The sequence below is a fragment of the Oncorhynchus clarkii genome, chromosome 12 (assembly GCF_045791955.1).
Source record: "Oncorhynchus clarkii lewisi isolate Uvic-CL-2024 chromosome 12, UVic_Ocla_1.0, whole genome shotgun sequence".
In the NCBI taxonomy this organism is placed as follows: Eukaryota; Metazoa; Chordata; class Actinopteri; order Salmoniformes; family Salmonidae; genus Oncorhynchus; species Oncorhynchus clarkii.
The window spans coordinates 33,534,036-33,678,214 of NC_092158.1; the positions used below are offsets into that span (position 1 = coordinate 33,534,036).

Sequence of the window (144,179 nt, forward strand, 5' to 3'; positions counted from 1 at the left end):
AGTGTTTTCAGCCAACCAGTGAGGAGGTCAGGTCCGCTAACCGACAGCGCCAGAAAACTGTCTTTTTGTGATGCAAAGTCCTCCGGCTCTGGGTCCTGTCTCTTTCAAAATGTTTTTTATTTTATTTTACCTTTATTTAACTAGACAAGTCAGTTAAGAACAAATTCTTATTTTCAATGACAGCCTAGGAACAGTGGGTTAACTGCCTGTTCAGGGGCAGAAGGACAGAGTTTTACATTGTCAGCTCGGGGATTCAATCTTGCAACCTTACAGCCCAACACTCTAACCACCAGGCTACTTGCCACCCCACCTGCAAGCTTCAACAGAATATGACAGGTAGACTACATGGCTGATATTGTTACAATTAATGAGCACAGACCAGACACACATGTATGCACATATGGGGAGAGTGTTTTTATTTGATTTTTATTGAACCTTTATTTAACTAGGCAAGTCAGTTAAGAACAAATTCTTATTTACAATGACGGCCTACCCCGGCCTAACCCTAACCCAGACGACGCTGGTCCAATTGTGCGCCGCCCTGTGGGGCTCCCAAGTTGAGCTAAAGGGGTAAGTTGTTTTTAGGAAACCATACCAAATGAATAATGACACAAATATTTAGGAAGAGGTCATCATTTCACGGAGTCTGTCAAGGAAGAAACCACATGGAAAAAGTAGTAAGTTAGGTAAAAAAATATATTTTCACCAAGTCAAATGAATTGTGTTAGAGGATTCATGATGCTTGTATCTAAACCAAAGTATATAATTTTAAGATTGTTCTATAAATTAATTGGGGTTTCTGTAAGCTTCAATGTGATGTCCTAAACCTAGCACGAAAGTGCATCCTTGTCACTGTGTGGGCTAATATAGTCAAAATGTTTGCTTGGGTAAGTTGAGCCAATGGCAATTTGAGCAAATGGAAGTGCTTTTTTCCCAGGTGTTCAGGGGCATAACATACACAACATCCTAAAATATATGTAGATACTGTATCTCCATTCAAAGACTCTTCATTCAAAGTCTCAATAATGGACACTTTCTGACAGTTATGGCTGCTTTGCTTGATATATTGTTGTCTCTAGCTTCTGGCCCTTGTGCTGTTGTCTGTGCCCACTATGATCACTTGGCTACATAGCTGATGCCTGCTGGACTGTCCATTAATCACGGTACTCCATTCTGTTTATTTATGTTTTGTCTGTCGGCCCCAGCCGCGAACTCAGGCTCTGTGTGTAGTTAATCCGACCCTCTCTGCCTAGTCATCGCCATTTTACCTGCTGTTGTTGTGTTAGCTGACTAGCTGTTGTTGTCTCACCTGTTGTTTTAGCAAGCTCCCTCAATCAAGACCTGCGATTACTTTATGCCTTGCTGTATGTCTCTCTCAAATATCAATATGCCTTGTATACTGTTGTTTAGGTTAGTTATCATTGTTTTAGTTTACAATGGAGCCCCTAGTTCCACTCCTCACACCTCTGATACCTCCTTTGTCCTATCTCCCACACATGCGGTGACCTCACCCATTATAACCAGCATGTCCAGAGATACAACCTCTCTTATCATCACCCAGTGCCCGGGCTTACCTCCGCTGTACCCGCACCCCACCATACCCCTGTCTGCACATTATGCCCTGAATATATTCTACCACGCCCATAAATCTGCTCCTTTTATTCCTTGTCCCTAACACTCTAGGCGACCAGTTTTGATAGCCTTTAGCCGCACCCTCATCCTACTCCTCCTCTGTTCCTCGGGTGATGTGGAGGTAAACCCAGGCCCTGCATGTCCCCAGGCACCCTCATTTGTTGACTTCTGTGATCGAAAAAGCCTTGGTTTCATGCATGTCAACATCAGAAGCCTCCTCCCTAAGTTTGCTTTACTCACTGCTTTAGCACACTCTGCCAACCCTGATGTCCTTGCCGTGTCTGAATCCTGGCTTAGGAAGGCCACCAAAAATTCTGAGATTTCCATACCCAACTATAACACTTTCCGTCAAGATAGAACTGCCAAAGGGGGAGGAGTTGCAATCTACTGCAGAGATAGAACTTTGCAGGCTGTCATACTTTCCAGGTCTATGCCCAAACAGTTCGAACTTCTAATTTAAAAAATTAATCTCTCCAGAAATAAGTCTCTCACTGTTGCCGCCTGCTACCGACCCCCCTCAGCTCCCAGCTGTGCCCTGGACACCATCTGTGAATTGATCGCCCCCCATCTAGCTTCAGAGTTTGTTCTGTTAGGTGACCTAAACTGGGATATGCTTAACACCCCGGCAGTCCTACAATCTAAGCTAGATGCCCTCAATCTCACACAAATCATCAAGGAGGTACAACCCTAAATCCGTAAACATGGGCACCCTAATTGACATTATCCTGACCAACTTGCCCTCCAAATACACCTCTGCTGTCTTCAACCAGGATCTCAGCGATCACTGCCTCATTGCCTATATCCGCTATGGGTCCGCGGTCAAACGACCACCCCTCATCACTGTCAAACGCTCCCTAAAACACTTCTGCGAGCAGGCCTTTCTAATTGACCTGGCCCGGGTATCCTGGAAGGATATTGACCTCATCCCGTCAGTTGAGGATGCCTGGTCATTCTTTAAAAGTAACTTCCTCACCATCTTAGACAAGCATGCTCCATTCAAAAAATGCAGAACTAAGAACAGATATAGCCCTTGGTTCACTCCAGACCTGACTGCCCTCGACCAGCACAAAAACATCCTGTGGCAGACTGCAATAGCATCGAATAGTGCCCGCGATATGCAACTGTTCAGGGAAGTCAGGAACCAATACACGCAGTCAGTCAGGAAAGCAAAGGCCAGCTTTTTCAAGCAGAAATTTGCATCCTGTAGCTCTAACTCCAAAAAGTTCTGGGACACTGTAAAGTCCATGGAGAACAAGAGCACCTCCTCCCAGCTGCCCACTGCACTGAGGCCAGGTAACACGGTCACCACCGATAAATCCGTGATAATCGAAAACCTCAACAAGCATTTCTCAACGGCTGGCCATGCCTTCCTCCTGGCTACTCCACCCCCCCCCCCCCCCCCCCCCCCCCCCAACTACTCGCCCACGCCTCCCCAGCTTCTCCTTTACCCAAATCCAGATAGCCGATGTTCTGAAAGAGCTGCAAAACCTGGACCCATACAAATCAGCTGGGCTTGACAATCTGGACCCTCTATTTCTGAAACTGTCTGCCGCCATTGTCGCAACCCCTATCACCAGCCTGTTCAACCTCTCCTTCGTATCATCTGAGATCCCCAAGGATTGAAAAGCTGCCGCGATCATCCCCCTCTTCAAAGGGGGAGACACCCTGGACCCAAACTGTTACATACCTATATCCATCCTGCCCTGCCTATCTAAGGTCTTCGAAAGCCAAGTCAACAAACAGATCACTGACCATCTCGAATCCCACCGTACCTTCTCCGCTGTGCAATCCAGTTTCCGAGCCGGTCACGGGTGCACCTCAGCCACGCTCAAGATACTAAACGATATCATAACCGCCATCGATAAAAGACAGTACTGTGCAGCCGTCTTCATCGACCTGGCCAAGGCTTTCGACTCTGTCAATCACCATATTCTTATCGGCAGACTCAGTAGCCTCGGTTTTTCTAATGACTGCCTTGCCTGGTTCACCAACTACTTTGCAGACAGAGTTCAGTGTGTCAAATCGGAGGGCATGTTGTCCGGTCCTCTGGCAGTCTCTATGGGGGTACTACAGGGTTCAATTCTCGGGCCGACTCTTTTCTCTGTATATATCAATGATGTTGCTCTTGCTGCGGGTGATTCCCTGATCCACCTCTACGCAGACGACACCATTCTGTATACTTCTGGCCCTTCCTTGGACACTGTGCTATTTAACCTCCAAACGAGCTTCAATGCCATACAACACTCCTTCCGTGGCCTCCAACTGCTCTTAAACGCTAGTAAAACCAAATGCATGCTTTTCAACCGCTCGCTGCCTGCACCCGCACGCCCAACTAGCATCACCACCCTGGATGGTTCTGACCTAGAATATGTGGACATCTATAAGTACCTAGGTGTCTGGCTAGACTGCAAACTCTCCTTCCAGACTCATATCAAACATCTCCAATCCAAAATCAAATCTAGAGTTGGCTTTCTATTTCGCAACAAAGCCTCCTTCACTCACGCCGCAAAACTTACCCTAGTAAAACTGACTATCCTACCGATCCTCGACTTCGGCGACGTCATCTACAAAATAGCTTCCAATACTCTACTCAGCAAACTGGATGCAGTTTATCACAGTGCCATTTGTTTTGTTACTAAAGCACCCTATACCACCCACCACTGCGTCCTGTATGCTCTAGTCGGCTGTCCCTCGCTACATGTTCGTCGCCAGACCCATTGGCTCTAGGTCATCTACAAGTCTATGCTAGGTAAAGCTCCGCCTTATCTCAGTTCACTGGTCACGATGGCAACACCCACCCGTAGCACACGCCAGCAGGTGTATCTCACTGATCATCCCTAAAGCCAGAACCTCATTTGGCCACCTTTCCTTCCAGTTCTCTGCTGCCTGCGACTGGAACAAATTGCAAAAATCTCTGAAGTTGGAGACTTTTATCTCCCTCACCAACTTTAAACATCTGCTATCTGAGCAGCTAACCGATCGCTGCAGCTGTACATAAGTCCATCAGTATGTAGCCCACCCAATTTATCTACCTCATCCCCATACTGTTTTTATTTTATTTACTTTTCTGCTCTTTTGCACACCAGTATCTCTACCTGCACATGTTCATCTGATCATTTATTACTCCAGTGTTAATGTGCTAAATTGTAATTATTCACTCCTATGGCCTATTTATTGCCTACCTCCTCATGCCTTTTGCACACAATGTATATAGATTATTTTTTTCTTCTTCTATGTTATTGACTTGTTTAATGTTTACTCCATGTGTAACTCTGTGTTGTTGTCTGTTCACACTGCTATGCTTTATATTGGCCAGGTCGCAGTTGCAAATGAGAACTTGTTCTCAACTAGCCTACCTGGTTAAATAAAGGTGAAATAAAAAAATGTTTACCCAGTTTTGTGCTGCTACTATGTTGTGTTGCTACCATGCTGTGTTGTCATGTGTTTCTGCCATGCTATGTTGTCTTAGGTCTCGCTTTATGTAGTGTTGTCTCTCTTGTCATTATGTGTGATTTGTCCTATATTTTTATTTTATTTATTTTTAATCCCAGCCCCCGTCCCCGCAGGCCTTTTAGTAGGCGGTCATTGTAAATAAGAATTTGTTAACTGACTTGCCTAGTTAAATGAAGGTTAAATAAATAAATAAAACATCTTTGTTAGAAATAATACTATATTTCAATGGAAATGGAGTGATGCTGAATGTAAAAATTATTATTTTACCACACTACAGTATAATTCTAGCATGGAATAGGTGTCATTGTTCGAAAGGAGTTCTTCTGTATCCTTGTTGACATTAATGGGAATCCACCATAGTTCTTTTCATGAAAGGAATCCCCACGTGTGACTTCATGTGAAACGAAAATGAAAGGGGTGTTGGACAGTCCGGTCGTTGATAGATCAGTTTCTCTTCTCATATTTCGCTCGCTTCGTTATTAAAATCTGAATACCAAATTATAGTGTAAACATTTCCCCTATGTAATCATATTAGGTCATACATGTAGCTATTATTCTATTGTTCGAACAATTTTCCTCTATTCTGTTGACGATTGTTAAATATACCAAGTCTAAAGGGGTTTAATCAAGCGGAATGCATTTGAAAAGGCTAATATAGAGCTCGAATAATGATGATCCTAGATCATACATCGACATAAAATTGTTTCTTTATTTCAAAAGTGTGTAATGTATTATATATGCAGAACGATTTGCATTTAATCTGTATTGATATAATAACACACCCGCTGATGTATAAGTAGTTCGTTCCGAAAATGTGGGGGGTTTCCCCTCCACTGAAAGTAATGTGCTGTTCTGCGAGCTACCATCAACAACACTTTACTGCCCTACAGGCGCTCAAGGACTGAGGTAAAGGGAAACCAGATACCCGCGAATTCCCCTGAAGATTTGACAAAGGATTACAAGGTAAATGGCCGTTAAACAGAATAAATAGCTAGCTACATTGTATTACATTGCCATGTTTAATCGCTACTATAATTTTGTTTGGCTCCTGCTGGACATTATTGAACTTGACGACCAGATAATGGGTCACGATTCAGTTAACGTTATCTATGTTGGCTAGCACGGCTAGTCAGTACTGGCAGCAGTGTCATAACAAGGTTTTGCTAGCAGCAACCTAAGTCGTCTACAGTAGCTAGCTGGTTAGCCATTCACTCAGCTAACTATGTAACTAGTTCAATGTGTATCTAGCTAGCACTATAACGGACGCCGCCCGTAATGTGTAGGGCTAGCTAGCTAGATGGTTAGTTTGGGAGCTAGCTAACTCTTGATCAGGACTCCGTTCAATAACAGTACGTTACACATGTCATTGGAAGAAGGGGTCTTTTATAGGGTTAGTGTTCCAACACAGTCATATCATCCACACAGGGCCGGTTCTTGCCTTTCTGCTGCTCTAGGCGATAATATACTAGTAATAGTACAAGCATTTCGCTACACCCGCAATAACATCCGCTAAACACGTGTATGTGACCAATAAGATTTGATTTGCTATAGGTAAAAAATAACTGTTTTCCAGATGTTAGGTTAAATGTTGGTTCTGAATGAAAGGTAAAAAGGTATGTTTAAAATGCACATTTTCCAGGACATTGAAGATGCATCTTTTCAAGATGTTGAAATCGGTTCATATTAGGTTCTGGATGAAAGTTGAAAATACTTATTTTAAGGGGCACTAGAGAGTGTGCTATGGAATAGACGTGTTTTGTTAGAGCTCTGCAAAATTGAAACATACATATTTATCTTAATCTCTCACGGCCTATGATTTCAAATCATTGTCTGACAATATGACTAAAGGAAATGCCACCAAAAAAGGGTGCGTTAAACAAGATAATTTGGACGAGACACAACGAACCGATGTCAACATCGCTGACACACGATGTACGCACACTCAAAAGGTTCTACAGCTGCAACATCGAGAGCATCCTGACCGGTTGCATCACTGCCTGGTACTGCAATTGCTCGGCCTCCGACCGCAAGGCACTTCAGAGGGTAGTGCGTATGGCCCAGTACATCACTGGGGCAAAGCTTTCTGCCATCCAGGACCTCTACATCAGGTGGTGTCAGAGGAAGGCCCTAAAAATTGCCAAAGACCCCAGCCACCCCATTCATACTGTTCTCTCTACCACCGCATGGTAAGCTGTACCGGAGTGCCAAGTCTGGGACAAAAAGGCTTCTCAACAGTTTTTACCCCCAAGCCATAAGACTCCTACCCGGACTATTTGTATTGTGTGCCTCCTCCCAACCCCTCTTTTACGCTGCTGCTACTCTCTGTTTATCTTATATGCATAGTCACATTAACTGTACATTCATGTACATACTACCTCAATTGGCCCGACCAACCAGTGCTCCCGCACATTGGCTAACCGGGCTATCTGCATTGCTAACCAGGTTATCCGCCACCCACCACCCCCTCTTTTTACGTTACTGCTACTCTCTGTTCATCATATATGCATAGCATAACGATACCTACATGTACATACTACCTCAATAAGCCTGACTAACCGGTGTCTGTATATAGCCTTGCTACTCTTATTTTCAAATGTCTTTTTACTGTTGTTTTATTTCTTTACTTATCTACACACACACACACCTTTTTTTTCTTGCACTATTGGTTAGAGCCTGTACGTAAGCATTTCACTGTAAGGTCTACCTACACCTGTTGTATTCGGCGCACGTGACAAATAAACCTTGATTTGAGTTAGCTGAAGATACTTGCGGAGCCAGAGTGTCTTTCTGTCCAGATCTTTGGAGGTGATAAACCAACGGAAAGAGGATAATGAGTTGCACAAGAAATGCAGGGCTGCCAACATCCGATATGGATTCCTCTTCCCAGACCGAGGGATCAACATGCACGTTTGACACCCCAAAAGAGGCTGAACTGTTCTTTTCATTCAAGCTCCCTGGCTGAGTATACAGAACTGCTGTGCCAAATATAGGCCAGGGATGGTTGAATTTCCTGCCGATATCGGTCTTATCCATCAGAAGATCAGAATTTGGAACTTATAATGATGGGTGAGATTGTATTGTTTTATATAGCATTGTTTAGCCACCCACCCACTAACGTGACAGTTAAGTGTTATTTAGTCTTTGTTTACATGCAGAAAATCTATAGATTTAGATTAGGTTTTATGTCTCGTCACCCTAAGCTATGTTAGTTAATCAAGGAGTGCTTCATTTGGGGAAGTCACTCAGTAATGGGATGGGGTCTGTGTTTTATGTTCACTTTTAGTACAGGTGGCATGACAAGATCCCACATGTTTTGGGTTTCATATAACGGCAAGAATTTGCTCTAAAATAAGTAATGCCACATAGTAACCGGGCACAGCCATGCCTTCTTGCCTGTCCTACATTTCCTTATCTCCCAGCCCTTCTAATGTGATTAGCCCCAATGCTCCTCGCTCTTTTCCCCTTGCCCCGCTACAGTTTCTCCCTGCAGGCAGTCACTGAGTCCGAGGTGCTAAAGGAGCTCCTTAAACTTGACCCCAAATTAACATCTGGGTCAGATGGTTTAGATCCTTTAAGGTTACAGCCCCTATCATTGCTGAGCCTATCTCTGACCTTTTTAACCTGTCTTTACTCTCTGGGGAGGTTCCCATTGCTTGGAAGGCAGCCACAGTGCATCCTTTATTTAAAGGCGGAGATCCATCTGATTCTAACTGTTATAGGCCAATTTCTATTTTTTCCCTGTTAATCAAAAGTTTTGGAAAAACCAGCCAGTTGACTACTGAGAAGTTTTCTTGATGTCTCTAGTTTCCGGTCAGGTTATGGATGTGTCACTGCAATCTTAATGGTCCTAAATAATGTCACCATTTCCCTTGATTCTAAGCAATGTTGTGCTGCTATTTTTATTGACTTGACCAAAGCTTTTGATACGGTAGACCGTTCCATTCTTGTGGATCGGCTAACATGCTGACTAGACCGCGCACATACATCTGCATTTTGATTTTGGCCCCCCACACCAGACACAATCAGGACACGCAGGTTGAAATATCAAAACAAACTGAACCAATTATATTGATTTGGGGACCGGTCGATAAGCAACCATTTCTGGCAATTTAGCTAGCTAGCTAGCTTGCTGTTGCTAGTTAATTTGGCCTAGGATATTAACATTGGGTTGTTATTTTACCTGAAATGCACACGGTCCTCTACTCTGACAATTCATCCACAGATAAAAGGGTTAAAGTTTGTTTTCTAGTAATCTCTCCTCCTTCAGGTTTCTTCTTTGGACTTTATATGGTGGTTGGCAACCAACTAGATTCATTTTCTGATCCTTTGATTGGGTGGACAACATGTCAGTTCATGCTGCAAGAGCTCTGATAACTTCAGGAGGACATCTTCCAACCTATCATAATTACTTTGAAAGCCTATGGAAGGGGGTGAGAACCATGAGCCTCCTAGGTTTTGTATTGAAGTCAAAGTACCCAGAGGAAGACAGAAGCTACCTGTCCTCTGGCTACACCATGGTGCTACCCTACAGATTGCTGCTGAGGCTACAGTAGACCTTCATCGCAAAACAGTGTTTTAATGAATTATTTGGTGATGTAAATGTATTAGTATAGTTTTTTTCTAAACAGGACAACTTTAATGGTTCACAATTTATATTTTTCTGAAATTCAGTGAGAAGGATGGTCCTCTTCTAGCCTACCCGCACAACTTACTCTCACTGTATCTGCAATATATGCTGGGGACAATAAAAGGCCACTAAAATGTGCAGTTTTGTCACACTACACAATGCCACAATGTCTCAAGTTAAAGTAGTGTGCGATTGGCATGCTGACTGCAGCAAGGTCCACTGGAGCTGTTGCCAGATAATTTTATGTTAATTTCTCTACCATAAGCCGTCTCTGTTGTTTTTGAGAGTTTGGCAGTACGTCCAACAGGCCTAACAACTGCAGATTACATGTAACCATGCCAACCCAGGACATCCACATTCTGCGTCTTCACCTGTGGCTTCCTCACCAGCCACCCGAACAGCTGATAAAACTGTTTGTTTGCACAAACGGCAAATTTCTGCACAAACTGTCAGAAACCATCTCAGGGAAGCTCATCAGCGTGCTCGTCGTCCTTACCAGGGTCTTGACATGACTGCAGTTAGGCGTCGTAACCGACTTCAGTGGTCAAATGCTCACCTACGCTGGAGAAGTGTGCTCTTGAGGCCCATTGTCGTGCCATTCGTCCACCGCTATCACCTCATGTTTCAGTATAATGCACAGCCACATGTCGCAAAGATCTGTACACAATTCGTTCAAGCTGAAAATGTCCTAGTTCTTCCATGGCCTACATACTCACCAGACATGTCACCCATTGAGCATGTTTGGGATGCTCTGAATCGACATGTACGTCAGCGTGTTCCAGTTCCCGCCAATATCCAGTAACTTTGCACAGCCATTGAGGAGTGGGACAACATTCCACAGGCCACAATCAACAGCCTGATCAACTCTGCACGATGTGTCGCACTACATGAGGCAAATAAATGGTGGTCGCACCAGATACTGATTGGTTTTCTGATCCACGCCCCTATCTTTTCTTTAAGGTATCTGTGACCAACAGACACATATCTGTATTCAAAGACGTGAAATCCATAGATTCATGGATTTATTTAAATGAACTGATTTCCTTATGAACTTTAACTCAGTCAAATCTTTGAAATTGTTGCATGTTGTGTTTTTATTTTTGTTCAGTGTAGAATATTCAGATGAAAATCTGTTGCCAATTGGATGGGAACCTAGCTACTGATACTTGTTTTTTCATGACTCTCTTGCCCCTCTGCAGGAGACATATGGTGAGCAATATGTTTGGAACATTGAATTGCAATAAAATCTGTCGAATCGCAATTGCTTATAGATTCGTAAGGATTGCAATACATATCGTATTGGCAATTAAAGTATCGTGATAATATCGTTTCGTAAGGTCCCTGGCAATTCTCAGTCCTATTACATACACATTTTCACTTTTTACCAGGAGTCGTTTTCAAATGTCAAATGATGCTGATAATATTTAGGAACAGTGTGAAAGAAGAATGGAAACCTAAAATGTGTGCCCCTGCTTATTCATTTTAATCTCATTTTGCAGTTTTGTTCTGTAATCCTTAGATAAACGCAGGGATGACAAGTGTCCTGGAACAGAAATACTAACATTATATGCACATTGTAATGAATAACCCCCTTGGTTATCACATTCTGGAATGGTCACCTTATGTAAGCCGGGGTAAGCTAATTTACCATTTACATGGGTCACCAGACACACTATTTTCTTTCTCTGTGAGAGATCACTGTTGGGTCCTCGTTTACATGCCAGTACTCCTACGACTTTTTCATACGCGTTCTAAAAGTTGTTCCATCCTGTTGTCACCTGAAAATCAGCAAAAATCTCTCCTCTCAAAAAATGTGATTCCTATCTTCTTCAATGTCTTGATATTTCATGAGGCATAATGCTTACAGGGCACTGCCTTGAGCAAACCATAACTCTCGCTACTATCAGCATAGTAATGACATTCTCGTGATGAGCCACTAACGTGAGTGTTATTTTTCCATCTAACTAATACAAGCCAAGACGTTAGTTTGAAAGAGTTCTGTTCAAGAATGAAGGAGGACTCTTGACTTCCAACATTTGTTTTGACATTTAGATGTTGTGCAAGCCCTTCATGCCTCATGTCCTGCCATGTGCTCTTGTCTCTGTTTGTTTTTCAATTTGAGACAGTATGGACAAAGCGGAGCAGTTTGTCAACATCGACCTAAACGACGACAACATCTGCGGTGTCTGCAAGCTGGAGACCGACACGGGGACCATGTCCTTCTGCCATGTCTGCTTTGAGCTCAGCATCGAAGGTGAGCGAGGCGCCAGTCCCCAGGGCTTGTTGAGCAAGTGGGAATGAAGAGCAAACAAAGTGGTCAATATACAGTGGGGTCTGAAATTGACACCCTTGATAATGATGAGCAATATTGACTGTATAAAATAAGTAATTATTTTAATCTATTACAATAGTTTTAGTTTAACAAGTAATTTATTTATTTTTCTCAACTGGTCAAAATTGACACCCCTAAATATTCTTATAAATAAAGTAGTCAAGTTAAGTATTTGGACCCATATTCCTAGCACGCAATGCCTACATGAATCATGAATAAGGATGAGTGAGAAAGTTACTGAGGGGCAAAACTTGAAATAGTTTTGTATTTTTTTTTTTACTGGCTACTTCTGCATTCTTGCAGGGCAGTACTTCAACCACGAGAAACTGTGTGTAGGCCAACTGTCGCACGCATGTTATGAGGCATATTTTGTACGTACGTAGCATTTATAAATGAGGCCCTGGGCGTTTACATTTGAAAACAGGTCTTTGGCCATGCACACCAGTGGTGAGATTTGCATCGAAAGAAGGATGCATAAGCAGGAAAGACCCCATACCTTCTGTAAAATATGGTTGTGGATCTTTGATGCTATGTGGCTATTTTGCTTCCACTGGTTGTTAAAGTCAACAGCATCATAAACTTGACCAAGTACCGAGACATTTTTGCCAAAAACCTGGTTGGCTCAGTACCAGGAGCCTGAAACTTGGTAACAAGTGGATCTTCCGGCAAGACGATAACCTCAAGCACACATCAAAATCCAGGTTTTTAAAATTTGATTGACCACAAAATCAACATTTTGCAATGGCCGTCTGTCTCCCGACTCAAATCCCATTAAAAACCTGTGGAATGAATTGAAAGGGCAGTCTATAAGCGCACACTAAGGATATCAAGGATCTGAAAAGATTTTGTATGGAGGAATGGTCTAATATCCTTCCCAATGTATTCTCCAATCTCATAAAACATTTGAGAAAAAGGCTCAGTGCTGTTATCCTCGCAGGGTGAGGTATTGTTTATAATAATTTTGACCCTCTATGTTTTTGAGAGAGAAAAAGTATTGTTAAACAAAATCTTACTCTGAGCAATTTCCCAATTTTGTTGCGCATTCAACATACACTATATATAATCAAGTCTGTGGACACCCCTTCAAATTGGTGGAGTTGGCTATTTCAGCTACACCCGTTGCTGACTGGTGTATAAAATCGAGTGCACCGCCATGCAATCTCCATAGACAAACATTGGCATTAGAATCGCCTTTCTGAAGAGCTCCGTGACTTTCAACATGGCACCGTCATAAGATTTGGAGGATGCCAGGGGGAGACTACCTGCCCCAATGCGTAGTGCCAACTGTAAAGTTTGGTGGAGGAGGAATAACGTTCTGAGGCTGTTTTTCATAATTCTAGTGAGGGGGAATCTTAACGGAACAGCAAACTTTGTGGTAACAGTTTGGGGAAGGCCCTTTCCTGTTTCAGCATGACAATTTCCCCCGTCCACAAAGCGAGGTCCATACAGAAATGGTTTATCGAGATGACCTCAACCCCATTGAACACCTTTAGGATGAATTTGAACACTGACTGCGAGCCAGGCCTAATCGCCCAACATCAGTGCTCGACCTCACTAATGCTCTTGTTGTTGAATGGAAGCAAGTGCCCATAGCAATGTCCCATTTAGAGGTCAGCAGATTATGATTTTTCAATGCCGATACTGATTATTGGAGGACCAAAAAAAGCTGATACCAATTAATCGGCTGTTTAAATATATATTTTTTTGATTGATTGTTTTTTTATAAGATAAGTTTAATGCTAGCTGGCAACGTACCTTGGCTCCTTGCTGCACTTGCGTAACAGGTGATCAGTCTGCCACGCAGTTTGTAGAGGCGTCCAAAAATGCTGATTACCGATTGTTGTGAACTTGAAATCGGCCCTAATTAATCGGCCATGCCGATATAGCAGAAAAGGGGAGACCAACTCGATATTAATGCATATGATTTTAGAATGAGATGTTCGATGAGCTGGTGTCCATGTACTCTTGGTCATATAGTGTAGCTCAGTATGTGTATTTTATGTAGTATTTTTTTTGTTGTTGCTCATCTTGATTAAGTGAGACAATAATTTTGGACCTGACTGTATGTGCTTTGCATGCATTGAGCCTTTATCGAATCCCGGAACTGTGGGAAAAGGGAATATATCCTGTTTGTTCCAGGTGGAGTTTTTATTGATTATTCTACTGCAGTAGAGTCCCAGAAAGAGCATGATTGTGGAGTTGAGCATCATGTGCAGATGCCCCAGTCTGTCACAAAGTGTTACCATTGTTGCTCCACTGTGTGTCTGTATCCAGATAAGCCTGTATAGGCTATTGTCGCAGAGATTTTGATACAGCCTGTGCAGCCTCTGGCCATTTAGCAGTAGTTAAGAGGCAGCCAGGGATGGCACATGGGTGTGGGGTGGGGGTGAGGGCAGCAGTAATAATAGTGATATATGGGAGGGATCTGTGACTAGGCCCTGCTTTCTGTTGAATTTCTCCCTGGCCACGCTAGGCTAGATGCCCACTGATCTTCTAGGTTAAATTCCTATCTAGGCTAATGCCCACGGCTCATCTGATTCTGCTTGACTTCATTAAGGTAGACCGGGAGGGAACTGCTCTCTGTCCAAGTTGCTCAGAGTAGAGGAGGCCACGCGTAAGTACAGGGTGTTTCTCAATATGCATACTAGCATGTTCCACACTCATGCTCAGAGTACACTCTCTGAGGAAGTTCTGTTTAGTACGTTCTTGTTAGGACGAGAGTGTGGAGAACGCATAAAACATTACATTTGAGAAGCAGTTAACTTTTGGGTCCTCCTGCCATTCATATTTTTTTTACCAGCCAAAATATTTTTTCCCCTGTTTAGAATTACACCAACAAAACACATAAAACAGATGAGCACGCTTTGTAATGTTTATAAAATAATTATAATACTAGTAAGAAGTAATGTGGTATATTTTAATTACATTTAAAAAAAACTTTTAACCAAAATAACACGAGTCAAACATTTTCACTTGCCCCTTTTAAGGGTGGGAGGTTGTGGTAGCGTGACTCTAGTCATGTTTGTGCCTGTGAGATTGAGTCTGACTTGTAGAAGTGTCTTCTCTTCCATAGCAGTTGAAACTCAAACATAGAAAAACAACCTAACTTGTGAACAAATGAATGTAACTAGCCAAGAAACACAAGGACAAAGTCTCACTTCAGTAGACTTTTGTTTCAAGTAAATTAGACTAACTTTTATGCCTGTGCGCAGCGCTTATGAATATGAATCTTTCACTCAGCTCTTCATGTTCGCACAGTCCCCAGGCAGTGTTTCAGCGCGAGGTGGAATAGGCTATATAGGATTTGTAGTTCTTTGACTTTGTGCGATTTAATTGACCAGCTATGAAACAAAACGACAGAAATACTTTGAAACCAGCTACTTTAGCATTTACTATAAATGTGATCATACTTTTTACTATTTTTATTCACATATGCGAGTGAAATGCTCACACTGTGGAGCCCTACCCGCAGGTGTCGGGTGTTAATTTTAGGCCCTGGTTGGTAGTGATGTTAATCGGTTAGCTGCCAAAAATGCATAAAAAAATGCAAAAATTGTCATCCTTGTTGGTCTATTGGGAAATCAATTGGCACGTGTGTATTTTTGTTGTCGTCGTGCATCTTATTTATCATGTGCAAATCATACAGAGTCAAGTTTGAGGAGTGGAATAGCGTACCACCTGTCAGGCAGCTCGAGAACTCCTCAAAAAGCCTGTAGGCTACTGGAGTGAAACCTGCTGAATGAATGAATTTTTTTAAATGTTCGCGTCAAATTGGCAACCCATCCTTTATGGGATTAATTGACAAATAAACAAACCATTGCAATAATTCAATATGGTTTAAAAATCCAGTCATTGCGCAACAATGCAATCGCGTGTTAACTTTGGTGGCTATGATTTACAAGGAGCTATTTTATTTCTCAATCTCAATTCGTCATTAAAACACGCATACCATTAATCTTTCGGGTACATTGGCTATGTACAGTTCATTTGGAAAGTATTCAGACGCCTTGACATTTGACAAAGTTGTTTTTCCTCAATCTACATACAATACCCCATAATGACGAAGCAAAAACAGTTTTTTAGTAATTGTTGCACATTTATGAAAAATAACTAATTCACATAACTTTTCAGACCCTTTGCTATGAGACTTGAAATTGAGCTCTGGTGCATCCTGTTTCCATTGATCATCCTTGATGTTTCTACAACTTGTTTGGAGTCCACCTGTTGTAAATTCAATTGATTGGACATGATTTGGAAAGGCACACACCTGTCTATATAAGGTCCCACAGTTGACAGTGCATGTCAGAGCAAAAACCGAGCCATGAGGTTGAAGGAATTGTTTGTGGAGTTCCGAGACAGGATTGTGTCGAGGCACAGATCTGAGGAAGGGTACCAAAACATTTCTGCAGCATTGAAGGTCTCCAAGAACACAGTGGCATCCATCGTTCTTAAATGGAAGAAGTTTGAAACCACCAAGACTCTTACTAGAGCTGGCCACCTGGCCAAACTGAACAATCGGGGGAGAAGGGCCTTGGCCAGGGAGGTGGCCAAGAACCCGATTGTTACTGACAGAGCTCCAGAGTTGCTTTGTGAAGATGGGAGAACCTTCCAGGATGACAATCATCTCTGCAGCAGTCCACCTTTATAGTAGGGTGGCTAGATGGAAGCCACTCCTCAGTAAAAGGCACATGACAGCCCTCTTGGGGTTTGCCAAAAGTAACCTAAAGGGCTCTCAAACCATGAGAAACAAGATTCTCGGGACTGATGAAACCAAGATTGAACTTCTTGGCTTGAATGGCATCTGGAGGAAACGTGGCACCATCCATACGGTGAAGTATAATTGTGTCAGATTCATGCTCTGGGGATGTTTTTCAGCGGCAGGTACTGGTAGACTAGTCAGGATCAAGGGAAAGATGACTGGAGCGAAGCACAGAGATCCTTGATGAAAACGTGTTCCAGAGCGCTTAGGACCTCAGACTGGGTCGAAGGTTCTGCTTCCAACAGGACAACGATCCGAAGCACACTACCAAGACAACGCAGGAGTGGCTTCGGGACAAGTCTCAATGTCCTTGAGTGGCCCAGCCAGAGCCCGGACTTGAACCCGATCGAACATCTCTGGAGAGACTTGAAAATAGCTGTGCAGCGAAGCTCCACATCCAACCTGCCCGAGGTTGAGAGGATCTGCAGAGAAGAATGGGAGAAACTCCCCAAATACAGGTGTGCCGAGCTTGTAGTGTCATAGCCAAGAAGACTCCAGGCTGTAATCGTTGCCACAGGTGCTTCAACGAAGTACTGAGTAAAGGATTAGAATTCTTCTGTAATTGTGATATTTCAGTTTTGTATTTTAAGAAATTTGCCAACATTTCTAAACCTGTTTTCTCTTTGTCATTATGGGGTATTGTGTGTGTAGATTGAGATTATTTAATTGAATCAATTTTAGAATAAGACTGTAATGTAACAAAATGCCAAAGTCGAGGGGTCTGAATACTTTCCAAATGCACTGTATAGCCTGCCTACTGTTGACTATCAATGCGTCACCCACCACTTTGCAATGTGCGCTTGATGCAGTATAATGATGCAGTATAATTGTTTGAAACCTGGATGTTTTACTTAACTTCAAATAATGAGGCATGTCTTACCTTGCTTCAAAATTAGCCTTGTGGAAATCAATCCATAGAAAACCAATTATTTTATAAAGAATTCCTCATGCCATTAACAAGCATTTCTCTCTTGTTCTATTGCTTTTCATATCAACATTCTTTCGTTGTCCAGAAGCCAAAGACACAATCTTAGTCATATTAGCAACCCATCATAGTTGTTGCGATTAGATTCCCCCTCTTTCGAAGTTTCTAACTGAGATTTTCATCTGTCACACATGGAACTGCTCGCATTAGGTGCTCTGTTTACAACACATTGAAAATTACATTTTATTAGCTGCTTCATTACAGGAGTTGCATCTTCAATAATAGGCTATATAGCCTTTTGACTAAGACGATCGGCTTGCTATTGTTGCATGTTTCCATTAAGCTCTTAATGACACATTTCTGGTCTGTGTGTGTGTGTGTGTGTGTGTGCATAATATCAGAGTGTAAGAGGCGAAGCGAGAGGTTTCACTCAACAAAATCTGTACAAAATAAACCCAATGCGTTTCTATGGGCTTATTTTGGGACTAAGCTTGTTGCCTGCCTTCCCGCATTGTTAGGTCGGAAACATATAATGACGAGACGCTTCCACAGATCTCTGATAGTATTTTCTGTTGGTCACGTCAACCGTTTGTTGACCGGTTAATAAGGGTCAGTTAGTTGGCAGCAAAATTGACACATTTGCATCCCTGCTAGTTAATAACTTCTTATGGACGGTAGCGTCCCACTTGGCCAACATCCGGTGAAATTGCAGAGCGCGAAATTCAAACTACAGTATTATAAATATTTAACTTTCATAAAATCATAAGTGTAATACATCAAAATAAAGCTTAACTTCTTGTTAATCCAGCCGCGATGTCAGATTTCAAAAAGGCTTTACGGCGAAAGCAAACCATGTGATTATCTGAGGACAGCGCCCCGCACACAAACACATGAAAACATATTTCAACCAGACAGGTGCGACACAAGTCAGAAATAGCGATATAAAAAATGCCTTACCTCTGATCTTCTTCTGTTAGCACTCCAAAAGGTCCCAGTTACATCACAAATGGTCCTTTTGTTCGATAATGTCCTTTATATCCATAAAACTTAGTTTTAGCTGGCGCGCTCCAGTCAATAATCCACCCAGTTTCCCTCCATCAAAATGCATACAAAATGAATCCCAAACGTTACTAAAACTTTTCCAAATAAGTCAAACAACATTTATAATCAAACCTGATGTACCCTAATACGTGAATAAAATATAACATTTAAGACGGAGAATCGTTATTGTCTTTTACCTGAGAAAAATACCAAAGAACGCGCTCTCTTCCACGCGCTTGGAAACACTACAGCTATTTTTTGGGATGGTTTGTCCTCGCGGTTTCGCCTGCCATATCAATTCTGTTATACTCACAGACATAATATTAACAGTTTTGTAAACTTTAGAGTGTTTTCTATCAAAATCTACCAATTATATGCATGTCCTAGCTTCTGGGCCTGAGTAACAGGCTGTTTACTTTGGGCACGCTTTTCATCCGGATGTCAAAATACTGCCCCCTACTCAAGAGAGGTTAAACAGTCAAAAATGACCTAAAACTAATGTTTTGCAAGGTAGATGTCAATTCTACTTAGGTAGCTAGCTACAAATTCTTTGTGGCTAGCCAGTTAGCCCTATTGACTTACAATGGACTTACCATTCACTAAACCTTCTTCCAGCCAGGACAATGGCAATAAAGACAAAACGAGATTATTCATAAAGCAAACGTTTTACTTCATAATTATCAGCTAGATATATATGTGGATCGAGCTGACAAGATAGTTTAACAGGCGAATATGACCTACAACTAATGTTATGCAAGGTTAGATGTAAATTCTTTGTGGGTAGCTAGCTAAGTAACAGGAACGTTAGAAGCTAGCCAGTTTGCCCTATTGACTTACTATGTGCTTATGATTTACGTACACTACAGTCGGTATTGTAGGCAGGTAAACATGCCACCATTAACACAGTATGTATTTATTAACGTATCAAGATAAAATATTGTAGTCAGGCAACATATGAGATGTGAATGCACAACATTTAATTCCGAAATCAGTTTATTTTCTCACGCTACAGCTCAAATAATCAGCAGCATTAATTTCAAGAAAATTTGCATTGCTTTTACGTGGTTGTGTCATATTCCTGTGACTACTTTCCGTTGAAGCTTGCATCTATGCATGCTTCAAAATATGTACAAATGGAGTACACATCCGAGAAGTGCCCTCTGTGCTCTGTTTCTCATACTTTGATTTGGACTCATCCAACCCTCCCATGCTCCAGTTTGCGTGCTTGCAGCACGGTAGTATGCATTTTGAGTAACACCCACAGTATCTCGCTCGCTCGGACTGTACCTCATGGGTGAATTAGCGCTGCTAAATATTCATCAACGCGACACCACATTCTCATCTACTAGGATACATTTGATAGTTCAAGACAGATGATATCTAGGCCTACATGCTTGCACTGTTGTTGGAGGGTAGGTCTATAGGGCTGTTTGTGCGTGTCTAACCACTTTCAACTCCACACCCACAGCTTCCCCCTAACGTAGCACGAAGGATAGATGTTCAGGCTTGTCTGTTTTTAGCTGCTGACACGCACACTCCTTACGTGTAGCTAGAGTCAGACAACACACTGCACCGACATACAACACTAACAAGCTCTCGTCCCCCCACACACACACACACACACACACACACACTGTAGCTAGCAAGAAGACTTGTCAGGGTCCAGTGACAACATACTAAAGAGGCTGATGTTGACAGAGACACTTTCTTTTGTGGTCATTGAGTTATTGACTGTGGAAACCACGCAGACAACAGGGCAGGTCCAGTAGGAGCAGTAGCAGTCTGTTGTTTTGAATAGGTTGGAAGAGGGAACTGTGCAGCCTGTCTGGCCCCTTCAGTGTGAAGAAAGGATATGAAGATCAAGCTCTGTTCTCTCATGTCTGAGTGTGCTTGCTTATGTTTGGTCTTAGAGGTCTACATGACATTTAATGCTCGTGACATTCAGGCCCTACCCTACCCAGTCTGATTGCTTCCTCCAAATTTACGGCCCTGCCCTGCTGAATCAGAAATAACTTCCCCCATATCCATTAGCTGCTTGTCACTGTCTGTCCCCTGCTCCCTGAGCTGCCGCTCTGCGTGTGTGAGTGTCCATAGCAACGGCTCTGCTTTGGGCTTCTCAATGGCAAGACGTGAGAGAGCTGTTAGCTAGCTACTTTTCGTCACTCTAAACTCACAGAACATTTATTTTCTGTGTAAGTCTCTCCTGTCAGCTCAGACAGTGTTCTCAGTTATGATCTTAGTCAGATGTGACTGTACAGATACATTGCACAGCAGGGCAGAAGCAAATGTGTGATCAATTTAGTAATTCTTGAAAATGATATCCAAGAGCGTTTGATGAAAGAACATGCCCTACCTGGCCCTAACCCAATGTCTAGTGTTGGGGGCCGTCCAGCTCAGGTCCGGTAGCAAAGCTCTAGTATGTTTGTGTCCATGTGCTTCTGTCAGTGGCTACAGCAGTAATGGTAGTGGCTATTTATACACTGCTACTTCAGTGCTAGCTAGGTGTTTTTCCTCTCCTCTGTTTCCTCCTGCACCAGCTGTGTGTGGCGATGCTTCATGGAGATTGGTTGCTGCACTGGGGCCCAGAGTATTAACACAGTGCAGACTAGAGGTCGACCGATTATGATTTTTCAACGCCGATACCGATTTAAAAGCCGATACCGATTAATCAGCGTTTTTTTTGTTTGTAATAATGACAATTACAACAATACTGAATGAACACTTATTTTAACTTAATATAATACATCAATAAAATCAATTTAGCCTCAAGTAAATAATGAAACCTGTTCAATTTGGTTTAAATAATGCAAAAGTGTTGGAGAAGAAAGTAAAAGTGCAATATGTGCCATGTAAGAAAGCTAACGTTTAGTTCCATGCTCAGAACATGAGAACATATGAAAGCTGGTGGGTCCTTTTAACATGATTCTTCAGTATTCCCAGGTAAGACGTTTTAGGTTGTAGTTATTATAGGAATTATAGGACTATTTCCCTCTATACCATTTGTATTTCATTAACCTTTGACTATTGGATGTTCTTATAGGCACTTTAGTATTGCCAGTGTAACAGTATAGCTTCCGTCCCTCTCCTCGCTCCTCCCTGGGCTCGAACCCGCAACAAAACGACAATTAGCGCGCGCTAACTAGCTAGCCATTTCACTTCGGTTACACAAGCCTCATCTCGGGAGTTGATCAGCTTGAAGTCATAAACAGCGCAATGCTTGACGCACAACGAAGAGCTGCTGGCAAAACGCACGAAAGTGCTGTTTGAATGAATGTTTACGCACCTGCTTCTGCCTACCACCGCTCAGTCAGATACTTAGATACTTGTATGCTCAGTCAGATTATATGCAACGCAGGACACGCTAGATAATATCTAGTAATATCATCAACCATGTGTAGTTAACTAGTGATTATGATTGATTGTTTTTTATAAGATCAATTTAATGCTAGCTAGTAACTTACCTTGGCTTACTGTATTTGCGTAACAGTCTCCTTGTGGAATGCAATGAGAGAGAGGCAGGTCGTTATTGCGTTGGACTAGTTAACTGTTTGGTTGCAAGAGTGGATCCCCCGAGCTGACAAGGTGAAAATCTGTCGTTCTGCCCCTGAACAAGGCAGTTAACCCACGGTTCCTAGGCCGTCATTGAAAATAAGAATGTGTTCTTAACTGACTTGCCTAGTTAAATAAAGATTTAAAAAAGGTGTAAAAAAAAAAGGCACCCAAAAATACCGATTTCCGATTGTTATGAAAACTTGATATCGGCCCTAATTAATCAGCCATTCCGATTAATCGGTCGACCTCTAGTGCAGACAATGGAACATGACTATTACTGCAGTCCTTCCCTCACACCCCCAACAGTCTTCCAGGTCAGACAAGCTACAGTTTGATGTTCCTCTGTGGGAGAGATGAGGCTGTTTTTATAGTAGTTGTGGTTGGCTATAGCCTAGCCTATGTTTTGTCTCTGTCTAAGCCTTTTTATATTTGAGTTTAGGGGACATTTGAGCCATCTTTTTTGTTTTTAAAGTGTTTTTTTGCACCTCTGAGTGCCATTCACCACAGCAGTGAGTGCTCATCCCTCTATGTAAATGGGATCCTGGGAGCTCTTTCAGAAGAGCACTAAACACATTCAATATCCTTTGAAGATTTAACCAGCTATGAGTCAGAATACATACGTTTCACAGCTGGAGTTTGTTTTTCCCTGTAGCTGACAGGCCTCCGGCTGCTGAGTCAGAGTAGGAGAGCCGACACTCTAACCTGAGCCAACGTCAGAGACGAGAGAGGCTCAGTCGGACTTAATACAGTGGAATGATGGAGCTGATGCTGCCGCTATGTGCTGCTGTTAGGGGTCATTGTGCTGCTCTCTGGTCTAAACGAACTTCTCACCTTGAGGTGTAAACTGCTCTGATTAGCCTATGTTAAAGGCTGATCCCTCTGGTGACCTGGAAGGAGTTATGTGATCCTTCCTTAACCCATACGAAGTCCCATCCAGTTGACCATTTCTTCATAATGATGAATGTCTTAAATGGAGCTGCTAGGGTTGTGCATCTTTCCCCTTCAAGACGATTCGATAGATATCTAGGTACATTGGTTCCGATACGATACAGAAACTATACGTTTTAGTTTGAAGTGATTCAGTGCGATTCAGTTAGATTAGAGGAACGAATTGATGTGATCCGATGCACTAAAATTTGTTCCATAAACACATTCATCTTTCATTCTAAATTAAAATCTACTGCTGATGAAGCTCAGGAGCTGGCCCTCTGAGCTGGCATTTATTTATTTATTTGTTTTTAGATCTATGGTCATGTAGACACCTTAGCTGAGCCATAAGGGAAACTGGGAATCTACCACACCATCAGATAGGGGGAGCAACTTTTGATTTCAAATCACCATCGCCCACTAGCTCCTTTGTCATTTTTAGAGAGTAAAAGTGTTTATATAGCTAGTAATGTATTAATATTTATCTTTAAAAATAAACTATGACATAGCCAATGAGAGTATATACAGTGGGGAGAACAAGTATTTGATACACTGCCGATTTTGCAGGTTTTCCTACTTACAAAGCATGTAGAAGTCTGTCATTTTTATCATAGGTACACTTCAACTGTGAGAGACGGAATCTAAAACAAAAATTCAGAAAATCACATTGTATGATTTTTAAGTAATTAATTTGCATTTTATTGCATGACATAAGTATTTGATACATCAGAAAAGCAGAACTTAATATTTGGTACTGAAACCTTTGCAATTACGGAGATCATACGTTTCCTGTAGTTCTTGACCAGGTTTGCACACACTGCAGCAGGGATTTTGGCCCACTCCTCCATACAGACCTTCTCCAGATCCTTCAGGTTTCGGGACTGTCGCTGGACAATACGGACTTTCAGCTCCCTCCAAAGATTTTCTATTGGGTTCAGGTCTGGAGACTGGCTAGGCCACTCCAGGACCTTGAGATGCTTTTTACGGAGCCACTCCTTAGTTTCCCTGGCTGTGTGTTTCGGGTCGTTGTTATGCTGGAAGACCCAGCCACGACCCATCTTCAATGCTCTTACTGAGGAAAGGAGGTTGTTGGCCAAGATCTTGGGATTCATGGCCCCATCCATCCTCCCCTCAATACGGTGCAGTCGTCCTGTGCCCTTTGCAGAAAAGCATCCCCAAAGAATGATGTTTCCACCTCCATGCTTCACGGTTGGGATGGTGTTCTTGGAGTTGTACTCATATTTCTTCTTCCTCCAAACACGGCGAGTGAGTTTAGACCAAAAAGCTCTATTTTTGTCTCATCAGACCACATGACCTTCTCCCATTCCTCCTCTGGATCATCCAGATGGTCATTGGCAAACTTCAGACGGGCCTGGACTTGCGCTGGCTTGAGCAGGGGGACCTTGCATGCTCTACAGGATTTTAATCCATGACGGCGTAGTGTGTTATTAATGGTTTTCTTTGAGACTGTGGTCCCAGCTCTCTTCAGGCCATTGACCAGGTCCTGCTGTGTAGTTCTGGGCTGATCCCTCACCTTCCTCATGATCATTGATGCCCTACGAGGTGAGATCTTGCATGGAGCCCCAGACCGAGGGTGATTGACCGTCATCTTAAACTTCAACAGTTGTTGCCTTCTCACCAAGCTGCTTGCCTCTTTTCCTGTAGCCCATCCCAGCCTTTTAAAAGACTAATTGATCATTAGAAAACACTTTTGCAATTATGCACAGCTGAAAACTGTTGTCCTGATTTAAAGAAGCAATAAAACTGTCCTTCTTTAGACTAGTTGAGTATCTGGAGCATCCGCATTTGTGGGTTCGATTACAGGCTCAAAATGGCCAGAAACAAAGGACTTTCTTCTGAAACTCGTCAGTCTATTTTTGTTCTGAGAAATGAAGGCTATTTCATGCGGGAAATAGCCAAGAAACTGAAGATCTCGTCCAATGCTGTGTACTACTCCCTTCACAGAACAGCGCAAACTGGCTCTAACCAGAGTAGAAAGAGGAGTGGGAGGCCCCGGTGCACAACTGAGCAAGAGGACAAGTACATTAGTGTCTAGTATGAGAAACAGACTTCTCACAAGTTCCCAATTGGCAGCTTCATTAAATAGTACCCGCAAAACACCAGTCTCAATGTCAACAGTGAAGAGGAGACTCCGGGATGCTGGCCTTCTAGGCAGAGTTGCAAAGAAAAAGCCATATCTCAGACTGGCCAGTAAAAATAAAAGATTAAGATGGGCAAAATAACAGACACTGGACAGAGGAAGATTGTAAAAAAGTGTTATGGACAAATTAATCTGAGGTGTTCGGATCACAAAGAAGAACATTCGTGAGACGCAGAAAAGATGCTGGAGGGGTGCTTGACGCCATCTGTCAGTGCATGGTGGAGGCACTGTGATGGTCTGGTAGTGCTTTGGTGGTGGTTTAAGTGGGATATTTGTACAGGGTAAAAGGGATCTTGAAGAAGGAATGACCCAAAGCACAGCTCCAAACTATGCAATGACTATTTATGGAAGAAGCAGTCAGCTGGTATTCAGTTTGTGCTGGCCACTCCATTATAGTCACCAGATCTCAACCCTATTGAGCTGTTGTGGGAGCAGCTTGACTGTATGGTATGTAAGAAGTGCCCATCAAGCCAATCCAACTTGTGGAAGGTGCTTCAGGAAGCATGGGGTGAAATCTCTTCAGATTACCTCAACAAATTGACAACTAGAATGTCACAGGTCTGTAAGGCTTTAGTTTCTGCAACTAGAGAATTCTTTGATGAAAGCAAATTTTGAAGGACTCAATTATGATTTCAATTAAAAGTCATTATAACCTTGTCAACATCTTGACTATATTTCCTATTCATTTTGCAACTCACGTCATGTGTGCTTTCATGGAAAACAAGGACATTTCTAAGTGACCCCTAACCTTTGAACGGTAGTACACATGCATGTTTGCATACAGATTGTTTCAAGCAAAACTATTCAGGTTCACCCTCAGCGATAATCTAAATGTAATGTAAGCCCTGATCGGCATGTAGCCTTCCTATAATTACGTTGGTTGTCACTCAACAAATAATGCCTAATATTGCGCAAGTCATTTTTATAAGCATTTGACCGCTGTAGGTGATGCGCAGATGTGCCAAATCAGGAATATGCCTCCCTCTCTTTGGTCAAGGTGCGACTCTACGCATAGCACACAGTTTGACTAAGCTACTGATATTGTCTGGGGTTGTTTGACATTCAAAATGAATTGCAGATCAATGACTGTCAACATAATTACATACTTAGCTTGACACTGGAGTGGACGCAGTTGTCACAAAAGATTAGGTATTTCCGGAAGGTAAAATAAGTAATTTGAACAAAATAAATTGTGGAGCAGCGAATTGTAACACAGATTTTCTGACCGACGCATGCAACATTTGGATCGTTTTGGGTCCCAGGGACCAATGCACTCATATCTTAAACATTTGAACCCGGGGACTGATGCATATCGGTGAATCGTTACATCCTTAGGTGCCGTCCATGCTAAAACTTTTGGGCACTAGACCTCTCTCTATAGTTGGAGATTGAGAAACATGCTGTCTTTGCCGTAGCTGTGCCCAGAGCTACTATTCCACCACCCCACTGAGCATGAATGGCTTTCAGGGTATTTATTTTGGGGTGGTAAAGTGTAATCTGTGGCTTTCAGTACTAATTCCAGCTTTGGACCAAATGCCTTTTATGAATTGTGGTAATAGGCCAATGTTTTCGGAATACAGTAGAATATTTAGGCTAATACATTAATAATTTGCACCATATGCTGTTCAGCTCTATCTAGATGGACCTGCCTAAATACACTATCACCAGCGTATATGAATATGAATGCAACTTAAAGGTAATAGATGTCTGCTTAACCCACTATATGAACCTCTTGGGTTAGTTTTTGTTCACCCCAACCAGTTAAAAGCCCCTCTTCTTCCCCATCCACCACTTAGTAGAGCAGCGGCAGGACCAAAGTGTGACTAATTAACTCTGGTGTACTGTACAAATGTGAGCTCTGTCTGTGATCCAGGCTTAGCTCTGCAGCTGTTGACATCTGCGACACTTTCAGCCATGTCAAGTTCTATTTGGACATGATATCACCATGACCCCTGCCCCATTTTTTTACTACCAACCTCCTACCCTGGCCCCAACGACTCCTAAACTGTGTCAATAATCGAATGTCCTTGCCCAATGTAGGCCTACACACACAAAAAGCAGTTCCCTATAGCTAAGGGAGTGTTACTAAGTAGGTTAAACCAACGTCACATCATGATAGAATTCAACTCATTTTGCCAAGAACACTATAAGGAACCGTGAGTTGTTTTCAGAAAACAGAATTTCCGTCACCTTTTGTTCTAAATTGCCTGTTAGTGACATTTACAGTAAACAACTACACGTCTACAGTAGATTTACAATGGTGATATTCTATCGATCCTCTGAAACTAAGCCTGGCCATACCTCTAGAGACATAATCAGAGGTGTGGCCTACTATCTCCAGTCTAGGACAGCATTGATGAATAGTAGAGAAGAGAAAGAACAGGTTCTGATGGAGTGAGCGAGCATGAGCCATGAAAATACAGGCTGTCTGGTCTTAGATTACATATGTTAAGATTAGGCCTACGGTTTCCATGACAGCCCCCACATTCACTGACCCTCCCGGCCTCCAGTCTGGAGAGTTGTGGCAAAGTGTGTTTGCTAAATAGACAGAGCATGATTAGATCAGATGGATAGAGCACGACTACTTTAGCACCGAGGATTAGCGTTTCCGATTGTCGTTAGTTACTACTAACCATGGCATGGTGACGCATCATTCTTCATGTAATGTTTGCCTGCTCTGTATATGCTCCCTTAGCTTTTACTCTGACACCATTCAATTCAAACAGGAGTTACCCTACTCACTGATCGTTTGCGTTTGCCTATCTATGCTCCCTTAGCTTTTACACAGACCGATACCATTCAAACAGTACTCTGACTCTGAGGGCATGGTGGATAGTTCACACAGTGCTTAGATGAGGTTGTTCTGTGGCTGCTCTGTGGCTTTGTTTCTCTGAAGGCCAGGTAAACGGCTTCCACTGGAGATGTGCTAAAGCCAACAAAAGGATGATTCACAGGCCTGTGTTCTGGAGCCTATTTCTCATCAGTGTCGTGCTTATGCCTCTGACGAGTTGACTGCCACTGCCGAAGACATTGACTCACCTCTGAATTGTGTGTGTGATAGAGAGTAGTGCTAGCTAGTAGAGAGTAGTGCTAGCTAGCTGCTAAGCTGCTTAGCACATGGCTGGGAGCTTATCTCCACTCTGTTTGGCTGGTGGTACACTGCTCTGGTTGTCGGCCTGTGTTATTTTGTGATGGGACGAACCAGTCGGTGGTCGAAGCCTGATTATCTGATCGCTTAATACATGGCTTTTGGCTTGGTGGTTTATGAAGCCCCTGGTAACTGGTATGCAGGTTGGACTTTAGGAATGTTCAGTAGCCAGGGACACACACACAGTCCCAGACCAGCTCTCCAAGCCTCTAGAATTTTCTAGCCTCACAGCTTCCTCATGAGACTAATTCACCTCACAGCTGTCTGTTTCAGGGTACACACCAATATTATTGTATAGGCATAATTTGGCTTGTTCTTAGTATAAACATGGTGTGCTTGTGTGCCGGTTGGTTAGCACAAGCAAGTCAGCTGATGATCATGTCTTAAAGCCTACAGCGTTGAACAACTCAATGCTTTTCTGTTTTCTGTGACAGGCAGCCAAGCTGCCCACAGTGTCTGCGTTTTTTAGGGTTGGATGATTATATTGTGAATGGGTATAGATCCACGTACCGGTATGGATTTTTACAATATAATTTTATAACAATATTTTGATAGTGCTAAATTATACTGAACAAAAATATATAAACGCAACATTCAACAATTTTACTGAGTTGCAGTTCATATAAGTAAATCAGTCAATTGAAATAAATAAATTGGGCCCTGATCTAATGGATTTCACATGACTGGGCAGTGGTGCAGCCACCCACTGGAGAGCTAGGCCCAGGCAATCAGAATGAGTTTTTCCCCACAAAAGGGCTTTAGTACAGACAGAAATACTCCTCAGATCCATCAGCTGTCCAGGTGGCTGACCTCAGACAATGCCGCAGGTGAAGAAGCTGGAAGTGGAGGTCATCGGCTGGTTACACGTGGTCTACGGTTGTGAGGCTTGTTGGACGTACTTACAAATTCTCTAAAACTATGTTGGAGGCGGCTTATGGTAAATAAATTAACATTAAATTCTCCGGCAAAGGCTCTGGTGGACATTCCTGCAGTCAGCATGCCAACTGCTGGGGTGGCAGGTATCCTAGTGGTTAGAGAGTTGGGCCAGTAACTGAAAGGTTGCTGGTTTGAATCCCTGAGCTGACAAGGTAAAAATCTGTCTTTCTGCCCCTGAACGAGGCACTGTTCCCCGTAGGCTTTCATTGTAAATAAGAATTTGTTCTTAACTGACTTGCCTAGGTTAAAGGTAAAAAAATATATATATATATGCACATTTTAGTGGCCTCTTCTTGTCCCTAGCGCAAGGTGCACCTGTGTAATAATGATCGTGCTTCTTGATATGCCACACCTGTCAGGTGGATGGATTCTCTTGGCAAAGACAAATTTGTGCATAAAATGAGATAAATTAGCTTTTTGTGCGTATGAAAAATGTATGGGATCTTTTTATTTCAGCTTATGAAACATGGGACCAACACCTTACATTTTGCATCCATATTTTTGTTTAGTATGAATGAAAAGTTCTACAAATTGGACAACTTCGCTGTCAGTTTTGTCCAAGTTTGGTCCGAGTATAAAACTATAAGAATGGAGAAAAAAACATTAATATCACTAATTAATTTGTTGCCATTCTAGGATCATGCACTAATCTTAACATATATTTAAAACTTTTATTATTCAGAAACATAAAATACTGCGCCACCGCCATAAATTAGAAAAATATTGTGATATGATATTTTGGCCATATCACCCAGCCCAAGTGTTTGTTTGAGAGCTGGGCTTGGCTAAAGTTCTTGGCCTCCACTTCCTCTTTTGTCTGGGAAATGGCTTCAGTTAAGTGTCTTCCTGTTGGCCCTGACATGAATGTAAAAGAGCAGGAAATAGCCTTATCACGTTGACATGATTTTAGTTTGAGCTTTCGTTTTTTTCATCCTTTATCTTAAAGCTGAGGCGAATGCTTTCTGATGACTGATATTGACTGAACTTTTGGGGGGTAAGTTTATAGGCCTAGCACATTTAGACTCGCCATTTGGTGGCCACATGCCATTACCTCTTCTCTCTTTCCTGGAGAAGTGTCTGAGGTGAACCTACCTAACGAGCATCCGTCTTACTGCCTTGTACTCAGTCTTGACCTAGACCAATCCCCTAGCTGCAGGTTCCAGCACGTCTGTCTGCGTGATATGTAGGCTGAAGACGAAGCCTGTACAAACATGCTCGCTTGTTTGCTCACTTTCTCTCTCACAACACATGCACAAATGAACACACAACACTGTGTGCGCTCCATTCAGTGTTTACATGATTGCCAGTGTCCCTGGTTTACTTCAAGGTTAGTTTGACTTTGGATGTGGGGTCTGAGGTAAATTCCCCTGCATTTTCTCTGTGTGTTAAATGCGTTAGAGAGAATGGCCTCTTGCAGACCAAATTGAGGAAGTGTTGTTAATCCCAGGTGATCCTTTCCCTCTGGGGAAGCTGGAGGTTCTAATATGACCCAACACTCAGTCTCTGGAGCGCTCACAGTCTCTGGAGCGCTCACAGTCTCTGGAGCGCTCACAGTCTCTCACACCACAGCAGAGCAACTTCTCTCTTAATAGTTACTCAATGAGATTCTTCAGAAGGATTTCAGAAACATCCTTAAACAGGAAGGTCTGCCTAAAACATTTATCTTTGAAAATGATGGTACTTAACTCTGTTCTTTTTACAAATTCGGTTAACCTGAAATGCATTAATGGGCTAGTTTCTTTGAAAAGCTGTTTTAGATATTGAGAAGATGATAGCTAGTCATTTAGGTTAGTCTGTGCTGGCAGGTCACTGCAATCTTTAGATAGTCCCTATTAAAATTGTCAATTCAATCGCTGCTTTCAATGGGTTTATTCCAAAAAGGAAATGTTTGTCAAATGCGGTAAGTCATTACTGTAAGAGCGTTATAGTTTTATGTCCTTCTAGAACAGCATCTAGAGCAGGAAATAATTGAAATCTGCAGTGGCTTGACTTTGAAAAAAGAGCAAAGCCAACAGTACCTTTTTTTACTGTATCATTTCAGTTCTTAGTCCTCTGTTTCCTAGAAATATGTCCCTCAGTTCAATACCTTGAAAAACATATAGTATTTATTGCTAAACAGAACGTGTAGCTAATTGTCTTCTCTGACTGATTGCTATGTGTCTCGCTCTTGCTCTGCTTGCTGCAGGTGTGTCCCATGCGACCCTCCTGCACTCCAAATCCCTACGGGGTCACCGGGAGTGTTTTGAGAAGTACCACCTCATCGCCAACCAGAAGCTGTCCCGCTCCAAGGTCTCCCGCAGTGCCTACGAGGGAATGAAGCTAGCCCTGAGCCAGAAGATCAGCCGTATTGTTCAGTACGCCCAGAACAAAGACTCCGTCAGCTTAGAGGGAGGTCCGGGCCGCCGGGGGGGCAAGCACCAGCTCCTTTGCTACAGCCAGAATGGAGAACGTACACTTCTTCCCCAGTCAGACGCCCAAGTGCCTCGCTATACCCCATGCTGGAACCAGGGGGCGGGGGCAGGAGGGCTGCCGGACTACGCCACAGGCATGCTGGAGTGCCACTCGGCCGAGGGGCTGGGGCTACTGGAGGACGGGCAGGGCCTGGGGGGCCTGTGGGGGTCCACAGGGAGGAGGGGTCTTCATAGCCACAGCCAGTGTTCTGGAGGAGACCACCAGCTGCTGCACTCAAACAATGGCCACAGCAGAGACGAGTGTGAGTTCTTTATACCAACTGTAATGAACACTAACTGGCTTCCTCTATTCCCAACACACCACACTGGCTGTGGTCAGATGTTCTACCCCTCTGTTCTCCAGAAGTGAGCTCTCTGCATACAGAATAAACATTGTATTGATGTAGCCTAAGCATGGGGCTAGAGGAAGCCTCTGGGAACGAGTGCACCATTTTAGGAGGGTAGAGAAGTCAGACTGTAGCCAGTGTTATTTAGCCCAGTCATCACTGGAGAGGCTTCAGGGGATCTGCCTTTCCTGCATACATTCCCTTCATCAGAGACATCTCAAGGCTGGATCAGAAGGTGTCTGCCTATGTGATGAATGGCATTGAGTGGGAGGAGGCGTGTTGAAAAGGGAGGAAACGTGGGAGGGAGACAGATGGGATGCGCCGCGTCCATTTCTCTCCTCCTGATCTGTTCTCTGATCTTTTTTATATGGACTCCCATCTCTTCCATCTCCCCTACTACTCATTAATGGCACACAAGACAATGTAGTGATGCAGGCAAGAGCTCAGTTTTTAGAGCATCCTCCTCACACCTTCCTCCTTGACTACCACTTTCCCCCCTTTCCCCACATCATCACACTCCAGAGAAAAGCTTTCTCTCTCCTACCTCAGTGTCCACGTCCCGTCCCTGTAACAGGGAGAGAGGAGGGATAACTCCCAAGGACGGTGGCTCTTTCATGCCGTTGTTAGAATTCCATTCCTTTAGTAAATGACGACAGTGTAGCTATATGACTCTTCGCTCTGCGTAGTTCGTTGTTGCTATGTGTCAAGTCCCTGAGGTTGTGTTAGTTGTTTAGTTAGAGGACTGTTCTGAACAGGTTTTCTTTACTTTATCACACATGCTGTGTTGCTCTTGTTTTGTGACCCAATCTGTGTTTTATCTTCCAGTGATTAAAATGAGTGTGGATGAACTCCACCAGCTGAATGGCCAGCTCCTGCTACAGATTCAAAGTAAGAAATTCACTAGATGGCTATTAAAGTGTAACTGTGAATTATATATTTGAGTGCATGGGTTTGAAATGTCTCTTGTTTTAAATTACCATAAATGGAAGGAAGTGAATATGTTGCATTATTGTTTTGTAGCGTCTCTTCTGTGCTGGTGTCTTTGTGTCTTTGTGAGGTGGAATTATGTTTTGCTGATACTGTGTTGTCATTGCTGTCTGCCCTCTCTGCTTAATCTGTTTAATTGATTTCCTTGTTTGTCACAAATTGTTGTCTTTGTGTGTGGTCCCTGTTTTGCAATATACTGCTTTGCTCTGTGATCTCTGTCATGCCATCCAGTGTGTGTGTGTGTGTTAACCCTGTGCTATACTGATCTCTGCCTCCCCCTCTACAGAGGTGTTTGAGGAGCTGACGGTGGCTGTACAGGAGAAAGACTCGCTGGCGTCGGAGCTGCACGTTCGTCATATCGCTATCGAGCAGCTCTTCAAGAACTGTGCCAAGCTTCCCTGGCTGCAGATCAGCCGAGCCGGGTCCGGGGTCAAGGCCAGCAGCAATGCCCCCGTGGAGTGAGGGGAGTCTGGGGGTACCTACCTGGCTTGGCTGCCTCTCTCAGGGGGCTGGCTGTCTCACTCCCAGGGCTACAGACACAGGCTGGCCTCTAGCCAGTGCCCTTTGTATTGTGAAAGACTTGCTGCGTGGTGTGGTTTGTCGCAGATGAGTGAGAAATGGACTTGGCCTCCTCTCATCATGCTTAAGGCTTTCTGACTGCAGTACTTGAATAAAGGGCTTGAGGAAAGGCAAGAAAATTGAAGGACCTTGGGAACCATCTACTTCCAAATGGAAACTGTGGGTTTTTGATCCCCTCTGTTGGTGGACCTGTTGCCTATGCAGATAAAGTATTTTTGAAAGAATGTCTATTCAAATGCATTTGATTCAGTGACGTGAGCAAGATCTTGTTTGCATATCTAGCTAAAGTTGTTTTCGTTTCACCAACATTTAATTTTTTGGTTTTCATCTTTTACATTTAGCCTTCTTTTGTTATTTTCATTACACCATTTCCTCGCTCCTCAGCAAATATTTTGTTGACTTATTCTGCAGCTGTGGTAACTGTTTCTAAATGACGAGTGAGATTTTATTTTGTAATCTGTGCAGTGAAACCCACTCCTGAGGTTTGAAGATTATGTTACATCACCCACAATCTAGTTCTAAGTGGAGGTGGGATTTTAGCCGTTTTGGATTAGGGTTGAATTGATATTTTTTGGGTTTTGTATTTTCATTTTTTGTTAGTGGCATGCTGCAAATGCTATTCTCTGATAGTCTTAAGTTCTCTCTCTTTTCAACTGGTAAGGTATTTTATGGCTGTCGAGCACAAGTCATGCCTGTAGTTGAACAAGGGAGTGACATGAAATACATGCTGAAAGCAGAGAAGGCCCGACTCTAAGCGTTATATGGTCCAATCGCCAAACCAAAGTATTTTATTTGCTTCAAGGCAGCAAATGTCAGTATTTATTATTTTACTTGTGGCCTAAAAGTATAGGCCTCGCTAGACCAACTAGAATTGATAGTGAAATGCAGTAGAATACATTGATACCAAATTCATCTGAAATGTGGCTCAATGACAAATGTGTGATTCTATAACATAGGTTTAGCTGTAATGTCCTCTGTTATGAACCGTTCAACACTTCTCCCCTGGTTTCATGGTCTGTTGTGTTGTGTTATGAATGTATGTAATCAATTATTTTAATATTGTTTTTCTCTTCTGGTTTTGGGTTTCAAATGTGATTTGGTTTGTACTTATTTTATTTATAATTTTAGCCAATTATTTTCTGGCCTATGCCTTGTGGAGTTCAAATTTATGGATATGTGAACTCAAACTAGACTGCCGAATCCTGTTTTATCTTAACAGGATGTGTCCAACAATTACCCTTGCCTCCTGCTTTAAGGGCACTGATTGGAAGGAACCAATATAGCTGAAAGAACCCAAATAATGATTTGTTTCACCTATCCAGCCTGGTCAGATCGGTGATTTTGAGAGAGAGAAAAAAAAGTGACAAACAAATGAACTATTCATGAACATTTGGGTAACAGCTGTAGTAAGAACATGATTTCTTTATGTTTAGACACCCTCAAGTGGTGGTTTAAAATTACTGCAGAGGTTCTTACCACTGAAGTGGAGCCTCTTGGGATAGTTCTATAATTGGCCCAACATGAATTTGTATGTTTTGGGAAGAAAGAAACACTTATAATCAGGTTGTGATGTATTTGAACCTCCCAATGTCAGTCACCCTCTTTATAAGAGATAAGATTTGACCCCTTTGGGGTTTACACGAAAGGTTTTAGCTCTGCTTTGTCTCATCCTGGTTTTGTTTGGATTAATAGCTGTGTTCTTCTGAGCATGAGTTACTGATTTCTAGATACACTTAAAATAAGGGCTGTTTCTTGTAGACTTCCCCTGGTGTGACATTTTGATAACCAGGTAAATCTCTCTCGGACAAGGTGACTTATCAATATATTCGGCTCTATTTACTCTGAATCGAAAATGTTAATTTGCATCAAAGTAGACATGCAAAACTACAAATCCCTGCAAGCTCCTGCACGTCATCTCAAGCTGACACGTTTGCTAACATGTATTGTCAGTTTAAAACTTGCTCAAGACAGTTCACAGAATTGTCGATTTTTAAAGAAATGTAGCCAATTTATTAATTACTACATTTAGCTAACATTAGATACTTAATCCAGATTCTTACCTTTGCCTCGATTCTGCAGTCTCACCGAGATCATGCCATTTGTAGTTCTTCATGATAGCCACATTAGCAGCTAATTTAGCATTTCATTTTTGGGGGGTAAATACAGGTGAATATATTGTTAAAAGTTGCCTTGTCCTAGAGAGATTTACATGGTTATAAAAACATCACACCAAGGTAAGCCTGCATGAAACAACCCTTATTTTTAGTGTTTCTAAAAATCCACTACGGGGAAAAATTAATGGTAGAAGTACAATATGAAACATTTCCCTGTTTGACTGCTTGTCTTCATGGGTATTATGACTCATACTGTGGTACTCTATAGTGTACTTATACCAGGGGATGGGGTGCCATTTCAGATTTGTCCACTGAGTGGTTTGTAGGTTTTGTAAAAGTATATGTCTGAACGGTTGCTTCCCTGGTTGGAAAGACCTGTGAGCCACCTGTGTCTGTCTGGGGTAAATGTCCATTAGCTGTGTGTGTATCTGGAAATGTGTACATACATACCCGTTACATTGCTTTCCCCTTTCTGCTAAATTTGACTTGACTCATTATTTACTTGGTCTGATATACATTAAAGGGATAGTTATACCAAATTACAAAATGACATTGCTTTCCTTACCCAGTAATGTATGACAGCAATCCATGTTTTGTTTTTACTTCCCTGTCACTGTTTCCCGCATTTGGCATATTAGTTTTTTTGCGCATCATGTCCAACTCTTTCGATAGTATCTCAAATGTATTGTGAAACTCGGTAACTTTATAGATGATTTGAACATGATGTGCAAAAAATGCTAAAGTCAGTACCAGGACTTGAATGGGATTTGTGCCACAAATGCTCCAACGTTCTTTTGTAAGGTGCCAGGAAAACTTAACCGAAGCATGGATTGTTGTCATACATTGTCCAGTATGTCATTTGGGTGAACTATCCTACATATAGTAATGTGTGAACTATGCCTGTGCTGTGTGGATTTCTTTGTAGAAAATGTTTATTTGTGGAGCTGACTGCCTATATGAATTGTCTAAATTGTTTTGTATTTTTTCCAAAATATTTCAATAAAATATTTTTCATACATTTTCTGTTTGGTGTCATATTGTCTGAATAGATGTAGGCAAGGTATGACAACAATTGAGTTGGCTACGAAACAACTTATGAGATCATGTTATGGAATCTAGTAAATTACCAATTGTCTCTAATCAGAGCCCTCTGGCTGTGTTCGAGACTGATCCAAGACCAGAGCAAATTGAGTCAAGATAGGAGAGGAGGGGGAGGGGGGGAGACAGTCAACAAGACTAAAAAAATGTGAGTCCAAATCAAGACCATGATTGTAATTTTGTCAAATCACCCACAGAGTTCAAAATGTCTAGTATTTCTGTGTTCATATTTCAGAACATTTGGATTATTTAGACATTCGATATTGTGAAAGAATGCATGCTGAGGGAAAATAAGCTACAAATAATTGTTCCCCACTGTGTTTGGGTTAATAATGAGTGCCTTCTACACCTTCAGAGAAGGGCTAGGGATTTATACAATTGTTATTATAATTATAATTACAAAATGATTTTCAATTATGTTCTGATTTAATCTCTTCAGTTTTTTCTGTAAAGGAAAGGGTTGAAGAGAAGAAAAAAATCCAATCAGGATTTTTCTTTGCTGGTCTCTAGCTAGCTAAATCAGCCATTGGCTAGGCCAATAGAAGCTAGATAAAGGCATCTGCCATTCAACTGTATTAGGGAAACATTTTGGATTGACAGTGGAATTAACCAATCACATTATGACTTAATGGATGGGACAGTTTTTACAAAAATGTATGGAAACTGCGGCTTTCTTGAAGGTCAACAGGTCACTGCGCAATAGTGAGCAGTAGTTTCCCACAGTCTAGCTAGCTTTTGTTGTCGGCTAGTTTGCAGCGGCTGCAGCAGGTGTTGTCAAAGAAGATGTTGTTGCTAGTTTGTTAGCTTTTCCCTTTTCAAGAATAACTTTCAACAGCGCATGCTGTTAGCCATCTCTTTGAAAATAACTTGTGTGTGAAACATTGTTGCATTTAATGTGGAACTGACCATTTTAGCAACATGAAATCTTATTTAAAAATGTTCATATACACCCCAGAGAAGAATGACACTTAAAACAGAAAATCTGACAAGCGACCACTTAGATATGGTAATTTTAATAAATTCTTAGAATGTTTGGGAATTGCGTATACTAAGGCATTTCTGAATATTCTGGAGTGGGAAAGCGGTCATGCATTTGGACAGTTAATAGACACTGCAGTAAATAAAACTGAATAAAAACATCTGTCTTGTCAGGACCAGAGTCTACACAGACCAGTGTGCTATAGCCAATCTGAGCTACCGTAGGTAGGCCTTTATTCAAACAAGTAATTTGCCTCACGGGCCTGACATCATTCACTTTGAACCAAACTGTGTGTTTACAGGCAGTTGCAATAGCGCGACTTTAGATCATTAGAACACCTTCACCAAAAGCCACAAAATACACCTGAATGGATTTAATGCAAATATGTAAACAATTTACATATTGGAACTTTACAGTCCTATTGATCAAACAACCATGAAAAGGTAGACTCTCTCTCCCTCAGTTATGCACATCAACAACAACAAGATCAACAACTAATGCTAGCCAGAGTAAGATGAGTTCAAATCTAAACGAAGGAAGATTAGATAAACCCTCTCAAACCTTTTCATCTAGTTGGCCGTCAAAATGCACTGATAAACAAAAAAAGTTAGTCACTCACCCACTCCTCTAATGGAATGACATGACATCCTCCTAGCAGTATGTGGACACCCCTTCAAATTAAGGGATTTGGCTATTTCAGCCACACCCGTTGCTGACAGGTGTATAAAATCGAGCACACCGCCATGCAATCTCCATAGACAAACATTGGCAGTAGAATGGCCCGTACTGAAGAGCTCAGTGACTTTCAACGTGACACCGTCATAGGATGCCACCTTTCCAACAAGTCAGTTAGTCAGATTACTGCCCTGCTAAAGCTGCCCTGGTCAACTGTAAGTGCTGTTATTGTGAAGTGAAAATGTCTAGCAGCAACAACGGCCATAGCAGCTCACAGAAATGGACCGCCGAGTGCTGAAGCGCGTAAAAATCGTCTATGGTCAGTTGCAACACTTACTACCGAGTTCCAAACTGCCTCTGGAAGCAACATCAGCACAAGAACTGTTCGTCAGGAGCTTAATGAAATGGGTTTCCATGGCCGAGTAGCCGCAACACAAGCCTAAGATCACCATGCGCAATGCCAAGTGTCTGCTGGACTGGTATAAAGCTCGCCGCCATTGGATTCTAGAGCAGTGGCAATGTGTTCTCTGGAGTGATGAATCACACTTCACCATCCGTCAGTCCGACGGTCAAATCTGGGTTTGGCAGATGCCAGAAGAACGCTACCTATCCGTATGCATAGTGCCAACTGTAAAGTTTGGTAGAGGAGGAATAATGTTCTGGCGCTGTTTTTCCATGGTTCGGACTAGGCCCCTTAGTACCAGTGAAGGTAAATCTTAACTCTACAGCACACAATGACATTCTAGACGATTCTGTGCTTCCAACTTTGTGGCAACAGTTTGGGGAAGGCCCTATCCTGTTTTAGCATGACAATGCTACTATACACAAAATGAGGTCCATACAGAAATGGTTTGTCGAGATCAGTGTGGAAGAACTTAACTGGCCTGCACAGAGTTCTGACCTCAACCTCAGCGAATATCTTTGGGATGAAATGGAACGCTGACTGAGAGCCAAGCCTAATCGGCAAACATCAGTGCCCGAACTCACTAATGCTCTTGCGTATGGAACGCCGTTTGGGTCTTTGCATGTCAAAAAAGATACCCATCAAAATAGCACCATTTCACAGTCAAATAATATTTTAATTTGACAAGTCAAATAACACAACTATATTGTAGAATGTTGTGTGTGCTGAATTTGCATGTGCAAGCCAAGCGCCACCATTACGATCACTGTCAAAGCTGTACAATACTGCGTTGGTAATATGGCATTATTTGTTCTACCGAACTCGAAAACGTCTGTGTGAGCATTTGAAATTAGATCAGTTTCAAACGAGCAGGATTAAACATTTTGGCTAATATCTTTGATACAGATGTTATTATCAACTTCTAGGGTAGCTAGCTAGCTTTAGCGTGCTACCTAGCAAGCACCAATGCAACCAGCCTGAAACTGCAGTCATTTTCAATATTCTTAGCAATGGTTTAGGAATCTATGTGACTAAGTATTAGCTAGGTGGCCACTTGTTGTTCTCCAATTAAAATAACTAGCTAGCCAGCTACTTAACTCTGTTGCCCAAAACTAACGTTATAAACAGACAGCTAGCTTAATCAGGCTAGTATGGCTTTACAGGACCGGGTTATGTGTTGTGAAGCTAGCCACAATAAGGATTAGCCACAATAGTGGAATTTGCATTTTGCCTTCAAAATAAAAGTTTATCTTTTAAAGTGATTCATGTCATATTTAGAATAGATAATCTTAAACAAGGTTGGAGTGTTGGAATGTGGAGTATTAAAATGGAATATGAGTCTACTCGGTGACACCCACAGAACACAACTGTGAAGAGTTTACGCAAATATTAGCATCGTAGTAGCTCTTATTGAGGGACTTTGACCCACAAGGGTGTGTGCTCAGCCCCCTCCTGTACTCCCTGTTCACCCATGACTGCGTGGCCATGCACGCCTCCAACTCAATAATCAAGTTTGCAGACGACACAACAGTAGTAGGCTTGATCACCAACAACAACGAGACAGCCTATAGAGAGGAGGTGAGGGCACTTGGAGTGTAGTGTCAGGAAAACAACCTCTCACTCAATGTCAACAAAACAAAGGAGATGATTGTAGAGATCAGGAAACAGCAGAGGGAGCACCCCCGTATCCACATCAATGGGACAGCAGTGAAGAAGGTGGAACGTTTTAAGTTCCTCTGCGTACACATCACGGACAAACTGAAATAGTCCACCCACACAGACAGTGTGGTGAAGAAGGCGCAACAGCGCCTCTTCAACCTCAGGAAGCTGAAGATATTTGGCTTGTCACCTAAAACCCTCACAAACTTTTACTGATGCACTATTGAGAGCATCCTGTCGGGCTGTATCACCGCCTGGTACGGCAACTGCACCGCCCCCAACCGCAGGGCTCTTCAGAGGGTGGTGCGGTCTGCACAACGCATCACCGGGGGCAAAGTACCTGACCTCCAGGACACCTATAGCACCCGATGTCACAGGAAGGCCAAAAAGATCATCAAGGACAAAAACCACCCGAGGCACTGCCTGTTCACCCTGCTACCATCCAGAAGGTGAGGTCAGTACACGTACATCAAAGCTGGGACAGAGAGACAGAAGCTATTTTTCAGTCTCAAGTCCGACTGTTAAACAGTTATCACTAACACAGAGAGGCTGCTGCCTACATACAGACTTGAAATCATTGGTCACTTTAATAAATGGGTCACTAGTCACTTTAATAATGCCACTTTAATAGTGTTTACATATCTTGCATTACTCATCCCATATGTATATACTGTATTTTATACCATCTATTGCATCTTGCCTATGCCGCTCAGTCATTGCTCATCCATATATTTATATGTATATATTGTTATACCATCCCTTTACTTAGATTTGTGTGAATTAGGTAGTTGCTGTGAAATTGTTAGATTACTTGTTAGATATTGCTACACTGTCAGAACTAGAAGCACAAGCATTTGGCTATACTCGCAATAACATCTGTTAACCATGTGTATGTGACATAACATTTGATTTTGATTTGATTTTTGACTGTGGGAAATCACCTCCCCAGTCAGCCTATTGTGCGTATTGACATTGATTTTGCACTGTACAGCCTTACCTAAGGATTGGGGATCAATGAAATGGGATATCAGTCTACTCAGTACCAAAGTGCTTTTTTCCCAAAGTCATCCTCAGAGTTATCAGGCTCCAAAACATCCAGGTTGTATTGTTTTTCCTCTGGAATCGTGTTCAATACACTTAGTAGGTTGACTGGTATAATACATGTGGCTCAATTCACAGTGGTTTCAGAGTCCCACAATACGAGCTATGACGCTAATGTTCTCTGGGTGTCACTGAGTAGACTGATACCCCATGTCATTGATCCACAATCCATAGGTAAGGATGTACAGTGAAATAAGTATGCCCCCAATGCAATTCTAAAGTCTGATTTTTATCAAATGAACAAATTATTGTCTTTTGGTGCATTTACAGTGCCTTGCGAAAGTATTCGGCCCCCTTGAACTTTGCGACCTTTTGCCACATTTCAGGCTTCAAACATAAAGATATAAAACTGTATTTTTTTGTGAAGAATCAACAACAAGTGGGACACAATCATGAAGTGGAACGACATTTATTGGATATTTCAAACTTTTTTAACAAATCAAAAACTGAAAAACTGAAAAATTGGAAACCCAAATTGGTCTACAGGGACAAGTTCTGGCCTGGTTTAGATCTGGAAAGTTATTAGTTTGTCTCTGTGGATGGTTTGTCCTCTGTTGTTTTCATTATATATTTTATCTCTTGGTGATGTCATTCGGAAACATAATGATAACTTTCACTGCTATGCGAATGACACACAGCTGTACATTTCGATGAAACATGGTGAAGCCCCAAAATTGCCCTCGCTGGAAGCCTGTGTTTCAGACATAAGGAAGTGGATGGCTGCAAATGTTCTACTTTTAAACTCGGACAAAACAGAGATGCTTGTTCTAGGTCCCAAGAAACAAAGAGATCTTCTGTTGAATCTGACAATGAATCTTGATGGTTGTACAGTCGTCTCAAATAAAACTGAAGGACCTCAGCGTTACTCTGGATCCTGATCTCTCTTTTGACGAACATATCAAGACTGCTTTTTTCCACCTACGTAACATTGCAAAAATCATAAACTTTCTGTCCAAAAATGATGCAGAAAAATGTATCCATGCTTTTGTCACTTCTAGGTTAGACTACTACAATGCTCAACTTTCCGGCTACCCGGATAAAGCACTAGAATCTTGACTAGAACCAAAATATCTGATCATATTACTCCAGTGCTAGCCTCTCTACACTGGCTTCCTGTTAATGGGCTGATTTCAAGGTTTTACTGCTAACCTACAAAACATTACATGGGCTTGCTCCTACCTATCTTTCCGATTTGGTCCTGCCGTACATACTGTACCTACACGTAAGCTACAAGACGCAGGCCTCCTAACTGTCCCTAGAATGTATAAGCAAACAGCTGGAGGCAGGGCTTTCTCTTATAGAGCTCCATTTGTATGGAATGGTCTGCCTACCAATGTGAGAGACTCAGACTCGGTCTCAACCTTTAAGTCTTTACTGAAGACTCATCTCTTCAGTAGGTCCTATGATTGAGTGTAGTCTGGCCCAGGAGTGTGAAGGTGAACGGAAAGGCACTGGAGCAATGACCCACCCTTGCTGTCTCTGCCTGGCCGGTTCCCCTCTCTCCACTGGGTTTCTCTGCCTCTAATCCTATTACAGGGGCTGAGTCACTGGCTTACTGGTGCTCTTCCATGCCGTCCCTAGGAGGGGTGCGTCAATTGAGTGGGTTGAGTCACTGATGTGATCTTCCTGTCTGGATTGGCGCCTCTCCTTGGGTTGGGCCGTGGAAGAGATCTCTGTGGGCTACACTCAGCCTTGTCTCAGGATGGTAAGTTGGTCTCCCGACCCCTCCTGTCTCAGCTTTTATGCTGCAGTAGCTTGTGTCGGGGGGCTAGGGTCCGTCTGTATTTCTCCTGTCTTATCCGATGTCCTGTGTGAATTTAAGTATGCTCTCTCTAATTCTTTATTTTCTTTCTTTCTCTCTTTCTCTCTCTCTCTCTCTGAGGACCTGAGCCCTAGGACCATGCCTCAGGACTACCTGGCCTAATAACTCCTTGCTGTCCCCAGTCCACCTGGCCGTGCTGCTGACCTGTTTACCGGACGTGCTACCTGTTCCAGAACTGCGGTTTTCAACTCTCTAGAGACAGCAGGAGTGGTAGAGATACTCTGAATGATCGGCTATGAAAAGCCAACTGACATTTACCCCTGAGGTGCTGACCTGTTGCACCCTCGACAACCACTGTGATTATTATTATTTGACCCTGCTGGTCATCTATGAACATTTGAACATCTTGGCCATGTTCTGTTATAATCTCCACCTGGCACAGCCAGAAGAGGACTGGCCACCCCTCATAGCCTGGTTCTTCTCTAGGTTTTTTTCTAGGTTCTGGCTTTTCTAGGGAGATTTTCCTAGCCACTGAGCTTCTACACCTGCATTGCTTACTGTTTGGGGTTTTAGGCTGGGTTTCTGTACAGCACTTGGAGATATCAGCTGATCTAAGAAGGACTTTATAAATAAATGTTATTTGAGTTAATTTTATTTTGAGAGCAAAAAATGGATGGTCTAAATCCACAACAAAGCTTAAACCACATCAATACAGGATTAAGATTGAATTATACTACACTGGATCTGACGCTCGTCGGATGTGGCAGGGATTGAAAACTAATACGGACACAAAGGGAAACCCAGACGCGAGCTGCCCAGTGACGCGAGCCTACCAGACGAGCTAAATGCCTTTGTGCTCACTTCAAGGCAAGCAACACTGAAGCATGCACGAGAGCACCAGCTGTTCTGGATAACTGTGTGATAACACTCTTGGTAGCCGATATCAGCAAGACCTTCAAACAGGTCAACATTCACAAAGCCGCGGGCCCAGATGGATTACCAGGACGTGTACTCAAAGCATGCGCGGACCAACTGGCAAAGAGACTTCATTGACATTTTCAGCCTCTCCCTGACTGAGTCTGTAATACCTACACTACCATTCACATGTTAGGGGGCACTTAGAAATGTCTGTGTTTTTGAAAGAAAAGCACATTTTTGGCCATTAAAATCACATCAAATTGATCAGAAATGCAGTGTAGACTTTATTAATGTTGTTAATTACTACTGTAGCTGGAAACAGCTGATTCTTTTAATGGAATATCTACATAGGCGTACAGAAGCCCATTATCAGCAACCATCACTCCTGTGTTCCAATGGCATGTTGTGTTAGCTAATCTAAGTTTAGCATTTTAAAAGGCTTGATCATTAGAAACCCCTTTGAAGTATGTTAGCACAGCTGAAAACTGTTGTACTGTGCTGATTTTAAAGAAGCAATAAAACTGGCCTTCTTTAGACTAGTTGAGTATCTGAAGCTTCAGCATTTGTTCGTTCAATTACAGGCTCAAAATGTCCAGAAACAAAGAACTTTCTTCTGAAACTTGTCAGTCTACTCTTGTTCTGAGAAATGAAGGCTATTCCATGCGAGACATTTCCAAGAAACTGAAGATCTCGTACAACGTTGTGTACTACTCGCTTCACAGACTAGAAAGAGGAGTGGGAGGCCCCAGTGCACAACTGAGCAAGAGGGCTAGTACATTAGAGTGTCTCGTTTGAGAAACAGACAACTCGCAAGTCCTCAACTGGCAGCTTCATTAAATAGTACCCACAAAACACCAGTCTCAACGTCAACAGTGAAGAGGCGACTCTAGGATGCTGGCCTTTTAGGCTTTTGTTTTGTACACTGCTGCTACTCACTGTTTTTCTATGCATAGTCACTTCACCCTACCTACATATTATACAAATGACCTCAACTAAGCCCTGTACCCCCTGTACGTAGCCTCATTATTGTATTATTTTTTATTTTTTTTGTTTTTTTACTTGAGCTTATTTGGTAAATATTGTCTTAACTCTTCTTTAACTGCACTGTTGGTTAAGGGCTTGTAAGTAAGCATTTCACGGTAAGGTCTACACTTCTTGTATTCAGCGCATGTGACAAATAAAGTTTGATTTGATTTTAATCTGACTGGGTGGACTTGTCATATCCAACCATTTCTATGCCACTGATGCAAACAGCACATGACGAAAATTGCTCATCACTAATAGCTTACTAACCAACACTTCGGACTTAACATTTTCAATACCTGGTTTGCATACTAGGCTATGTGTGCGGCGCGCAAGTGAATATATTTCACGTGCTTTGCAATTGTGTAGGCTACTTTGTGCATGATTTCTCTGTTGAACTACATAATTGATAAATCGTATACCTCCACGACATACTTTGATACGCATCAATAGGGAATAAGAATGGACTAAATGCAATGGCCACTAAAACAAAAGTGGGTATACGGTTTATACCTGCGTAAACCCTACATTACACCCTTCGTGTTTAAAAAAAAGTGCTCTCCTACATGAGTGCGCTGGTATTACGGTTGCTGTCCTTTCAGAATCACGAACCTGTCACACACTGAAGGCCTATAGGTTCGCCACTGCGCAAACATGTCTACAAAATATATAACGGCTGATAAGATAATGTTTATTTTTTTCCTCCCCAATTTCGATTTTGCCTCATCGCTGCAACTGCCCAATGGATATTAAAATTATATTTTAAGAAAGGAGTGCATATACGGTCTGGCGAAGAGGTTTCATACGCTAACTGAATGGAGACTGATAATTAGCTTCCCAATCAAATCTAAAAAGCTCAAATAGAAAACCGAAGAAAATGAACATCAATGACAAATGGTTTGATGAAGAATGCAAAAATCTAAGAAAGAAATTGAGAAACCTGTCCAACCAAAAACATAGAGACCCGGAAAAGCTGAGTCTACGCATCCACTATGGTGAATCACTGAAACAATACAGAAATACACTACGGAAAAAGAAGGAACAGCACGTCAGAAATCAACTCAATGTAATTGAAGAATCCATAGACTCTAACCACTTCTGGGAAAATTGGAAAACTCTAAACAAACAAGAACACGAAAAATTATCTATCCAAAATGGAGATGTATGGGTAAACCACTTCTCCAATCTTTTTGGCTCTATAACAAAGAATAAAGAGCAAAAACATATACATGATCAAATACAAATCTTAGAATCAACTATTAAAGACTACCAGAACTCACTGGATTCTACAATGACCTTGAATGAGTTACAGGACAAAATAAAAATCCTCCAACCCCAAAAGGCCTGTGGTGTTGATGGTATCCTTAATGAAATGATCAAATATACAGACAACAAATTCCAATTGGCTATTCTAAAACTCTTTAACATCATCCTTAGCTCTGGCATCTTCCCCAATATTTGGAACCAAGGACTGATCACCCCAATCCACAAAAGTGGAGACAAATTTGACCCCAATAACTACCGTGGAATATGCATCAACAGTAACCTTGGGAAAATCCTCTGCATTATCATTAACAGCAGACTCGTACATTTCCTCAATGAAAACAATGTACTGAGCAAATGTCAAATTGGCTTTTTACCAAATTACCGTACAACAGACCATGTATTCACCCTACACACTGTAATTGACAACCAAACAAACCAAAACAAAGGCAAAGTCTTCTCATGCTTTGTTGATTTCAAAAAAGCCTTCGACTCAATTTGGCATGAGGGTCTGCTATACAAATTGATGGAAAGTGGTGTTGGGGGTAAAACACATGACATTATAAAATCCATGTACACAAACAACAAGTGTGCGGTTAAAACTGGCAAAAAACACACATATTTATTCACACAGGGTCGTGGGGTGAGACAGGGATGCCTACTGTTTGCTGATGATCTCGTGCTTCTGTCACCAACCAAGGAGGGCCTACAGCAGCATCTAGATCTTCTGCACATCTTCTGCACAGACCTGGGCCCTGACAGTAAATCTCAGTAAGACCAAAATAATGGTGTTCCAAAAAAGGTCCAGTCGCCAGGACCACAAATACAAATTCCATCTAGACACTGTTGCCCTAGAGCACACAATAAACTATACATACCTTGGCCTAAACATCAGCGCCACAGGTAACTTCCACAAAGCTGTGAACAATCTGAGAGACAAGGCAAGAACGGCATTCTATGCCATCAAAAGGAACATAAATTTCAACATACCAATTAGGATCTGGCTAAAAATACTTAAATCAGTCATAGAGCCCATTGCCCTTTATGGTTTTGAGGTCTGGAGTCCGCTCACCAACCAAGACACCAAATTGAGACTCTGCATGCAGAATTCTGCAAAAATATCCTCCGTGTACAACGTAGAACACCAAATAATGCATGCAGAGCAGAATTAGGCCGATACCCACTAATTATCAAAATCCAGAAAAGAGACGTTAAATTCTACAACCACCTAAAATGAAACGATTCCCAAACCTTCCATAACAAAGCCATCACCTACAGAGAGATGAACCTGGAGAAGAGTCCCCTAAGCAAGCTGGTCCTAAGGCTCTGTTCACAAACACAAACACACCCCACAGAGCCCCAGGACAACAGCACAATTAGACCCAACCAAATCATGAGAAAAGAAAAAGATAATTACTTGACATATTGGAAAGAATTAACAAAAAAACAGAGCAAACTAGAATGCTATTTGGCCTTAAACAGAGAGTACACAGTGGCAGAATACCTGACCACTGTGACTGACCCAAACTTAAGGAAAGCTTTGACTATGTACAGACTCAGTGAGCATAGCCTTGCTATTGAGAAAGGTCGCCTTAGGCAGACATGGCTCTCAAGAGAAGACAGGCTATGTGCTCACTGCCCACAAAATGAGGTGGAAACTGAGCTGCACTTCCTAACCTCCTGCCCAATGTATGACCATATTAGAGAGACATATTTCCCTCAGATAACACAGATTCACAAAGAATTCAAAAACAAATCCAATTTTGATAAACTTCCATATCTACTGGGTGAAATTCCACAGTGTGCCATCACAGCAGCAAGATTTGTGACCTGTTGCCACAAGAAAAGGGCAACCAGTGAAGAACAAACACCATTGTAAATACAACCCATATTTATGCTTATTTATTTTCCCTTGTGTACTTTAACCATTTGTACATTGTTAAAACACTGTATATATATATATATATATATATATATATATATATATGACATTTGTAATGTGTTTATTGTTTTGAAACTTCTGTATGTGTAATGTTTACCGTGAATTTTGATTGTTTATTTCACTTTTGTATATTATCTACCTCACCTGCTTTGGCAATGTTAACACATGTTTCCCATGCCAATAAATCCCCTTGAATTGAACTGAATTAATTATGAGTTTTTTACTCGGCTGGTCTTGGGAAGAAATTACGAGTCCTGAATGTCCCGAGATCGAGTCAAGCCCGAGTACAAATGTGTCCGAAACCGAGACACTCAATATATGGTCTCGAGGACCTGGAGCCCTCTAAACCTTTTTTGATAACTCATAATCCAAACTAAGTACAGTCTTGTACAAGGGTTCTACCCACTCTGATTTGATACATACAGGCCGATTTAGATGGAGGTTGAGCACCCCCCTGTGGATATTTAAAAAAAAAATGTATTTCACCTTTGCAGTTGTATTTTGCTTCGTATAGGACGTGTACTAATAAGGAAGCGCAGTGTAATTTTGGAGCAGTTAAAATATAGTACGCTTTTTCATAGTTTCAAACAACATTATTACATCCCCATTTACATTCTTTAACTTTATTTTGTAGCTGAAGGATGATTTCAAGTCAGCCATCTTAGTCCCGTTGCTCAATGGGGATGACGTCAAATCGTCACTAGTTACCACAAAATGGGCTATATCGTAACAATTCATTAAAACAAAAACGTGCTTTTTTGTCTTAATTTAAGGTCAAGGTTAGGCATAATGTTATCAGTTTGGTTGCAGTCTGGTTTGTAAATCATAATAAAAAGAGACATTGTAGAAATAGGCGGGGTTTAGCCACAATTATGACTCTGTGACTGTAATAACTAGTGACGACCGTGACGTAAGGGCTAGTCCAGAAAACGCGCGCACCGCTTCCTGGGGCAGGTTATGCTCTCATGCGGAGGTTCAGACTTTCATGAGCTAAACTGGCAACAGTTTTCCATATGGTGATGAACAGCAATTACGGTAATATGATGGCCTTTTAATTGTTATTTTGGATAATCAAATAACATGTTTTGATGTGTAGTTTACAAAGTTTACTTAGCTAGTTGCCCGAAGAATTTATTATTAATAGCATGTTTTTTAAAAACTGTTTCTCTTGAGCTACAGTAGCTAGGTGGGATGACGTTAAGGATACTTCACTTGAAAAGTTTTGTCACAAACATCTGCAATTAATATAAACATCGGTTATGTATATAGTTTTTACGTTTTTGTCTGGGTTTTGTTGTTGGCTAACACTGAGTTAGCCAGCTATGAATGATTGGCAGTCACATGGCTAAACGGAAATAATGCATCACAGCGCGCCTTTCTGGAAAATGTCCCGCCTGTCTGGAATGTCGTTTGGATTCAACAATGGTTAACCCACAAAATTAGCTGAATATTTACTATTCAACGAATTCTTGTCGGCTTGTTTTGCGTTGCTAGGTAGGCTTTGCTTGCTACATAGTTCATGTATTTTGGAGATTAATTGATGAAACTGCTGTTTCTAGGCTATTAACTTGTTTGTGAGTTTACTGTTTCTAGTCAATTTGTGCTACTATTCCTCATATTTCCAGAAGTTCGACCATCGTTACAGCACATCAGTGAAACATGATGAAGAAAGAGATTGCAGCAGTGGTGTTTTTCCTGAAAAGACTGATCAAGAAGGTGGAAAGGTTGGATACCCAGAAAGTGGACTTGTTTGTGGAGCGGTTGACTGTTGCCCTGCAGGAGAAGTTCAGGGGGCATTGGTATCCTGACAACCCCAGCAAAGGACAGGCCTTCAGGTAACTGACTATGAATCAGATGCCTGTCTGTGGCCTTGCTCCCCCTACCTTGATTACCATATCAGTAGCTTTATCAACCTCTAGTCTAGGGCATCATGCCCTATGAAGAATTAGGGTATATTTTGGATATGCAGCGATATGTATGATTGGAGTTATTGAATGTCTATTGCATACTCTACTACTTTGCAGGTGTATTCGGGTGAACAGGTTGCAGAGGGAGGATCCAGAGCTGCTGCGGGCCTGCCAGGAGAGTGGGGTTCAGTACAAGGACCTTGGCTTGCCCAGAGAACTCACCCTGTGGGTGGATCCAGGGGAGGTGTGCTGCAGGTCAGTCTTAAAAGCATTGGCTGGAGGGAGTGTACACTTTGGGAGATTGGCAGTCTCAGGGTTCGCACAAGGTGCTCGAAGTACTCTGAAGTTCAAGGACTGGAATACCTTGAAAATCAGACATTTTCTCAAGTTGGTACTTGAATAAAAATGAGCAGGAAATCTTAAAATATGTTAATATAAATAATATTACATGTATTGGTCTTAAGAATTAATTTCCAGAAGTTAAATTTTTTTTTTTTTTAGCTCACGTGATTTGTGCTCAGGTTGCCAGGTGAGTGCTCATACCACTCACACTGCCACTCAACCAGGCAGGTACAGAACTGACTGATGAGGCGCCGCCAAAACGTCACATCGACAGCTAAAATGCCGGACAAATGTAGATTAAATCCTGCTTGGCAGGATATTGATGTTTTATGAATGGGTTTTGCCAGACCCAACCAACCCACATCATGCAAGGTGTAAAAAAATGCATCAAAGATGTTGACATTGTGAGCATGGGTGAATCTGCCCCGAAGAGCTACATGAAGGGGGAAAGACCTAAAGCTGCAGCCCGGGCTGGCATCAGTTCTACATTGAGACTTTTTCTTTGCAACAACCTCCAGAGCTTCAGCAGCAACAGCACAACCAGACTAACCGGCAAAGAAACGTTTCAAATGTGAATGACTTCTGTTAGCTACATTTGAATAATGGAAAGAGCTAGCTAGCCTACTAGCTAACGTTAGCAGGCTAGAGTTTACCAGCTAGCTAGTTAGCTAATAAAACTATGAACTGAAGCTGTAGTATTACAGAATTTCTAGGTAACTATAGCACTTTATCTATGCCTCGTTCAAGGCTGTTGATCTGGGATATTGAGTGTTGAATGATTTTTGTGCACACTGATGTTAGCCAACTTGGCTAAAATAGTGAGCTAACTAGCATTGAGTAGTCTGTTTGCAAACATTTTGGCTAGCTAGTTAGCTTGCAAACTCTACCACTGTTAATTTCTGGATACAGAACAGTACATTTTTTTCCATCAAAGCCAGCCAAGTTCTGCTGACTAATGAACTAGCACCATGATTCAGCAGCGTTGTTTCTGAAAGTAGTTTCCACAGCTGCACCTAATGGCAAGCTATAACGTTAGACATTTAATACATTGTTTAAAGATAAATGGTTTTAATTACCATTGTTCTATTTGTTTGTTTAATGTCTGTTCTAAGGTAATATAGCTACAGGCATTGGTTTGAAGGGGACATTTAAAATGTATGTAGCATAGGCTGTGTTTAAGGGTTGAAGATTAAATGTAAGAGGTAGTTGGATATACACTGAGCGTACAAAACATTAAGGGGATCTTCCTAATATTGAGTTGCACTACCAAGTTTACATACACCTTAGCCAAATACATTTAAACTCAGTTTTTCACAGTTCCTGACATTTAATCCTAGTAAAAATTCCCTGTTTTATTTAAAAAATGTGAAATGTCAGAATAATAATAGTGATTTATTTCAGCTTTTATTTCTTTCATCACATTCCCAGTGGGTCAGAAATTTACACACTCAATTAGTATTTAGTAGCATTGCCTTTAAATTGTTTAATTTGGGTCAAATGTTTCGGGTAGCCTTCCACAAGCTTCCCACAATAAGTTGGGTGAATTTTGGCCCATTCCTCCTGACAGAGCTGGTGTAACTGAGTAAGGTTTGTAGGCCTCCTTGCTCGCACACACTTTTTCAGTTCTACCATACATGTTCTATAGGATTGAGGTCGGGGCTTTGTGACGGCCACTCCAATACCTTGACTTTGTTGTCCTTAAGCCATTTTGCCACAGCTTTGGAAGTATGCTTGGGATCATTGTCCATTTGGAAGACCCCTTTGCGACCAAGCTTTAACTTCCTGACTGTGTTGAGATGTTGCTTCAATATATCCACATAATTTTCCTACCTCATGATGCCATCTATTTTTGTGAAGTGCAACAGTCCCTCCTGCAGCAAAGCACCCCCACAACATGATGATGCCATCCCCGTGCTTCATGGTTGGGATGGTGTTCTTTGGCTTGCAAGCCTCCCCAATTTTCCTCCAAACATAACGCCGATCATTATCGCCAAACAGTTCTATTTTTGTTTCATCAGACCAGAGGACATTTCTCCAAAAAGTACAATCTTTGTCCCCATGTGCAGTTGCAAACTGGTCTGGCTTTTTTATGGCGGTTTTGGAGCAGTGGCTTCTTTCAGGTTATGCAGCCTTTCAGGTTGTCAATATAGGACTCGTTTTACTGTGGATAGAGATACTTTTGTACCTGTTTCCTCCAACATCTTCACAAGGTCTTTTGCTGCTGTTCTGGGATTGATTTGCATTTTTCGCATCAAAGTGGGTTCGTTTCCAAGAGACAGAGCGCATCTCCTTCCTGAGCCCTATGACGACTGCGTCCTCCCATGGTGTTTATGCTTGTATACTATTGTTTGTACAGATGAACGTGGTACCTTCAGGCGTTTGTAAATTGCTCCCAAGGATGAACCAGACTTGTGGAGGTCTACCGTTTAAAACATGTTTTTTCATTATGAGGTCTTGGCTGATTCCTTTTGATTTTCCCATGATGTCAAGCAAAGAGGAACTGAGTTTGTAGGTAGACCTTGAAATACATCCACAGGCACACCTCAAATGATGTCAATTAGCCTATCAGAAGCTTCTAAAGCCATGACATCATTTTCTGGAATTTTCCAAGCTGTTTAAAGGCACTGTCAACTTAGTGTATGTAGACTTCTGACCTGCTGGAATTGTGATACAGTGAAATAATCTGTAAACCATTATTAGAAAAATGACTTCATGCAAAAAGTAGATGTTCTAACCGACTTGCCAAAGCTATAGTTTGTTAACAAGAAATATGTGGAGTGGTTGAAAAATGTGTTTTAATGACTCCAACCTAAGTGTATGTAAACGTCCGACTTCAATTGTACATATTTTCTCTTGCCCGTTCATACTCTGAAAGGGACACATATGCACTCCATGTCTCAATTGTTTCAGGGTGTAAAAATCATTTTAGTATGTCTCTTCCCATTCATCTACACTGATTTTGAAGTGGATTTAACAAGTTCCATCAATAAGGGATCATAGCTTTCACTCCTGCAAAAGTGCAGAGGACAATGCCACAATTTTCCCCTGGATGTTTCCTGACAGTGCTAATGCCAATTCATATGCCTGTACGGAGGAGAACTGCCTACGTGATCAATCATGGTCTTGCGCCTTACTTTCGGCACCACCTCCTGGACAAGTTGCTGAAAAACAATGGTTATGTGCTGCTTTTTGACGAATTGTTGAAAAAGAAAAAAAACAGTTTAGCTGAAAGATGTCCACGTAAGGTATTTAGACCCTGCACGACCAACAAGGTTACCACACTACCTGGACTCATCCTTCAAGGGACATGGCACAACTAAGGACTGTCTCTCCAGAGCAGACAGATAAACTTAACATGTCTCACCCCCTATACATTTTGATGGATGGACCAAATGTTAGGTTTTTACAGAGAATTCACATCTGCAAGGACATATTGGGCCATGTTCCTTGCGGTGTCCACAAAGCGTTTTGAAATGCATTTGACTGATGAATGATGTCCCTGCAAGACGGGATTATTTTGTGACAAATCACAGGCTTCTCATTTTTCCCTAAAGTTGTGTGGACATCGTTGGGTAGAAAACAGAGGTTTCAACTAGAGGTTTTGCCAAACCTAATAACGTTTGTACAAGCAGTCAAAAGCAGAAAATCCTGCAGAACACCGACATGCTGTAAAGGAAGTGATAGCAGACACTTATCCTACAGGGTTCGCACAAGGTGCTTAAAGTACTTGAATTTGGCACTCTGGAATTCAAATACTGGATTACAGTTACAGTATTCATCCCCCTTGGTGTTTTTCCTATTTTCTTGCATTACAACCTGTAATTTAAATGGATATTTATTTGGATTTCATGTAATGGACATACAAAATAATCCTAGCCATGTGGGAGAGTCCCGGTACTCTGGTCAGACGTGACTAAAATTTGATCTTTTTGGCAATCAAGGAAAACACTGTCTGGCACAAACCCGACACCTCTCACCTCTTCAACAATTTGTGGCTTCAAATTATTGCTGCTACAGTTTATAAATAAAATGATTCACATATTGTGATATCAATTAAACAATGTTACATGGCATCAGTGGTGTAAATTTCTTAAGTAAAAATACTTTAATGTAGTTTTGGGGAGTATCTGTACTTTTCTGTTTATTTCTGCCAACTTTTACTTTACTACATTCCTAAATAAAATAATGTACTTTTTACTCCATACATTTTTGACACCCGTTTTGACAGAAATGGTCCAATTCACGTACTTATCAGGAGAACATCCCTGGTCATCCCTACTGCCTCTGGTCTGGCGGACTCACTAAACACATGCTTTGTTTGTAAATTTATGTCTGAGTGTTGGCGTGTGCCCCTGGCTATTCATCAAATTAAAAAATATATATTTGTGCCCTCTGGTTTGTTTTAATATAAGGAATTTGAAATGGATTATACTTTTACTTTTGATGCTTAAGTACATTTTATCAAATCTATTTACTTTTGATACTTAAGTATTTGGTTTTAAGTATATTTAAGGCTTTTACACAAGTAATATCACTTTTACGAGTCATTTTATATTAAGGTATCTTAACTTTTACTCCAGTATGACAATTGAGTACTTTTCCACCACTTTTTCCACGACCTAGAAACAACTGCATAATAGGAACTACTACAAATTTATGGTCCTTAAATAAATATTAGTGCTTCAAAAAGTACTTAAGCCCTTAAATTTGACTTGCCACTGTCTGTACAATCCCGAGTCATTTTTGAAGCCTTTGTTCCATTGTTTACCTCTTAACTACAGCATTCATGTTCATTCCCTCTGGGTCACCAGTCGAGGCACTAAATTGTTGATATACATTCAGTGACAAAGAATTGTCTTGTTGGCTTCTTTTCCTCGTGCAGATATGGAGAGAGAAACCTTGCTTTCACTGTTGCCAGTTTCTCTGGTGATGACAAAGAGGATGTGACCAGCGCTATCGAGAGGGTGACATCTGACTACCACTCCTGTTCCTCCTCAGACGAGGATAGTGGCCTCAGGGAAACCCGTCCTCCCCCTACCTTCCCTCAAAATCGCCATAAATACCAGGTACAACCAGTAACGAACATAGAGGTTGCAACAATTTCGTGTTCCATACAGTCTTGTCTGAAAACCTCCTTGGTTGGCTCTGACAATGGGGGAAATATAATTGAAATTGACCAATGTTTTATTGTTCAAAGGTGATCTACCCAGCTACTCCTTTGTGGCGTCCTCCAGTGCCCAAGCAGAAGATGTGGCCGGGTAAAGGATATAATGGACCTCCACGTCCTCCTCACTATGACTTCAGAACTCAAGGTAGACCCACCCAGCCCTTCAGACACAACGACTGGGCCCCACCTGGCCACAGAAGGTGGCACGGATACTGGGGTGGCACTCCAGGCCTGGCTCACTGTTAGGGACCACCGTAGCAAGTGTTGCTGTTAGTGTTAGCCTGTTCCAGGTTCCCTGAGCTGTGAAAGGGTGTCCACTAGAGCAAGCAATATAGTTCTTGTTAGAGGAGAATGAGAGGGCAAACTAAAATTCACCAACATGACTGACCACATTTTTAAAAACTATTTTAGTAGTTTAATAGTCACTCTGGAAACTCTTGAATTTGTTTAATTCTTTTTGTGATAAGAACATTAACTCTTTGCACTTTAGATCATTTGTAATCGTGTGAGTAAAGGAATCTACAGTTGTAATGGAGAAGGAATATTGGAATTTGTATTTTCATGTATTTTATAGCTATGAAGATATATGTACTGTATTTATATTTGATGGATAATTGTATGTTACCTACTGTACTGTCCATCAGTTATGTTCTGAGAACTTATTTATTCAGTTCACTCATGAATTGTGCCAATCTCTTAAATTATGAGACATTAAACAAATTTTCAAATCATACTGTTGCTGTTTTTATATATTTTACTGCAGTGTAATTTGAATGCTTGTTGCCTTCATCCCATAGGCTTACAGTAAATACCATATTATATGCAAATACAATGATTGTCTATGGCAGACAAATAATGTACATATTTGTATTACACCTGTTGAATTCAGACGTTCTGATCAAGTGTGTGCACTGTCATTATAGACCTACATTGCAAAGCTTTTCACAACTATATTTTATAACTTTAACTTGTCTTGTTCTGTGTTTCAAAGTTCAGTAAATGTACTATTTCTATAACCATTGATTAGAAAGCTGTCCAGTGTTGTGAACGCATGTAATACGGCAGGGGGCGTGAAAGTGCCTTCGAAAACACGACTTTGGTACCCTCCGGAAATCACGTGTCTGGACTCCAGCTCTCCTATAATGCACCTGCTGAGGCGTAGAGGGATCGGATAGTTTTGATGCTTCGGGAGAGTGCTCTGACAGTCGGAAGCACCGCATAAGTTTATTTTTCACCTGTGTTTTGAAAGAAAATTATTGGAATAGACCGAAAGGAATGGATTTCACGATACCCCACCTCTGCTGTGTATTGATTAGTCTTATCGCAGGTAAGTTTGGCGTCCACCGGCTACTTTAAAAAAAATCTTACATTTTCATAAGCGCGAGCGAAAATGGAGTGCTGGCTAGGAGCACCATGCTAAAAAGTTACATGTTTGCGAATAAAATAACGATCTGGTTGTCTGTTCTATTTAATATGTCAAATAATTACTTTATACTAATTTGCTTAGGCCTGTTTTTACTTATATCGAAAATGTCTAGCTAGTTTAGCATAGGAATTCAACATTGTATCAAACTAACGTCAGCTAACTAAATAACACTTGTCAAAATGTGATAACACAATTATATCCTTGAATTCTGGAATCCCAAATGTAGACGCACTGTGCATAAAGTAACGTAGATATTTATTATTGAAATTACTGGAAATGCGTTTGACTTGAATAACATGTATATGCTTCAACACATGGTTTATTGAACTCACATATTATGGATAATATGCTAGAACAGTATTTATTTTTTACAGTAAACATATTTGCTAAATTGATATTGGTTGCATCGTGGTGAGATTTGTTTTCCCTACACGCTGCAAAGCATTTTTTAACGCTACCTAGTTGTTTTTGTTTTGCAACTGGTAGTTAACACACAATAGCCTGATCCGCCTTAAAACCTGTAAAGGGCTTCAAAGTGCTGCGTTTTCTGTCTGCCATCTGCCAAGACAATTTAAACTGTATTCCCCCCCTCCCGCGCTAGGCAGGAGTCTGAAGGTCTTTAAATGACTTTTAGGTGCTTTCTAAACCCAGACAGAAATGCATTTTAATCACATGTTGGTCGATACTCAGTATCGATACTGAGTATCGACCAGATTTATGTCCCTGAAGTATATTCTTACTGTATGTGAGTGGGAACTTTCTACGATTAGGCCAACAGTAAGTGTAGCCCATTTGCTATTAGTTTTCTTTAGTCTCATGGATGGAAAACAGAGGGCCTAATTAGTTTTAATTCACAATCCTTCACCAGTTATTTGTTGAGGTCCATTTTCTCCTGACTGCTAATAATATCCCACACTTCTGTCACTATTCCTTCCCAAAGTAATATGCCACTACAACACACAATGTCCTGCTTATATGAATCAGTGATGAAAAAAGATTGAGGCCATCGACTCATGTAGGTGGCTCTGATTGAGGCGTGTTAGATGCATTGGTATCATAAAACTGTTGAAATGGGTTTTGGCTCTCACATCATCTAGTTGGGATGGAAATCACCCTCTTATCAGCAGGTCAGGCGATTCAGATGGGTTGTTAACATTGATTACCTATAAAACTAAACAATACAGCTAAAACGTTTGTCAACTGGGATGCACTTTAGACAGTGTGTATTATTGAGAGTGGGGAGCTCACTGCTACAGGGGAATTCAGCACTCCTATTATTATTTGTGTGTCACTTGTAGCTTGTTGCTGTCCTGGAATTTCGACTGAAACCAGCCCCTCCCTCTCTCACCACAAAGTGAAACTATGGTACTGTAGATGGATTGTGTTACTATTAGTATCAGCCTGTGTTCTGTAGCTCAAAGGTTCCCTGCACTTTTAAAGTGGAGCTGCCACTGGGGATGGAGCCATGGTTATAGGGCAATGATATCCCGCACCACTGGTTACTGATAAACCCCTGCAATAATGAAGTGCTTCGTTTAGACAGGCAGGCACAACTCTTTCTGCTGTGTTAAAGCCCTGGCACAGTGTGGGTAATGTTTAAAGGTCTGGTTAGGGGTGTCGTTATACTTGCCCACCAGTGCATTGTTCTGTAATGCAATACGTTTTTGTACATGAGTAGAGGCTCATTACCATAATAATGTCTTCATGGGCTCATCATTTGGGGTGCTCATCCTCTTCCAAATGGTGATTCAATGCAACTAGGACATTTCTAGCTTATATGTTAAACTTCATGAAGCTTTCATTCTTTTATTAGGTCGACCTAAATGCTTCAACAAAAACATTTACAAGCAAATATCATACTATATAAAGCAAAGGATGTCTAGCAGGGTATAGTTAGTTTCCGGAGATGTGATGTAACGGTTTCTTAAAACCCTTCATATAGACTAGCTTTGCCTACTGAAACAAATACGTTTTTACAGGGAGCTCAATGTCAAAGGTGATTCTCTTTTTGAGGCTTGTGTCAAGACAGTGTCCAAGGCACTTCTGTGTTTGTCATGTCAGAGACACATTCTCTATATCTTCTCCATAGTCCCTGACAGCCCTGTCTAGTCCTGGCTGAATTAAGCAGATGCCAGTAGACATCCTCCAGCCAGTCAGCACTTTGATGTTTGTTTAAGTTGTGGGGCCTGGATTGTTATTTTCTCTGAAACCTGAGGAGGTCTCCTGTAGAGCCGGCTCTGGCCAGCTCTGGTCTCTCCCCCCTTCACCCCTGGCCTACTCTGCTCCCCTTCATCCCTGGCTGTGGACTGGTCATTGTTGAGTGAAGCTTGGGACCTAGGATAAGGTAAATTCAGAGAGACTCAGAGTGCAGAAGACCAAGGATGTTGTTGTTACCTGATAAGCTTGCTGCACTCCACTCCCCGCTGGGAGCTCATTGCTAGGATACCTTTTCTAAACATGCAAATCAATTATAATTTGTCACATGGGCCGAGTACTATAGGTGTCAACTTTACAGTGAAATGCCTACTTACGGGCCCTTTCCCAACAATGCAGTTAGTAATGAGTTAAAAAGTAAGACAAATTTGCTAAATAAAATAGTAACACAATAAAATAACAATAATGAGGCTATATACAAGGATTACCGACACCGAGTCAATGTGCAGGAGTACAAGGTAGAGGTAAAAGTGACAAGGCAATCAGGATAGATGATTAACAAAGTAGCAGCAACATATGTGAAGAGTGTGTTTGTGTGGGGTTTGTATTCTTGTGATTGTGTGTGTGTGTTGAAGTGTCAGTGTAATGTGTGTGGGTAGAGCCCAGTGAGTGTGCAAGAGTCAATGCAAAAAATGAAATAAACCTGTCAGTACTAATAGTCTGGGTAGCCATTTGATTACCTGTTCAGTAGATCCTGGGGGTGTCTGTTTATATTGGTGGGTCTGAAGGGATTCCTTTTGAGTCACTCATCAAAACACAATTCTTTGACACAAATGCATTTTTTAATGTTCACTTAGTCTATTGTTCGCTGATCATGGCCAGGGTGAGGTTCTTTTGACCTAACTTAAACTCACCCTTTCCGATTTCGACTCAAACAAGCATATCATAATGTAGTATCTCAAAAAGTATTATGGGGTTTCAGGCATCCAGCCAGCCTAGTTTTCAGTTCTGCTGTCTGAAAGAAATTGAGATATATTTGTTCAGAACATATTGTTCAAGAACATATCATTTTATATTTGATGGTTTGGAAAGTCTGGCCCTTGGAAAAATCTAGAAAGTGACATGGCAAGAGCGATAAGAGAAGGCATTTCTGTACTGTTCAACCTTTTTTAAAATTTTTTTTTTTTATTTCACCTTTATTTAACCAGGTAGGCTAGTTGAGAACAAGTTCTCATTTGCAACTGCGACCTGGCCAAGATAAGGCATAGCAGTGTGAACAGACAACACAGAGTTACACATGGAGTAAACAATTAACAAGTCAATAACACAGTAGAAAAAAGGGGAATCTATATACATTGTGTGCAAAAGGCATGAGAAGGTAGGCGAATAATTACAATTATGCAGATTAACACTGGAGTGATAAATGATCAGATGGTTATGTACAGGTAGAGATATTGGTGTGCAAAAGAGCAGAAAAATAAATAAATAAAAACAGTATGGGGATGAGGTAGGTGAAAATGGGTGGGCTATTTACCAATAGACTATGTACAGCTGCAGCGATCGGTTAGCTGCTCAGATAGCAGATGTTTGAAGTTGGTGAGGGAGATAAAAGTCTCCAACTTCAGCGATTTTTTGCAATTCGTTCCAGTCGCAGGCAGCAGAGAACTGGAACGAAAGGCGGCCAAATGAGGTGTTGGCTTTAGGGATGATCAGTGAGATACACCTGCTGGAGCGCGTGCTACGGATGGGTGTTGCCATCGTAACCAGTGAACTGAGATAAGGCGGAGCTTTACCTAGCATGGACTTGTAGATGACCTGGAGCCAGTGGGTCTGGCGACGAATATGTAGACGAGCAGCTTTGGCTTGAGGTCATGATTTCACATTCAGTTCTTGTGTCATGGCTGAAACAGACCCATCCCTCCTCTCACTTCAAATACGCTCTGGTAGCAGCCAGCTTCCCCTCCAAACCAAAATCTGCCCGCCCGGTCCCATTCACTCTGCCCGAAGCTCCTTGCTTTATTAGAAAATAAAGCAAGAACACGTAGAGTCAGATTGCACTCCAGGGACACCGCTGCTGTGTTCTCCACAATCGAATGATGAGAATGAAAGCACATGAATATTCAGAGACCCAGGCGGACCCTAAATATTTTAACATGCCGAGTCGTGCAGGCTCCTTGTCGAGTGACGACTCTTGTTCCCTCGTCTGCTTGGGAGTGCGAAACGATGCTGATCCCTTAACCCGAACACATCCGCAAACCCGGTTCCTTTAAAATATAATACATTTTCGATTTAGAAAGCAAGTGGACCATTTTAAGGCATGCCGATTGCATTCCATTACGGACAATGATAATGATTTAATAGTAGCTCATGTTTTCAAGCCCTGTTTTTAAAGGCTGGTGGTGAGGCCAATGTTTTCAGAGTTATTCACTGGGAGCAATAATTCTGCCTGCCACTGGGCCGGCATCCAAAGCACTACACGGAGAGATGTTGGTAGCCCTTCACTTGAACCCTCCTGGTCATTTTTGTATTAACAGATGGTGTTAGTAGTCATACCAAACTTGTTTGAACTTCTGGCCAATTATTGAAGAGTTGGTCATCTTGACCATCAATGTTTTAATGAGGGCATAAAGTGATGTGTCACTAAGATGTGATTGGTAAGAGAGAAGGTGAGATTGGAATGGGGTCGTGCCAGGACAACAACCTCAACGTGAGCAAGACAAAGGAAACAATCGTGGACTACAGGAAAAGGAGGGCTGAACACGTCCCCATTCACATCGACAGGGCTGTAGTGGAGCGGGTCGAGAGTTTCTTGCTGTTCACATCGCCAACAAACTATCATGGTCCAAACACACCACGAAAGCCATGAAGAGGGCACGACAACGCCTTTTCCCCCTCAAGAGACGGAAAATAGTTGGCATGGGTCCCCAGATCCTCAAAAAGTTCTACAGCTGCACCATCGGGAGAATCCTGACCGGATGCATCACTGCCCGGTATGGAAAATGCCCGGCATCCGACCGCAAGGCGCTGCAGAGGGTAGTGTGTACGGCCCAGTACATCACTGGAACCAAGCTTCCTGCCATTCAGGACCTATTATACTAGGCAGTGTCAGAGGAAGGCCCCAAAAATGTTGTGGTAAGGTCCTGTTGTATTCAGCGCATGTGACAAATACAATTTAATTTGATAAAACGTACTGAAACAGGGAGGGACTACCTGGACTAAAATAAACACTCCTTTTATTTTTTTGTAAATTGTTTATTGCTTCCCTAATGATCACAATCCAGATGTGCCAAGTTGGTGGACGTGCACTTATGAACGGACCAGGAGGCAAGAATTTTTCTGCTCTCTCCCCCTCCCATAAATAAAAACAAGGCCACGGTGCTGCTGGCTCTCTCCACTCCCATCAGTCATCATTAGGCCGTCGGTCTGTTAAGATGATAAACACCCCACCACATGACTGGGCCACTCGATGTTCACATATGCACAGCCCCTCAACGCCCTCATCCCCTAATGAGGAATAATGGTCACCCTGACGGATAAATGGCTAACTGTGACGGAAATGGGATTTTTCAAATAAATCGCTTTTGATATTTAACACAAACTGCCCTACTGTAGTTGAATGAATCAGCTAAAGGACCCATGGAGCTTTATCTTGCAGAACTTCTTTGCCAAATTTGGGCCATCTTTTGTTATCCACTTCTCCTTTATTTAAAGATGGCGCATGGATTTACTATCAATGGCAGAATCCTGAGGTCAAGTGTGCAGGTCTCTAAAAACCTTAAATAAATCTGCCTCTTTTCCTTTTATTCCTTGATAGAATTTCTGGTAGATTATACAACGAGTGGGTCTAATGCTGATTGGTTAAAAGTGCATTCCAGCGGGTGTCGATTCCACAAATTACCACCGGCTAAATCTATGAAGTTAAAATGCCTATTTACTCTGTTCCATCTGACTGCGCAATCCGCTGTCTCATCAGCCCAGGCAGGGAAGTTATAAACTTAATCTCCACTATAAAAAAACATCTAGACATTATCTCACATTTCTTTTTGACTAACATCTCATTTTTCAACAGCAGAGATTTGTATAAACCTTTGTGTCTCTAGGAAATTTGCAACATTGTTTCAATTCGATCTCCAACTGTCCCATAGTAATGAACGTGTAGGGGTCGGGACGAGAGGCAGGGAGCGCTTCTCAGCCAGTCAAAATCATGATTCAGCTGGCATAATATTTATGGATATATACAAAGAAATGTCAATTGAAAAAAAGGAAAAACGAAAAAAGTGCAGCTAGTTTGCAGTCTTTCCAGCTACAGTTTTTGAAGTTGTGTCCTAACGAGAGAACACATTTTCTATGCCAGGTGAAATCGTGCCTCTTTAGCTCATTGTTATGGATGTATCCAAATGAATGCCTCCAGAAAACAGCTTAAACAAATGCAGCTACTGTTGTTATTCTTTCTGCACTGTTTGATGTGACTAACACTTCGATCACACCGACAACGGCATTGCATTTTGGTACACCAGAATTACATTGATTTCCAATAAAACGCTGCGTTTGCCTTGCAGCATTGCGTTGCAGAGGCAGTTGCGAACCAATAGAACGAACGACCAGCCGGCTTGTGTAGCAACCCTAGATTTTTGTCGGGACTATTTCTTGTGGAAGGATGAAATAGGATGAATAAATTCATCAAAATAACATTTTGAAAATGAAAATATGTCAGTCATATGTTGGTAACCCGTTGTTTAAAAGTGATAATGCCCGAGAAGCCGGTGTTTGGAGGATAAATCGACTTTCTCTGGCCTAACAACACCTGTGCTACTATATCCTCCAAACACTGGCTTCTCGGGCATTATCACTTAAAGGTAGGCCTACACAATGGATCTGAAACTTAAAAGATGCTGTTAATAGCTTGTGGAGTGAGACAAACATAAGCCTTTCTAGATTGTTTGTGTTTAGTCTGAGAAGATGGCAAACCTCAAGTCAACACACAACTGCCAACATAATGGAAACACTTGAGTAAATGAGGGATACAACATGTATTGAATGCAGGTGCTTCCACACAGGTCTGGATTTTTTTTTGTGTGGAAGAAGGGTGTCTCATCCCTCCAATAGAGTTCCATACACTAAGCCATAGACAAGTTGCATTGAAGCTGTTCTGGCTTGTGGTGGCCCAACACCCTATTAAGATACTTTATGTTAGTGTTTCCTTTATTTCGGCATTTACCTGTACATAATTTTTGAGGAGTGCTTTCAGAAGCAAACAGATCAGTGATGTCCCCAGCTGTCTGTCATATTAAGGCTCTTTGTGTTTGTTTAATCCTCTCAGGGAATGTTGCTTTTCTGAAGATGATGTTCATCAGTCCAAATGAAGTGTCTTCAGATGAGTAAAAGGAACAGGACTCACTGCTTTGGACAGGGTTGATTTCTAAACATAACTTCAGCCCAAAGGCTAAGGACAGCCCCTCCCGATCCGCTTATTATGTAAACCATCATTGTCTTTCTTTGGTTTAACTCTGGTTGTTCGGCTTATTAAGGACATTCATGTACATGATTCTAGTATTCTAGGTTAATACAGGTCTCTTCCTTCGCAGTGCATGTTGGACCACCACAGTGTGATGGTGCACAATGCGACAGGCCTTGCCCCAGGGTTCTGCATCTGCAGGTGTTTGTGAGCAGTCAGCTGCTCCCTCCCTACCTGCCAGCTAGATCCTGACCAGGTCTCTCCTGCACAAAAAAAGACTAACCCGGAAAAATAAAAATATAATAAAATGGGTTCCACAGAAGACTACCTCTATCTATTCCCTGGCATATTCAAAGCAGGAATCCTAGCCATGCAGTCATTGAGCAGCCTTTTAAGGTGTGTGTAATATTGTTAACATGTCCACACAATGTCTTTTACACAGCGTAGGCTATTATATATAATATCATAATACTATCTCTTCCAGCGGTAAGCCCCTCTCCCACTAAGAACAGCTAATTGCAAGTCTAATCTTAAAATATGGCTCAGAAAATAAGCAGCGCAGGCAGGTGGGGCTGGATTAAAGAGTGGAAGGGGGAGTTGAAGCAGCTGTTGGAGGAGCCATTTTTAGCGCCTGTATCTCATTGAGAAACATTATGCATTGTTGACTGGCAGCACACGGGGGAGAAAGGCAAATATGCACAGACTAGGTTAAAAGCTTCTTCCTAGACTCAAAGCTCCCCCTCTACTCCTACCCTCTGGCATTGGTTTTCAAGTCATTCCTTGTTTAGTGTTAAATCGATGCAAATGATTATTATTACGTGTATGTATCTGTAAATGACCCCTGTTTTCATGCCAAAGTGATTTGTTTCCCCCAGATGACTTTTAATATGCTCACATTTCCTTTTTTGTCCTTTTATTCTGATTACTCTCCACGAGTGTGATTGCGTTCACTCTTTAGCTGTGATTCCACAAAGCTGGGTAACTGTATTATGACATTTTACAGTATAACCTTTTGTTAAGAGCTCTAATCTGTTCTGACTTGTGAGTATAAATAAATCAGGCAGAGCTTTCATGTTCTGTCATCAAAGAGCATTACATTTCAATTTCTGATTTCTTGAATTCAAGGGAGGTTAGCTTTAGAGTGGCAGAGTGAGTGTGGAGTACAAAGCCCTGGTATAAATGTTTAATTTCACCTCTTAGTGGGTTTTCAGTGCATTTTAAACAAGTTTCATTTGAATATATTAGTACTCTATGACCTTAATCACTTGCATGTTCTCTGGTTTTGTAACATAATAGTAATATATTTTATTGCAGACACTTGTCGAACACGACTAACTGTACAGTGAGTATGTGATCACTATGGAAATAAGAGCTTGGCGTTGGTAGTGCCACGCTCTTACCAATTTAGCCACAATGTAATATGAAGGCACAAAGAGGTGACTGGGTGGAAAACGTAATGTGTGACTTAGCCTATGGAATTATTTACTGGAGTTGAGGTCAGAAAAGAATTTGGTATATTCCAATTAGCTGGGGACCAAATGTTCACTCGCATCAAAACAAAAATGATAACATTTTATTGTTCTTGGAATTCAGGGAGTTGCTATCGCAACATGGAACACTGTTTATTACGGTCAAATGCCAAACAATGAACAAGGAGTATTTGACAAATATTTCTGTAAGTAAACTCAGTGTATCACTTCTGAAATGGGTAGCGACCCATTATTTTAGAACGTTTTGCCCATGTATTTGTAAGTGGGGAAAAATAGCCAAGGTCAACAACACAATAGCTGATTACATGTGTTACACAAACATCACACGTGTTACACGTACGTTCCATTTCTTTAGATTGTCCAGGGTAATGTTACATAGTTTACAAAACATTCATAAAACTATTCATGTTTGCTACATCCGGTAGCTTTAGTGCTTTCAGAAAGTATTCACATCCCTTTACTTTTTCCACATTTTGTTGTTACAGCCTGAATGTAAAATTGATTCAATTGAGATTGTCACACAATACCACATAATGTCAAAGTGGAATTATGTTTTTAGACATTTTTGATAATTTATAAAAAATTAATTACATTGAGTCAAGTATTCAATCCCTTTGTTATGGCAAGCGGAAATAAGTTCAGGAGTAAAAATGCACGTAACAAGTCCACATAAGTTCTCTGGACTCACTCGGTGTACAATAATAGTGTTAAAATCGTTTTTGAATGACTAACTCCTCTCTGTACCCAACACACAATTACTGTATCTGTAAGGTCCCTTAGTCGAGCAGTGAAATTAATACACAGATTCAACCACAAAGACCAGGGAGGTTTTCCAATGCCTCGCATAGATGGGTAAAAAAAAGAAGCTGATATTGAATATCCCTTTGAGCATGGTGAAGTTATTAATTACACTTTGGATGATGTATCAATACACAGAGTCACTACAAAGATACTGGCGTCCTTCCTAACTCAGTTGCCAGAGAGGATGGAAACCCCTTGGGATTTCACCAAGGCCAATAGTGATTTTAAAACTGTTAGAGTTTTAAAGGTGCTACACACTTTTTGCACTGTAATTTCAGAAAATATCCATAGTATATGCTGATAGTAACAGTGTTTCACAGTATTACTTATCTGCCAGTGAAGTGATTGGCTGCGATATTCGCCTATTGATATTTTGCAGAAATTTGACGCTTTTTCCATTTCAGTTTATGTAAGGAAACAAACACTGAATAGTGTAAGTAATCATTGTACCATCTACATTGCTGTGAAATATATTTTCAGTAATGCAAAATATTGTTTTTACAGCTGTTTTGAAGCTGATGGATCAAAACACAAGATAGACCTAAAGAATATTTGCGTTCTTCATTTCCCATCACACAATGTTTCATTATGAAGCTTACCCATAGTCCCCAGTCATGTGGTGTTTGTTTACAAGCAGACAACATCGAGAGACCGGAGTCTTGTGAGTCGCTCACTGTTGTGCAGCACTCTCCAGGTGATCTTATTGAATTACGGAATTCACAACTAAATGTTTGCCAGCTAGATATTTTATAGGTAATAAGTTAACGGTCTAAAATGTGCTAAATGCTCTGCAGTTGTGCATTTGGTTTGCTAATTTAGTAGCTATTTAGCGATCTAGCTAAGTGGTTAGCTTCTTACAAAAAGTTAATTAACAAATACAAAATCAAGTTTATTTTGGTAACAGCAGAGAATCCCCTCCTGGGTCGAGCCTTGCTGTCTAATATTTGTTTTGTGTGTACAGCAAACTGTGAGTAGCATTTTTTAATTACTTGTATAACTTTGAGCTGGGATGTCGGTCTTGCAAGTACTTTAGGTCAGAACTGTGTAATCTCTGCAATGCGCTCGTTAGCATTCTCTATGGGATTTTACATGTACTTTATAGCATTGCTAACCTTCGGATTCCAGAGGCTGTGTGGTTTCAAAATAACAAATTCACCTTTCAGCTGTACAATAACCTAAAACACAAGGCCAGATATACACTGCAGTTGCTAAACAAGACGACATTGAATGTCCCTGAGTGGCCTAGTTACAGTTTTGACTTAAATTGGCTTGAAAATCTATGGCAAGACTTGAAAATGGCTGTCAAGCAATGATCTACAACCAACTTGACTGAGCTTGAAAAATTTGTGCAAAGCCTTTACAGACTTACCCAAAAAGACTCACAGCTGTAATCGCTGCTAACGGTGATTCTAACATGTGGGGGTGTGAATACTTATGTGAATGAGATTTCTGTATTTCATTTTGAATACATTTGCAAAATGTTCTAAACATGTTTTCACATAGTCTTTATGGGTTATTGTGTGTAGATGGGTGAGGAAAGAATCAATTTAATCCATTTTGAGTTCAGGCTATCACACAATAAAATGTGGAATATGTCAAGGGGTATGAATACTTTCTGAAGGCACTGCTACATGCTCTCCTCATACAGTTGTATAGTATGTTTATGCTCCTTTCCTACCTGATGACTAATTTACCAGACTGACCCAGGGTGCTCTATAATCAGTGTAGTGTTGTCTGTCTAGACCACTCACGGATCAGCTCTTTTAGATGTCATTAGACCTGGAGAGTTACCAGATTGTCTGTGAGTGTTGAGCTGTGTGCACCCAATGTTAAAGCAAAGCACTCATACCTGGCTGCTAGATTTTTTTCTATCAATTAATATAGTTTCAGATTGAGGCATAAAACTTCAAGGTTGGTAGGTTAGCTGCACTTGTGAATTTTGTTTCTGTTGTTGCTGTCCAAGCATAGGTATTTCATACAATGGAGGTTTTTTGCCTTGATTGATGAGTGGGAGGCTAACATTGTTAAATTGTGTTGGACAACAACGGCTATCTCGGTAGGTGTTCCCTGGGGTGTTTGACAACATTTGGCTAGTAGTAATTCAGGTCATGGCGGGTGTATTTTTAGTGAGTAATGTTTCACTGTGAGGCTGTGAAAGATCCATTTGTTTTTCAGTCTTGTTGCTGATAAAAATCAGTGTGTGATGACGTAGTGCACACAATGTACGTTTTCTCTTAAGTTTTCATATGCCGAATAAAAATGTCAGGATGTTTCCATCGCATTTTTAACTCTACCGATGGCTTTGTCACAAATTGTTGCGTTAAGTGGCAAATATACCTACTCTGGTCTTGGCACGTGCGCTCTAGCAACCGCTTGCAGATACAGTGTGAGTATAGCCTACTTGATGACATTATTATGGTCAAACGGCAGCCAAGCATCGCTCATCATGTCACTAGAATAAGACCCTCGATATTAATTGTAAAGGAGCATCAAAATCACTATGCACTTTCACCACCCTGTGAAGTTCATAACTTATTTCATCTGTAGCCTAATAAACTGGATGGTTTCCCGTGTCGTAGTTGGAGGACCATACACCAAGTTTACTTCAATAGGATGGTAATTATACAGTGCATTCGGAAAGTTACCAGACTTTTCCCACATTTTGTTAGGTTACAGCCTTATTCTAAAATGTATTAAATAAAAACAAATCTTCATTAATCTACACACAATACCCCATAATGACAAAGTGAGAAAAAAACCCAGATACCTTATTTACATAAGTATTCAGACCCATTGCTATGAGACTTGAGCTCAGGTCCATCCTGTTTCCATTGATCGTCCTTGATTTTTCTACAACTTGATTGGCACATTCAATTGATTGGACATGATTTGGAATGGCACACACTTGTGCCAAGATTTCACAATTGACAGTGCATGTCAGACCAAAAACCAAGCCATGAGGTCGAAGGAATTGTCGAGGCACAGGTCTGGGGAAGGGTACTAAATCTCTGCAGCATTAAAGGTCCCCAAGAAAACATTGGCCTCCATCATTCTTAAATGGAAGAAGTTTGGAACTACCAAGACTATTCAAACTGAGCAATCGGGGGAGAAAGGCCTTGGTCAGGGAGGTGACCAAGAACCCGATTGTCACTCTGACAGAGCTCCTGAGTTCCTCTATGGTGATGGGAGAACCTTCCAGAAGGACAACCATTTCTGTAGCACTCCACCAGTTTACGGTAGAGTGGCCAGATGGAAGCCACTCCTCAGTAAAAGGCACATGACAGCCCGCTTGAAGTTTGCCAAAAGGCACCTAAATGACTCTGACCATAAGAAACACGATTCTCTGGTCTGATGAAACCAAGATTGAACTCTTTGGCCTGAATGCCAAGCGTCACGTCTGAAGGAAACCTGGCACCATCCCTACGGTGAAGCATAGTGGTGGCAGCATTATGATGTGGGGATGTTTTTCAGTAGCAGAGACTGGGAGACTAGTCAGGATTGAGGGAAAGATTTACAGCGCAAAGTACAGAGACATCCTTGATGAGAACCTGCTCCAGCGCACTCAGGATCTCAGACCCGGGCGATAGTTCACCTTCTAACAGGACAATGACCCTAAGCACACAGCCAAGACAATGCAGGAATGGCTTCAGGACAAGTCTCTGTATGTCCTTGAGTGGCCCAGCCTGAGCCCGGACTTGAACCCGATCGAACATCTTTGGAGAGACCTGAAAATAGCTGTGCAGCGACGCTCCCGATCCAACCTGACAGAGCTTGAGAGGTTCTGCAAAGAAGAATGGGAGAAACTCCCAAAATACAGGTGTGCCAAGCTTGTAGCGTCATGCCAGAGAAGACTCAAGGCTGTAATCGCTGCCAAAGGTGCTTCAACAAAATACTGAGTAAAGGGTCTGAATTTGTATGTAAATGTGGTATTTCAGTTTAAATTTTTTATCAATTCTAAACCTGTTTTGCTTTGTCATTGTGGGGTATGGTGTGCAGATCAATGAGGGGGAAAAACAATGAATCAATTTTAGAATAAGGCTGTAACTTAACAATGTGGAAAAGGCGTCTGAATACTTTTCAATACACTGAATACAAATATTTGCACATAAAGGCGTTTCCACTGACATTTCTCACATAATAAATTTGACTTTAATGGACAAAAAATGTGTTTTTCTTTCATAAACAAGGACATTTCTAAGTGACCACAAACTTTTAAATGGTAGTATATATTCTACAGAGACTCGTGCCCAGAAAGTGTTTCACTTCCAAATGTATTTGATTTTTAGGCTTGGGTACATCACCTTTTCCTCCTTCCTTTATCCAGTAGACTAGTGTCAGTTCTGTTTTGCTAGATAATAAAATGGCATTTCTACAGCTCCTCATTTCAGAGGCAATTCTAAGCAAATTTCATGCTCTGGAGTCCATTTGAAATGGCTACTGAATGTCAATGTATATTACTTTCTGTGTATTTGTCATGGAACATGTTGCCCCCTGCGGCTAAAGGGTAATTGCCAGCCTTTTACAGGGTTTCCACAGCGAGCCACTGAGATAGGACCGGCTGACCCTATAACGTTTGTCAAGACTGGGATCAAAACCACAACCTATAACCGATTCACCGGTCATATCCTGGACCTTTGTGCTCCCTTCAAGCTCTGAGCTCTGCGGCTTTAAGGGTCTTAGTGCGTTTATCTCTGCCGTCCAGATTCTCCCGTCTCCTCTTTATATCAGTCTGACAAGCCTCATCTCACACACGCTGCAATACAACGCAACATCAAGAATAAATACATCCAAGACTAGATGTCATGGCAGAATCACAGAGGGAGGGGGGAGCGGACAGTGGGAAAAATCTTTTTGCAATATCGCTTTGTGCAAGATTGCTTAATTAAAGCTTAATTAAAGATTGTTTTTCTTGCTTCTTGTCACTCACTCACTGAATAAGCCAGGCAAGGGGGTGGGGGTTGGTACATTCAGGCCTTCTCGTCATGTTTAGGCTGACAATGAGAGCTGGAGGAGGGATGAATATACCCAGTGGGCTCAGCTATAATGGCAGCTGACAGACTCTGTGGCTCTACGTCACATATGTCAGAGTCAAGGCCCGCGGGCCACATCCGGCCCGCAAGAAGGTTTTTTACGGCCCCTGGGATGATCTTGATTTATTATTAGAACCGGCCCGCAGCAAGCCGGCAGCCCGCAGATCTTTTACACGCACCAATACTACATTTCCCACAATGCAAAGGTGACGCACCGAGCAGTAGGCTGCTTCATTTCAATATTTATTGGCACAGCAGTCGTCAGCATCACAGTAAAATTAACTTTCAGATACCCATCAAAAATGGCAAAACGGAAGGTGGATACTGAGAACCGGGGGTTTCAAACAAGGTGGGAGTCGGAGTATATGTTCACGAAGGTAGCTGGAAAACCTGTGTGTCTTCTGTGTGGAGAAAGTGTGGCGGTACTGAAAGAGTATAATCTGAGACGACATTATGAAACGAAACACGCGGACACACACGCGGACGCAACTGTCAAGGCCAGTTTTATTTTGGCAGAAGAGATCGCTAAATCAGCCCGGCCATTTACGGAGGGGGATTTCATCAAAAACTGCATGATTAAAGTTTGTGACGAAGTTTGCCCAGAAAAAAGGCAACTCTTTTTAAATGTGAGTCTGAGCAGAAACACCATTGCCGAGAGAGTAGACCAGTTGTCCATCAATCTAAAAGAGCAGCTTGTGAAAAAGGGAAAAGATTTTATTGCATATTCCTTGGCTGTGGATGAGAGCACCGACATTTCTGACATTGCCCAGTTGTCAATTTTCATCCGCGGAGTGGACTCCAACCTAAGCGTGACAGAGGAGTTTTTGGCTTTACGTCCTATGCATGGCACAACTACGGGGCATGATTTGTATGAAGAGGTGTCAAGATGTGTAAATGAGATGGAGCTGCCTTGGGAAAAACTCGTGGGTTTGACAACCGACGGAGCACCTGCGATGTGTGGACACAGGAGCGGACTGGTGGCGAAGATACGGGAAAAGATGCAAGAGGAAAACGCGACAGGTGAGCTGACAGCTTATCATTGTATCATACACCAGGAAGCGTTGTGCGGTAAAGCCTTGAAAATTGAGCATGTAATGAGCATCATCACGCGCACAGTTAACTTTATCAGAGCCAAAGGTTTGAATCACCGCCAGTTCAAGGCATTTCTGACGGAGTTAGAAACGGAGCATGGTGATTTGCCTTATCACACAGAGGTGCGATGGCTAAGCCAGGGAAAGGTGCTTCAAAGATGTTTCGAGCTTCGTGAGGAGATTTGTCTGTTCTTGGACAGCAAAGGGAAAGACACAACACAACTCCGAGACGAAATGTTTCTGTGTGAAATGGCTTTTCTGTGTGACATTACGAGTCATCTGAATGCAATAAACTTGCAGCTGCAGGGTCAGGATCGTGTAATCTCTGATATGTACAGTACAGTGAAGGCATTTAAAACCAAACTGACTCTGTGGGAGACGCAGATGCGGAAAGAAAATTTGAGCCACTTTCCCAGCTGCCAGACCATGAAAGAGAAGCTCTCTACCAGTGCGTTCCCGAGCACACAGTTGGCTGATAAAATAGGTATGCTTGCCGCTGACTTTCGACGCCGATTTGCTGACTTTGAAGCACAAAAAAGCAGGTTGGAACTGCTCGGTAACCCATTTGCTGTTGACGTGGAAAGCTCACCACCAAACCTCCAAATGGAGTTGATTGACCTCCAATGCAATGATGCACTGAGGGCAAAATATGCGGCAGTGGGTGCTGCGGAGTTCGCCCGTTTCCTCCCCGGCACAATGCCCCAGCTGCGCATCCAGGCTGCTCAAACGTTGTCTATGTTTGGCAGCACATACCTGTGTGAACAACTGTTTTCTTTGATGAACCTGAACAAAACATCACACAGAAGTCGACTTACTGCTGAACACCTCCACTCAATTCTGAGGATTTCTTCAGCTCAGAGCCTTACCCCGAACATTGATGAACTTGTGGAAAAGATGGGACACCACCAAGTATCACCCTCAACCTCAAACAAGTGAACATTACTGTGCAATCACATATTTAGAGTTTTTACTCAGTTCAAGTTTAAAAGTTAAAATTTAATATTTGTTTTCACTGCATGTTACTTCTCCTTAAACAAAGTGTTGTTTTTGATTAATAGATTTTTGCACTTTATTTTTTTGTATTTCAATCCAATTATATTTTAAAAATATTTCAGTTGAGTGGATGATAGAAAATTGCTATTATTGTTTTTTCTTTGAAGTAAATTTAGCCCACTTTTGCTAAAATAGAAAATATAGTCTACTGATGGTGCCTTGAATACCGGTTTCTTTCATTTAATGTTCATGTTATGGGGATATTTATATAAAGGAAATTTGTCTTTTGTGTCTGTTGAAAATTAAAGATTACTGACAGAGCCATAAGAAAATATTGCTTTATTTATCTGATCATATTGTAATATATTTGTTAGGTTTTCAGTAGGTTCAATTAGGTTCACTAGACTATATGCGTCATTTAAAAAATTTTCAATGAACATTCGAACAGTCCGGCCCTCGTCTTGTAGCTGATTTTTTTATTTGGCCCTCCGTCCATTTGACTTTGACACCCCTGCTCTACGTAATGGGCCTGAACACTTGCGTGTGTTTAGTTTAGTCCACCTGGCTGGCTGATGCCTTGGAGTCCACAGAGTGGGGATACTACGGTACTCAATAGCGTAACGGGAGCTTGAGTTTCCCTAACTGTGAAGAGAGAGGAAAGGGATACTGCTGGAGTCATAATGATTATCAGGACAGCTTAAAGCGGGCCTGTTATCTTTTGACAGAGCTTATCTTGATGTCCTGTTGTATGTCGTCTCCTCACAGAGAACAGGAAGAGGGGGTCTTTTTAGTCCAGGTCCCAGAGCATGCATTCACCCTGGTTAGAGAGAGTCTGGGAGAGACTGGATGAGTGGGCTTTGAGAGGGAGGGATGCTGCACATCCATTTTGAGGTGATAATGATCTTTTGTGGTTACTAGGTACTTTATCAATACACCATTTGCCAAAGCCCCATCATTGGAAATACATTTTTTAAATTGAATTGTGTAGGGTCCATTTCCATCTAAAAAGACCCATGAGAACCAACATGTGAAATAAATTAGAGCATGTCAAATGATAGCAGAGTTTATATTTTTGAGAAATTAAGGCATATTTTCATTTTTCTACCATTTTCCATCCAAAAAATGATGAATAAGGCTTTGATTTTTGGTCAAACAGATGGAAACGGGGTCTTAGACAACATCTACCAGAAAAACTATTTAACATTTATTAGAAATAGATCAAAGCATAATAATGTAAGTAAAGATCCATATTTGGTTTTGGAGAAATTATTTGCCTTCTGTAAGTTTAAGAAACATTGCCTTGTGCCTTGTAATTCTGTTACCAATAACCGTCATCTTAAAAGTAGGTACACCGACCAATTAGTTCGTTTTTACTGATCTTGTTTATAAATTCAGTGATTTAAACTCATAATTATTTTACAAACTCGGTAATGGAATTACAGAAGAAACTGTAACAGAATTACTGCAGTTGAATTGTCATCTGGTGTTCAAAGCGGGACTGTTTTTCAGTCGGGACAACTCCTTCCTCTCTCTCTCTCACACACTCGCTCTCTTGCTCTCTCTCTAACAAGCATCCTCAACCCCTGAGCACCGGACATCCATGGACGTAGAAATTTGGTCAGTCCGCCCTTGTCGGATGAGCTCTGAACCAATCATATATATTTCACAAGTTTGGAGAGTACAGTAGAACACATTGGACAACAGGACAGTGTAGTGTACTGAACATATGTGCTGTGATGTCCAAACTTGGGAAACAGATGACTATGATTTTGTCTGATCCGGACCAACCAAATGTGATCTTGTTTGGGGTCATTGCACATTACAATAATAATGTGTAGGATAATGCCCAAATACACAAAAGAAGGATATTGCATATTTCTGCCTTTGTGTATACATATTCACCATGAAGAGAAGGTTATTCATATCCATATTTATGCATTTCTGTATAGTACAAATTAGGGGCCCATGATGTCAAGTCAAATCGTAATTCCATTGCCAGATGTAAATCCACTTCACCTACTGTAGGTCAATGTGTCGTCATAGCTGACACCCCACCCCATTCTTTCTGCAGACATATTTTGATTCTTAATTCGGAGCAGATATTTAAGAGTTTTTGGAAAACGTGGTCGCCTAAAAAACTGATGGAGATTTTACCTTAATTCCAAACTTTGCGCAGTTGTTTCAGTAAATGTGTTTACCGTGGAATTGCCCTAGGCTATGTGTTGCCAATACTAGTCTACCTACCTAGCCTACGTCACATGGACACACACATTCATGATGTTGTGTGTATTTTGTCTGATTATGTCCAGAGGACCATCATGCAACAACCTGGGGTGTGGACCTATATTTAGACCAGAATCTGGGAGGGGGAAGCATGAGGAAGACGGACTCATCATTGACTGCTCCTAGCCAAACCGGCTGACAGTAATGGATGCTCCTGTGATGTGTAAAAATAGGTTACTGTGTAAAATATGCATAGAATAGATGTTAATAGCTTAATCTGCATGAAATAATATGCATAATGTGTTTTAACAACATGAAACACATAAGATTTCTGTTGCCCTAAATATTATATCAAATTAAATCAATTTAGTTAGACACCCTGGACCCACTCCAATTTGTAAACTGCCACAAGCAGATCCACAGATGGCTCTGTTGCACTCCACACGGCCTATGTCCTGACACGTAGCACCCAGGCGGTGAGGGTAAGCAACAACACATCCACCATGCTGACCAACACTGGGGCCCCTCAGGGGTGTGTGCTTAGTCCCTCCTGTACTCCCTGTTCACCCACGACTGCGTGGCTGCGCATGACTCGCAACACCATCATCAAGTTTGCTGATAACACGACGGTGGTAGGACTGATCACAGATGACGATGAGGCAGCCTATAGGGAGAAGGTCAGAGACCTGGCGGTGTGGTGCCAGGACAACAACCACTCCCTCAACATCAGCAAGACAAAGGAGATTATCGTGGACTACAGAAAATGGAGGGGTGAGCACGCCCCCAAAGACATTGATGGGGCAGTAGTGGAGCGTGTTGAGAGCTCCAAGTTCCTCGGTGTTGGCATCACTAATGAACATGGGCCACACCCACACAGTTGTGAAGAGGGCAAGACTGCGCCCAAGCATGTCTCTTCTTCTTTTTGGCATTCTTTAGTAGTGGTTTTTTGCTGTAATTCATGCAGTCTCCTCTGAACAGTTGATGTTGATGTGTCTGTTACTTGAACTCTGAAGCATTTATTTGGGCTGCAATCTGAGATGAAGTTAACTCGAGTGAAATTATCCTGTGCAGCAGAGGGGTCTTCCTTTCCTGTGGCGGTTCTTTAAATTTTCCGGATTGACCGACCATCATGTCTTAATGTAATGGACTCTCATTTCTCTTTGCTTATTTGAGCTTTTCTTGCCATAATATGGACTTGTTTTTTTCTAAATAGGGCTTTCTTCGGTATACCACCCCTACCTTGTCTCAACACATCTGATTGATCAAACACATTAAGAAGGAAAGAAATGCCACAAATTAACTTTTAACAACGCACACATGTTAATTGAAATGCATTCCAGGTGACTACCTCATGAAGCTGGTTGAGCGAATGCCAAGAGTATGCAATGCTGTCATCAAGGCAAAGGGTGGCTACTTTAAAGAATGTGTTCAACACTTTTTTTTGGTTACTACATGATTCCATATGTGTTATTTAATAGTTGTGATATCTTCACTATTCTACAATGTAGAACGTAGTAAATATACAGAAAAACCCTGGAATGAGTAGGTGTGTCCAAACTTTTATAGATACATTTTTTTTATCTTCAACTCTGCATTGTTGAAAAATGACCTGTAAGTAAGCATTTCACTTTTAGTTTTACTAAGCATGTGCAAATAAAATTTGATGTAAAAAAAAAAAAGTACCATGTGTTCTTTAAAAAAGATAGAAGAGATCCTGCCGTAGTTGTCTCTAGTTGAAGATTCCTCTTCCCTTTGGGAGTATCCTAGTTCCCTAGTAGTATTTGGATGGAACCAGTTGTGCTTAGTACATCAAGTCTTTGCATACCTCTGTACTGCACTCTTCACATAGCCTAGGCCTCCCATCCTTTGTGTTTGGCAACCAACCACCACTGTCTTTACCCCTCCCTTTGTTTGTGTGTGTTGACTTCCTCATAATTGGGCTTAAAGGGATACTTCGGTGTTTTGGCAATGAGACCCTTTATCCACTTCCCCAGAGTCAGATGAACTTGTGGATACCATTTTTATGCCTGTGTCCAGTATGAAGGAAGTTAGAGGTAGTTTCGCGAACCAATGTTAACTAGCGTTAACAAAATGACTTGAAGTCAGCATGCAGATACCCATAGACTTCCAGTCATTGCGCTAATGCTAGAAAATTCAGAAGTATCCCTTTTAAGTCAAACTGTAGGGTCTTAGTGGACACGTGTAACCTGAAAGCCCTGTCTGTAAGTATGCTTCATCTAGCAAACACTGCCGGCATACCTCAGTTTCTATCATATCACGTAAAGGAAAAAACTAATCTCAAAAACTGACCTGCCCTGCTGTAACCTGACCAATTGCCTTTTTGCTGCTTGTTCTATCAGAGTAGATACCGTGGGGATGAGTAAAAGAGTTTGACTCATTTCAGACATGGCTGACCTGTCTGTGTCTGTTGAGCTGCGGAGATGTCTGAGGTTAAGCCGAGACCCCTTTTCAGGCCAGCCAGCCCGTCGGTCTGTCAGCTACCGCATTCTTGTCAAACCAACTAGTTTCATTGTTTACAAGCAAATTAGTGAATGAGCTAAACAGCTAGCTAGCCTGATCATATTGTCTTTTTGAGGCTAAGTATTCTTACACTATGATTTTGAACATTCAGAGCAACTGGGAAACGTCTATGACAGGCATAGTTGTTATGTAGCAAGCTAAGGTGACATCTGAGTGATAGTAACCACGAGCACCACCACCAATCAGTCTACACTACCCGTCATGACTATGACAACTAGCGTAGCCATATGACTGCTGTCTGAACACACACACATCCAATTTGGTCACTTGTAACATGCTGTTTAGACGGTCAGTATTCCAAAACTGATTTGACCATTAAGGCCTGCAATGTGCACAAGGCTTTTGCCGACTGTTATTTTTTCAACTCCCTGTCTGTTGTCTGCGTTTCCCTCTCTGATTTAGCGCGATGTTGTGTGACTCCATTGGCCCTCTGTCTGAATGAGGCGGCTGCGGTCAGCAGTATGGCTCTGTGTTTGAACAGTGACGCTTAGGGCATTGTGCCCTAAGGCCCGGACAAAGGCTGGGGGATATAGAGCTGAAGGATAGTGCTGGGGTGCAGAGAGTGACAGACCTGGGCCCTATCAGGGACGATTTGTTTTGGGGGATGGGAGGTAATCTAGGGTGAGCAGAGGAGGGATCTATTTTACCCCCTGTCCATAGCTCTTCCTGTGTCTGGAGAGAGCTATGGGATACAGGCCAAAAACACGTGGCTCTCATTTCTGCCCTAGTTTGAATTGTTGAAGCATGAGTCAGAAGGTGCCTCACCTCCTGGAAATTCTCTCTCTGCCTGCTTCCACTTCCCCAAAGTTGGTAGTCATGGATTCTAATTCTCTTGCTCACTGTCTCTTTCACTCTCCTTTCTTTTTCTTGTTTTTTTTTATCGCCAATAAATATGTGATCCTTTACCAAACTTATACTGAACAAAAATATAAACGCAACAATTTCAAAGATTCAAGTGTGTGTGTGTGTGTGTGTGTGTGTGTGTGTGTGTGTGTGTGTGTGTGTGTGTGTGTGTGTGTGTGTGTGTGTGTGTGTGTGTGTGTGTGTGTGTGTGTGTGTGTGTGTGTGTGTGTGTGTGTGTGTGTGTGTGTGTGTGTGTGTGTGTGTGTGTGTGTGTGTGTGTGTGTGTGTGCGCGTGCGCACACAGTTGAAGTCGGAAGTTTACATACACCTTAGCCAAATAAATTTAAACTCAGTTTTTCACAATTCCAAACATTTTTATCTGAGTAAAAATTCCCTGTTTTAGGTCAGTTAGGATCACCACATTTTAAGAATGTGAAATGTCAGAATGATTTTTCAGCTTTTATTTTTTTCCATCACATTCCCAGTGGGTCAGAAGTTTACATACACTCAATTAGTATTTGGTAGCACTGTCTTTAAATTGTTTAACTTGGGTCAAACGTTTCGGGTAGCCTTCCACAAGCTTCCCACAATAAGTTGGGGGAATTTTGGCCCATTCCACCTGACAGAGCTGGTGTAACTGAGTCAGGTTTGTAGGCCTCCTTGCTCACATGCTTTTTCAGTTCTGCCAACAAATTTTCGATAGGATTGAGGTCAGGGCTTTGTGATGGCCACTCCAATACCTTGACTTTGTTGTCCTTAAGCCAATTTGCCACAACTTTGGAAGTATGCTTGGGGTCGCTGTCTATTTGGAAGACCTCTTTGCAACCAAGCTTTAACTTCCTGACTGATGTCTTGAGATGTTGCTTCAATATATCCACATAATTTTCCTACCTCATGGCGCCATCTATTTTTGTGAAGTGCACCAGTTCTTCCTGCAGCAAAGCTCCCACCCTTGTGCTTTACAGTTGGGATGGTGTTCTTTGGCTTGTAAGCCTCACCCTTTTTCTTCAAAACATGATCATGATGGCCAAACAGTTTCATTTTTGTTTCATCAGACCAGAGGACATGTCCCCAAAAAGTACGACCTTTGTCCCCATGTGCAGTTGCAAACCGTAGTCTGACTTTTTTATGGCAGTTTTGGAGCAGTGGCTTGTTCTTTGCTGAGCGGCCTTTCAGGTTATGTCGATATAGGACTTCACACGGTCCTTTGCTGCTGTTCTGGGATTGATTTGCACTTTTCACACCAAACCACTTTTCACACGTGTCTCCTTCCTGAGTGGTATGACGGCTGCGTGGTCCCAAGGTGTTTATACTTGCGTACTATTGTTTGTACAGATGAATGTGGTACTTTCAGGCGTTTGGAAATAGCTTCCAAGGATGAACCAGACTTGTGGAGGTCTACAATATTTTTTCTGAGGTCTTGGATTAGTTATTTTGATTTTCCCATGATGTCCAGCAGAGGCACTGAGTTTGAAGGTAGACCTTGAAATACATCCACAGGTACACTTCCAATTGACTCAAATTATGTCAATTAGCCTATCAGAAGCTTCTAAACCATGACATAATTTTCTGGAATTTTCCAAGCTGTTTAAAGACTCAGTCAACTTACACTGAACCCAAACCGGCTGCACGTGTGCGCCATCGTGCATACATTTATTTTGTCCCCCTACACCAAATGCGATCACGACACGCAGATTAAAATATCAAAACTAACTCTGAACCAATGACATTAATTTGGGGACAGGTCGAAAAGCATAAAACATTTATGGCAATTTAGCTAGTTAGTTGCACTTGCTAGCTAATTCGTCCTAATTAGCTAGCTTGCTGTTGCTAGCTAATTTGTCCTGGGATATAAACATTGAGTTGTTATCTTACCTTAAATGCACAAGGTCCTCCGACAATTAATCCACACATAAAACGGTCAACCGAATCGTTTCTAGTCATCTCTCCTCCTTCCAGGCTTTTTCATCTTTGAACTTATATGATGATTGGCATCTAAACTTTCATAGTATTACTACACCGTCCGGCAACACAGTTCGTCTTTCAATCACCTGCTTCTATAAACCAATGAGGAGATGGGAGAAGCAGGAATTGCAGCGCGATCTACGTCAGAAATAGGAATTTCTTCTATTTTAGCCCTTGGCAACGCAGACGCCCGTGAGCAGTGTGGGTGCAATAATTGAATAACATAGATTCCTAAATTTATTTTGTGACACGAGCGTTGTGGTCAGCCTGTTAGTGTATGTAAACTTCTGACCCACTATAATCGTGATACAGTGAAATAATCTGTCTGTAAACAAGTGTTGGAAGTCCTAACCGACTTGCCAAAACTATAGTTTGTTGAGTGGTTGAAAAACAAGTTTTAATGACTCAAACCTAAGTGTATGTTAACTTCTGACTTCAACTCTCGTGTGTGTGCGTGTGATCTCAGTCAATTTAAATTAATTAATTAGGGCCTAATCTATGGATTTCACATGACTGGGAATACAGATATGCATCTGTTGGTCACAGATACCTTAAAAGAAAGTCCGTATCTGGTGTGACCACCATTTGCCCATGCAGCGCGACACATCTCCTTCACATAGAGTTGAATTGGGCTTTTGATTACGGCCTGTGGAATGTTCTTCCACTTCTCTTCAATGGCTGTGCAAAGTTGCTGGATATTGGCGGTAACTGGAACTCCGTCGATCCAGAGCATCCCAAACATGCTCAATAGGTGATATGTCTGAGTATGCAGGCCATGGAAGAACTGGGACATTTTCAGCTTCCAGGAATTGTGTACAGATCCTTGCGACATGGGGCCGTGCATTATCATGTTGAAACATGAGGTGATGGCGGCAGATGAATGGCATGACAATGGGCCTCAGGATCTCATCACGGTATCTCTGCATTCACATTGCCATCGATAAAATGCAATTGTGTTTTTTATCCGTAGCTTATGCCTGCCCATACCATAACGCCAACGACCACCATGCCGCACTCTGTTCACAACGTTGACATCAGCAAACCGCTCGCCCACACGACGCCATACACATGGTGCGGTTGTGAGGCTTGTTGGACGTACTGCCAAATTCTCTAAAACAACATTTGAGGCGGCTTATGGTAGAGAAATTTTAAATTAAATGATCTAGCAACAACTGGTGAATGTTCCTGCAGTCAGCATGCCCAATTGTACGCTTCCTCAACTTGGGACATCTGTGGCATGTTTGTGTGTCAAACTGCACATTTTAGAGTGGCCTTTTATTGTCCCCAGCAAAGGGTGCACCTGTGTAATGATCATGCTGTTTAATCAGCTTCTTCATATGCCACACCTGTCAGGTGGATGGATTATCTTGGTAAAAGAGAACTGCTAACAGGGATGTCAACAAATTTGTGCACAACATTTGAGTGAAATAAACTTATTGTGCATATGGACCATTTCTGGGATCTTTTATTTCAGCTCATGAAACACGGGACCAACACTTAACATGTATTTTTTGGGTATTTTTTACCCCTTTTCTCTACCCAATTTTGTGATATCCAATTGGTAGTTTCAGTCTTGTCCCATCGCTGCAACTCCCATACCGACTCGGGAGAGGCGAAGGTCGAGAGCCATGCGTCCTCAAACACGACCCTGTCAAGCCACACTGCTTCTTGACATGCTGCTCGCTTAACCTGGAAGCCAGCCGCACCAATGTGTCAGAGGAAACGCCGTACAGCTGGAAACCAAAGTCAGCGTGCATGCGCCCGGCCTGCCACAAGGAGTCGCTTGTGCGCGATGGGACAAGGACATCCCGGCTGGCCAAACCCTCCCCTAACCCAGTATGACGCTGGGCCATTTGTGCACCAGTCATGGGTCTCTTGATCGCGGTCGACTGCAACCCAGTCCGGGATCGAACCCGGGTCTGTAGTGACTCCGCAAGCACTGTGACACAGTGCCTTAGACCGCTGCGCCACTCGGGAGGCCAACACCTTACATGTTGCGTTTATATTTTTGTTCAGAGTATATTTAAAGATCAAAACACCAATTCTAAGAAGAATCATTGCAATAAGCTGCTTTAGCTACATCTTTGCATGTTTGGGAAGATAGGCTACAGTACAATGTGGACAGATGTGAAGCCACAGGCTAGTGGTCAGCATCTACTGACCTTATACATTCAGTGAAGCCACAGGCTAGTGGTCAGCGTCTACTGACCTTATACATTCAGCGTCTGCAATCTCCCAGAGGGAATGTGATGATTTACAGCCTCATAAAACAGCCATCTGGGGTCTGTGCGTGTATGTGGTTTTACTATCCTTGTGGGGACATTTCCCTGGTCCCCACAAGAACAAAGGCTATTTAGGGTTAGGCTTAGGGGTTTGTGGTTAAGGGTTGGGGTTAGGGGAATAGGATTTTTAGTGGGAATCAATTGTTTGGTCCCCACAGGGATAGTAAAACAAATGTGTGCGTGACACCATCGCACCGATCTCATAATGACCCAGCCTCCACAGGACACGTTGTCGTTCTTACGCTGTTAAACTTCCTAGTCTTATGACGTATTCACTCAGCTATTTCTAATGGGAATGTGAGATAACAAGTTTCCAAGACACCTGACCGACTGCCATTTTACCACTCCTTGTCACTGTCAGTGACGTTGACCACTATGGAATGTGCTGGAGCCTGCTAACTAAAGTTATTTTTAAACTGTAACTTGCACCGTTCCACACTATTAGTTCAACTTTAACTCAAGGATCTATACCACTCCTCTGCCTTTAAATGTAATTTGTGCCCTGCTTTCCACCAGCTTGAAATGTACCGAACCGTAAAGCATTGTTGTAGTTTGAACTACTTCGACACATTCCATTCCATTACTATTCTTTTCAATTCATCCTCAGTTGGCATTGTGTGTTTAGTAATCTGTCACAGGGAACTGTTTTTCACATTTTTTACAGGAATGAAGATGACACAATTTAGTAATTACTTCAGCAGTTAGCTCTGGAGAAAACACACTGAATGTGTGTATGTTTTGTTTGCATCCCCCCCCTGCCTCCAACTAAATCTACAAAGACTTGTTTTTTCTAAACAAGGTAACATACTGGAGTCTCTAGTGATACCTCTGGATGCTTTCATAATTAAACCCGCTCCTCTCCTTTGTCTTTTCATCCTGTCCCCCACTGGATGTTGTCTGTGTTTGTGGTTCCCATGGAGGTGTTATCAGGGCTCCCTGGGCTGGCCTGGCCTGCTGCCTATCAGCCCGTCTCCAGAGTCTGCCTCCCCCTGTCCTGTCGCCAGCACACGGCACACACTGTCCCTAAGGTGTGTCTGTCTGTGTGTTCAATGAGAGCACAGGGGAGTGGGGAGGAGGGACATGAGAGGGGGCGCTGTTATCTGACTGTCCAGGGTGCTTAGATAAATTAACTCCCTTCTTTTTCCTCCCCATTTTGTGATATCCAATTGGTAGTTACAGTCTTGTCCCATCGCTGCAACTCCCCTATGGACTCGGGAGAGGCGAAGGTCGAGAGCTATGCCTCCTCCGAAACACGACCCTGCCAAGCCGCACTGCTCCTTGACACAAAGCTCGCCTAACCCCAGAAGCCAGCCACACCAATGTGTTGGAGGAAAGAAGTCAGCTTGCAGGCGCCCAGCCCGCCACAAGGAGTCACTAGAGTACGATTGGACAAGGAAATCCCGGTCAAACCCTCCACTAACCCAGACGACACTCGGCTAATCTTGCGCTGCCTCATGGGTCTCCCGGTCACGGCCAGCTGGGATCAAACCCGGGTCTTTAGTGATGCGTCGAGCACTGCGATGCAGTGCCTTAGACCCCTACGCCACTTAGGATGCGAACTCAGATCTTCAAGGGATGGCAAAAGGAGAGGGGGGTGGAGAGAGGGTGTGTAGTTAGGTATTGGTATTTTATTAGGATCCCCATTAGCTATTGCAAAAGCAGCAGAATGTAGTGTTTTATCTCCAGAGCAGAGACCGAGGGTTAGACAAGCAGCAGCTGTTGAAAGCCAGCCAAATTGTAAGATGATAATGCAGAGCAGCTTATAAATAAGCATCTATTCCTCCCAGGGACATGGTCTTAGGGAGTCAATGGAGTAAGCAGTCTTTCGCCTTTTGATTACTGGACCATTTGTGTGTGTGTGTGTGTGTGCGTGCGTGCATGCGTGCGCTAGAGGCGTCTTGTACTTTTCACTACTTATTTGCTCAGCATATGCCGTTATCCAAGTCTGATTAGCATATTACCCCTTAACAAGAAAAACAGCAAATGTATTCTTAAGTGAATTAGGCTACATACGGCCGTGGCCCTGCTACTACGTTATTAGCTACTGCTACTAGGCCTTCTGCAACACACACACACCTATTTCTCAGGGCAGCAGAGACGGGCTGTTAATAGTAATAATTCCAGGCTCCTTGGTAAGGCAGGTTGTCACAGCTGAGGCTGTCACAGCTGAGGTCAGTGTCATGATGATGTCCTCCTGATGTCTCATTGTCAGCCCTGTAATGTAACCCTGGAAACATTTTCTGGATGTCTTTAATCCAGTGGGACTAAATGCATACACTCCCATAGGCATGCGTTCCTCAGTGCTCTGTTTAATGTACTGTAGTGGGGAAGTAAAACATAAGTCATTTGTCAATTATGTCCAAACAGCCTTCAGGTCATTCGTTCTGAGAATTGATGACATTGCCATGTGGGTACCTGGCTAGCTGAGCGTTCAGCCTGCATTATAGCGCATTGTGTATGAATCACCAATTAGCCAACACAAAACAAACCACAACCCACAGAACACTGAACACATGCAGATATGCTACAAATTGGATTGGCTTCACTCGCTGGGGAGATGTTTGGCGGTTGGTGGAGCAGCATTCATGTTCAACACTTCTAGTGCCATGAAGTCATGTCCGTTATGCATAGGTCAGGCGGAGGAGTTGACAGGCTTCAACACGGTCACAGAGGGTCTGTGAGCAGAGCGTTAATGGAAGAAGTGTTATCAGTAGCTCTTTAATTTATTCGCTACAGGGGCCCCAGACTGCCATGAGAGCTTAATCCCAGCAGAGCAGCGACAGAATAGACTCAGCCCACCCAGGAAAAATAATGTGGCGCCAGCCACGCTCGCTATTCAAAAGTCCTGTCACTGAGGGCTCTACTCAGCTAAGAAAGGAAGAAGCTCCTATCTATTGCGGCCCTAAAATAACTTCCTCTTTTCTTGAAAATGTTTCTTTATAAGAACAAAGACCACATCTCAATGTTTTTAGTTTTTTTTAAATGACGGTATCTTGCTGTCTCAGCGTGAGGAGCAGGATGTTGTCTTCCTATCAGATCCACAAACATATTCCCCCTCCAAACACACACACTTGTTTGTTGTCAGTCACCCACTTTTCTTCTTGACAGAAGAATTGTAGCTATACATTTTTTCTAACAAGACCTCTCAAAGTAATACGGCTTTAACTTGGTGTTTTTACATAAACAGACGGAAGAGACATGTTCTTCACGAGACACTTTTGCAGAGATACAAAGGCTACCTCAACAAAAGTAAACACACACTAGCAAACACACTCTCACCCTGCCTGACATGCTTTCGTTCTCTACATGCTTGTTTCCGCATCGTTAGCCCTGGAGCCTGAAACAGCCTGGTCCTAGAGACCTATAGCCTCAGTCTATAAGACCCATATACACACACTGAGGCTCTTTTGGGTAGCCTCAGCCAGACTATGTAGCCAGCGGTTAATCAGAGGTCTTTATATTGGCTAGCAGAGCCAGAGCAGGGCAGATAGAGAGACTGTCGTTGGGCTTTAGCCTCTAGGGTTTATTAGTGTCTGTTGGGTCTAGTGTTGCTGCTGCTACTCCCACTGCTGCACTGCTTAAACTCACTTCCTACTCTAAGACCTCTCAGGATCAAACCGGTTCAGTGACTTACAAATGCCAGCCAACGCCATTATGAAATATTGTAAGTCGATAAGGAGGATAAGAGAACACAACAGCGTTCCACCACTGATAGAATGTGTTCTACTGTGAGGACATGATGCTGCTCCAGTCATATCACGCGTTGTCTCACTAGGCACTAGGCACTGAGAATGTGTGAGAATGTGTGAGAATGTTATCTGTGCTAGAAAATTGTTTTCTTAGTATAGTAGCTAGCTGTGTAGAGTGCATAGGCACAGAAAATCTGGAATATGCTGACTGACATTATTTTCATCATGAACTGAAAACAACATGGTTTTAGTTGTTGTCACTGGCACTTCAATTTGTGGTTGCTTTCATTGGTCTCTATCCTCCAGGCCCCTGTTTAAGATCTCAGTTTTAATAAAGGCATCTCCCTCCCTTGGCTGGATTCCAGCCGATGATTCTTCCTTCCTTTACCACAAAGATAATAAACCTCTGCGCAACATGTCATTCTTTTACAAATCCCCATTCTTCCTTCCTCCCCCTGCTTAGCCTTTCTCTCTCTTCTTTCACCTCCCCCCTCTCCTCTGTCTCTCAAGTGTCATAGCGGCAGCAGCATTCTCGGTAGGATCAGTTGCCAGGAGACAGGATTCTCTCCCCATTGTGCTGTTATAAAGGGGGTCTACAATCAGCACGACTGGGGAGAATCTGGGGCCCTGGAGACCTACACTCCACATTCAGGGGTGTAGGTGGGAGGACTGCTGGGGGGACAGAGGGAAGAGTAGAGGGGGTGTACAGGGTGGGGTTGGGGGAGGCTCTGACACACAATTCCCATCAGCCAGTGCTGGTCGCCATGTAATCCTGCTGGGAAATGCTGTGTCAGACAGACACAATTTGTGGGAGAGAGGAGCCAGTCACATGGAGGGAAGCAGGCATGAATAGTTATTTGAATAGTTTTTAATTAGCTAATCAGTGTACCTCCGTTCCCACTGTTTGCTTCCCTCCCCCTCTAGACTCACACTCAACACACCACAACAGGAGGCAGGCAGTTCCCAACAAATGTGGTCACAATTTTGCAAGGATTGTGTGTGCATTTACCCACATTTACCAGCAGGTTCATCTTCATAGTGGTCCTTTTCTTGAGACCGTAGTAATAGGTTATTTTATCACCCTCTATTTGCCGTTAGAGACCAGAGTCGTTTCCCTGAGCCAGGCTGCCATTACTCTGAATGAAGATAGAAGGAAATCCCATATTATAAACTTGGTGGTTCAAGCCCTGAATGCTGATTGGCTGACAGTCGTGGTATATCACCCCGTATACTACGCGTATGACAAAGCATTTATTTTTACTGCTCTAATTATGTTGGTAACCAGTTTACAATAGCAATAAGGCACCGCGGGTGTGTGTTGCGGAGTGCCTGGATACAGCTGCTAGCCGTGGTATATTGGCCATATACCACACCCCTCGTGCCTTATTGCTTAAATATAAGCCATTGATTACACACACACACACACACACACACACACACACACACACACACACACACACACACACACACACACACACACAGAGCCCTATCCCACTGGGCCTCAGTCACAGCACAGTGGAATAAAGGCCATTTCCCAATCACTTGCCTGTGTGTGTTCAGTGTTAATCAGTAACTACCAACCTCCTTGTCTGTCTGTGTCAGTGTTATGCAGGGTAGGCTGTTTTGTTACTCTGGTGTAAGTGGGTGTTGTAGCGAGGTGATTATGTTGAAATTATGTTCCAGCTGTTGGAACATCCACATGTCATAGAACGGTTCTCTCTGGCAGCGCTGGGTTCCACCTACTTAGTAAGAATTGTTGTCCTTCATTGTTATGGCTCTAGTTGCCACGTGAAAGGATCTAGCATAATCTATCCGCCACTACTTTCATTGTCCGTAAATAAATATTGTTTCCCATTTCGTGTTTCATCGTTATTTACTTCCTAGGAATTGATTTCCCATCGGCTTATCTAGCAGATAATCTTTGGTCAGAGCTCATTGTCATGCTACACCATGTGATGCCAGTTAATTCCCATTCTATTGCTTGTTTATTAAAATGATTGTTTAGTGTGCTCATATCTCCAATCTCCATTACAGTAATTTGAATGGTCTATGAAAAGCCACAGCCATCTGGGTGTTTTTATATGTAGTGTGAAAGATGTCCTGAATGTCTTTTCACTACATTAATTACGAAGGGACTTGAGCAGTGTAGAATACAGATTGGCTCATAACCCATTAGCTTCACTTGCATTTTTATGTAGCTATTACTGGCTAATCAAAAATCAGACACGTCCCCCGCCTTTCTGCCCAATGGTTGCAAGTGGAGTTCAAAGTGTCTGTCTGGTGGTTGAGGGAGAGGGAGAGGGAGAGGGGGGGGAGATTTTTTTTAATGTCAGTTGACTACTTTCCTTTTTACTCCTGTAGTTTGAGGGTACTGTACAGGCACGTTTCCAAGCACTGGGAGTAGGTTATTACCCAAGGGAGATGTAGTGGAGGTAGCATACTTATCAGAATTGCCAACAACCGGATATATCCGCTTTTCAGGGATACAGCTAATTCAATCTAGCTTCCTTTTCCGTTGGAAACCTGATGTGGGAACTCCGCTCAGGCTTTTTCTTTTACGCCTGCTACGTTAGGATAGGGAGGTAGTGTTGGTCATACATTTCACTGCACTGTTCTCATCTGAACCCTCATAACATGCATGGCAGATTTACTGGAAAGCTTAAATGTGATCAGATGATGGCATGAAATATCACTTTTCCCCTAGTGTGCGTGTGTATGGTGGTTGAGAGGAGGCGAGACGTCCGTGAGTATCAACTGTAATAAAGACAAAAGCAGCCCAAGGTCATCGAGGTCCCAGACTCATCAATTAGATAAAAAACAACTACATTGGTGCCCCCTGATAAAACGTCAGAGAAAACAATTCCCTGATAAACAGTTCCAGGTGAATGGAATTTGTTTTGAAAATGTAATTTCAGTTTTTTGCATGTAGGCTGTTTCTCTGGTATTCACTGATGCCTGATGATAAATGCATACATAGCTCTGTCACATAGACGTCAGGCTCTCTGTGTTGACTTTGATAGACATTCATCTCACTTTGTTTCTATTGCTCTCATTTCACTGGCGTTGTTGTCTGCTGCTCAGGGCTGTGACTGAGTCGCTGTGAACAAGGACGTCTGTCAGATCCAATGGACAACAGAATCAGCTACCGCAGCAATGTGGGGTTCATGGCTGTTAGAGTTTAGTGATCTGTGACCATATAAAATGCTCGGAGGGCCTTCTCGCTCTCCACAATAGCGGGTGTGACTGAGACTGAGCTGTGTGGTGTGATCCCAGTCTGTCATGCCCCAGAGGGAGGTGAGGCGACGGGGTTGGAGATTGAGATGATGAGGGTCTTGAGAGCAGTGAGGGTGGTGCACCTGTATCCCTAACTAGGCCAAACCTTCAGGACTAGACAAACAGGCTCCAGGAGGTTGGCATCATTGTGCTGACAACACTCTCACCACAAACACAATGTGCCTTCAGTTCAAAGAATGACACAAGGGATGTTCCAAGGGTAATTTAAGGGAATTCCACTCCTATTTGCATTGTGCTTTTCATTCTTGTTCAACCTCCTGTTAATTGTGAACCATTATGTAATGGGGACTATACTGTGTGTGTGCGTGTGTGCGTGTGTGTGTGTGTGTGTGTGTGTGTGGGTGTGTGTGGGTGTGTGTGGTTTTCTCATCACCATGGAAATTATAATTTGGGAGCTTTGTATATGTGTTATGATATCCCTTGGCTGTTTAGGGTGGAGAAACATCTGCAACACACAACATCCCTCCATATTGCAGACAAACGAGGGGAGAACAGAAAATTTCAGCATTTAGGCTTCATAAAGCATTCATATAGGCTTCATAAGCACTGCATAAATGGGTCACAAATCATCTGTAACCATATTTCATGCTCTATAAAATATGAATAAATGTGAAATGTATTGATGGTTGTCATAGTTATGCAACATTAAACTTTATAGAGCGTGATATGGTTATAGGTTGATTTGTGAAGCATCGATGTAGTGCTTTATGAAGATACCCTTCAAATAAAGCAGGACTGAAAATTCTGTGTCTTATGTCTTCTGTTGGGGTTCTTGGATGCTGCGTGCCCCCTAGCACGACAGGCTCCTACCAAATCAAAATGTATTGGTTACATACACATATTTAGCAGATGTTATTGCGGGTGCAGCAAAATTCTTGTGATCCTAGCTCCAACAGTGCAGTAGTATCTAACAATTCACAACAATACACACATCTAAAAGAATGGAATTAAGAAATCTATAAATATTAGGACAATCATGTCGGAGTGGCATTGACTAAATACAGTACAATAGAATACAGTATATACATATCAGATTAGTAAAGCACTATGTAAACATTATTAAAGTGGCCTGTGATTCCACATCTATGTATATAGGGCAGCAGCCTCTATGGTGCAGGGTTGAGTAGCCGGGTGGTAGCCGGCTAGTGATGGCTATTTAACAGTGGCCTTGAGATAGAAGCTGTTTTTCAGTCTCTCTGTCCCAGCTTTGATACACCTGTACTGACTTCTGGATGATAGCGGGGTGAACAGGCCGTGGCTCAGGTGGTTGATGATCATTTTTGGCCTTCCTGTGACGACAGGTGCTGTAGATGTCGTGGAGGGCAGGCAGTGTGCCCCCGGTGATGCGTTGGGCAGATCGTACCACCCTCTGGAGAGTCCTGCGATTGCGGGTGGTGCAGTTGCTGTACCAGGCGGTGATGAAGCCCGATAGGATGCTCTCAATTGTGCATCTGTAAATGTTTGTGAGGGTCTTGGGCCAGGCCGAATTTCTTCTTCTTCCTGAAGTTGAAGAGGCACTATTGCGTCTCCTTCACCACACTGTCTGTGTGGGTGGACCATTTCAGATTGTCCATGATGTGTACGCCGAGGAACTTGAAGCATTCCACCTCTCCACTGCGGTCCTGTTGACGCGGATGGGGCGTGCTCCCTCTGCTGTTTCCTGAAGTCCACGATCAGCTCCTTCGTTTTTATGTTGGCACCACTCTGCCAGGGCCTTCACCTCCTCCCTGTAGTCTGTCTCGTCATTGTTGGGGGCGTGCATGGCCACGCAGTCATGGGTGTAAAGGGATTACAGGATGGGGCTGAGCGTGCACCTTTGTAGGGCCCCTGTATTGAGGATCAGCAAAGTGGAAGTGTTTCCTAACTTCACCACCTGGGGGCAGCCCGTCAGGAAGTCCAGGACCCAGTTGCACAGGGCGATGTTCAGTCCAAGGGCCCCGAGATTAACGATGAGCTTGGAGGGTACTATGGTGTCCATGTAAGCGTCAGTGTTTGGCTTCTGTCTATTTGAGCTCATCAGTCTGTTGGTAATCCTGTCGAACGCGGCTTGTGCTTGCGCGGAGCTGCATAAGTGTTGCTCTCCACTTTCTGGAGGATCAAGTTTTGAAATCAGTGGAATTAGAGTATGTTAGCTGAAGAGATGGAGAAAACACCAGTGCACATTGAACGTGGTTTGTTAGCTCCCAGCACTGTGGCATTGTTGGCACTGTGTTTGTTGTTTAACTAGCTACCGTTAGCTGGCTGGCTCGTTAGCTAACGTGACGTGTGTGAACTTACACTTTTACTTAAGCTAGCTAGGTAAACAATGAACCTAGCTATGTCTTAAGCTAAAGTGTACTGTTAGCTAGGTAGCTAATGTTAGCTGGCTGGCATTCGTATCCGCTGTTTACTTTTCTAGTTACAGCCTAGCTAGCTAACATTGAACCTGGTTGGTTAGCTCCCAGCACTTTTTATTTTTCCTTTATTTAACTAGGCAAGTCAGTTAAGAACAAATTCTTATTTTCAATGACGGCCTAGGAACAGTGGGTTAACTGCCTGTTCAGGGGCAGAACGACAGATTTGTACCTTGTCAGCTCGGGGGTTTGAACTTGCAACCTTCCGGTTACCAGTCCAACGCTCTAACCACTAGGCTACGCTGCCGCATTGTTGGCACTGTTCATTGTAGTTTAACTAGCTAACGTTAGCTGGCTGGCTCGTTAGCTAACATTACATGATGTGTGTACAACACCCGTTGAATATGGCCGGTGTCAGTAAACGTCTGCAAAAAAGCGTAATGAAATTGTTGCCAGCAGAGCTGGTTAGGCTGTTTTCATGTTATCCATGGGTAAACAAATCATTGGTCAGAGCTTGAAGTGTGTGCTCCGAGAGCGTAACGAGATGCTCTCTAGCTTAAGAGGGTGTGAATAGCTCTTCACTAGTTACCAAAACATTCAAAGGCCATTTTCTCAAAAGTGAGGTTACAAAGTTCATCAACTTTCTTTTTTTTTTTTATTTACCCCTTTTTCTCCCCAATTTCGTGGTATCCAATTGTTGTAGTAGCTACTATCTTGTCTCATCGCTACAACTCCCGTACGGGCTCGGGAGAGACGAAGGTTGAACGACAGAGCCTGGGCGCGAACCCAGGGACTCTGATGGCACAGCTTAACACAGCTTAACACCTTAACCACTGCGCCACCCGGGAGGCCCCGTTCATCAACTTTCAAAGTAGAATTACTTTCCCATTGTTCCTCAAATGCAGTGTGTGATATACCATTTTGTAGAGTCTCTACTTTTATCCAATGTTAAAAAAAAAACACAATTTCAAATTTTGCTACATAGGCCGAATCCAGGTGGTTAGTCACAATTGCCCTGGGGGGTATGAACAAAGAATCCAATTCGGGGAAAGTTGTAATGCTGGTGACTTACCGCCGCTCTGATATCCCAAAGTTATTTCCGGCTGTATGTAATAACACAAAAAACATTCTGGGCTAATAATGTAAGAAATAACACACAAAATACTGCAAAGTTGCTTAGGAGCTAGAAGCAGAGCAGCCGTGTCTGTCTGCGCCATCTCCTTATCTCCCTACCACCAAATGACACACAGATTACTTTAAAACATTGGGCTGGCAGAACATGCAGCAGGGGCGTACGATTGATGAAACTCACTCGGGGTCTGAACTGCCCATGGCCCGCATCCAAAACCTGCTCCAGCTCCCTGCTTACTTTTAGATTACAGAATGTAGTTTCAACCCAGGCTCTGGTCTCGTGTGCGTGTGTGTGCGCGCCTGTGTGTGTGCACTAATTCAGATTTGTTTCACCAGGTTGTAGTAAAAATGTATTTTCTGTACACAGTATCATTTCAATGCTATTGAATTATACACAACTAGTAATCTGTGAGCCACATCGAGGGGATAAAGCCTAGCAGACTAGTTTAAAAAAAGCTGCAATTTTAGTTTTGACAGTGGAAGGCGACTGACTGTCAAAAGGATTTTTCTATGTGGCGGCAGCATGTGACAACTCCATTCTCTATGGACTGTGATTCCATGCTGAGGGCTTAAAGCTCTTATTGAATTGAATGGAGAAAATCTTTAGCTCCGTTGATGTCACCAGGAAAATATGTTTATTCATTCTAAGAATAATAAACATGATGCTCCATTTGGGTGATGAGCAGAGCTACACTTTTATTTATTTTGATACATAACCTATTCAGTCTGCTTTATTATAAACCTCTTCCCTGTGTAGTTCACATTTTACAAAGATGTGTTTTGCCTTTATTGAAGTAGCACTTGACCTCATAATAACAATTTTATGAAGGCTCTATTTCAAAGATTTGAAATAATCCAGTTAACCAAAATATTGATTGTAAACCTTAAAGTAACTGTCAAGTGAAGATATGACTTTTAAATGTTGTTATTATTATGTTAACTCAAATAATGTTGTTGACTCATCCTATACTCGTATTTGTGTCCAAACCATAAATTGGAGAAAAACTCTACCTCAAAGTAGGGCTGGACGATACGGCCTAAAACTCAAATCTCTGTTATTTTTTTTCAAACCGTCACGATATATAGCTTGTTTAAATATATACCTTTTTCTTAAATTGTACAATTTAAAGGTCAAATAGACCTAATTTAAAACAGTCAGCAATAATCTAATGAATTTACGGTTTGTGAAATTATACCTAGACTGAATATACGCTTTCCACAACCGTAAAACATTTACATTTGAGTCATTTAGCAGACGCTCTTATCCAGAGAGACTTATCATTTGTTTTACCTAGTCGGCTCGGGGATTCGAACCACTGGCCCAAAGCTCTTAACCACTAGGTTCAATAGTTTTACCAGAACAAGCTGCCAATTTGTTATATTTTATGCTTTTGCACGTTTATAAAACAGAATAAACAAATGGTATAACAATATTTATTTGACAAAAATGCTGCTAGCAGTACGTGGTATCGTAATGCGCGCACGACAAACTGGGCATGCATTTTCCAGAATGAATGTTTATTGGTACATCTGCTTTAGTAGTGTCTGCTCTGCTTGAAATTTGAGGAGATGAAAGATGAACTTCTCTATTACAGGAAAATAATGTCTCAATGTGTTTTGGTGTCCATGTGAATGATTCTGTTAGACCGAACCTCAAATGCAAATAGCCATTTGAAATCGCTTGTCAGAGAAGAATAAGTGATCTCTCATCTTGTTGTTGTGAGTGGTAGAGGGAGGGGCTTTGGGGGTGTATGTAAACCATAGAGAAAGAGACAAAGCGAGATGTTTCTATCTCGCCAAAATATGTCCAAAATAACCCCAATGCGTTTCTATGTGCTTATTTTGAACATAAGCTTGTCGCTTGCCTTCCTGCCTTTTGGGACAACAACTCCTGTTGTTATGGTGGAGACATGAGCATCTCATCATTATATACAGATCTCTGGTGTAAATGGTAAGGTGCACAGTACAGGAGGAGCAATCGAGACAACCAAAAAGACAACATGAGAAGAAGTGGACATAAATACTAATAAAAACAAAAAATACAAAAAACCTTGATTCTGACATACAGGCATTTGGAATATCGCGAGAACATACATTTGAATTAATTTTATGTATCGCCTAGCCCTACCTCAAAGTTGCATCTACATTTTAGTCATATAGTAGACACTCTTATCCAGAGTGACTTACAATTAGTTAATTCATTTTAAGATGGCTGGGTGAGACACACATATCAGTCGTAGCAAGTATATTTTCCCCCTAAAATAGTTAACAGCAAAGCCAGTGCTCTTTTTGTTTCTCTTTTTTTTGTGGGGGTGCCGTGGGATTCATTTAAGATACCCATTATCAGGGAGGTGGGAAGGCCAAGAGACCAGGGGTGGCAGAACGGAGTGCTGTGGTTGGGGAGTAGAGTTTGAGCACATATAAAACTAAATGAAAAAACGTGTATCTCAAACAATGTGTCTCAAATAATGTGTCCTCAAATAGGATGATGTCATCCTCGTGAGCAGGATGAGCTGGCCAATCAGCGGTCTACTCGTATTAATATTTTTATGACTGGTATACGCCCACACAATTGTGACACGAAAAGCTGCTTGACTGGGCTGAGGAAAAAAGCGATTTCACTCGTATTATAATTAATTATAGATCATATTTGATAGAAATGTGCAAACACTGGACAGTTACTTTTAACTGAAACATAAGTGTGAACAACGAGGCACTCAGATGGAATCCTGATTTGTTTTAGAAGTAACATCATAGACTTAGTCATTCTAATTCGATCTTTAGCCCCAATGTGCTAATGAAGGGAATGCCATGCTATCAGTGTGTGCTATTAGGCTAATGATCTTCCTCTCCCTCCCTCTCTGTGTCCAGGTGTAGCCCATGGCCTGGAGATCACATCCCAGGGACCCACGTCCATAGAGAAGGCCAGCAGTGAGAGTGTCAAGCTGGATTGTCAGTTTTCTCTGGCCCCTGTGGACTCTGGCCCCCTGGACATCGAATGGAGCCTGCTGGCCTCCGACAACCAGAAAGAGGACAAAGTGGTGTGTGTTTAATGTGGTCCTTCCGAGTGGTGTTTGTTCTTTCATCCATGAAAAAAGGGTTTGCAGGTTATTCCTTCTTTTGGTATGTCAGAATTCATCATATTGTGTTGGAACTATCCAGTGTTTCAACAGAAGTGTTATGTGAGAGCTGGGACAATAAACCAAAAATGACTGACATTGGCTTCCTTTTAGCGAAGCATTGTGTGTACGTCAGTAATTTTAGTTGATTTAGCTACACAAAACGTTCCTGTAGATTATTCTAAAATCATTATTTGGTCAACAGTAATAGTCTATGCATTATGTTGATTCTGCTATGAATGCATCTGCCTGTCCCTCTTTCACTGTCGGCTGCTGACTCTCACTCCCTCTCCCCACTGTGCGCACGGAGGAGGGCGAGATGCATTCTGAGAAGCACAAAATGCTATTGAGGGAAAAATACTGTTCTTTTTACAGAGAGGAGAGTCGCAGCTTTCTGTCAGTGTCTGTATATATAATGTATTTCTCACCTCTGGTTTTGATGTGCCTGCGGACCGAATACATCATATAGCCTAGCAATGGAACGTCTAGCTAAGTGTTTTCAATTCCCACTTCCTCAGGTGGTGAGTAATGTAGCCTATAGTCCAATATGCACAAAGATGATGGCAAATTCTCTGAAGAGCCAAAAATATATCTGATCATTCTGGATCCTATTTTGACAGGTTGGACCTCAAAATGCATGCATTTCCTGGATTTGTTCAATGAAATACAATACATGATCAAAGTATGTGGCCACCTGCTCGTCGAACATCTCATTCCAAAATCATGGGCATTAGTATGGAGTTTGTTCACCCTTTGCTGCTATAACAACCTCCACTCTTCTTCAAAGGCTTTCCACTAGATGTTGGAACATTGCTGCGGGGACTTGCTTACATTCAGCCACAAGAGAATTAGTGAGGTTGGGCACTGATGTTGGGCGATTAGGCCTGGCTCATAGTCGGTGTTTCAATTCATCCCAAAGGTGTTCGATGGGGTTGAGATCAGGGCTCTGTGCAGGCCTGTCAAGTTCTTCCACACCGATCTCGACAAAGCATTTCTGTATGGGCCTCGCTTTGTCCACGGGGCGTTATCATGCTGGAACAGGAAAGGGCCTTACCCAAATTATTGCCACAAAGTTGGTAGCACAAAATCGTCTAGATTGTCATTGTATGCTGTAGCATAAAGATTTCCCTTCACTAGAACTAAGGGGCCTAGCCAGAACTAAGGGGCCTAGCCCGAACCATGAAAAACAGCCCCATACCATTATTCCTATTCCACCAAACTTTACAGTTCGCACTATGCATTTGGGAAGGTAGCGTTCTCCTAGTATCCGCCAAACACAGATTCATCCATCGGACTGCCTGATGGTGAAGGATGATTCATCACTCCAGAGACCGCGTTTCCACTGCTCCAGAGTCCAATGGTGTTGAGCTTTACACCAAACCAGCCAACGTTTGGCATTGCGCATGGTGATCTTAGGCTTGTGCACGGCTGCTCGGCCATGGAAACCCATTTCATGAAGCTCCCAACAAACAGTTATTGTGCTGACGTTGCTTCCAGACTTCGTTTGGAACTTGGTAATGAGGGTTGCAACTGAAGACAAGATGATTTTTACGTTCTTCAGCACTCGGTGATCCCATTCTGTGAGCGTGTGTGGCCTGCCACTTCGCGGCTGAGCCGTTGTTACTCCTAGACATTTTTACTTCACAATAACAGCACTTACAGTTGACCGGGGCTGCTTTGACGAACTGACTTGTTGGAAAGTTGGCATCCTATGACGGTGCCATGTTGAAAGTCACTGAGCTTTTCAGTAAGAACATTCTACTGTCAATGTTTGTCTATGGAGATTGCATGGCTGTGTGCCTAATTTTATACACTTGTCATCAACGGGTATGGCTGAAATAGCCAAATCCACTAATTTGAAGACGTGTCCACATACTTTTTTATATATACAGTTGATGTCGGAGGTTTTCATACAGTGGGGCAAAAAAGTATTTAGTCAGCCACCAATTGTGCAAGTTCTCCCACTTAAAAAGATGAAGCCTGTAATGTTCATCATAGGTACACTTCAACTATGACAGACAAAATTAGAAAAAAAAATCCAGAAAATCACATTGTAAGATTTTTAATGAATTTATTTGCAAATGATGGTGGAAAATAAGTATTTAGTGAATAACAAAAGTTTATCTCAATACTTTGTTATATACCCTTTGTTGGCAATGACAGAGGTCAAAACATTTTCTGTAAGTCTTCACAAGGTTTTCACACACTGTTGCTGGTATTTTGGCCCATTCCTCCATGCAGATCTCCTCTAGAGCAGTGATGTTTTGGGGCTGTTGCTGGGCAACACGGACTTTCAACTCCCTCCAAAGATTTTCTATGGGGTTGAGATCTGGAGACTGGCTAGGCCACTCCAGGACCTTGAAATGCTTCTTACGAAGCCACTCCTTCGTTGCCTGGGCGGTGTGTTTGGGATCATTGTCATGCTGAAAGACCCAGCCACTTTTCATCTTTAATGCCCTTGCTGATGGAAGGAGGTTTTCACTCAAAATCTCACGATACATGGCCCCATTCATTCTTTCCTTTACACGGATCAGTCGTCCTGGTCCCTTTGCAGAAAAACAGCCCCAAAGCTTGATGTTTCCACCCCCATGCTTCACAGTAGGTATGGTGTTCTTTGGATACAACTCAGCATTCTTTGTCCTCCAAACACGACGAGTTGAGTTTTTACCAAAAAAGTTATATTTTGGTTTCATCTGACCATATGACATTCTCCCAATTTTCTTCTGGATCATCCAAATGCTCTCTAGCAAACTTCAGACGGGCCTGGACATGTACTGGCTTAAGCAGGCGGACACGTCTGGCACTGCAGGATTTGAGTCCCTGGCGGCGTAGTGTGTTACTGATGGTAGGCTTTGTTACTTTGGTCCCAGCTCTCTGCAGGTCATTCACTAGGTCCCCCCGTGTGGTTCTGTGATCCTTTTGACCCCACGGGGTGAGATCTTGCGTGGAGCCCCAGATCGAGGGAGATTATCAGTGGTCTTGTATGTCTTCCATTTCCTAATAATTGCTCCCACAGTTGATTTCTTCAAACCAAGTTGCTTACCTATTGCAGATTGTCTTCCCAGCCTGGTGTAGGTCTACAATTTTGTTTCTGGTGTCCTTTGACAGCTCTTTGGTCTTGGCCATAGTGGAGTTTGGAGTGTGAGTGTTTGAGGTTGTGGACAGGTGTCTTTTATACTGATAACAAGTTCAAACAGGTGCCATTAATATAGGTAACGAGTGGAGGACAGAGGAGCCTCTTAAAGGTCTGTGAGAGCCAGAAATCTTGCTTGTTTGTAGGTGACCAAATACTTATTTTCCACCATAATTAGCAAATCAATTCATTAAAAATCCTACAATGTGATTTTTTCTCATTTTGTCTGTCATAGTTGAAGTGTACCTATGATGAAAATTCCAGGCTTCATCTTTTTAAGTGGGAGAACTTGCACAATTGGTGGCTGACTAAATACTTTTTTGCCCCACTGTATGTGTGGTAAGGAAAAACTCCCACACAACCCCCATGACAATAAAAACAGCCGTTCATCTCTTTTACTTGGTGCATGTTTTTAAAGCGTTATAAAATATCCCACATGGGTTTGAGTGTGTGGCATCGCTCTTTCAGTGTGTGCAAGCGTGCACTGTGCACGCTCGTTAGTGCATGAGAAGGGGTTTGTGGGGGTGTGTCAGTTGGCTCTTTGACCTCACCCACCTGCTCTCTGCATGGCACCTCTATTGAGTGGAATGCCACCTTCCAGCCGTGCTGTGAGAACCCGGCAGCTCTGTGTACAGGCCGCGTCATCCCTCTGTATTCTGGAGGTATGGGGTACACAAGGCTGCTGAGAGAATAGACAGATCCACATAGCCCATGCATTGCCTGAGGACATGTAGCTAGAAGCTTATAGAGGGATAGATGGCCTCACTCCAGGCCTCTGAATGGTGGGGGAGTCTCTCCTGTGTCTCTCCGTTCCACTCCTCCTCTATTGATGCCTCTGCATCCGCTCTCTATCTCTCTCTCTCCTTGTCCCCCATGGCTTGAGTTTTTTTTTTTTGTCCAGGGCTAGAAGAAGATCAGTAGGAGCCCTTCATTAGCTGTCCCTTTCACCATTCCTCCCTGGCTCCTACTTCCAGCCCAGCCCTGCTCTCTCCTCTCCCTCCATTGCCTCTGCAAAATTATTATTTTTTTTAAATTGGGGAGCAGTGCCTCAGGAGAGCTCTATTTGTTTTTGACCTACTTCGTTTTATTTAGAATGGGAACCACTGATGATTAATTAGGAGGGGTGGGGGTGGAAGAAGTGGCGTATTTCCCAAAAAATAACATTATTATTATTATAGAGCCGTCATTGTACTCCCCAGGTTTGGCATTTCTGTGTAAAGACTACAATGCTCATGTGGATATAACTGTAGAACCCAGTCCGTTTGTGGTCTACCTCCTCTCTAGTTGTACTCAGCTGTAGACGTGTTCTGAATGTTCCATACTCAGAGTTTAGCTTCACTGCTCATTATTTTTGTTTTGACGTTCATTGCGCATCAAACTGTCTCCAATCTTTTACAAGGGCCGCAATCTCACCAGACCAGTTCTTCATTCACAACGGCCAAGTTTCTATCTTCCTCTGAGCGGGTAGATATTAATTGTCCAATCAGAGGGACACTCAGTGCATAGACAGACAAACACACGCACACAACCTACTTGCGCCCTGGTGGGGTGATGTCATGTGTATTATCAGTAATTAGTGGCCTGTTAAGTTCAGTGGCTACAGGGCTGGCTTGGTGTATGTGACAGTGCCCAGTAGGATTAGTGCTGCAAAACCAGAGCTGGGGATACGCTGTACTGGCAGGCTGGACTACTGGACGTCCAGAGAGCGAGAAGGGGGAGGGGTGATGATGGGGATACGCTGTACTGGCAGGCTGGACTACTGGACGTCCAGAGAGCGAGAAGGGGGAGGGGTGATGATGGGGCTACGCTGTACTGGCAGGCTGGACTACTGGACGTCCAGAGAGCGAGAAGGGGGAGGGGTGATGATGGGGATACGCTGTACTGGCAGGCTGGACTACTGGACGTCCAGAGAGCGAGAAGGGGGAGGGGTGATGATGGGGATACGCTGTACTGGCAGGCTGGACTACTGGACGTCCAGAGAGCGAGAAGGGGGAGGGGTGATGATGGGGCTACGCTGTACTGGCAGGCTGGACTACTGGACGTCCAGAGAGCGAGAAGGGGGAGGGGTGATGATGGGGCTGGGGCTACACTGTACTGGCAGGCTGGACTACTGGACGTCCAGAGAGTGAGACGGGGAGGGGTGATGATGGGGCTACGCTGTACTGGCAGGCTGGACTACTGGACATCCAGAGAGCGAGAAGGGGAGGGGTGATGATGGGGCTACGCTGTACTGGCAGGCTGGACTACTGGACGTCCAGAGAGCGAGAAGGGGGAGGGGTGATGATGGGGCTGGGGCTACACTGTACTGGCAGGCTGGACTACTGGACGTCCAGAGAGCGAGAAGGGGAGGGGTGATGATGGGGCTACGCTGTACTGGCAGGCTGGACTACTGGACATCCAGAGAGCGAGAAGGGGAGGGGTGATGATGGGGCTACATTGTACTGGCAGGCTGGACTACTGGACGTCCAGAGAGCGAGAAGGGGAGGGGTGATGATGGGGCTACATTGTACTGGCAGGCTGGACTACTGGACGTCCAGAGAGCGAGAAGGGGAGGGGTGATGATGGGGCTACACTGTACTGGCAGGCTGGACTACTGGACGTCCAGAGAGCGAGAAGGGGAGGGGTGATGATGGGGCTACGCTGTACTGGCAGGCTGGACTACTGGACATCCAGAGAGCGAGAAGGGGAGGGGTGATGATGGGGCTACATTGTACTGGCAGGCTGGACTACTGGACGTCCAGAGAGCGAGAAGGGGAGGGGTGATGATGGGGCTACACTGTACTGGCAGGCTGGACTACTGGACGTCCAGAGAGCGAGAAGGGGAGGGGTGATGCTGGGGCTACGCTGTACTGGCAGGCTGGACTACTGGACGTCCAGAGAGCGAGAAGGGGGAGGGGTGATGATGGGGCTGGGGCTACACTGTACTGGCAGTCTGGACTACTGGACGTCCAGAGAGCGAGAAGGGGAGGGGTGATGATGGGGCTACGCTGTACTGGCAGGCTGGACTACTGGACATCCAGAGAGCGAGAAGGGGAGGGGTGATGATGGGGCTACGCTGTACTGGCAGGCTGGACTACTGGACGTCCAGAGAGCGAGAAGGGGGAGGGGTGATGATGGGGCTACACTGTACTGGCAGGCTGGACTACTGGACGTCCAGAGAGCGAGAAGGGGGAGGGGTGATGATGGGGCTACACTGTACTGGCAGGCTGGACTACTGGACGTCCAGAGAGCGAGAAGGGGAGGGGTGATGATGGGGCTACACTGTACTGGCAGGCTGGACTACTGGACGTCCAGAGAGCGAGAAGGGGAGGGGTGATGATGGGGCTACGCTGTACTGGCAGGCTGGACTACTGGACGTCCAGAGAGCGAGAAGGGGGAGGGGTGATGATGGGGCTACACTGTACTGGCAGGCTGGACTACTGGACGTCCAGAGAGCGAGAAGGGGGAGGGGTGATGATGGGGCTACACTGTACTGGCAGGCTGGACTACTGGACGTCCAGAGAGCGAGAAGGGGAGGGGTGATGATGGGGCTGGGGCTACACTGTACTGGCAGGTTGGACTACTGGACATCCAGAGAGCAAGAAGGGGAGGGGTGATGCTGGGGCTACACTGTACTGGCAGGCTGGACTACTGGACGTCCAGAGAGCGAGAAGGGGGAGGGGTGATGATGGGGCTACACTGTACTGGCAGGCTGGACTACTGGACGTCCAGAGAGCGAGAAGGGGAGGGGTGATGATGGGGCTACACTGTACTGGCAGGCTGGACTACTGGACGTCCAGAGAGCGAGAAGGGGAGGGGTGATGATGGGGCTGTGGCTACACTGTACTGGCAGGCTGGACTACTGGACATCCAGAGAGCAAGAAGGGGAGGGGTGATGCTGGGGCTACACTGTACTGGCAGGCTGGACTACTGGACGTCCAGAGAGCGAGAAGGGGGAGGGGTGATGATGGGGCTACACTGTACTGGCAGGCTGGACTACTGGACGTCCAGAGAGCGAGAAGGGGGAGGGGTGATGCTGGGGCTACGCTGTACTGGCAGGCTGGACTACTGGACGTCCAGAGAGCGAGAAGGGGGAGGGGTGATGCTGGGGCTACGCTGTACTGGCAGGCTGGACTACTGGACGTCCAGAGAGCGAGAAGGGGAGGGGTGATGCTGGGGCTACGCTGTACTGGCAGGCTGGACTACTGGACGTCCAGAGAGCGAGAAGGGGGAGGGGTGATGCTGGGGCTACGCTGTACTGGCAGGCTGGACTACTGGACGTCCAGAGAGCGAGAAGGGGGAGGGGTGATGATGGGGCTGGGGCTACACTGTACTGGCAGGCTGGACTACTGGACGTCCAGAGAGCGAGAAGGGGAGGGGTGATGATGGGGCTACACTGTACTGGCAGGCTGGACTACTGGACGTCCAGAGAGCGAGAAGGGGGAGGGGTGATGATGGGGCTGGGGCTACACTGTACTGGCAGGCTGGACTACTGGACGTCCAGAGAGTGAGAAGGGGAGGGGTGATGATGGGGCTACGCTGTACTGGCAGGCTGGACTACTGGACATCCAGAGAGCGAGAAGGGGAGGGGTGATGATGGGGCTACGCTGTACTGGCAGGCTGGACTACTGGACGTCCAGAGAGCGAGAAGGGGGAGGGGTGATGATGGGGCTGGGGCTACACTGTACTGGCAGGCTGGACTACTGGACGTCCAGAGAGCGAGAAGGGGAGGGGTGATGATGGGGCTACGCTGTACTGGCAGGCTGGACTACTGGACATCCAGAGAGCGAGAAGGGGAGGGGTGATGATGGGGCTACATTGTACTGGCAGGCTGGACTACTGGACGTCCAGAGAGCGAGAAGGGGAGGGGTGATGATGGGGCTACACTGTACTGGCAGGCTGGACTACTGGACGTCCAGAGAGCGAGAAGGGGAGGGGTGATGCTGGGGCTACGCTGTACTGGCAGGCTGGACTACTGGACGTCCAGAGAGCGAGAAGGGGGAGGGGTGATGATGGGGCTGGGGCTACACTGTACTGGCAGGCTGGACTACTGGACGTCCAGAGAGCGAGAAGGGGGAGGGGTGATGATGGGGCTACACTGTACTGGCAGGCTGGACTACTGGACGTCCAGAGAGCGAGAAGGGGAGGGGTGATGATGGGGCTACACTGTACTGGCAGGCTGGACTACTGGACGTCCAGAGAGCGAGAAGGGGAGGGGTGATGATGGGGCTACGCTGTACTGGCAGGCTGGACTACTGGACGTCCAGAGAGCGAGAAGGGGGAGGGGTGATGATGGGGCTGGGGCTACACTGTACTGGCAGGCTGGACTACTGGACGTCCAGAGAGCGAGAAGGGGGAGGGGTGATGATGGGGCTACACTGTACTGGCAGGCTGGACTACTGGACGTCCAGAGAGCGAGAAGGGGAGGGGTGATGATGGGGCTGGGGCTACACTGTACTGGCAGGTTGGACTACTGGACATCCAGAGAGCAAGAAGGGGAGGGGTGATGCTGGGGCTACACTGTACTGGCAGGCTGGACTACTGGACGTCCAGAGAGCGAGAAGGGGGAGGGGTGATGATGGGGCTACACTGTACTGGCAGGCTGGACTACTGGACGTCCAGAGAGCGAGAAGGGGAGGGGTGATGATGGGGCTACACTGTACTGGCAGGCTGGACTACTGGACGTCCAGAGAGCGAGAAGGGGAGGGGTGATGATGGGGCTGGGGATACACTGTACTGGCAGGCTGGACTACTGGACATCCAGAGAGCAAGAAGGGGAGGGGTGATGCTGGGGCTACACTGTACTGGCAGGCTGGACTACTGGACGTCCAGAGAGCGAGAAGGGGGAGGGGTGATGATGGGGCTACACTGTACTGGCAGGCTGGACTACTGGACGTCCAGAGAGCGAGAAGGGGAGGGGTGATGATGGGGCTACACTGTACTGGCAGGCTGGACTACTGGACGTCCAGAGAGCGAGAAGGGGGAGGGGTGATGCTGGGGCTACGCTGTACTGGCAGGCTGGACTACTGGACGTCCAGAGAGCGAGAAGGGGGAGGGGTGATGCTGGGGCTACGCTGTACTGGCAGGCTGGACTACTGGACGTCCAGAGAGCGAGAAGGGGAGGGGTAATGCTGGGGCTACGCTGTACTGGCAGGCTGGACTACTGGACGTCCAGAGAGCGAGAAGGGGGAGGGGTGATGCTGGGGCTACGCTGTACTGGCAGGCTGGACTACTGGACGTCCAGAGAGCGAGAAGGGGGAGGGGTGATGATGGGGCTGGGGCTACACTGTACTGGCAGGCTGGACTACTGGACGTCCAGAGAGCGAGAAGGGGAGGGGTGATGCTGGGGCTACATTGTACTGGCAGGCTGGACTACTGGACGTCCAGAGAGCGAGAAGGGGGAGGGGTGATGATGGGGCTGGGGCTACACTGTACTGGCAGGCTGGACTACTGGACGTCCAGAGAGCGAGAAGGGGGAGGGGTGATGATGGGGCTACGCTGTACTGGCAGGCTGGACTACTGGACGTCCAGAGAGCGAGAAGGGGGAGGGGTGATGCTGGGGCTACGCTGTACTGGCAGGCTGGACTACTGGACGTCCAGAGAGCGAGAAGGGGGAGGGGTGATGATGGGGCTGGGGCTACACTGTACTGGCAGGCTGGACTACTGGACGTCCAGAGAGCGAGAAGGGGGAGGGGTGATGATGGGGCTACGCTGTACTGGCAGGCTGGACTACTGGACGTCCAGAGAGCGAGAAGGGGGAGGGGTGATGATGGGGCTACGCTGTACTGGCAGGCTGGACTACTGGACGTCCAGAGAGCGAGAAGGGGGAGGGGTGATGATGGGGCTGGGGCTACACTGTACTGGCAGGCTGGACTACTGGACGTCCAGAGAGCGAGAAGGGGGAGGGGTGATGCTGGGGCTACATTGTACTGGCAGGCTGGACTACTGGACATCCAGAGAGCGAGAAGGGAAGGGGTGATGCTGGGGCTGGGGCTACATTGTACTGGCAGGCTGGACTACTGGACGTCCAGAGAGCGAGAAGGGGAGGGGTGATGATGGGGCTACACTGTACTGGCAGGCTGGACTACTGGACATCCAGAGAGCGAGAAGGGGGAGGGGTGATGATGGGGCTGGGGCTACATTGTACTGGCAGGCTGGACTACTGGACGTCCAGAGAGCGAGAAGGGGAGGGGTGATGATGGGGCTACACTGTACTGGCAGGCTGGACTACTGGACGTCCAGAGAGCGAGAAGGGGGAGGGGTGATGCTGGGGCTGGGGCTACACTGTACTGGCAGGCTGGACTACTGGACGTCCAGAGAGCGAGAAGGGGGAGGGGTGATGCTGGGGCTACATTGTACTGGCAGGCTGGACTACTGGACATCCAGAGAGCGAGAAGGGGAGGGGTGATGCTGGGTCTACACTGTACTGGCAGGCTGGACTACTGGACGTCCAGAGAGCGAGAAGGGGGAGGGGTGATGCTGGGGCTGGGGCTACACTGTACTGGCTGGCTGGACTACTGGACGTCCAGAGAGCGAGAAGGGGGAGGGGTGATGATGGGGCTACACTGTACTGGCAGGCTGGACTACAGGACGTCCAGAGAGCGAGAAGGGGAGGGGTGATGCTGGGGCTACACTGTACTGGCAGGCTGGACTACTGGACGTCCAGAGAGCGAGAAGGGGAGGGGTGATGCTGGGGCTACACTGTACTGGCAGGCTGGACTACAGGACGTCCAGAGAGCGAGAAGGGGAGGGGTGATGATGGGGCTGGGGCTACACTGTACTGGCAGGCTGGACTACTGGACGTCCAGAGAGCGAGAAGGGGAGGGGTGATGATGGGGCTACACTGTACTGGCTGGCTGGACTACTGGACGTCCAGAGAGCGAGAAGGGGAGGGGTGATGATGGGGCTACACTGTACTGGCAGGCTGGACTACTGGATGTGTGGTACTGATCTACTCTGCTGGAAAGGGGGAGGAGATGGAGGGAGAGTAGAGGATAGGATATATGACAAAGGGAGATAAGGGGAAGTAGCAAAGGAGAGGGAGTGGAGGAGAGAGGAGAGGATGGAATGGGAGGCGTGAAGAAGATATTGAGTGTAGAGGTAGACTGGAGGGGGCGGACCCTTTACGTACCACTCCCTATGATAGAATACTTTGAGTTTGCACAGTCAAACTGGCATTTTTGTATTTCTAAAGTAGGGAAAAAACAATGCACTGCTTGCATCAGAAAATTAATTAGGGAGTTGTGGTCTGTTTATTTCGTATATCCCTACATATCCGAATTCAGGGAATAAGTGAACCATAGCTAATGCACCTCTTTGTTGGCCTGAAATGCCATGCAGAGATAATTAGAATTTAGCGCTCATCGCGGGGACATTACAGATAGGCTGGAAGCAGGTTGCGACCTGAGTATTGTATTCTCAACTACGATAATGGTAACTACAGTCATGAAAATACATGAATGATAGTTGCCTTTAGCGCTATAGTCTCAAGGTTAGCTGGGAGAATGGAACGGTAGCTAGCTGCTTCAAATTCCTGGTGGATTGATAAAGGTTTGTGTCCTTGAGGAAAGCACTAGAGCTTTGTTTACTGAAGAAAATCTGACATGAAAGTGTAGTGGTTCAGGTTAAACCTTGAGATTCAATTTGGAGCCAAGGTACATTTCTGAAACTGACGGCTGAGTCAGGAGAAAAGCCCGACTTGACCAAAGACACAGAGTCAGACAGACCGGGACATTGAGTGTAGTGTACACAGGTGATGCCACTCCCTGTTTTGCCTTTCAAATTAGCCCCACCCTCTCCGTGCAGGGGAGTCACATGACGATGACCTCATCTTTATATGGCCCCATGTAAGTAACCAAACCTTTGTCTCACTCCTGGTGCTGCTACAACCAGTATAATAGAGGTTGTTTCCCTTTTTTATTTTTTTTATTTTTTACTATTTTCTTTATTAGTTCATTACTATTTAAGGTGACTTTAAATGTCCACAAAGGTGCCACCCTAACTAATACAATGTACTATTATAATTATGAGAAGAGGTCCCTTAGTGCAATATTTGCCCTCAGAGACTTTCAGTCTGACCTCACCAGATGGATACTGTAGTACTGGTCTACCTGTTCTGAATCAGAACACCGGAATGAACGTGTCCTTGTTTTCAACTCCGCTTGTCTGTTTCTCTTCTCACTAACGTCTGCCCTTTGCTTTCCAGTACGCAGGATTTATATAGGATTTGTTTTATTGAGCCACGTTATTACATGTGGTATGTACAAGATTGTAGTCTGTGTGTGTCTGAGATTGTGTCTCAGTGTCAGAGGGAGTGCTTGTTGCCTGTCTTTACCCCAGTGCCTCAGGCAATTTAATTTCCTCTCCTCCACCTTCTCTCATCGCTTTGTTATTGCTGCCTTTGCTCTGATCCCAGTGAAGTTAGTTTGAGGGCTCCATGTCTCTCCTGGGATCCAGGTGGAATGCATTACGGTTTACGTGGCTAATAGATACAAGATGTAGCTTAGCCTACACAGCCTTGGCTTGGCAGCCCTGCCGTGGGGTCAACAACAAGGCTCCCCAGCCGAGCTGTTAGACATCTCCCATCCCTCCAGTTCTCTTTCTCTTTGTTTTCTTTTCTCTCGCTCCCTCACAGCCCACCGTCTTTCCGTTCTGTTCGTCTCTCTTTCTTTGTTTTCTCTTCCCTTCCGCTCTCCCTTGGACCTCTGTGTTCATTAGGAGGCCTACTCAGTTTTTCCTCTACTCTCCTCCAGTGCGTGTGTATGATGGTGATCACTGCACACAACACAAGCCCCCGTCTCTGACACGCTCCATGGAAAATGTAGAATATATTTGTGTATGTGTATGTGTTGTCTGCCTGCGATGTGAGAGAATTGTTTAGCCCTCCCTCCCTCTTTCGTGCCGTGGTTGTGGTGTTTTGTTTACTTTGCCTCCGTGCTGCTCGTGTGCGGCTTGTTGTCTGTTGGCTCCACCTTGACTCCATCTTCTGGCTTCTCCTCTGAGCGCTGTGTCGGAGGGGAGGGGGAGAGACAGACGGGGGTAGGGGAGATGAAGGTAGGGCTGGGGGCTGCTGCTGAGCTCAGGTCATAGCGCTCTCTCTTTATGTCTCTGTTGACACAGCAGGTGTTGCTTTGACTCCACAGTAGGGCTTTGTTTGTTCCGTGCCATAGCTCAGCAGCACAGAAAAGAAAGGTCAAAAACAAGTCAGAGCCAGGCATAGGACATTAGGGAGATAACAATACACTGACTCTTCATTTCAGTGTCTGTTGTTTTAGTAAACAGAAACGGGGGGTGGGCTTTGCACTCACTCTTAATAACCAGCTTTGACTTGTTTTTCTGAAAAGTTGTAACTCCATTACACCCAGCTCCCTCTATCTCCCTCTAATTCTCGGTCTATTCCCTCTATTTCCCTCCCTCATGTTCTCTTCCTCCCTCCACCCCCAGGTGATCCTGTACTCTGGGGACAGGGCCTATGAGGACTACTACCCTGCAGTGAAGGGGCGGGCCCACTTCAACTCACCTGACCCGAAGAATGGCGACGCTTCCATCAACCTGACTGGTCTGAAGTCCTCAGACACGGGGACCTACCAATGCAAGGTGAAAAAGGCCCCGGGCATCCGCAGCAGAAAGATGCTACTGACCGTCATGGGTGAGTGGGTTGCCATGGATTACATTTTAAACAGCCGCTACTCTGCTATCTACAGTTGAAGTCGGAAGTTTACATACACTTTAGCCAAACAGTTCTATTTTGTTGCATCAGACCAGAGGACATTTCTCCAAAAAGTACGATCTTTGTTCCCATGTGCAGTTGCAAACCGTGGTCTGGCTTTTTTATGGCAATTTTGGAGCCGTGGCTTCTTCCTTGCTGAGCGCCCTTTCAGGTTATGTCGATATAGGACTTGTTTTACTGTGGATATAGATACTTATGTACCTGTTTCCTCCAGCATCTTCACAAGGTCCTTTGGTGTGTTCTGGGATTGATTTGCACATTTCGCACCAAAGTACATTCAACTCTAGGAGAGTTGCGTCTCCGTCCTGAGCGGTATGACGGCTGCGTGGTGCCATGGTGTTTATACTTGCGTACTATTGTTTGTACAGATGAATGTGGTACCTTCAGGCATTTGGAAATTGCTCCCAAGGATGAACCAGACTTGTGGAGGTCTACAAAATAAATTCTGAGGTCTTGGCCGATTTTCTTTTGATTTTCCCATGATGTCAAGCAGATAGGCACCAAGTTTGAAGGTAGGCCTTGAAATACATCCACAGGTACACCGCCAATTGACTCAAATTATGTCAATTAGCCTATCAGAAGCTTCTAAAGCCATGATGTCATTTTCTGTCATTTTCCAAGCTGTTTAAATGCACAGTCAACTTAATGTATGTAAACTTCTGACCCACTGGAATTGTGATACAGTGAATTGTAAGTGAAGTAATCTGTCTGTAAATAATTGTTGGAAAAATGACTTGTCATGCTCAGTGTAGATGTCCTAACCGACTTGCCAAAGCTATAATTTGTTAACAAGAAATGTGTGGAGTGGTTGAAAAACAAGTTTTAATGACTCCAACCTAAGTGTATGTCAATTTCTGACTTCAACTGTATCTGTTCAGTAAAACCTCCAAGCATAATGCCTTTTAAAGGGTGCATGTGGCTCACTAGAGAAGTGTTTATGCAATACCCCTCTAGAATGGCGTTATGTTTAATAATCCTAGTGGTGTGTGTTGATCTAGCATTTTCCTTGATATTGCAATCCCATTCAATCCATATACGGTAGGGAAATGGCTGTCAATATCAGATGACATCAAAATAGCCTATTAAATGTAGTTAAGTGTTGTCAAATGTACATTAATGCTGCCTTGTTCTGAAATGATGTATGCTAAGTGTTTTGCTTTGCAATTAAATGATGGTGTGATTGATGAGCATCACACATGTCGCCTCAGCCAGCTGTTTCATTGTTGCTAAGTGACAGTAAAGTAGTGTAAAATGAAGTGATACGGGCCTTATGACAGCCACTCAGCTAGCTAACTGCATATCATACATGACAGTGGGTATAGAATAGGCAGAACATTCATAGTGATGTCTGCGCAAACAGACTTGCCGTGTATGGCTGCTCGGTGAGTCAACTTTACTCTGAACATACAGAAAGTCAGTCAGCATATTTACATATGAAAAGCAGTGTGGGCTGACGGCTGTGGTCAAACAACATATGAACTGTTATTAGAGCCCCGCACTGATGAAGGATTTCTCATAAACACTGTGTTTGCCTGAAAAAAATGTGATTAGGACACAGTTGTTTTCCTGGTTAACCACATCTGAGAAACTGGTTTTGTGACATGATCTGTTGGTGTTATATTTACCTTCCTTTACCAGGAACTATACGAAAACAACCTGTCTTTTTAGCCATTCCTTTACACCAGCAAGGCTGGCTCGAAGCCTCTCTCAGGTCTACAGGAAGGAAGGTTAGATTTGTTCAGTGTACCTGAGCCAGCCAAGGAGAGATGGGCTTGAGCTGACTAGAGCAAATACCTAGGCAGGCAGATGGTGATGGTCCTTAGGGAGCTGTGCAGAGGAATTTCTTGGCCACAGAGCTGGTCATCTAGTGTCTTTACTAGTTTAGTGCCGCCGCCTGGTAGTGGGTCTGACAGGCCTAAAGGCATTGACCCCTCGGGCAGAGCTATTCCTATTCTAGAGGAGAGCAGTGTGACAAGGAGACAGGAAGACATCTTGCCTGCGCCGCAGTTTACCTTCAGGTCAATATCGTCACCAGAACGTAAATGTTCCCGAGCGCATTGGCAGAGACGGACACGGTCACACTCTCTCAGGAAGTAGACACACACACACACACACACACACACACAGGGGCATTTGTCCTGAGTGCAGGTAACGTTAGGAGCTGTGTGCGTGTTGTCTCCCTGTATGAAGATCGACAGTGAAGGTAACAGAAGGAGATGGCACACCTGCAGTCAGTACAGCACACCGGACAGGCATGTCAGCAACCCTCGCAACTGATCAGTGTCTGCCGCTGCCTCACTACAGTTTTCGGCAGCCAATCACAATTCCTCTCTCCCTCACCTTAGTCCCAATCACTATCTCATTACTCATACACCACTACAGTATTTAACATGCCAATCGCTCTCTGACCTGAGTCCAAACAACCAATCAGCCCTACCTAGACCTCTCTAAAGCCAATCTTTCTGTCTCCCTGGCCTCAGTCCCAACCGATCCCTCATTGTCTTTATTGCCACCCTACTGTGGTCTACCACAATGTATCACTCTCCCTCTATCTATACTGTGTCCTATCAGTACCTCAATGTAGTCCACCACAACCAATACATCTCCTTATCTTCAGCACTTCATATTACACCACATCCATATAGTCCAGCACAACCAATACATCTCCTTATCTTCAGCACTTCATATTACACCACATCCATATAGTCCAGCACAACCAATACATCTCCTTATCTTCAGCACTTCATATTACACCACATCCATATAGTCCACCACAACCAATACATCTCCTTATCTTCAGCACTTCATATTACACCACATCCATATAGTCCACCACAACCAATACATCTCCTTATCTTCAGCACTTCATATTACACCACATCCATATAGTCCACCACAACCAATACATCTCCTTATCTTCAGCACTTCATATTACACCACATCCATATAGTCCACCACAACCAATACATCTCCTTATCTTCAGCACTTCATATTACACCACATCCATATATTCCACCACAACCAATACATCTCCTTATCTTCAGCACTTCATATTACACCACATCCATATAGTCCAGCACAACCAATACATCTCCTTATCTTCAGCACTTCATATTACACCACATCCATATAGTCCACCACAACCAATACATCTCCTTATCTTCAGCACTTCATATTACACCACATCCATATAGTCCACCACAACCAATACATCTCCTTATCTTCAGCACTTCATATTACACCACATCCATATAGTCCACCACAACCAATACATCTCCTTATCTTCAGCACTTCATATTACACCACATCCATATAGTCCAGCACAACCAATACATCTCCTTATCTTCAGCACTTCATATTAAACCACATCCATATAGTCCACCACAACCAATACATCTCCTTATCTTCAGCACTTCATATTACACCACATCCATATAGTCCACCACAACCAATACATCTCCTTATCTTCAGCACTTCATATTACACCACATCCATATAGTCCACCACAACCAATACATCTCCTTATCTTCAGCACTTCATATTACACCACATCCATATAGTCCACCACAACCAATACATCTCCTTATCTTCAGCACTTCATATTACACCACATCCATATAGTCCACCACAACCGATCAGCACTCATTTAATTTCTCTTCCATTTCTCCTCCCCTCTTTCGTTCTGTCCATCCTGACCCCCTGCCTTTTAGTGCAGCGCACAGCCCATACTAATCTATGTGCTGCCGTGTCCCACAGGACAGGGCTGTCTGGTGTTAATCCACATGGTTCTGCCTGATAAGTCCCTGTCCCTGATCTCCCCTCCCTCTCCTCTCTCTCCCCTCCCTTTCTCTGGGCTTTGTTGTTACAGCGCCCATTACCAAACCATGATGTCAGCGCTCTAGCACAAAGCTCTATCCGAGAGATGCACACAGAGAGAGACAGAGAGATATACACACAGATGCACACACACATTCACACACGGCCAATCAGGCTTCCTAAAGACGACAATATTTAGAATGCCCCTCCACCTCCCACCCCTGGCTTAGTACCCATACCTCATCCCACCCTCTCCAGCAGACAGACAGTCTGTCAGTTGGTCTGGTCTGTTCATCTTTGACTTGCACTGGATCCGGCCTGGTTTCAATTTGGGGCTTTGTTTGCTTTTGAATTCTCATCACATCTCCTGCCAACAGACTGAGGAAATTGTTTGCGTACGCTTGGCTTTCCCAGAGAGGCCCTACTGTGTGTGTGTGTGTGTGTGTGTGTGTGTGTGTGTGTGTGTGTGTGTGTGTGTGTGTGTGTGTGTGTGTGTGTGTGTGTGTGTGTGTGTGTGTGTGTGTGTGTGTGCGGACGTCACTCTCCAATCTTCATCATCTTTAGTGACAGCACCTGTAATGACAGCAGCTGTATCAATTACCCTGATTACTGCTCTCATTATGCTGATGACTGCTGCTATGAAGGGGACACACACACACACACACACACACACAGAGCTCAGCAACCTGCCAGGGGGGTGTGCATTGGAAAATCAGGAAGGGTTTGTGTAGCTTCAAGCTAATTTCTGTTTTCCGCCATGTATGCCATCTCTAATAGCTTATGCCCTCTCCCTCTCCCCTGACAGTGAGGCCGTCCAAGCCCAGATGCTCTACTGAAGGCCCCACCCAGGAGGGTAAGGACGTGGTCCTGAGGTGTACGTCCAGTGAGGGGACCAAGCCCCTGCAGTACACCTGGGAGAAGACCAGTGACAGCAAGATTCTGCCTGCCTCAGCTGTGCTAGGTAACACACACAGGATGTAATTATACACCGAGTATATCAAACATTAGGAACACCTTCCAAATATTCAGTTGACCCCCCAAGTTGGCTGGATGTCCTTTGGGTGATGGACCATTCTTGATACACACAGGAAACTGTTGAGCATGAAAAACCCAGCAGCATTGCAATGCAATATTTGACACAAACCGCCGGGCACCTACTACCATACCCCGTTCAAAGGCACTTACATTTTTTGTCTTCTGAATGACACACAATCCATGTCTCAATTGTCTCTAGGCGTAACAATCCTTCTTTAACCTGTCTCCTCCCCTTCATCTACACTGATTGAAGTGGACTTAACAGGTGACGTCAATAAGGGATCATAGCTTTCATCTGGATTCACCTGGTCAATCTGTCATGGAAAGAGGTGTTCTTAATATTTTGTATTTATTGAAGATTTTCACAAAACACAATGTGGTTACACAAGTTTTCACCATCCTCAGATGGAGCTGATGATTTCAAACAGAATGGCTATTCACTGCCAACTCAAGTAAATGGACAGAAATGTTTCCAATTTATTTTTGGCTTCCTGAATGTGCCCCTGTAACCTCTCCCCCTCTCTATGTCTGTAGACCCTGTGGGAGGCACCATGAATGTAAGGAACGCGTCCATCAGCTCCTCAGGAACCTACCGCTGCACTGCTAAGAACCACGTGGGCATGGAGGAGTGTATTCTACAGCTTGGCATCACTCCCCGTGAGTCCCTCACCACCCCCTAATTCACCTTTATCTGCTTTTTAATTGAAGACTGTCAATGTTTTAATTTATCTGGCGTGGATTGGTGCTTGGACCTGTATTGGCTGTATGGTGGAATTGTGGAAGTTTATCATGTATCATGTATATATTTTTTTTAATGATCTGTGGTCTAGCGCCCAACACTGCTGGTATAATAGCTGGAGCCATCATCGCTGTGCTGCTGGCCCTCATCATCATCGCCATCGTCCTCTTCTGCTGCTGCCGCGCCCGCCACAGGAAGAAGTACGAGAAGGAGATCTCTTACGAGATCAGGTACGGTCACTGCATTATTACACCATTGTACAGCACTGGCATTAACTGCATCCAACTGCTCTTAGATTAGATGTGTTTGTCAGATGTTCACAGACATTTGCTTGACAAAAATGCACTGCGATAGAATAGCCAGACATAGTAAACATACACATTAATGAAGAACAACAGAAATTACAGTTTAATGACTTGACCCCTCCCTTCCCCATAACATAACTACCCCCCGCATTCATGTACTCAATATTGCACATCCCCTTGGTGTCCAGGTCACTGAGCATTGCACATAATGTCATTGCACAATGACTTTCAATGTCCGTGATTCCACATATAACCACATATAACAGTGTAGTATACAGTACATTACAACTATCTTAATAGCATTGTGGGAAGAGTGTATAGGTTCCTCTAAAGGTTGTCTTTTATTTCGGTAATTTGGCTGCTGTAGCCTGCAATAAATCAAAGAAAGCGTGACCGTGCCACGTTCTCTGGCCCCAGCTCCTCCCTATCCGGTCACGCACACAGCAAAGGACACGGAAAAAAGGTTGTCGCACCATCAGCTTTTTTTCCCCTTCTTCAAATAAACGTCTGTTAATCAGTTTGGGTTTTTTATTTATTCTGTGGTTCCTGTGTCTGTCCTGCCCAGCCCCCCTGGACACAGTGTTCCATCCACACAGCATCTCTCTCTCTCTCTCTCTCTCTCTCTCTCTCTCTCTCTCTCTCTCTCTCTCTCTCTCTCTCTCTCTCTCTCTCTCTCTCTCTGTCTCTCTGTCTCTCTGTCTCTCTGTCTCTCTGTCTCTCTGTCTCTCTGTCTCTCTGTCCCTCTGTCCCTCTGTCCCTCTGTCTTTGGGTCTGCTAGCATCAGCCTGGACACTGTCTATCTGCCTGGCAGCACAGTGGAGCACCATAAGAATTAGCCCAATGAGCACTGTGTCTGTGTGCCCAGTCCTGGCACACACACACACACACGGCGGCACGTATACAGACACTAATACACGCTTAGGGATATTAATGCATACACAAACACTTGTGCACACACATTTACCAACATATTCAAAGCCACTGGCCCCTCAGGCTGTTTGATTGAGCTCTTTAATGGATTATTGCAGGTTATTATGTGTTAATTGTGTTGCTCTGGGAGTAGAAAGGGGTTGGTGGGAATGAATGTTGCTTAGTTACCACTGTTGAGAATATTTCTGTGGCTGATCAGAGCTGGCACAGCTAGAACTACATTCCATCGTCACTAGCTATAATCTTTTTCACTACCTTTCACCCACTCTGTCTGTCCCTTCTCACTCTCTCCGTCTGTTTTTCTCTCTCTCTCCCACACTTTCTGTCAATCTGTCTCCCTCTGTCTGTGTCTCTTTCACTCGCCTCAACCTCTCTTTCAGTTAGTCTGTCCCTTCCCTCTTTCTGCTCGTCCTCTCTGTCTGTTTCTCTTTCTGTCTCTCTCCCTCTTTCTGTCTCTCTCTTTCACTCGCCTCACCCTCTCTCTTTCAGTCAGTCTGTCCTCTCCCTTTTTCTGCCTGTCTCCTCTCTCTGTTTGCCTGTTTCTCTCTTTCACCCCCTCTTTCTGTCTCTCCCACCCCATTCTGTCTCTCTGTCTTTCTCTTATATCAATCTTATATCATTGTTGATCTCTCTCTGACTCTGTCTGGCTGGACAACTAGGTGAAATCCCAAGTGAATGTGAAAGGGGAGTGGAAAAGCTTGTCTCTTGTTGTTTACATGCCCATCTCACTCTTTCCCCCCCTCTCTCAGAGAGGACGTTCCCCCTCCGAAGAGCCGCGTGTCGACGGCTCGCTCTTTCACCAGCGTGGGCAGCCAGCGTTCCTCCCTGGGCTCCATGTCCCCCTCCAACCTGCATGAGTACGCCCTCAAGCCCCAGTATGACAAGATCCCCTCTGTGGAGGAGTATGAGAGACCCCCCAGCCACACACCCCTGCCACCGCCTGTCGCCAGCAAGATAGCCGGACGTAACCTCAGCCGCATGGGCGGCATCCCCGTCATGATCCCCGCCCAAAACAAGGACGGCTCCATTGTGTAATGGAGAGAGAGCGAAGGAGAAAGGGAGGGTTTGGGACTGGGGGACACAAGCCAGAGAGGAGGTGCGGGGGCTGGTCTGGCAACTGGAGAGATGGAGGGGTGGGACAGGGGGACACTAGCCAGAGAGGAGGTGGGGGGGCTGGTCTGGCAACTGGAGAGATGGAGGGGTGGGACAGGGGGACACTAGCCAGAGAGGAGGTGGGGGGCTGGTCTGGTAACTGGAGAGAGGGAGGGGTGGGACTGGGGGACACTAGCCAGAGAGGAGGTAGGGGGCTGGTCTGGTAACTGGAGAGAGGGAGGGGTGGGACTGGGGGACACTAGCCAGAGAGGAAGTGGGGGGCTGGTCTGGCAACTGGAGAGATGGAGGGGTGGGACAGGGGGACACTAGCCAGAGAGGAGGTGGGGGGCTGGTCTGGTAACTGGAGAGAGGGAGGGGTGGGACTGGGGGACACTAGCCAGAGAGGAGGTAGGGGGCTGGTCTGGTAACTGGAGAGAGGGAGGGGTGGGACTGGGGGGCACTAGCCAGAGAGGAAGTGGGGGGCTGGTCTGGCAATTGGAGAGATGGAGGGGTGGGACTGGGGGACACTAGCCAGAGAGGAGGTGGGGTGACTGGGCTGACTGATTTTATGTCCTCCACCACTCATCATCAGCTGTGGTGCCGTACTGAGGAGAAAAGAGATGCAGTACTGTACCATATCACATCAGGCCCACTATGAACTATTTACTGAAGGCAAAAAACAACAGATCCTTTTATGAATTTGACTTCCTGATCTTTCTGATAAGCAGACACAAAAATACTAGGGTGGCTAGCTACATTTTAATGGTCAATTCAGAAAGGCCCGGTCCCTAGAGATGTGTGTAGAGCAAACCAAGGTCTCTGATTGGCCTATGGTGGGTTTGTACGGTGAAAGTATGACGGCTGTATTGATGTGTTTCTGGGTGGAGGAAATGTACAGTCCTACTCCACAGTCTTTGGATGAAATGCCAAAAATATAATCAGACAAAGGTTTATATCAAATCTCTCAGTAACATTTTTTAAAAATATTTTTCATATTTGACAATAACCCCTCCACACACACATTTGTTTAATCTATTTTAAGAATAGAATAGGGATTGCCGAAGGGATTCAAGATTTCTGCTTTTCAAATGAGTTTGTTATCATGTGGTTACCTTTATAAAGATGTTCATTCCACTGGTTGGACTGGTTGATGTAATGGGCATGTTTGCCAGCCCTGAGAGCAGTTGACCATTTGAATGGTCCAGCTTGGGCTGGGAGGGACGGACGGTCAGGGTTGGTCAACGGCACGGGGGGAGGGGGGAGTTAAGCCACCCCATCTTGTGATTGGTGGATTGTTGTTTCTTTGCCAGGCTTACACCCCATCTTCTCCCTTTCTCCCCGCCCCTCTCTACAAGTTCCTAGAACAGGCAGTGTGTTGGAGAATAGGGGGGTGTGGCTTCACTGAACAATCATATTTGATTGTGTTTGACCAGCTCAGGCCCCTAACCCTTCTCACCCCACCAGTACACCCCTCCCCCAACACACATTTCGTATTAGCAGGATGACCGCGGTTACACTGTTTGCTATTATTAACCCTCTCTGTTGTTTAACCATACAACCAAAAGGTCTCCCCACAGTCGCAATGAACCACCTCTTTCAATGGTCATTATTAAGTTTAGTGGTTTGTTCATGCACCACCATTTGTGAAGGATAAATGAAGGATGTACATGTATGTTACAGTATGTTAGTAAGTATGTTACATGATATATGGAAGGAAGTGAGTGTTAAGGGGAAGAAGTAAACATTAGAATACTGAGTCACAGGTGTTCACAGGTTTAGGCTGCACCTACAGTACAGTAACTGTTCTCTAGGGTTCCCATGCTGTACCCTAGCTCTATCACGCAGTCAGTCACAACAGGCTGGTCCCAGTCTTACTCACAGCCCCAGTGCTTCTGCTCAGCCCAGATGACTTGTTTCTGTGATTGACATCACTGTGCCTTGTCTGTACTGACTTGTATCACACACACATACTGTTGTAGCCACAGGCCCCTAAGTAGATGTCTATGTCTCAGTGGACACAGACACTCCCTGGTTGTGTGCTTGCCTTTTATTGTTGATGTGCGCCATACATGTATGTTTTGTAGCCAACTACATGTATGGTGCTTGGCACAAGAGTTGGCTTCAGTACTTATAGTTTGGCTATAATGGACCTGTAGTACCAGGCCTACATCGGGCATAATAACCAGTCCACTTTACATGCTTCCAGATCCTGTGTAATACTGCATCGCAGTTTACATTAGCTCTGTATTTAAACTGTTGCAATGTTTTAAAACATTTCCCAAACATTGACTCATACAGTTGTTGCTTCTTTTTTTAATTCATTATTTAATTTTTTGTTTTATTTGCATGAAGGCTTTGGTTGTATGTGTAAATGTACTGTAAATGTGACACGATCTCTAGAACTTATCCCACCACACTTACTCTAGTGCTCTGTATGGATAATGATGCTCTGCAGTACTTTGCTTGGTTAATGTGTATCTAAAACATGATCGCTGGGTGTTATCAATAACAGTAGAGGGTGAAAGCCTGCTCATTCAGCTGGGCACTATAGCTCTGTTTCAGGATCCACATTAGCATCTTAGTTAGAATGAATATGAATGATTATTTGATGCATCAGCCATGTTATGGATTGTATAAGTTTGACATGGATGTGTGTGTGTCCAGATTCTAAATAGTATACTAGCATGGTTATTGTAACAGAGCCCGTTCTGCGTGTGAATATAATGTGGTAGATTTGGGGTGGATGAAGTGGAGGTGATGGGTGTAGAGCACTTTCTGAATTGTACAATAGTCCCGCGCCTCTCCTCATTGTGGCAGGTGTAACTTCACACCCATGGGACAGCAGCCACATCCTCCTGCTGCACCGAGGCAGGATGCAAAGTAAAACCCACCCCATGCACTACCCCAAGGTGGAAAAGCTGTCAGTTCTCTCCAAGCCCAGGGAACTGAGTGTGTATGTGTCTGAATGTCTGGAGGGGGCCCAGATATATATATATATATATATATATATATTAGTATTTTAGTAGAATAGACCTTCAACTGCTGACAAACTGTACAGAGTCATATTGTACAGTCCCTCTCAACTCCGGAAATGAATGATAAGAACTACTAACATGATATTTACTGTAGCTTTTAAAAGAAGTGTACTAATATTGTATTAATATTTTTCTTTCGGGGGTTTGTTTGCACATTGTGTGATCAAACCTGTTTTTAATTTTTCTTTGTGTGTCATTTTTGTGCTGTATTTTTAAATAATAAAAGGACATAAAATGAAAAAAAGAGTCCTTTCTTTTCCATAGCAGCAGCTGTTGACTTTGTCTTAAATCATAGTGCTTTTCTCTAACCAGGTCTCAGCAGCCAGCCTATCTTTATCCTCTGGAGCCCTGGCTGGCCTCCTGCAGGGTTCCACTCTGATTAATTTTAATCGGGCAGTGATTTTCACCCCTAACGCCAGTTGAGGTGACTTTCTAACCTCTAATGACTATAATTAATCAATGAAGCACGGAGGCACTACGATCAGAAACCGCAGCTCCATTGAAACAGGCAGCACTAGAGCATTACGTATATTAGCCTGATTCGCACCATAGGGCCGAGCTGTACTGGACTGGCCTGGGTACGCATCCACCAGAGTTGCTTGAGCCATGCTGGAAAGGACCATGTGAAAATAAAATATCAGAGCCAGCACAGCCTGGTTCGTCTTGGGCATATCGCTTGAATCAAAACTGTGTAGGGGAGAACGGTGGAAATTGCAACAACTTGAATTTCTCCAAACAGAAATAAGCTAGAGTAATGAAACTCACTCAGTACATACCTGTTTAGGTGTCTCTCCTTACTAAAAATGTTTTTGCCAAATATCAAAATTTGCTCGTTTTATAAGCAAATGTTTGCTTTTTAGGGGTGAACTTAGTTTTTTCCACCGGCTGTATATTTTTTTTGTACTGTCCAATATTTCAAACTAGCATAATGTTCATCACCATGTTGGCTAAATGTCACAACTCTCTTGAGTTTGACTGCTAAGGTTGGGGGCAATTGTAACGGAGTGTTAAAATGGCCCTGAGCCAAGCAGCCAAATGATTTTTAAAAACTATTTTCATTTTAAGATATGAATTATACCAATAATAAATAGCCTTGGGGTCCTGTAGAGTGCCAAAGAAGTTGTAAACAGATATGAACTGAGAACCATCAGACTGTTTTGAGACTGAATGCCCAAGCACAAATGGGTATAACTGTAAATATTGGTCAGGTACATAAAAATACATATTTCTCGCAAAATCATTACATACTCTGATATAATTAATAAACACTTTTTTTAAGGGAAGTGTGCTAAAGTGTACAAATTTCTCTTCTTTCCTGCCTAGCAATTATCTGCCAGCCTCTAGCTAACTCGACGGTTAACCCATCAACTTCTAGTGAATTTTTGTTTTCATTTCAACAATTTACAGCTCTCTGCCCCCCTGATTGCTGAATCATTAACCTATACTTTTAACCTGGCGGTTATATCTGGTACTATCCCCAAGATTTGGAAGGCGGCCCATAAAATATTAGAATCCTTGATTCCTTCTCAGCTGAGATCTTTGTTATCTTTGAAATGTATTTCTAAATGTACATCAGTTGAGTTTTTATACCAGGTCATAGTACTATCTCTGCTGCATCCCTAGTTGTAAATGATGTGTTTAACCGTATGGATAAAAGGCAACATTGTGCTACCCTCTTCCTTGACCTGATACGTTTCATCACTCACTACTAATTCAGAGGCTTTCCTCAATCGGCCTGGAGTAGGCTGCATGTAACTGTTAAAAAAAATGACTTGACAGATCGAACTCAATGTGTATTGACTGATGTTGTTAAATCAGGTTTTCTGGACATTACAAAAAGGTGTCCCGCAGGGGTTGATTCTGGGTCCTGTACCTTTTACTGTTTACGTTAACAATATTAATTGTGAAAAATTGTAACTTGTAAACGTATGCCGATGATCCTGTGGTGTATGCTATTGCCCCCACGGTTGACCAGGCTCTATCTGAACTACTGTCTGCCTTTTTTCTATTACAGAAAAACTTTGATCTGAAGTGAATATTAAATGCATAAAAATAACTGATTTTAAGCATATGTACTTTGGATTATGTCCATATTGATCTTGTCCCTACTTGACATCTATCCAGATATTTGTGTCTTTTAAAAAGCATATTGAGAAGTTGAGGATAAAAATGGGCTTTTTCTATCAAAATATGTCTGCCTCTCGCCAAATAGAAAGCAAATTATTCAGTCAACAGTCCTATTGGTCCTAGACTATGGCGACTTCATATGAACGCAGCTGCCACTTCATAAAAAGCAATTAGATGCAGTTTATCATAGCGCACTGTGCTTTATGACAGGCAACTCTTGTTGCACTCATCACTGTATTCTCTACTGGAAAGTTAGTTGATTTTCACGTAGGTGTTGCTGTTTTCATTATAAAGCCCTTTTATAAAAAGTCCCCCTGTACCTAACATCATTGCTAAATAACATTTTGAAGTTGATATACCTAACTCAGTAGAGACCAAAGGAATTTCCAGAGTTAACATCGCTGAGACCGGGGTAACTTGTAACATACACACTCAGTCTCAGCGATGTTAACTCAGGGAATTACTTTGGTCTCTACTGAGTTAGGTATATCAGCTTTAAAATGTTATGTTCTGGTGCCTCTAGGGCAATTCAGAAAGCTGATTGAGGACGTTTTTAATGATGAATGTGTTTGTTTTTTAAAGACTGTTTTTCTTTCTGCTTGCATTTTGTATTCATATTGGTGTTTTTTTCTGTAATTAATGTATAGTATTAGTCAAAAGTCTTTATTTTTACTATTTTCTACATTGTAGAATAATAGTGAAGACATCAAAACTATGAAATTACACATGGAATCCTGTAGTAAGCAAAAAAGTGTTAGAAATCAAAATATATTTTATATTTGAGATACTTCAAAGTAGCCACCCTTTGCCTTGATGACCGCTTTGCACACTCTTGGCAAGGAGTTCCCACACTTGTTGGCTGCTTTTTCTTCACTCTGCCGTCCAACTCATCCCAAACCATCTCAATTGGGTTGAGGTCGGGTGATTGTGGAGGCCAGGTCATCTGATGCAACACTCCATCGCTCTCCTTCTTGGTTAAATAGCCCTCACACAGCCTGAGGTGTGTTTTGGGTCATTGTCCTGTTGAAAAACAAATGATTGTCCCACTAAGCGCTAACCAAATGGGATGGCGTATCGCTGCAGAATGCTGTGGTAGCCATGCTGGTTAAGTGTGCCTTGATTTCTAAATAAATCACTGACAATGTCACCAGCAAAGCACCATTACACCTCCTCCTCCATGCTTCACGGTGGGAACCACACATGCAGAGATCATCCTAATCTGTGTTTCACAAAGACACGGTGGTTGGAACCAAAAATCTCAAATTTGGACTCATCAGACCAAAGGACATCTTTCCACCGGTCTAATGTCCATTGCTCGTGTTTCTTTGCCGAAGCAAGTCTCTTCTTCTTATTGGTGTCCTTTAGTAGTGGTTACTTTGCAGCAATTCGACCATGAAGGCCTGATTCACGCAGTTTCCTCTGAACAGTTGATGTTGAGATGTGTCTGTTACTTGAACTCTGTGAAGAATTTATTTGGGCTGCAATCTGAGGTGCAGTTAATTGCCCATTTCTGAGGCAGGTAACTCCAATGAACTTATCCTCTGCAGCAGAGGTAACTCTGGGTCTTCCTTTCCTGTGGCGGTCCTCATGAGAGCCAGGTTCATCATAGCACTTGATGGTTTTTGTGACTGCACAAAGTTCTTGAAATGCTCCTTATTGACTGACTTTCATGTCTTAAAGTAATGATGGACTGTAATTTCTCTTTGCTTATTCTTGCCATAATATGGACTTGTTTTTTTACTAAATAGGGCTATCTTCTGTATTCCACCCCTACGTTGTCACAACACAACTGATTGGCTCAAACGCATTAAGAAGGAATGAAATTCCACAAATGAACTTTTAACAAGGCACACCTGTTAATTGAAATGCATTCCAGGTGACTACCTCATGAAGCTGGTTGAGAGAATGCCAAGAGTGTGTAAAGCTGTAATCAAGGCAAAGGGTGACTACTTTGAAGAACCTCAAATATAAAATATATTTTGATTTGTTTAACACTTATTTGGTTACTACATGATTCCATATGTGTTATTTCATAGTTTTGATGTAAAAAATAAAGAAAAACCCTTGAACGAGGAGGCATGTCCAAACTTTTGACTGGTACTGTAATTCAGGGCTTATCTGTAAAACATACCTTGGTATTAGTATGACTCCCTGATAAAATAAAGATAAAATCAAAACTGAATAAAAGTGTGTTTATTTTGTACATTTTTTAAGTGTTATATTTGACCCCAATTACTGTTTGGCACGGAGCCAAATGTAAAGTCTGGACTATTCAGATTTAAATCAATATTGTGATTCAACCGTTTTATATACAGATATTTAAATGGTATGAATGATTAGGAGACAGATGCAAATTTCTTCTATAAAAAATGACTGACCTAGTTCAAGTGGTCTCAGCAATAGAGTAAAAGGCCAAACATATATAATTGCCCCGTCTCCCCCTACTCCAGGGCTGGTTTGACTTTAGGGAACAGGGTAGTAATGTCTTTGCTCTGTGTTTCGCACACTGACTTGTCCTATAGCCCTTCCTGACTCATTGTTATTCCTCTGCTATAGTGTAGCACTTTGCCCTCTCACAACATGTCATCACTCCTCTACTCTGTGAAAGGACTGAGGGAACACTAGAAGTCAAAATTGACTTAGCCACTTTCAATTATAGACAATTTCCTGTCCTAGTTAATGTGGTTGCTAATTATTGGCATGGCGAGTCACAGCTAATAAGCAGCGTGGTACAAATGAGCTCCGATAGCAGCTCAACTGAGTTGGATACAGTGGAGTAACTAAGATTAATGATTTGGATGGATCAGGCATGTTATGAATTGTAAAAGTTTGACTTTGATGTGTGTGCATCCAGATTTTTAAAATCTGTTTTTATGTTGCCCTCTTGATTTTGACATATTGGTAGCTGGATCAATAGCTCTGAGGGTCTGTTGTGTCTGTCTGGGTAGGCAGGCCGAGTGTTTCACTGGTGGCCAATAAACTGACTAAAGCAGAACGTCCATAACTATAATTAGGTGCTTGTTAATGGATAGGACCCAAGACCATTGATCTGATCTGCGGTGAGTGTTGAAATCAATCATGGACCCTAATGACTGGACCCGATAGCTCTCTAATTACACACACGTACACACACGCGCACACACACATTGGGCTATGCAATGGGTTTGTTTATCTGGCCTTGAATTATCAGTCATAGCCATCATCATAATAGTCCGTATGGATTGTCTACTGGCATAATAATTACACTTTTAGAACTGTGTATTCACAACATTCATTCAAAAGACATTCAGTAGCTGTCGCCTATATTGCATGTGGGAGTGGATTTATGGGGTTATGTATGCACCATTCCATTCTCATTTAATTCCCTAGTCCCATTCTGTCTTTAATATATTTGATTGAAATGTCTTTTCTCATTCCATTTTCAATATGTGACTAATTCTACCTCCTCATACAAAGAGAGAGAGGGAAAAGACTGGCATTTGTTAAGCACCTGGGGATTTGTGCGACCTACCTCCCCTGCTCCCTCCCTTTTGCCTGCTAGTCAAGGTATTAATTGTTAGCACATATCAGGGTTTAGGGGGGAGAGGGAGAGAGGGAGAGAGTGCTTATTGGTTCTCCAGGAGGGTTTCCTTGGCAACGTTATCTGGTTGTACACAGTCTAAGCCGGCTGCGTAGCTGGATGATTTATCCTGTAATCGTAATTGCTCCCTGCTAACAAAAGGACCCTCTAAAAGCATTGGTCTAATCAAACTTACTCTCCTCCAAATTGTCACTGCCTCACCTGCTGCTGCCGCAGCAAAGCCGTGCAGATTTTAGCAACAGTAATGTTGAAGGGAGAAACAATTCTACATTATGTAATGTGTGTAGAAATCCTCCCTTTTTAGACCAGAATCATAGTCACGGTCACTGTGGTAGAGGGAGGGAGTTTACACCACCATCCACTCCCAACATATTGCATTTAGAATGGTGGTGATTTTCCCAGCTGCTGAACACTCATTAGTCATATCCTCCCTCTTCCCAGCCATTCCTCCTGTTTTATCTCCTATTCCCAGAGGGGGAGCACATCGCCTCACTACCATTAGTCATATCCTCCCTCTTCCCAGCCATTCCTGTTTTATCTCCTATTCCCAGAGGGGGAGCACATCGCCTCACTACCATTAGTCATATCCTCCCTCTTCCCAGCCATTCCTCCTGTTTTATCTCCTATTCCCAGAGGGGGAGCACATCGCCTCACTACCATTAGTCATATCCTCCCTCTTCCCAGCCATTCCTCCTGTTTTTATCTCCCATTCCCAGAGGGGGAGCACATCGCCTCACTACAATTAGTCATATCCTCCCTCTTCCCAGCCATTCCTCCTGTTTTATCTCCTATTCCCAGAGGGGTAGCACATCGCCTCACTACCATTAGTCATATCCTCCCTCTTCCCAGCCATTCCTCCTGTTTTATCTCCTATTCCCAGAGGGGGAGCACATCGCCTCACTACCATTAGTCATATCCTCCCTCTTCCCAGCCATTCCTCCTGTTTTATCTCCTATTCCCAGAGGGGTAGCACATCGCCTCACTACCATTAGTCATATCCTCCCTCTTCCCAGCCATTCCTCCTGTTTTATCTCCTATTCCCAGAGGGGGAGCACATCGCCTCACTACCATTAGTCATATCCTCCCTCTTCCCAGCCATTCCTCCTGTTTTATCTCCTATTCCCAGAGGGGGAGCACATCGCCTCACTACCATTTGGCTACTAGTATCATCTAGCTTAGCTAGATCAAGGATCATGTGTTTTTAGCTGAAGCTCATTAACTAAAGTCACCTCATAACCCTTAGTGACTAGACATTTTGGTGACCGATATGCAACTTCTAAAGAATGACATCCAGGTTGCTTTTACAAGTGTTTCCTGTAGTTACTGTACTGTATGGAGCACTACAGTGAAGTTAGGAACAGGGAAGTTAGGAACCAATATACACAGGCTGTTAGGAAAGCAAAGGCTAGCTTTTTCAAACAGAAAATTGCATCCTGCAGCACAAACTCCAAAAAGTTATGTGACACTGTAAAGTCCATGGAGAATAAGGGCACCTCCTCCCAGCTGCCCACTGCACTGGGGCTAGGAAAGACTGTCACCACTGATAAATCCACAATAATTGAGAATTTAAATAAGCATTTTTCTACAGCTGGCCATGCTTTCCACATGGCCACCCCAAAAACCCTGTACCCCCCACAGCAACTTGCCCAAGCCTCCCCCATTTCTCCTTCACCCAAATCCAGATAGCTGATGTTCTGAAAGAGCTGCACAATCTGGACCCCTACAAATCAGCAGGACTAGACAATCTGGACCTTCTTTTTCTAAAATAAAAAAATTATCAGACGAAATTGTTGCAATCCCTATTACTAGCCTGTTCAACCTCTCTTTCGTATCATCTGAGATTCCCAAAAATTGGAAAGTTGCCCCAGTCATCCCCCTCTTTAAAGGGGGAGACACTCTAGACCCAAACTGCTACAGACCTATTTCTATTTTACCCTGTCGTCCTAAGGTCTTCGAAAGCCAAATTAACTTCATATGGCTTCAGGGGCAGTATTGAGTAGCTTGGATGAAAAGGTGCCCAGAGTAAACTGCCTGTTCCTCAGTCTCAGTTGCTAATATATGCATTTTATTATTAGTATTGGATAGAAAACACTCTGAAGTTTCTAAAACTGTTTGAATGATGCCTGTGAGTATAACAGAACTCATATGGCAGACAAAAACCTGAGAGGAAGTCCAAACAGGAAGTGGGAAATCTGAGGTTGGTCGATTTTCATCTCAGCCCCTATTGAATACACAGTGGGATATTGGTTATGTTGCACTTCCTACGGCTTCTACTAGATGTCAACCGTCTTTAGAAACTTGTTTGAGGATTCTACTGTGAAGGGGGAGAGAATGAGAGAAGATTGAGTCAGAGGTCTGCCAGCAGTTACACGCTGGTCACGCGCATTTCACATGAGAGGTAGCTCGCACTCCTTTGCTTTTCTGAAGACAAAGGAATTCTCCGGTTGGAATATTATTGAAGTTTTATGTTAAAGATTGATTCCATACATCGTTTGACATGTTTCTACGGACAGTAACGGAACTTTTTGACATTTCGTCTGCAACTAGTGAACGCTCTTTGTGACTTTGGATTTGTTTATCAAACACACAAACAAAAGTTGCTATTTGGACATAAATTATGGACATTATCGAACAAACCAAACATTTCATGTGGAAGTGCATTCTGATGAAGATCATCAAAGGTAAGTGAATATTTATAATGTTATTTCTGATTTCTGTTGACTCCAACATGGCGGATATATCTATTTGTTTTCTGAGCGCCGTTCTCAGATCATTGCATGGTTTGCTTTTTCCGTAAAGCTTTTTTGAAATCTGACACAGCAGTTGCATTAAGGAGAAGTTGATCTATATTTCCATGTCTAACACTTGTATTTTCAACATTTATCATGAGTATTTCTGTAAACTGATGTGGCCTTCTGCTATATCACCGGATATTTTTGGAACTAGTGAACATAAAGCGCCAATGTACACTGAGATTTTTTTATATAAATATGCACTTTATCGAACAAAACATAGTCCTATGAGTGTCGTCTGATGAAGATCATCAAAGGTTAGTGATTCATTTTATCTCTATTCGTGCTTTTTGTGACTCCTCTCTTTGGCTGGAAAAATGGCAGAATTTTTCTGTGACTTGGCGGTGACCTAACATAATCGTTTGTGGTGCTTTCGCTGTAAAGCCTATTTGAAATCAGACACATTGGTGGGATTAACAACAAGATTACCTATAAAATGGTATACGGTACATGTATGTTTGAGGAATTTTAATTATGAGATTTCTGTTGTTTGAATTTGGAGCTCTGTACTTTCACTGGCTGTTGTCATATCAATCCCGTTAATGGGATTTCAGCCCTAAGATTAACAAACAGATCACCGACCATTTAGAATCCCACCATACCTTCTCCGCTATGCAATCTGGTTTCCGAGCTGGTCATGGGCGCACCTCAGCCACGCTCAAGGTCCTAAACAATATCATAACCTCTATCGATAAGAGACAATACTGTGCAGCTGTATTCATAGACCTGGCCAAGGATTTCGACTCTGTCAATCACCACATTCTTATCGGCAGACTCCACAGCCTTGGTTTCTCAAATTACTGCCTCGCCTGGTTCACCAACTACTTCTCAGACAGAGTTCCGTGTGTCAAATCGGAGGGCCTGTTGTCTGGACCTCTCGCAGTCTCTATGGGGGTGCCACAGGGTTCAATTCTTGGGTCAACTCTTTTATCTGTATACATCAATGATGTCGCTCTTGCTGCTGGGGATTCTCTGATCCACCTCTACACAGACGACACTATTCTGTATACTTCTAAACCTACCAGCACCTGCCCACCAGTCCAGCATCACTACTCTGAACGGCTCTGACTTAGAATGTGGACATCTACAAATACCTAGGTGTCTGATTAGACTATAAACTGTAGACTCACATTAAGCATCTGTCACGACTTCCACCGAAGTTGTTCCCTCTCCTTGTTCGCGCGGTGTTCGGCGGTTGACGTCACCGGCTTTCTAGCTGCCACCGATCCATGTTTAATTTTTCCTTTTGTTTTGTCTGTTTTACACACCTGGTTCCCATCTCATGATTATGTTCCTTATTTAACCCGCTGGTTTACCTTTCTGTTTTGTGCATGATTGTCTTTCGTGTGTTGGAGTTCGTATCCTGTTTTGTATTTGTTTTATAACGGGATTTTTGTTCCGTTCTCGGATGGAGTAAATACAGTGCTTTTACTCTTACCTGTGTCCTGCGCCTGACTCCTTCACTATCCTCTAGATAGACTCTGACAGCATCTCCAATCCAAAATTAAATCTAGAATCGGCTTCCTATTTCGCAACAAAGCATCCTTCACTCATGCTGCCAAACATACCCTCGTAAAACTGACTATCCTACCGATCCTTTACTTCGGCGATGTCATTTACAAAATAGCCTCCAACACTCTACTCAGCAAATTGGATGCAGTCTATCACAGTGCCATCCACTTTGTCACCAAAGTCCCATATACTACCCACCACTGCGACCTGTATGCTCTCGTTGGCTGGCTCGCTTCATATTCTTCGTCAAACCCACTAGCTCCAGGTCATCTATAAGTCTTTGCTAGGTAAAGCCTCGCCTTATCTCAGCTCACTGGTCACCATAGCAACACCCACCCGTAGCACGAGCTCCAGCAGGTATATTTCACTGGTCACCACCAAAGACAATTCCTCCTTTGGCCGCCTTTCCTTCCAGTTCTCTGCTGCCAATGACTGGAACGAATTGCAAAAATCACTGAAGCTGGAGACTCATATCTCCCTCACTAACTTTAAGCACCAGCTGTCAGAGCAGCTTACAGATCACTGCACCTGTAAATAGCCCATCCAACTACCTCATCCCCATACTGTTATTTTTTGTTTGTTTCTCCTTTGCACCCCAGTATCTCTACTTGCACATTCGTCTTCTGCACATCTATCACTCCAGTGTTTAATTGCTAAATTGTAATTATTTCGCCACTATGGCCTATTTATTGCCTTAACTCCCTTATTTTACCTCATTTGCACACACTGTATATATACTTTTTTCTATTGTGTTATTGTCTGTATGTTTGTTTATTCCATGTGTAACTCTGTGTTGTTGTTTGTGTCGCACTGCTTTGCTTTATCCTGGCCAGGTCGCAGTTGTAAATGAGAACTTGTTCTCAACTAGCCTACCTGGTTAAATAAAGGTGAAATAAAAAAAATAAAAAATAAAACAGTGCTTGGGGTGTAGACTAGAGGACGATGGTGGTCAATGGATCAGTATGACATTATAATTACTACCAAGGACATCATTAGGCCAGCCACACCACAGGAATGGAGAATGCACTGCGTGAGGGGAATTATTTTAATCAGAGAGCTGCTCTTCACTTCTGTTCCATATGGTGGTGAAGGAGAAAATAATGTTTAAGAATCCGGAGAGGAAAGGGGAGATCAGGTCAGCGGCAGACAGACTGGGAAGTGAGGGTGGGTGAGCTGGTTTAATATCCTGTCAGTGGTGTGAATCACAGCAGGCATGCAGGGAGAGATCGCAAACACTCTGATCTCCTGTCAGTGAGACAGAGCTGCTATCTGTACATCTACATCCCACAGCAGCAGCTCAGCTTCATGGTGTTATGTGTAACTTAGCTAAAGTTTGGAGGGAAAGACCACACCTGAAACATTTGCAACTCCTCCCCTCCCACTAATCAATCAGTTTACTACTCCTCCCATCACCAATCAATGCCTGTATATACACTCACCCTACCCAGTTCCTGTTATTGTAATATTTTGTTGCATTTCGCACCCACTCCCATCAGGTCTTGTTCACTAAACCTCTAACTTTTGTTTCTCGCTGTTGCTAATAATCTGCTATGTAAAAAACAACACTTGTTCTTAGTTGAGGCTGACGTTTATCTCAACGAGTAGCATCTCAAAATACAACAGAAATAGAACCCCCACATCACCTAGTAATTTCTGACAAAAACACATCAACAAAATAGACTATCCAATCCATTATACGAATCATGGATGCTATACTAGACAATCAGTGTGGAACACAATACTCACATCAAGGACTAGCAAGCTACCTGCCTTCCTGACAATTCCTTCCCGCCAAACCAGCCAGGTCAGGGTTGAAGACATTATTCACCTCCGTGCGTCTGCGGCCCATTCTCAAGAGTGCTCTCCCATAGGCAGCCTAGCAATTAAGAGCGCTGGACCAGCAACTGAAAGGTCACTGGTTTGAATCCCAGAGATGACTAGGTGAAAAATAGGTCGATGGAACCTTGAGCAAGGCACTTAACCCTAATTGCTCCCGTAAGTCACTCTGGATAAGAGTGTCTGCTAAATTACTAAAATGTAAATGTAATGCTTCCCCCAGCGCTCTGCCCCGACTCGGCCCCACTAGTCTTTGTCCCGGCCTTTGAGCCAGCCTCATAAGGCTTCGACCCAGACTTCACTTGTCTTTAACCCAGCCCGGTCGGCCATTGACCCGGCCAATATTTTAAAGCAATAAATCAACAGAAGCCCACAGCTTGGGTCTCCAAATTTCCTCCTAACAAATTATGAGGGCATACAATTAAAACACTGAATATAGGCACAGCTATTTAAAGCCTACTTCACTGTGGAAAAAGGGCCGCAATACAATATCATGTTGATATGACATTCAGTTTGCTGCCATATGACTGGTTTCACTGTCACGGACTTCCGCCGAAGTTGGCTCCCCTGCCTGTTCGGGCGGTGCTCGGCGGTCATCGTCACCGTCCTACTAGCCGCTACCGAACCCTTTTTCGTTTGTCTGTTGGTTTTGTCTTATTAGTTTCACCTGTGTGTATTTTAGTTTAATTAGCTTCCCTATATGTAGTAGTTTGACCCGCCCTTGTTTTGTGCGGGATTGTTTTTTGTTACTTTGTTGGTTGTGGTTTTCATGTTTGTATTCTCCGGACTGTTTGGTCCTGTGTTTGGGCTGGTCTGTTTTATGCACTGTATGTTGACGTGACCGTTTTTTGAACCCTGCTCTCTGCGCCTGATTCCAACCCACCACTCCTAGTAGGCTGTGACATTCACAGTGGTCTCCAGGGATCATAAGGAAAAATCCTCTAAAATCAAATCAAACTGTATTAGGCACATGCGCCGAATACAACAGTGAAATGCTTATTTACAAGCCCCTAACCAACAATGCAGTTTTAAAAAATACGGATAAGAATAAGAAATAAAAGTAACAAGTAATTAAAGAGCAGCAGTAAAATAACAATAGGGAGACCATATACAGGGGGGTACCTGTACAGGATCAATGTGCGGGGGCACCGGTTAGTTGAGGTAATATGTACATGTAGGTAGAGTTGTTAAAGTGAATATGCATAGATGATAACAACAGAGAGTAGCAGCGGTGTAAAAGGAGAGGCAATGCAAATAGTCTGGGTAGCCATTTGATTAGATGTTCAGGAGTCTTATGGCTTGGGGGTAGAAGCTGTTTGGAAGCCTCTTGAACCTAGACTTGGCGCTCCTGTATCGCTTGCCATGCGGTAGCAGAGAGAACAGTCTGACATGGGTGACTGGAGTCTTTGACAATTTTTAGAGCCTTCCTCTGACACCGCCTGGTACAGAGGTCCTGGATGGCAGGGAGCTCTGTAGTGCCTTGCGGTCGAAAGCCGAGGAGTTGCCATACCAGGCAGTGATGCAACAGGATGCTCTCAATGGTGCAGCTGTAGAACATTTTAAGGATCTGAGGACCCATGCCAAATCTTTTTAGTCTCCTGAGGTAGAATGGGTTTTGTCATGTCCCCTTTCACGACTATCTTGGTGTGTTTGGACCATGTTAGTTTGTTGTTGATGTGGACACCAAGGAATTTGAAGCTCTCAACCTGCTCCACTGCAGCCCCGTCGCTGAGAATGGGGGCGTGCTCGGTCCTCTTTTATCTGTAGTCCACAATCATCTCCTTTGTCTTGATTACGTTGAGGGAGAGGTTGTTGTCCTGGCACCACATGGCCAGGTCTCTGACCTCCTCCCTGTAGGCTGTATCGTAGTTGTCGTGATCAAGCCTACCACTGTTGTGTCATCTGCAAACTTAATGATGGTGTTGGAGTTGTGCCTGGCCGTGCAGTCATGAGTGAACAGAGAGTACAGGAGGGGACTTAGCTTATTGATGAGATTTGAGGCCCTATGGTGTTGAACGCTGAGCTGAATAGCATTCTCACATAGGTGTTCCTTTTGTCCAGTTGGGAAAGGGCAGTGTGGAGAGCAATAGAGATTGCATCATCTGAGGATCTGTTGGGGTGGTATGCAAATTGGAGTGGGTCTAGGGTTTCTGGGATAATGGTGTTAATGTAAACCATGACAAGCCTTTCAAAGCACTTCATGGCTACAGACGTGAGTGCTACGGGTCGGAAGTTATTTAGGCAGGTTACCTTAGTGTTCTTGGGCACAGGCACTTTGGTGGTCTGCCAAAGGCACTTTGGTGGTCACTTTGGTGGTCTTTGGTGGTCTGCTTAAAGCACATTGGTATTACAGACTCGGGCCTTGTGCATGTTGACCTTTTTAAAGGTCTTACTCACATTGGTTGCGGAGAACGTGATCACACAGTCTTCCGGAACAGCTGGTGCTCTTATAATTGTTTCAGTGTTATTTGCTTCGAAGCGAGCATAGAAGTTGTTTTAGCTCGTCTGGTAGGCTTGTGTCACTGGGCAACTCTCGGCTGTGCTTACCTTTGTAGTCTGTAATGGTTTGCAAGCCCTGCCACATCTGCCAAGCATCAGAGCAAGTGTAGGACGATTCGATCTTAGTCCTATATTGACGCTTTGCCTGTTTGGTGGTTCGTCGGAGGGCATAGCGGCATTTCTTATATGCTTCCGGGTTAGAGTCCCGTTCCTTGAAAGTGTCAGCTCTAGCCTTTAGCTCAGTGTGGATGTTGCCTGTAATCCATAATTTTGTGGGAACGATGTCATCGATGCACTTATTGATGACGCCAATGACTGATGTGGTGCATTCCTCAATGCCATTCGAGGAATCCCGGAACATATTCCAGTCTGCGCTAGCAAAACAGTCCTGTAGCTTAGCATCTGCTTCATCTGACCACTTTTTATTGAGCTAAACGGATTTAAGTTTCCCTGCATTAAAGTCCCCGGCTACTAGGAGCGCCGCCTCTGGGTGAGCGTTTTCTTATTTGCTTATTGCGGAATACAGCTCACTCACTGCTGTCTTAGCGGTCGACCGATTAATCTGAATGGTCGAATAATTAGGGCTGATTTAAAGTTTTCATAACAATCGGTAATCAGCATTTTTGGACACCGATTATGGCCGATTACATTGCACTCCACGAGGAGACTGCGTGGCAGGCTGACTACCTGTTATGCGAGTGCAGCATGGAGCAAAGGTAAGGTGCTAGCTAGCATTAAACTTATCTTATAAAAAACAATCAATCTTAACATAATCACTAGTTAACTACACATGGTTGATGATATTACTAGTTTATCTAACTTGTCCTGCGTTGCATATAATTGATGTGGTGCCTGTTCATTTATCATTTAATCACAGCCTACTTCGCCAAACGGGTGATTTAACAAGCGCATTCGCGAAAAGAGCACTGTCGTTGCACCAATGTGTACGTAACCATAAACATCAACACCTTTCCTAAAATCAATTCACAAGTATATATTTTTAAACCTGCATATTTTGTTAATATTGTCTGCAAACATTAATTTCTTTTAACTTGGAAAATTGTGTCACTTCTATTGTGTTCTGTGCAACAGAGTCAGGGTATATGCAACAGTTTGGGCCGTCTGGCTCGTTGCGAAATGTGTGAAGACCATTTCTTCCTAACAAAGACAGCCAACTTCACCAAATGAGGGATGATTTAACAAAAGCACATTTGGAAAATATCAATGCCTTTCTTAAAATCAATACACAGAAGTATATGCCATCCGTTAGATAAAATCTGTTCCTTATTTCACTGAAAGAATAAACGTTTTGTTTTCGAAATGATAGTTTCCGGATTTTACCATATTAATGACCTTATACCTTGACCACACTGCTCGCGTCTGTAGGAATATGTAGGAATATATGTTATTGATTTTTATTGCACCCACACTGCTCGCACACGCCAACGAGTGTCTGCGTTGCCAAGGGCTAAAATAGGAGTCATTCCTATTTCTGATGCAGATCGCGCTGCAAGGCCTGCGTCTCCCATCTTCTCATTGGTTTATAGAAGCTTATACCCACGTGGGTGATTGAAAGAGAACTGTTTTGCCGGTTTTCGTGGTAATACTATGAAAGTTTAGATGCCAATTTCCATATAAGTTAAACAATGAAAAGGCCTGGAAGGAGGAGAGATGACTAGAAATGATTCGTTTGACCGTTTTTATGTGTGGATTAATTGTCGGAGTAGAGGACCTTGTGCATTTCAGGTAAAATAACAACCTAATGTTTATATCCCAGGACAAATTAGCTAGCAACAGCAAGCTAGCTAAATAGGACAAATTAGCCAGCAAGTGCAAGCTAAATTGCAATTAATTTTTAATGCTTTTCGACCTGTCCCCAAATTAATGTCATTGGTTCAGAGTTAGTTTTGATATTTTAACCTGCGTGTCGTGATCGCGTTTGGTGTAGGGGGATAAAATAAATGTATGCACGATGGCACACTCACGCAGCCGGTTTGGGTTCTGTGTAAGGCTCGTATTTCTGTGTGTGATTATATTATAATTAAGTCTATGATTTGATAGAGCAGTCTGACTGAGAGGTGGTAGGCAGCAGCAGGCTCGTAAGCATTCATTCAAACAGCACTTTCCTGCATTTGCCAGCAGCTCTTCGCTGTGCTTCAAGCATTGCACTGTTTATGACTTCAAGCCTATCAACTCCCGAGATTAGGCTGGCAAAACTAAAGTACCTATTAGAACAACCAATAGTCAAAGGTATATGAAATACAAATGGTATAGAGAGATATAGTCCTATAATAACTCCAACCTAAAACAACTTACCTGGGAATATTGAAGACTCATTTTAAAAGGAACCACCAGCTTTCATATGTTCTCATGTTCTGAGCAAGGAACTTAAACGTTAGCTTTTTAACGTGGCACATATTGTACTTTTACTTTACTACTTTCTTCTCCAACACTGTGTTTTTGCATTATTTAAACCACATATGTCAGAGTCAAGGCCCGCGGGCCACATCCGGCCCGCAAGAAGGTTTTTTACGGCCCCTGGGATGATCTTGATTTATTATTAGAACCGGCCCGCAGCAAGCCGGCAGCCCGCAGATCTTTTACACGCACCAATACTACATTTCCCACAATGCAAAGGTGACGCACCGAGCAGTAGGCTGCTTCATTTCAATATTTATTGGCACAGCAGTCGTCAGCATCACAGTAAAATTAACTTTCAGATACCCATCAAAAATGGCAAAACGGAAGGTGGATACTGAGAACCGGGGGTTTCAAACAAGGTGGGAGTCGGAGTATATGTTCACGAAGGTAGCTGGAAAACCTGTGTGTCTTCTGTGTGGAGAAAGTGTGGCGGTACTGAAAGAGTATAATCTGAGACGACATTATGAAACGAAACACGCGGACAAAAACAAGAATATGGACATGGAACAAAGGCTACAAAAGGCAGAGGAATTAAAACGAGGCCTCAAATCTCGACAGGCTCTGTTCAAAAAAGCCAAATCACAAGGCCAGGCTGCTGTCAAGGCCAGTTTTATTTTGGCAGAAGAGATCGCTAAATCAGCCCGGCCATTTACGGAGGGGGATTTCATCAAAAACTGCATGATTAAAGTTTGTGACGAAGTTTGCCCAGAAAAAAGGCAACTCTTTTTAAATGTGAGTCTGAGCAGAAACACCATTGCCGAGAGAGTAGACCAGTTGTCCATCAATCTAAAAGAGCAGCTTGTGAAAAAGGGAAAAGATTTTATTGCATATTCCTTGGCTGTGGATGAGAGCACCGACATTTCTGACATTGCCCAGTTGTCAATTTTCATCCGCGGAGTGGACTCCAACCTAAGCGTGACAGAGGAGTTTTTGGCTTTACGTCCTATGCATGGCACAACTACGGGGCATGATTTGTATGAAGAGGTGTCAAGATGTGTAAATGAGATGGAGCTGCCTTGGGAAAAACTCGTGGGTTTGACAACCGACGGAGCACCTGCGATGTGTGGACACAGGAGCGGACTGGTGGCGAAGATACGGGAAAAGATGCAAGAGGAAAACGCGACAGGTGAGCTGACAGCTTATCATTGTATCATACACCAGGAAGCGTTGTGCGGTAAAGCCTTGAAAATGGAGCATGTAATGAGCATCATCACGCGCACAGTTAACTTTATCAGAGCCAAAGGTTTGAATCACCGCCAGTTCAAGGCATTTCTGACGGAGTTAGAAACGGAGCATGGTGATTTGCCTTATCACACAGAGGTGCGATGGCTAAGCCAGGGAAAGGTGCTTCAAAGATGTTTCGAGCTTCGTGAGGAGATTTGTCTGTTCTTGGACAGCAAAGGGAAAGACACAACACAACTCCGAGACGAAATGTTTCTGTGTGAAATGGCTTTTCTGTGTGACATTACGAGTCATCTGAATGCAATAAACTTGCAGCTGCAGGGTCGGGATCGTGTCATCTCTGATATGTACAGTACAGTGAAGGCATTTAAAACCAAACTGACTCTGTGGGAGACGCAGATGCGGAAAGAAAATTTGAGCCACTTTCCCAGCTGCCAGACCATGAAAGAGAAGCTCTCTACCAGTGCGTTCCCGAGCACACAGTTGGCTGATAAAATAGGTATGCTTGCCGCTGACTTTCGACGCCGATTTGCTGACTTTGAAGCACAAAAAAGCAGGTTGGAACTGCTCGGTAACCCATTTGCTGTTGACGTGGAAAGCTCACCACCAAACCTCCAAATGGAGTTGATTGACCTCCAATGCAATGATGCACTGAGGGCAAAATATGCGGCAGTGGGTGCTGCGGAGTTCGCCCGTTTCCTCCCCGGCACAATGCCCCAGCTGCGCATCCAGGCTGCTCAAACGTTGTCTATGTTTGGCAGCACATACCTGTGTGAACAACTGTTTTCTTTGATGAACCTGAACAAAACATCACACAGAAGTCGACTTACTGCTGAACACCTCCACTCAATTCTGAGGATTTCTTCAGCTCAGAGCCTTACCCCGAACATTGATGAACTTGTGGAAAAGATGGGACACCACCAAGTATCACCCTCAACCTCAAACAAGTGAACATTACTGTGCAATCACATATTTAGAGTTTTTACTCAGTTCAAGTTTAAAAGTTAAAATTTAATATTTGTTTTCACTGCATGTTACTTCTCCTTAAACAAAGTGTTGTTTTTGATTAATAGATTTTTGCACTTTATTTTTTTGTATTTCAATCCAATTATATTTTAAAAATATTTCAGTTGAGTGGATGATAGAAAATTGCTATTATTGTTTTTTCTTTGAAGTAAATTTAGCCCACTTTTGCTAAAATAGAAAATATAGTCTACTGATGGTGCCTTGAATACCGGTTTCTTTCATTTAATGTTCATGTTATGGGGATATTTATATAAAGGAAATTTGTCTTTTGTGTCTGTTGAAAATTAAAGATTACTGACAGAGCCATAAGAAAATATTGCTTTATTTATCTGATCATATTGTAATATATTTGTTAGGTTTTCAGTAGGTTCAATTAGGTTCACTAGACTATATGCGTCATTTAAAAAATTTTCAATGAACATTCGAACAGTCCGGCCCTCGTCTTGTAGCTGATTTTTTTATTTGGCCCTCCGTCCATTTGACTTTGACACCCCTGATTTAAACCAACTTGAACATGTTTCATTATTTATTTGAGACTAAATTGATTTTATTGATGTATTATATTAAGTTCAAATAAAAGTGTTCATTGTTCATTCAGTATTGTTGTTATTGTCATTATTACAAATAAATATATAAAAATCGGCCGATTAATCGGTATCAGATTTCTTTGGTCCTCCAATAATCGGTATCGGCGTTGAAAAATCATAATCGGTCTACCTCTAGTCTTAGTGCTAGCCTCTAGTCTGTGGTGGTATGTTAACAGCTATGATAAATACAGTTGAAAACTCTAGGTAGATAGTGTGGTCTACAGCTTATCATGATATACTCTACCTCAGGCAAGCAATAGCTCGAGACTTCCTTAGATATTGTGCACCAGCTGTTACTTACAAAAATACATAGTCCTGCAGGTACAGCGTATAACCAGCCAGCTGTATGTTGATAGTGTCGTCGTTCAGCCACAACTCCGTGAAGCATAAGATATTACAGTTTTGAATGTCCCGTTGGTAGTTTAATCTTCCGCGTAGGTCATCTATTTTATTCTCCAAAGATGGGGACACATAAAACGTCAGCCTTCTTCTCCGGCGCCATTGTTACAATGGCGCTATGTGTATTTACAATCCCCTTCTTCAAACGGATTGCTCATTTACAATCAATTTATAAATTACAGTGCATGGAGAATGCTGTTGTTTCTATCGGATAAAAGAAAGATGCCTTTTCCACTTGGAAATGGTAGGTTCGCTCGACCTTTTTCGTGGTCTGTAGACACACCTTCACACGCCTCCATTTCTTTGATCTCCACACCAAACGTGCATCTTGCTGGCACTGATCATTTCTCCATGCTTAAATTCAAGGTTAGAATACTGTTAAAGAGAAAAGTGCAAAAAAGGAATAAAGTTACACATGCTTAACTCAGGTCTGAATTTCCTCCCTAGTAAATCACAGATTGGAAACTCAAATTAGCCCTGGCTCGCTACTCACCCTGGAGATCACAGACCCAGACATTAGACCAGACCTGCTGGTTCAAATAGTATTGGTTTTCTTTCAGTTTCTTTGACATTTTAATTGATTGAGCCTGTCTGGCCGGGCTGGGTTTGTTCTTTTTGGGTTTATTTCATTGGTTCCATTGTGCCCAAGCAAGGTCAATCAAGCTCAGATAAAGTAATTGAAAGAAAACCAATCCTATTTGTAACCAGGTTCCCTGAACCCTGACAGTGCCCTCCCCATGACAGTCTTTTACACAGTGATTTGTGCTATTAATCTGCACCTCTGCTGGACTCAATTACAAGTGATCAACCTCCAATGCCATGTAATCAGGAGGGTACAATGGCAAATCCTTTTTCCTCGCCTTGATTGGGGTCATCTCTGTTATTACCATGGTGATGTCAATGATGTTTATGTGTGTTTGCGTGCTTGTCTGTGTGTGTCCATACACTGTGCAGTACCATCACCCTAAGTCGCCACAGTATGGGTCGTAGGTCAGGGTGGTGATTTAGTCATATAGGGCCATCCCTCTCCCTCCATGCCCCCCTGGAGATGAGAGCAGCCCACCCCAGGCTTTTTCCAACCAGGAAATTAGAGTGCCCTGTCCTTCCTTCCTTCTCCATGCTGCACACGTACTGCTGTCCAGCATCACAGATTGAGACCTCCCTGGTCCCCTCAAGCTTACCCATCAGGGCTCGATCGGACACGATTCAAAGCGTGATGGGGGTTGGAGGATCGCAAGGTGATTTTGCTGCCCTCAGGAGAAAGATTGTATAAATTGTTTTCATGTACTGTAGGACCCAGTGGTTCCAGGGTACAGAGAGGGGTAAGAGAGCAGACGTGATCAGAGGGAAGATGAG

The 144,179-nt window shown here is 43.4% G+C and overlaps 3 protein-coding genes across 4 annotated transcripts; all 3 read left to right on the forward strand.

The window, feature by feature from the left end:
- Nucleotides 1–5,815: 5,815 nt before the first annotated feature.
- LOC139423097 (protein EURL homolog) lies at nucleotides 5,816–36,988 on the forward strand. Of its 2 annotated transcripts, none has more exons than XM_071174744.1 (5): nucleotides 5,816–6,048; nucleotides 11,839–11,966; nucleotides 31,679–32,206; nucleotides 33,116–33,178; nucleotides 33,564–36,988. In XM_071174744.1, exons 2-5 carry the CDS (start codon nucleotides 11,840–11,842, stop codon nucleotides 33,737–33,739), a joined length of 894 nt encoding a protein of 297 aa, XP_071030845.1. In that variant the 5' UTR covers nucleotides 5,816–6,048; nucleotide 11,839; the 3' UTR covers nucleotides 33,740–36,988. The 2 variants fall into 2 exon arrangements, with proteins under 2 accessions (XP_071030845.1, XP_071030846.1); XM_071174745.1 differs by having other exon boundaries at nucleotides 5,964–6,048; nucleotides 11,835–11,966.
- A 12,741-nt stretch (nucleotides 36,989–49,729) lies between these two features.
- LOC139422008 (protein BTG3-like) lies at nucleotides 49,730–56,940 on the forward strand. Its single transcript, XM_071173150.1, has 5 exons — nucleotides 49,730–49,828; nucleotides 50,419–50,628; nucleotides 50,818–50,955; nucleotides 55,925–56,108; nucleotides 56,240–56,940. Exons 2-5 carry the CDS (start codon nucleotides 50,453–50,455, stop codon nucleotides 56,453–56,455), a joined length of 714 nt encoding a protein of 237 aa, XP_071029251.1. The 5' UTR covers nucleotides 49,730–49,828; nucleotides 50,419–50,452; the 3' UTR covers nucleotides 56,456–56,940.
- A 444-nt stretch (nucleotides 56,941–57,384) lies between these two features.
- On the forward strand, nucleotides 57,385–119,782 carry LOC139423095 (coxsackievirus and adenovirus receptor homolog). The gene is made up of 7 exons (XM_071174740.1): nucleotides 57,385–57,536; nucleotides 97,822–97,991; nucleotides 111,625–111,829; nucleotides 116,532–116,687; nucleotides 117,296–117,418; nucleotides 117,592–117,730; nucleotides 119,485–119,782. Exons 1-7 carry the CDS (start codon nucleotides 57,485–57,487, stop codon nucleotides 119,768–119,770), a joined length of 1,131 nt encoding a protein of 376 aa, XP_071030841.1. The 5' UTR covers nucleotides 57,385–57,484; the 3' UTR covers nucleotides 119,771–119,782.
- Nucleotides 119,783–144,179: the final 24,397 nt, after the last annotated feature.

Excerpts from the sequence above, each read along its gene's own strand:
- LOC139423097 (XM_071174744.1), top strand. The coding sequence starts at position 11,840 with ATGGACAAAGCGGAGCAGTTTGTCAACATCGACCTAAACGACGACAAC. Across the intron at positions 11,967-31,678 it reads CTTTGAGCTCAGCATCGAAG|GTGTGTCCCATGCGACCCTC; the intron begins GTGAGCGAGGCG and ends TGCTTGCTGCAG. Across the intron at positions 32,207-33,115 it reads TGGCCACAGCAGAGACGAGT|TGATTAAAATGAGTGTGGAT; the intron begins GTGAGTTCTTTA and ends TTTATCTTCCAG.
- LOC139422008 (XM_071173150.1), top strand. The coding sequence starts at position 50,453 with ATGATGAAGAAAGAGATTGCAGCAGTGGTGTTTTTCCTGAAAAGACTG. Across the intron at positions 50,629-50,817 it reads AGCAAAGGACAGGCCTTCAG|GTGTATTCGGGTGAACAGGT; the intron begins GTAACTGACTAT and ends ACTACTTTGCAG. Across the intron at positions 50,956-55,924 it reads CCAGGGGAGGTGTGCTGCAG|ATATGGAGAGAGAAACCTTG; the intron begins GTCAGTCTTAAA and ends TTCCTCGTGCAG.
- LOC139423095 (XM_071174740.1), top strand. The coding sequence starts at position 57,485 with ATGGATTTCACGATACCCCACCTCTGCTGTGTATTGATTAGTCTTATC. Across the intron at positions 111,830-116,531 it reads GATGCTACTGACCGTCATGG|TGAGGCCGTCCAAGCCCAGA; the intron begins GTGAGTGGGTTG and ends CTCCCCTGACAG. Across the intron at positions 116,688-117,295 it reads GCCTGCCTCAGCTGTGCTAG|ACCCTGTGGGAGGCACCATG; the intron begins GTAACACACACA and ends CTATGTCTGTAG.